Genomic DNA, 119,431 nt, shown 5'->3' on the forward strand with positions numbered 1-119,431 from the left:
CCTGCAGTTGTCCAGAGGCTGAATTTCTTTTTCAAGATCAAAAGAGCAGGGGGGCAGTTTCCTCTCTTTCTCCTCTCCACCCCCTCCCTTTTTATCTTTAATTGATGTGTTTAAAAAAAGTCCCTGATATGTTCCTCTATGTTGACTGCTAGTCTTCATTCATACCCTACCCTTCCTAATTTCCCATTTTGTCCCCCTACTATACCTTTGTTATGCACTTTAAAAGAAATATAAAAAAGAAGAAAACTATATTTCCCCTATGGCTCTTCTTTAAATCTTATTTTTGAAGAGGGCAAGACACCCAGAGAAATAAAATGAAGCCAGAAAAATACTATAGTGAAGATAGAAAATAAAAGGTAAATTAGTCTGCATCCAAAAAAACTCTACCATGGGCACCATGTCCCAGTGCTGTTGTACTTTGGAATTATTTTATATTTCCAGAACTTATCTATAGAAAATAACAATTGGAAGGGAGTAGTTACAAGAAAATAATCTAAGTGAGGGGTTCACATCACATCATAAGCTATGAGACCAAGGCTTGAGCTACTTGTCACCTGAACTTCAAGAATCGATTATTTCCTTTTGTAATCACTTACCCGTGCTAATTTTTAAACAATGTATACTTTGGAGCTGGGTGGGGGGGCCAATATAATTTTGTTTCTCATTTGTCTTTTCAGGTTTTTTTTCAGTAGTGGATGTCAAAATGGACATTCATGTCAGGAAACTCTATTCAATTGGATGATTATGCTCTCAATAAAATACTCAATTTGAAAACTTATAGGAATTTGATCTGAAATTGTTTACTGGAAAATAACACTTCAGTACACATCCATGTTTTAACTACTTCTATTGATAAATGCATAACACAAAAATCATAGCAACAGCATGAACTTCATAATACAAGGCATTAAACTATTAAAATACACAATATCAAGCAACATAGCTAAATAGAATTTCAGACAAAAGAAAAACATGCACAACTACTTGATAACATATATCTCCATTGACATAGCCATACAGATGACTAATATTTTTTAAAAAGAGGACTAGAGAGAAGGATAAACCAGATACCTATATGCCAGTTAATCTAATGTCGGTTGTGTGCAAACTCTTAGTATCAATAATTCAAGCTAAAATTAGTGAGCATTTGAAAATGCATGCGTTAATAAAGGACAGCCGGAATGGATTTGTTAAAGGCAAGTTGTGTTTGACAAATTTAATACCTTTTTTTAAAAAAGGTGAGAAATAGATGGATAAAAACAGTGTATTTGAATTTCCAAAAAGCATTCGATAAGGTAACTCACAGAAGGCTTTAACTAAAATTCAGGCATATGGTACGAGGAAATGTAGCAACATGAATAAAAAAGTTGGTTGATAGACAGGAAACAAAGAATTAGGGTAATTAGTGTTGCTTAGTTTGGAGAAGAGTTGGAGATGGTCTACCCTAATGGTCAGTGCTAGGTCCACTTTCGTTCTCAGCATAAATAAATGATTTGGACTGGGACATAGGGAACACCATATTAAAATTTGCTGATGACACAAATTAGTGGAAAGGGCAGACCAGTGGCAGGCGTAATTTAATGTGGAGAAATGTGAGGTAATACATTTTAGGAACAAAACGAGGAATGAGAGTATAAACTCAATGGATAGATGCTGAGGGATGTGGGGGTTTCAAATACATAATTCTCTAAAGGTGTGAGTACAGATAGATAAAACCACAACAAGGCCAATAACATTTTGTGTTTTATAACTAGGACGATAAAAGTAAGAAGTACTGCAAATTACGTAGTTTTGATAGGATGAATGGAGAAAGACTGTTTCCTCTTGTCGGGGAGTAAATAACATGTGATTCCAGATAATCAGTACAGGGTTAATTATATTATGTGAAATAAGTCGCACCAAATCAAAAATGTTAAGACCTGCTCACTGACATTGAGTCACCGATCCTTGACACTGACTTTATTTACCAAATTGTACAACTGACTAAACAAAGTTCAGACACAAGACTTATAGTTACGTACTTACCAGAATCACTTCGTAGATTATTTTGGCTACGTTACTGCTCCCTATCGGTTATTCTATTTCTTGAAACAATAATACCTTTGACCCACCCCCAGCTGTCATTCTAAATTCCAATTATGTCACAAATAAAATGAATAATAAATAACCAACGCAATGATGACTACAGCATCACAAAGAATCACAACACAGCAGTGTGCAGTGATGTTTATTACTTGGTTAATTTTACCTGAAACTATTGTTATTCTCAAAGGTTGCTGAAAAATCTGGGGGTTTTTTGCCTATGTATTTGTGTGTGTTTGCACGTATTTTGATTACTGTTACGTTTTTAGGTATATACTCTAGCTATTTTCTTGGATTCGACGTCACCAACGACTCCTGTAAGCAGACCTCACGCCTTCTACGATTTGAGTTTATCTTTTCCTGCCCAATATTTCGGTAACTGAGAGCAAGACCCAGGGATTGTAACAAAGAACCTTTCTACTGTACACCAGCTACTGAACTGTATCGCATGCTGCTACATGATTCTCCTCTCTGAAAAATGGACTCAGTATACATTCTGTAAGACTGAGGCTCAGTCTTAAAATGAAATAGGTAAATGAACAGCATACATTGTAAAACAGCAAGTAATATACTTCACTATTCCGCTCGATTACATATGTCCCTCACTTTTTCTCCATAGATTTTAAAATAGCTCACTTATGCAGCAGTTTCAAAACTAGCTTAGCTTTTTTGCTGCTGACATTCAAAAAAAGAGCTGGCAACATCAGAAAACGTTAGGAGTGAAATTTATGATCACGTAGAGAGACAGATTATTCGCAAACCCCATTTAATAAACGTGTTTCTTGTTCGGAGCAAGACACGTCTCACATTTCTATAACGTGAAGAGGGACAAGCTCAGATCACTTCATCGGGATCTGGCTGCAGAATAGGAGGGCAAATGGTTGCAGAAGCTGATCCTGTGCTTTCTGGACGATATCACTGAGGGGGATGGCATATCACTGAAAAGCAACGGGCAACAAAAAGGCTGTTTGAGGGGGGAAAAAAACGAGTGACGCACTTTAAATGAGCGGGTTTAAAAATTATGTCAGCTAGTGCACACAAAAACAAAAATGATCCTTTGGTCCTTGCAGCCTGCGGTGGCGGTGGCCGCGCGGCGCCCCTTTGAGATACGTCTGCAGTGACCCGCTGCTGACCTGCAGGTGTCGCTAGGAACAGCGTGACGCCAGGCGGCTCCGCGAAGCGACGATCGCCCCCCCCCCCCCCCTTACCTCACGCCATATTTAAGCGACGTAAGGCGGGGGGAGGTGGGGATTTGGTTTGTGCAGCCGGAGCGGTTGGTTGATGTTGTTTTAAGCACGGAGAGGAGGGGGAGGGAAGAGAGAGAAAAAAAATAAGTCCGTTGACCAGCTTCCTCGAGGTCTGTCACCATGAGCGGCGGGACGCCGTACATCGGCAGCAAGATCAGCCTCATCTCCAAGGCGCAGATCCGGTACGAGGGCATCTTGTACACTATCGACACGGACAACTCCACCGTGGCCCTGGCCAAGGGTAAGTGTCGGGCTGGGGGCTCCGACCACGGGCAGTCGGGTCTTGATCATGATGATGATGATGATGGCGGTGGTGAGCTCCCCTAGAGGCCTGGACGCCGGCCGCTGTTGGGGTTTCTCTCCCTCTTTCCCTCCCTCCCTCCCCACCTTTTTTCAGTCGGTGTCGAATCGATTAGTTCAGTACCCAGACCCCGCGGGCTCTATGTCGGATTTGAGCTGCGTCGCCACGTTCGCAGTCTGGGCAAGGCTCTCCTTTTTTGAGGCGCTGACCCCCTCTGTCTTTTTATCTTAACTGCGTTTATCTCTTTAGGCGTGTTTTAATATCTACGCCCAGTACTCGCACGGCCAAACATGGCCTCATTTTATTTGTGTGTCCACCTTCTGATGACGCCTTTAACTTGCTTTTGGCCTTGTTTAACTACTTGTAACCAGGATAGTTGCCATGGTCACTTTTAAAACCTCTTGATTCCCACCTGCAACTGGTGCACCAGCCTCATTAGTTTCTCCCAGTGTCCCTTCTACACGTCACAGGTTGACAGCTGACCTGTGGTCCATTTCTCCAGAGGCATTATAAACTCTGTCGTCTGCATTATTTATATTTGGGCATGTATGCAGTCAAATGGTCTGAATCAAGAGTGCCTACTAGCTCATCCTTGTCAGAGCTCACAGGATATAGGTCGACAAAGCACCAAAGGGCTCAAGTTGTTAAAATATGATCTGAAACTGTTGCAATGGCTCCAGTAACGTTTGTTTGAAGCTGGGATACTTAATTACTCTAGTTCAAGCATCTTGAAAAGCTAATATGTGCAATGTCCTGACAAAGCCCTACAATATTGTATTGACTTATTACCTTATATGCTAACATTTAGTTTTTTTTTGTTGTTACAAATCTAAGTGGAGTATTAGTTAGACCAACTGGACCAGGTGAATTTTCTTTGAGTGCTGCCACCCTTTAAGTACCTCTTTATTTTTATCCTATCCAATTTCTCTACTTCCTACACTCTCCCTCTTTATGGTGACATTGGCAGCATCCTCTTGTGAAGAGATGCAAAGTAATCATTTAGTACCTCAGCCATGCCTTTGCCTCCATAAGATTTTCTTTTTTTGCCTTCCTTTGACTATCCTATTACTCTTGTTTATAAAATACTATAGTGTTTGCTTTTGTCACCTGCTAATCTTATAGCCTCTCTGCCCCTCATTTCCTCTTTCAGTTCTCTACTGTTATGAACCTGACTCTTATCATAAGCCTCCTTTTTTGTTTCATTTTAATCTCAATTTCTTTAGTCATTTGGAGAGTGTTAGCTTTGGATGCCCTTCCTTTCCCCCTCATGGGAATGTGTGTAGTCTGTACCTGAACTGTTTTCTCCTGGAAGGCTCATTTACTGTTTTACCTGTCAGTCTTTGTTTCCAATCCACCTGGGCCAGATCCCTTTTCAACTCACTGAAATTAGTCCTCTTCTAGTTGAGTATCTTCACTTGATTGTTCCATGTTCCTTTCCATAACTACTCTAAACCTAATAGTGATCACTGTCTCCCAGCTACTCTCCCACTGAATCATGCTCCACTTGCCCCACTTCATTCCCCAGAACTAAATCTAGCACTGCTTCCTTGTTGGGCTGGAACTGGTTCAATTACATTGAAGATAATTATCTCAATTAAATTACATGTGGTATTGCCAAATTTTGGAGAAAAAAATCTATTCCCTAATTAGTTTTGGTGGGTTCCCTTTTCCCACCATCCCCAAATGAGAATTGTATTGGGTCCTTGGTGGATAAGTGGCATCAAGTTGGTAAGTTATGGATGTTAAAAAGTGAACTTGATGTTATTTTTCTTGGATTTCCATAGTTTACTCAGTTTTTCTTCTAAACTGCTAACCTTTATTCAGAGCTCCTAAGATGGAGTTAAGACATTTGATTAATTAGAGTTGGTCAAGCCAGTGGCTGTAGTAAATCTGACTTGTTCATTAATGCTGTAGTGCATTTTTTCCAGGTCTTTGTATACTTTTCACAAACTAACAGTTAATTTTGAGGCACAGTTGAATTTGTTAAATTCTTGTCTCTAGCTCTACCCAATTTACAGGGAGCCGTAAGCTTATACTGACAATTATATAGCTTTGTTGTCATTGTCCAGTGCATGCTGAGTAGTCTAAAGAATATTATCTTAACAAAACTGCAGCTGGGCAACTGCAGATTGTATTTTATAATTCTGAAAAATGGAGTCGAATGACTTAGTTGATATTGCTGCAAATGTAATTCTACCAGCAGCAATTTGCTTGTCAAAATATTTTTATTTGCCATAGTAGTAGCACTTTCCAGTTTTGGTCCATTGGAATGTTAGGCTGTCGCATCTGTCACTGCTAGATCTGAAGAAAAGCTGGGAGAAGTTGGGGAGATCATGTATCCTGAAATGAGATGAGGATGTACTCTATTTTTATATACAAAAAGGTATGTTGCTATTTTAAGCTTTTGTGAATTGTCCATTCACTTGATTTACAGGTAATTAGACACTACCCCCCCCCCCATTAATCACCTTTATTTTCTAATTTATTAGCTAGTGCTGCAGATTGGCTAATATCTTCCCACCTGAAGCCCATTGATTGGAATCTTTTTGGATATTTTATAAAGAAGATCTAAGTAACTTAGGACAAGTTCAAGTGTTTAGAAATTACTTACATTCCCCTTTCTGAAAAGCTTGATTTAATATGCATTTGGCGGTTTGATTAATTCCTTTTGTCAAAATTCTATCCAGAATTGTTACACAATGATAATGTGGAATCATAACATCTTTGTAGACTTGACAAGTATGTACTATTTCAAGGAGAATCTGTTGTATCCAAGGGTGCACTGTTGCAATGTGGATTTATTTGCAGCAAAAAAAGCCATTTGAGAGTGCAGTCAGAAAAAATTGTGTGAAACTGGTGGTTGCTGAGAACATGTGGACAAATGCTTCAGCCTAGTCTGTCAAAAGGTTAGCGTAGAGCCCTCCAACAATCCTGTTTCCGATATAGGACGATATAGATGGGTTGGTCAGATGGGCGGAACAGTGGCAAATGGAATTTAACCCGGAAAAGTGCGAGGTGATGCACTTTGGAGGGACTAACAAGGCAAGGGAATACACAATGAATGGGAGGACCCTAGGCAAGACAGAGGGTCAGAGGGATCTTGGTGTGCAAGTTCACAGATCCCTGAAGGCGGCGGAACAGGTAGATAAGGTGGTAAAGAAGGCATATGGGATACTTGCCTTTATTAGCCGAGGCATAGAATATAAGAGCAAGGAGGTTATGATGGAGCTGTATAAAACACTGGTTAGGCCACAGCTGGAGTACTGTGTAGTTCTGGTCGCCACACTACAGGAAGGATGTGATCGCTTTGGAGAGGGTGCAGAGGAGATTCACCAGGATGTTACCAGGGCTGGAGTGCTTCAGCTATGAAGAGAGACTGGGAAGATTGGGTTTGTTTTCCTTGGAGCAGAGGAGGCTGAGGGGGGACATCATTGAGGTGTACAAAATTATGAGGGGCACAGATAGGATGGATACTAAGGAGCTCTTTCCCTTCGTTGAGGGTTCTATAACAAGGGGACATAGATTCAAGGTAAAAGGCAGGAGGTTTAGAGGGGATTTGAGAAAGAACTTTTTCACCCAGAGGGTGGTTGGAGTCTGGAACTCACTGCCTGAAAGGGTTGTGGAGGCAGGAACCCTCACAACATTCAAGAAGCATTTGGATGAGCACTTGAAATGCCATAGCATACAAGGCTACGGACCAAATGCTGGAATATGGGATTAGAGTAGACAGGGCTGATGGCCGGCGTGGACACGATGGGCCGAAGGGCCTCTATCCGTGCTGTATAACTCTGACTCTATGACTCTAACTGCACTTCTTTGAGTGGGAAACATCTGAAGAGAATCATTACTTGTCCTGTAAACTGAATTTGGAATTGTTCCTTGAAAATCAAAAGCAAAAGATTAGATACTGGATGTGATGCCAGTGAAACAAGATCATGTGCTGTAATGCAATATTTTATTCCTATCTAATCTGTCACTTTGTCTGGTCTGAACAACAGGTGAGAGGCTGGGGCATCAAACTCAACACTGTAAATTGGTTTTATTTTGTGGTAGTGTCTTGCAAGACTTTTCATAGGTTTGCAGATTGAGTTGTGCATAGTGTTGTCTGAACCCAGACAGACTTTTAGAAAGTGTTCCAAGTTTAAAGTTTGTGCTGCAGCGGGTAAACCATTTTAAATTGTCTAATATGAATCTCAAGACTTCTGCTAGTTCTTGTGCTGGGCTGTGCACCTTCTATTGGTGACCTCACAGCCAATAACGTTCTGACCTGACTGTTGGAAGGCATGTGAGCGGCATGGTGCTGACTGCCTCTGGCCTGTGATGGTAGGGGAGCACCTGGGCTGTACTCAGCACTTCTCCACAGCAATGTAGCTGAGAAAAAGAGCTAATTAGTATTTGCAGTGGGGGAAAGGAGGCAGAAGATCAGATTGTGGATGTGAACTCATTTATTGCCACTGTGGAACACCATGCTGCAGAGTGTTTATTTTTGTTTCAAATGTATTGTAAAGCATCAACTAATTGTGGAATACTGCTTTGTACTGTGCTAATTATCACATTTTATCTAACCCTTTCTATTCTTTCAACATGCTAATGGCAGATCAAAGGATCAAAAACAAGTACATCTTCTGACCATAACCAAAAATTGACCTTTAAGCTCATTGCAGAAAGATCACATTCTGACCACATCTATTATATGTGCAAAATGAATAAAGTAGTTCAATTCACTGACTTGTGTAATTAGCAACAATTATGTTCATTTTGATGCAAGGATGGTTTCAAGTTTGAACCAGTACTGTCATGATCCAACTGAAATTGTGTTGGATTATATTCTATGCAAGACATTTAAACTTTTATTTTGGCAGTGCGATCATTTGGAACTGAAGACCGTCCCACAGACAGACCTGTTGCCCCAAGAGATGAAATCTATGAATACATCATCTTCCGTGGTAGTGATATCAAAGATATAACTGTGTGCGAACCCCCAAAACCTCAACCCCAAGATCCTGCTATTGTACAGGTGAATAACTGAAGTTGTTTTTAATACTGTCTGTTTATGAAGTGTAAAACATTATTGAAGTGTCTTTCTGGTACATATCTCATCTTCACCATGCCTTGAATTACTACAGTGCTAAAGTCACTAGATGTGGGTAAGTTGGGGAAATTTCTATTTTAAACAGGATGTCTTTTTTTTTTTAAGTTACTTGCTCATCCAAAACAATATTGCTTTTGAAACATTCCTCCCTCAAGTTAGGTTGGTGATAGATTCTCTCCTTCAGGTGGCATCAAAGATTTACTCTGTTTTGATTCAACTTTTTCACCCACCTACATCTTCTCTTCTTCGAAGGCAACCAAGTAGCCATGTCTCCTAACTCATAAAAGGATACAGTTTGGCTTGTCTAAATTTATTTTTGTTTCCAGCTTGTGAAGTACCAGTTCTCCAAGAATTATTTTGTGAAAGCATTGGCCAAGATTAGAAACTTATGCAAGGAACTGTGGATGTAAATGTGAATCGAATCACTGACTGACAGAGCACCAATATAAGTGTGCTGCATCTTTAACTTTTACCTATCTTGGAAATGTGGATGGTAGAATAAAGACCTTGTGGTTCTTGAGCCCTTTTTGTTGCTTTGCCAACGTTTAGTTTTCATGATGTGAAAGCTAATTAAGTTTTACACTGTGTATTGTAGGATATTGCAATATGTATAGTGTTTGTATCAGTAATGACATAACTTCTTTCTTCTAGTCTTCATTGAGTACTTCGTCAACCACTTCATTTCAGCCTCCTGCGTCATATAGCCCATTCCGTAGTATGACGCCATATAGCCAGTTTGCTGGAGGATCCCTGGTTGGACAGCAGTATGGTGGCTCTGTGGGTTTAGGTCAGTGTACTGTTCCCTTAGTCTGTTGCATAATTTGTGTGCCATGATGTGTTAACATTTTATACATTAAACATGAATATTGCAATCATTAAACTGCACTAAATTGTTTAGTTTAGATTATGCTGAAACTAACAATTTGAGCAGAATTGTTGGAAATATCTGTAAATAATGATTAGTGTATTGACACTACAGCCAGCCAGATCTGAGTTGCAGTCCTTTATAACAAGTAATTAATAGCCTCTTATTTTAAGCTGTCAGTAGTATGCAGAATTTAGTTGCTGCAAAGAAACTTTCTAGAACATTTTCAGCTTCCAATAAATTAATTTTAAAGCCCTGAAGGTTTGGCTGTAGAATTTGAATTTATGGCTGTGACTTGACATCTATAAAGTTAACCTTTGTACTGACTACTGGAACATCATCCACCTCTTGAAATGATCTTGCTTATGGTATCACATGCTAAGCGACTTTTTTGTCTACAGCCTTGAATTACATCGTGATTATAAAATCTTAGTCTAACTTAATTTTTCAAAATCCCAAGGAGATTTTTTTGACAGTTGACATGTCAGTAAATCCCTTCAGTCATTACAAGTCTGTGACTTTGTCCTTGATGTAAAGATGCGGTGCACATCAATTTTAAAGTAACTTGATCAATGTTACAACTGAATTATTAGTGTAACTATCTAAAATCCTCAAAGTACATAAGTACTAACAATATCAAATTAGTTGAGGAATTAATTTTTCTATTAGTACAGCTATTGCATTATTACTGTAGGAGACTACAACATGGTAATTTAAACTAACATTTACAGGAACTATTGAAGGAAAAATATTTTAAAATATTATATCTGGTTTGTTAATTTAAGTTGCAACTGAAGTTTTATGTACAAAATTGAGGTGCCTAGATAGTGGATAGGAAGGACCTATTTCCCTTAGCAGAGAGGTCAATAACCAGGGGGCATAGATTTAAAGTGATTGGTAAAAGGATTAGAGGGGAGCTGAGGAATATTTTTCATCCAGAGGGTGGTAGGGGTCTGGAGCTCACTGCCTGAAAGAGTGGTAGAGGCAGAAACCCTCAACTCTTTTTTTTTTAAAAAAGTACTTGGATGTGCACCTGAAGTGCCATGACCTACAGGGCTGCGGCTCAAGTACTGGAAAGTGGGATGAGGCTAGGTGGCTCATTTTCGGCTGGCGCGGACACGATGGGCCAAATGGCCGTCTCCTGTGCCGTAAACTTTTTATGATTCGGACAAACAGTTCTGAACTAGACTCTATCTGTACACTTGGTTTTCATGGACCATTGAGTTAAGTTTGTGTGAAAATGTCCAATGCTTTAAAAATTAAGAATACAAACTGGAGTAATGCAAGTGTATACAAGTTTCATTCTTGCACTAGTATTTCTGCATCTGGCTTAAATGAGCAATTGGGATTTGCTTTGGAATAGAACACTTTAAAGCTCCTTTGGAAGAATATTTAGTTGTCAGGGGAAACCGCCAACTCTTGGGGTAGACTGTGTAGTATTTTGACTTTTTTCCCCAATTACTTGCTCATTGAGATGGTCCTGGCAGCAAATTCTTCAACTGCTGTGAATAGTGTCCTAAGTCTAATGCCAGTTTATGCCTTTGCAGTCTTGCACTATACTTTTATCCCTTTTATTTACACTGGGTGGTATATAATTGGTCCTGTTGGAAAGTTAATTTTAGTTTTGACAGTGCATGAATGTCTAACAAGTTATTGTGAAGTATCTTTGTAGGATTTGAGGATACATAATTTTTCTAGTTTTTGAATATTAAAAATTGGCAGCATTGATCCTCTGGTTCCCTTTTCTTTCCTTCCTGCACTTTAACAGGATGTTCAACACCCACCCAAATCACAACTGTTTCTCACTCCAGTATTGATAGTCCTCCCTCACCACAACCAGCCTTTACAGAGCTTGAAATACCACCTGATCCAGCACCCTTGCAGAAAAGCCAACTGATTTCTCAGGGTAACGTCTGTCTGTAGTCTGCTTAAGGTTGTTTATCTGTTATGACTATGATAGGCAGTTGCCATTCTATCTTGTCTTTGTTTAAAATGTCTGTGCAGCATGTAATACTTGTCTGGAATTCTTTGTTGGAATATTCAATTTTATTTTAATGAATTCACATATTTGAGCAATGCTATGAGACCTGCTTATTATAATACTTGCAGAATTCCAGAACAGCAGTCCAAATGGATTCCATTTATTATAAATTGCAGCTAAATCCACTGCAGCTAGCCTGGTTTTGTTCTTTCCTTTTGCATTCAAGTGATGTGCAAACTTTCTAATAAAAATTGTTAAATTATACTAAATTCCTGTCAGTACATAAGCATCCAACCACTTGATTTGCTCGTCTCATCTCTACTGTTCTGGAATATTGCCATTGATGTCTTGTCACTTTTTGTTTTTTAACATTGCTTTGTGGATTTATTCTTCCTTCAATTTCTTCATCCTTATAAACTAACACTTAGCTGGCAGGAGTATGATAATAAGGGATCTACATGATCCTCTTGGGATATTTTAAGCAATTTAATGTCTAATTGTTTGAAGCCAAGATTTATTGTAATCATAGCTACTTCTTAAAGATTCACTTATTGAGGTTTCTGTTTTATTTCTGAATATCAGTGAAAATTGCATTTTAGTAAAAATTGCATTATGGGATAGGGCATATACAGTCTGCCACCTAGACTTTGTTCATGTGCAGCTAGCAGCAATACATGCTTGGATGTAGTCTCTTGCAGCATGTTCCTTCAGGGTGGGAAAAGGTAACTGGAGTATGAGAAAACTAGAGTATAAACACTGGCAAAGACGAGTTGGGCCGCATGGCCTGTTTCTGTGCTGTAGATTTTATTAATTCCGTTGCATTATTGGTTTCTGTAGTGACCATTTTTTTAAAACATTCCATTTCCCTAGCCTGTTTACCACCTGCATTTAGGGTGGAGGGAGGCTACAACCTACGTCACCTATGTGAATAGTTTCTGTGGAATAGAGTTTCTAGGTTTTATGTTAAGGTATGTTACCTTATACCTACTATACTTCAGTAACTAATTGCTGATTCCAGTAACATAGATGGGGATAAGGGGCTGCAACCTGACAATAAGACTGACTTTTGGGCTGTAGGTGTCCATGATATAAATGTTGCTGGAGCTATGTGGAATAATCAGAGCAATCTCTTCAGTGTTAAGAGTTTGGGTGTGCTATGGGTATCTGCTCTGATGTCAAATTGCTCCTTTGAGCAATCTGGTTGCCCTTTTTAATAGAATTTGACTTTCATTGCCTTGTAGTTGCTAATGAGGCAGCCAGATCTGGGAGTGTTGCAGTGAAACTCCCTTGTGATCTGGACCAGACCTCTGACTTAAGCATGTGTATTTTAATCTCTGAAGTTGGACTAAGTTAATTCTAGGTGAGGCATTTTTTGTAAGCTGGTTTATTCAACAGTAGTTGAAACAGGCACAGCACTATGCCAAGTGACTTTCAGTCCTACTCTAAGTTCAATTTTTTTGTAGAAGAACACTGGTACGCCAGTGAACTTGGGTGGGGTGAGACGGCAAGAGAAAGGAGGCATAATGTAGAAAGATGGTTTCTAACTGCTATTTGACTTGCTGACAGTGCAGCAACTGTTATTTCTCCCCTGCAGCCTTTCTGCTGCTTTACTCCTTTCAGTCTTTCTGCTGCCTTGACTGACTTCTGGTGTCTGATTCTTGAAGCCTTCCTTCCAAGACTGATGAGTTCAAAATTTAACACCAAGGCACTACATGTCTCCTGGATGATCAGATGTAGCTAACAAATGGGTCTTTGATTAGGATGTATGCAAACCAACTGCCTATTCTACCTTTTTTAAAATTGCCTCTCATCCTATGAATGGTCAACCTAGCATGGAGCTGTAGGTAAACTACTCCCTTTAAGGCAAGTGTTTGCCCAAAATGCACATTAAAATCACTTATGCCCAAGTCTCGTGAAAAATGGCCATAGAATCCTGAACCCTGACATACAAGTGTCCATGATGTAAATCTAACTAACTGGAATTTTAGAGCAGTTGCTTCAGTGATTGCTAGTTTCAAGTTGATGGGAATTGAAGCGCCACCGCTTCTTGACTTTTTTTAAAAAAACTGTTTTACACTTCACACAATTAGACTAAGATGATTTATGTGTTTAAGGTGGGAAGGAGAAGCCTGGTGGGTTTTTAACATTTCCATCTTTTTGGGTTATTACATAATTCTAACTGCAGACAGCACCAAATGTTGAGGTGCCACTCTAAGTTTCCTGGCCATGATTGGTTGTACAAATTGCTATCTGATTCCAGGTGCTCACCTCTACCTTTTCTTCCTCTACCTTACCCCCCCTCCCCCCTTTTTAAAAAAAACACTTCACTTGCTTTACCAGCAGAGATTTTGCGTCCTTTGAAATAAAACATTTACGCATTTTTTTTCTGAACGAGATTTAATTTTTGGGACCAAACTAATTGAACCAAATTTTATTGATCAGGTTTATATGACCAAAACTGTGATTTTCTACATTTATAGCAATTAATAATTCACTTAACAGTTTTAACTGAAGGAGCTAGAACTAATTCTGTTTAAGTTGCTACTAAATTGACAATGCCATAGTCTTAAGATTTAAAATGGCAAATACTAAATAACTGATCTAGCTATAATAGAATCTTGGAATAGTTTCTAAACAACCTAGGCTTAATGTGCTGTGCTCTGATTTTTTTTTAGATTAAAAAGGCTGACTATGACCTGCCTTTACAGGCCAATAATATTTTAACACTGGCCCTGAACAGGCCTTCCCCTGATGTAGAAGGTCATAGCCAAAATTGTTTTATGAGATGGGAGCGATGCTGTCAAGGCCACAATTATTGGTGGTCAGGGGAGATGTTTAGGGTTTTTTAAGCTATTTAATGCCTGGCACTTGTGATGCAAATGTTACCTGCCACTATCAGCCCAAGCCTGGATGTGTTCTCCAAGTCCTGCTGTAGGCCAGCATGGACTGCTTCATTATCAGAAGTTGTGAATGGAGCTGACTGCTGGAATGAAATGACCAGCCCCCACACCTGACAAGCATGACATTATGAAGGAGGGAAAGTCATTGAAGCTGCTGAAGACAGTTGGGTCCTGAGGAACTCCTGCTGTGCTGTCTTGGGGAAACAAACTTCTAAATGTGGTTTTTGAATAGCTATGCATAAACAAGATTTGTCCATGTTAAAATGTACCAGTGTTCTAGCTGGTCTCTAAATCTGCTGTAGTATAAACTGAGCAAATTCAGAACTTTGACCAACTGCATCATCTTGTGAAAGTGGTCCTGCAGTATAAATGGGGTATAAATCAGTTTATGCACACTTCCAGGCAATTCTGTAGTAACCATGATGTTAATAGGCTTAAAAAAAAAACTATTACTCTAGCTAATGGCTATCCAGGTATGACTTGGTGTATTAGATTTCTCATTCCTCTAAATGACATCAAGACTTGGGATGAAGGAACCCAAAACTTTTAGTTGTATAACTAGATGTGATGCAAGCTCCATGTAAGTATAAAGTGGAAGGGTGGGGCTAATTAGGGGTCAGAAAAATCTTGTGGAGGCAGAGGGCATGGCTGAGGTACTGAATGTATACTTTGCATCTGTCTTCACTAAAGAAGCAGATGCTGCCAATGTCACAGTAGAGGAGCTAGTAAAGAAATTGGATAGGATAAAAAGAGGAGGTATTAAAAAGATTGGCAGCGCTCAGTCACCCGATCCGGATAGGATGCATCCTAGGTTGCTGAGGGAAGCAAGGGTGCAACTTGTGGAGGCTCTGGCCACAATCTTCCAATCCTTTTTTAGATATGGGAGTGGTGCCAGAGGATTACAAATGTTTACACCCCTGCTCAAAAAGGGAAGTAGTATAAACCCAGCATCTGCAGGCCAGTCAGCTTGTCGGTGGAGAAACTTAGAGACATTAATCAGGGACAAAATTAATTGGCACTTGGAAAAATATGGGTCAATAAATGAATGGCAGCATGAATGTTAAAGGCAAATCATGTTTGACTGACTTGAGTTCTTTGAAGTAATGGAGAGGGTTGATGAGGGTAGCACAGTTAATGTGTATATGGACTTTCAAAAGGCATTTGATAAAGTAGCACAATAAACTTATTAGCAAAATTGAAGCCTATGGGATTAAAAGGGCAGTTGATGCATGCATACGAAATTGGCTAAGGGACAGAAAGCAGAGAGTAGTGGTGGCTCAGACAGGAGGGAAGTGTGTCGTGGTGTCTCCCAGGGATTGGTACTAGGACCTCTGCTCTTTGATTTATATTAATGACCTGGACTTGAGTATTCAGGGCATAATTTCAAAGTTTGCAGATGATGTGAAACTTGGAAATGTAGTAAAGTGAGGAGGATAGTAACAGAATTCAGGAGGACATAGACTGGTGAAATGGGCAGACACATTGGAAGATGAAATTTAACACAAGTGTGAAGTGACTCATGTTGGTAGGAAGAATGAGGAGACAATATAAACTAAATGGTACAATTTTAAAGGGAGTGCAGTAACAGATCTGGGGGTGCACATTCACAAATCTTTGAAGGTGGCAGGACAAATTGAGAAGGCTGTGAAAGCATATGGGATCCTGGGCTTTATTAATAGAAGCATAGTGTACAAAAGCAAGGAAGTTATGTTAAACCTTATGAAACACTGGTTAGGCCTCAGCTGGAGTATTGTGTTCAATTCTGGGCATCACTCTTTAGGATGGATGTCAAGGCCTTGGAGAGGGTGCAGAGAAGATTTACTAGAATAGTACTGGGGATGAGGGACTTCATTTATGTGGAGAGACTAGAGAAGCTGGGATTGCTCTCCTTAGAGCAGAGAAGGTTATGGGGAGATTTGATGGGTGTTCAAAATCCTGAAGGGTTTTGGCAGAGTAAATAAGGAGAAACTGTTTCCAGTGGCAGAAGGGCCAGTAACCAGACGACACTGATTTAAGGTAATTGGCAAAAGGACCAGAGGTGACATGAAGGGAAAAAAAATTACAGGCCAGTTGTAATCTGGAATGCACCCCCTGAAAGGGTGATAGAAGCAGATTCAGTAGTAACTTTGAAAAGGGAATTGGATAAATACTTGAAGGGAAAACATTTTCAGTGCAGTGGGGAAAGAGCAGGGGTGTGGGACTAATTGATGTGCCCAATGACTGCCTTCTGTGCTAATCATTCTATGAACTACAGGGGGGGTGTATCTGGCTGGAGGAGGTTAAAGGGAGGGGGCAAGAGAAGGTCATGAAGGAAATTAAACACCAGGATGAGCATTTTAAATTTTAGGCAATTGTTCTCGGTCCCTAAAGTAATCAATGAGGACAAGGGTGACAGGTGAGTAGGACTTAGTACAAGATATGATGTGGGCAGCTGAGTTTTGGGTGAGCTGAAGTTTTATGCTGGGTTGGCCAGGAAAGCATTAGAATAGTTGAGTCTGTAGATGACAAAGGCATGGATGATGGTTTCAGCAGTAAATGGGCTGAGGTAGGAGTGGAGGCTGGCAGTGATATGGAGGAGGAAGTAGACATTTCTTGTGATGGGGAGACTATGGGGTCAGAAGCTTGGCTTGGGATCAAATAAGCCATTGAAGTTGTGAATGGTCTGGTTCAGACTGGGTAGGGAATTAAACTTTTAACAAGTATATTGAGTTTTAATGGGGGTTAAAGATCAATGCCATTGTCTTTCTAGTGTTTCGCTAGAAGAAATTATAGCTCATCCAAGATTGGATTTCTGACCAAGTTGCCTAACAACAGAGGCATTGATAGGGTGATTTGTTGTCTGCGTACATGCAGAAGCTATGTCTTTGGATGTAGGGTTAAAACATTGAACCAACCAGGTATGTAAAGGGATCTAGTTCAAAATGACTGCAGTGTTGCTCATAATGGAACTGCCGAAGTACCCTACTTAAGGTAATGGACTAGTTCAAAGTAAATGCTGAAAAAGTTGGTCTTTAATGTTTTCATGTAAATGATTTGTCCCCATAAAAGCCGGTTTTGATACCCTGAGTGCATTTAGCTCACTTTACAATTAAGTATGTAATAAGGTGTTTCCACTAAAAAAAAATCGATAGAGAAAATTTGCAACATCAGTTCACCTGCACACATTGCAAGAAGTTTCACTTGTTTTGTTCAGTTCACTAACTTTGACCAGTAAGGATGTTTTCTGATCTAAATCCACATTGTAAATGGAGACTTTCTCAACTGAAGACTTGTAAGTTTTTCAGATTATTCTGGTAAAGACCTGATTTGTAGCTGATATAGAAATTTGAATGTTCACATTCATTTGCATTCAAACTTTAGTGCATTTAGTTTGGATTTTTTTCAAATAATAGTTAACTAACCAATGAACTTTGTACCACTTCTCTTGCTTTACTGCTGCTGTGTAATAATTGCAATTTTATTTATTTTGGCCATTTTGTGCTTTATTAAATGACGTCTGCTTCTCGTGCATGCAAACTATTTATTTTGTAAACTATACTCCATTTTGATGTTTGCAGTTACTGAACTGAATTTTGTTTGTTTAGCAGCAACTGGCTTTCCATTTTTGCCACCAAGACAAAGTCCTATGGTGGAACAGGGTGTGCAGACAAGTCCTACAGAAGGTCTTAATCAGAAGAACCTGCAACAGGACAAAATCTCTGCCAGTGTAAATCAGCAATCTGTTGGACAGGAGCAAAGGAAAGGTAGGAACGCTTTAGACCTACACCATTTGCCACATGAAGCACATTGAATTTCAATGAAAGAAAGAACTTGCCTTTATATAATGTTGCAGATTAGTGTTTTTTTTTCCTAGCAACTGAATCTGTTGGTAGTTTGAGGCCAGGCATTAGTATAGTGCTACACAATGTGACCGTTTCATCCTGTTGAAGAATTCATGAACAGTGAAATATACCATTCCTGTTTTTCTTCAGTAGTCCAGCCAACTCCAGCACAGCAAAGTCAGGCTCAGGTGAATGATGAGAATAAAAAGCCTCAACCTCAAAGGAGGCGATCAGGTAAGTACTTGTGTTAATCTACAAGTTTGTAGGCTTTTTTTCATATAACTAACCCTTTTATAGCATGTTTTGGAATATGTATGTATCTCTATTTATTTATGAATGTAACAGTGATCGTTCCTGATCGTAGATATGCTACGTTAGGCATATCTGCAATGGTAAGCTTATTAAAAATTGTTTGAGGGTTCATGTTGACTTGGTTCTAAATTCAAGCAGCTCCTGTGGAATTGTTCAGTTACAATTTCTATAGAATCATAGAAAATAGGAGTAAGAGTAAGCCCTTTGGGCCTGCTTCGCCATTCACAATGATCATGGCTGATCGTCTAACTCAGTACCCTGTTCCTGCTTTTTCCCCATATCCCTTGATCCCTTTAGCATTGTGTTAAATGTTAGTCTCTGCGTTTTGTGATGTGTGTGGATAGATTTTTTTTTTCTAGTGCTAGTCTAGTTTGGTCCAAGGGTTGATCTATTTCAGTGCTAGTGAACCTGGTTGAGGGTCATCTTACATCTGATATTTAGACTGACCTAGAAACAATTGAGTAAACTGCAGTGAAGTGTCAAGATGGCTGGATAAAACACATTGCTTCTGCATTTTGTAGTGTAATAAATTGCAAAGAGGTGTTGCAGCAGCTTAGAAATGTATGTAAACTAGAGCAGCAAAAAAAAAATTCCATTTAGAAAGTGAATTCTGATTGACTTCAGTAGTCTATTATCTTGAGACTACTTCACCTGCAAGGAGTTGGCAGAACAATTCTGTAAGGATTATAACAATGGTTCATCCTCTTTTTTTAACAAGAACCAAGTTCATTAACTTGATTACTACTGTTTGGGATGCCAAGGCTCCACAATAATCAAATGTAAGTGAGGCCAGTATAGTTTCAATACATTTTAAAACTAGCAAGTTTGAAATGGAAATGGCACAAGCTGGAAAAATGTCTGAAGTTAAGGCCAGAAAGTTGCAAAGTGCCTAATGGAAAGAGGTGCAGTTCCTCAAGCTTATTAGAACAGAGACTGCCAAAGTTGGGGAGGTCAAGAGTGGTGCAACTGAGAATTATAAGTGCAAGTGACAGGTAGCTCAGGATTGGACTTGCAAATAGAATGGACGTGTTTGAAAAAGCAGTCACCTAACCTACATTTGATGTCTTAAAAGTAGAGGAGACTGTATAGTGTGCAGTGGATACAGCATACTAAGTTAGAGGAAGTATATGTAAATCGCTGTCTCACATGGAATGAATGTTTTGAGACCCTGGACAAGAAATTTGGTGCTGGAATCATATTGGAGGTTATGGAAATGTAAGATGATCTGTAAATGCAGAGACTGGGTGGAAGAGGAACTTATCACTATTGTAGGGGAAGAGGGGTGAGAGCAGAAGCAAGGGAAATGGGATTGGCTCAGCCAAAGGTTCTGTCCAACACTATGGAGGGGAATCCTCGGCTGACAAAAAAGGCTGTTTCAGAAGCTGTGGTGTGGATGGTGGCGTTATCAGAGCAGATGGAGAAACTGGGAGGAAGGAACAGAGTCCTTGTAGAGAGCAGAGTGGGACATATAATCAGGTAGTTATGGGAGTCAGTGGGCGTGTAATAGATGTCTGTCGAAAGCCCATCCCTGGAGATAAAGAAGCCGCTCAGGAAGTCAGTAATTGTCCATGTGAAGGTAAGTGATGGGTGGAAATTTTAAGCACAGTTAATATTCTGTTGATCAAGATGGGTTGCCAGTCATCGAAGTAATGGAAAAAGGGATGAGTCCCAAGTAGGACTGGAACAACGTGTTCAACATATCCTGTGAAGATAGGCATAACTGTGACCCATTCAGGTTCATGTTTGGCGGGGGGGGGGGGGAAAAGAAAAGAATAATTCTCACGAGACAAGATCAGTAACCATCTGTGAAATAATTTGATGTTCATAGTGGGGTTGTGGTCCAGGGATGAGTTGTTAGAATTGGTGTTCAGCTTCTATGGTAGAGGTCCTCTTGTACAATAACTGCACCTTTTTTATCATGAGTTTCATGGTTAATTTATGTTGGGATTAGATCTGAGAATGGAGTGCTCCAAATTTAGAGGGAGACCAATTTAGTGACTGTGGGGAGTGGAGAAATTGATGCAGTTCTCAATGAGAAGATTTGAAGAGAAGAGGCCAGGTGAATTGGGGAGGCTGAAGACGGGAGAAAGGATTTTGAGTGGAAGAAGCCTCCAGGTCAAAAGTATGCATGGAGGTGAAGGTGGCAGATGAAATCTCCATGTTGAGTTCTGAATTTGTTGATGAAGCTGAGAGCCTTGCTGAGGACTGGTCAGTGGGGATAGGAAAAATCCCAGCAAGGGGTAAGATTGGAAGGAGAAATGGGGCCAAAGAATGTGAATAAGGATCAGGCAAGAGGCTGGCACCAAAGATTTATGGCCCTTGCTACCTGAAAAAGGAATTTTTTAAAAAAGTGCTGCATAAAATGATGTGGAATGGAGGAACAAGACAGCTCTGAAATTAGTCAGTGCTGCTGAAGAGAGAAGTAGTGTGCTTGTGACATGTGGATTCAAATGCAAGTTTGAGACTTGTCTCCATTATTACTGTTCAAATAGGTGGATCACTTACAGATGTGTATCCAACTTTAAAAAAAAACTCTTCCTCTTCCCTCTTCTCCCATCCCCCTCTTTTTCCTGAAGAACCCAAGTTCTCTGGTGGCCATCCTGGCAACATTCCTCCTCAACCAATACCACCAAAAACAGATTAATGTACTATACCTCATTGCTGATTGTGGGATCTTGTGCATATAATGACTGCTATGTTTCCCCATAAGTCTTGCTACACTTGTAATTGATTGTGTGAGAAGCAAGACGTTTGAGAGGCATAAGGTGCTATATAAATGCATTCCTTACCCTCTCCTCCTTCCCTGATCTACATACAGGATCCAGCATTTTGAAGCTTTAATCTGTTTCAATTTTTTAACTTCTTAAATTGTAAAGAGAGTTCATATAACATGAATAAATGTCTAATAGATATGGCGACTACTGTTAAGAGAGGACTTTCTCCAATGTTTTACTTTTACAGCAAAAAGGCAGTTTCTGTAACGACCTTTTTTGTCTCCTAGAATCTGAAACTGATAGTCTTATGCATAATGTGACTAGGATAGCATGTCACAAGTAACTATCTACTTTTATACCATGGTTTTAAGTACTGGGGATTGTGGGCCTGTTCAGAAGATGGAAATATATAGTTTAACCATTGTTTTTCAGGCTAAATACACCAAAGCAGAAATGCAGCAAGAAACTAGCAGTACAATATTTAAAATGCAATTTAGTCTTTCAAAATCGGCATTGCAACGTCTGAAGTGCATTTAAATAAATTATTAACTGAGTTTGATGTTACATGGCAAAGATATCATGGAGCCGCTTTTCATCACTGTTTGGAAACAGGCAGTCAAAACTGAACTGGAGTCCTCTTGGGGAATTCTTAGCTCTTGTACAGTTGTGTTTCCAATGACTGTTTTAATACCGAAGATATGAGCTTGCACAAAATACTGGGAGGGCATACTAGTTAGCAATTTGCCTGACATCGGAGTCTTGGCACCTGCCGATGCACAAGACGAAATATATTGGAATTTTTACCAGTGAAACTTCCTTGATTCAGCCATTAAAGATAATGAATTTCTTCTCCCTAGTCTTGCAAAACTTGTATATTTCAGAAACATGCAGTAGATTCTGAAGCAATTAATGGATAATATAGCTAATAGTGTCCCTGTGGTGAACTAGCTAGGCAGGATGACCTCTCTGGAAATCTAAATGTTGCAACAGTTTTTTTTTAAAACCCCCTTCAAGAACTTTTTCAGCCACAGCTAACTGAAGTCAATTTTTTAGTTCACACAATTCTGGGTCAAATAACAGATACAGAATGTTTCCTGTTTCGAAGAATGTCTGAACTCTGCTTCTCACAACTGTAACTTTAAAATTTCCTACTGTTTTAATGCAAGGAAATGTAACTTAATTTTAGGCAACAGAAGAGTCCGAAACCGTGGAAGAGGGCAAAACTTTTCTGGAAATAATAAAGAAGCAACTATGAAATTTGAAGGGGACTTTGATTTTGAAAGTGCAAATGCTCAGTTTAACAAGGAGGAGTTTGAAAAGGAGTTCCAAAACAAACTAAAAATAAAAGGTAACATTTCACTTTTTTGTGAAGTGATTTGAACTAGTTACTACAAACCATGAAAATGATATTTTTAAAAATCCACTCTTGGGATATGGGCATCACTGGTAAGGCTGCCATTTGTTGACTATCCCTAATTGCCCTGATGGTCCAGTGCTGCTGGACCATCTTGAACTGTTGCAGTCCATGTGGTGCAGGTACTCAGTGCTTATCGAGCATTAAAATTTTCCTGCTTTCATGCTCAATTAGTGCAGTGAACGTAATCCACTGCAGATGTTGGCTGTCATGATACATGTGGGTTCTAATTGCAGAGATTTCATAGTTTGAAAGTCTACCCAAGGTTTATGTCTGGGCTGCATTGGTGCATACCATGTACCCTGGTGGGGTACAAGTTTAAATCCATGTTTCCATTAATTTCAGAATGTCTCAAGTTAGCAATATTTATGGATCTTGGTGTACTGATTTTAGAAATCACCAGTCCACAAGGTTCTGATTTAGGATTTATCCACCATTGACACAATAGCACTAAAGAGCTTTTACAAACCTTCAAGCCCACAATCTACAAACAAACCAGCAAACAAGAAATTGAAGTATAAACTGGTGCAAATTGGCTGGGCTTCAAATGCTGTAATGCTAGGGATCGGGGCTGCATGTGGACTAAAAGGTACCTTTTTGGACACCTGATGGAGTACAGTTGTGATTTTTTTTTTAATAACTTCTAATGGAGTAATTTGTAATGTTTAGATGATAAAGTGCATAAAGGAGATCTTGGTGACCAAGAAGAAAAAGGAGATTCAAATGTTGAGACACCAAATACCGAAGGAAATAAAGAAGAACCACCTCTTGGACCCAACTGTTACTATGATAAAACAAAATCATTCTTTGATAATATTTCTACTGAGCCAAAGACAAGGTAAAGGTTGTGTAGATTAATGTGTATTCTTTGTAATAAATTGTATTTAATTGTTATAGTTGCCTTGGGTACAGTTCTATAAACACCTGATCAGGCCATTATCTTTGTGCTTCTCACAACAGTTGGTTACAGAACAGTGCTTTTAAAACAAAATGTATTGGCTTTGCAACTTGCTATCATAAATGACTAACTTTTTTACAACTAACTTTCAAAGGTTTGAGTTGACATGGAGTTTGCACTGGTTCATTAAAGGGTGATGAACATGATTTTGTTCATATTTGAATAATTCCTAAATATGCAATATTTTCTTCCTTCCAGTTAATAAATCAGTTAATTAAATAAACTGAAGACAAAATGACAACCATCACATTTCCTCCATGAGTCATCCTCTGTTATGGATGTTGTAAGATGGGAGTGCAGGCTGAGGAATAGTGAGAATTGTAACTTGTTTTAAAGTGGCCTAAATCAAAAGCAAAATGTTGGCAATCTAAAATAAAAACAGAAAATGCTGGAAAAGTTCAGCAAGTGAGCAGCATCTGTGGAGAAAGTTAATGTTTCAGGTTGCAGACCTTTTTGTCAGAACGGGAAGATGTTAAAGCCTTTAACATCATCCAGTTCTGACAAAAGGACTTTGACCTGAAACGTTAACTTTCTTTCTCCACAGATGCTGCTCACTTGCTGAACTTTTCCAGCATTTTGTTAATAGCCTGGGTTGGATCTGTGTAAGGAATCTTACAACACCAGGTTATAGTCCAACAGTTTTATTTGAAAATCACAAGCTTTCGGAGCTTTCCTCCTTCGTCAGGTGTGTGTGTGAAGGTTTCCGGGCAGTTGCAAAGATTATCTAATCACCAGGCATTGTTCTGTGACTATATATGTGGTGTTTTTATGGAAACCTTCACACACCTGACTAAGGAGGAAAGCTTTGAAAGCTTGTGATTTTCAAATAAAACTGTTGGACTATAACCTGGTGTAAGATTCCTTACATTTGTCCACCCCAGTCCATCACCGGCATCTCCACATCATGGGTTGGATCTGTTTTAGTTTGGCTTGAGGTACAGTGCTGAGGCAGTCTTCGGGGGGAGGGGGGCACAGGGCATGGGAAGAGAAGGGAGTGAGTGTTTTTGTCCTGGGCTACATGTGCGCTGCTTGTGGTTGTGAAGAGGTGCAGAATTGGTGTTTATAGAAACAGGTCGTCATATATTACATTGGGTGAACTTTTAGTGAGTAAGTCACACATTAAGGAGTCAGAAAACCATTGGGAAGCAAGCTGGCTGTTAAGCTATCTTATTTACTTAAATAAAATCAAATGAACTGTGCTTTTGGGAGACTTAATTTTATGGACACTCCAACTATTATGACTTGACCAATTTCTAATCCTGAGTGGTCAATTAAATCCATAAATGAAAACATCTGATCCAAATATTCTGGGTTCAATTGGATGGAATACAGACAGTATCCAGCATATACTTAATATTCTGTGATGGTTTGATTTTATAAATAGTCTTGCAAATAACACTACATAATTAACTTTTTTGCCTTCCCTATTAGACATTTAGTGCTCATAAGGATGTTCACCAGAAAGTGGAGAATGTACTTGGCATTTGGCTGTTAGTAGCCTTTTATTCTCTCCCAATTCTGTTTCTTCCCCATAATCCCCTACTGAGGTTACCCTTGAAGTACAAATCATGTGACTGCTTTCTGGTACAGCTTGCTATTCAAAAATTTAAATTCAAGTGTGAACCTGAACAGTGAGTGTTGATGGGCTAATCAGCTAATCCCGTACCTGTCTGCAGGAGCTCCTGGCTTTTTGTCACTTTAGCCAAAGTATGCTGAGTCTGATTCTAGATTTCCCTCTGCTGTGTTGTCTAAGATCCATTAAATTGCTACAGACTGGAGAATATTGCTCATTGGAGGATCTGTTGATGCCTTTGACTGCTATTATAGTTGCTCAGAATTTTGCTTTACTTGATGCCAAAAATATCAGTTTTTGAATGGGTTGCTTATTCTTTAAACAGTCCATTTGTTGGCTGGCTTTGTTTTCACAACTGCATTTAAATCTTGTAGCTTCGCCAACTTCATCCATTGCTTTACTTTTTATCCACCCAACTTGTTATAGGCGTACATGGGCTGAAGAAAGAAAGCTTAATACAGAGACTTTTGGGATCTCGGCTAAATTTCTTCGTGGACGTGGTTTTCGTGGAGGCTTCCGTGGTGGAAGGGGTCGTGGAGGAGGCAGAAGAACCTCTTCAATGCCAAGAAATGGTGGTGGTAGCAGGGTTTAGTAAGGTATAGCTGTAGAACATGTTGAGTTCAGGTATAAAGAACTGTCCTTGGGAGACTTCTTGGGCTGAACTTAAACTTGTATACAAAAATTAGTCCAATTAATAAAGTCTGACATTACCTATTTTTAATTGGTAATGTTTGCTGACTTAAAGCTGTTTGCAACATGTGCAATCAAGTTATTTTGATGTATTATGTACTAAATATTTTGAGCAATTTGAAATGGGTGTTGGGCACCCTATACAATTGACGAGATGTAAATTGAGACTAGAGGAAGAACTAATTATTCCATAATTAATCTTTAGTTTTCTCTCCTGAAACATATGGATTTTGTAAATCAATATGCCAACTACATTAATTGGAAGAGAAATGAAAGGATGGAGAGAGAATTCCATTTTGTTGACATAACTTTTTTCTTGCTCTGATGTTCTGTACTTGTGCTTAAAAATAAAAGGGTTAGGCTCTGCTGACAAAAATGTGTAACCCCTTAACTAAGATCTGAGACCATCTTCCAAGATATTAATATTGTATTCTCAATTGAAACCACAAGTTTATACTAGATAGTTTGCATTGTGGCTTGAGGAAATGCTATGAATTATGTGCAGAAAGCTTTTATACTATTATCATGTGGGCATCTTGTAAGTTTTCAAACTAAGTTTTTCTGCCAGTGTACTTGACAAAGTTGTGTATTGAACAAATAATTTGTGGAGTAACAGTTAATTTTGAATGTGCCATGCAGGTAACTTAAGCAATAAGCTGTCCAAGTCAACAAAAGTTATCCAATAACAGTGCCAGGTTTCATTGCATTTTGGTCACTGTTACCATGCCACTGCACACTTGCATCCATAGTGACTTTTTTATTTTAAATTGAAGGGACTATCTGGGAATGATGCAGTGGATAGTAGTTTTGGGATGTAATGTCCATTTTTCTGTGCAATCCAGAGTTTCTCCAGTTTGGTTAAACTGACCTAAAATCAACTAATTGAATGATTATCCTGATGGATGAGTGCAAGTTGTTCTCTGTAGCAAAACAGCTCTTGATCTGACAGCAGAATGAGTTTGAATATTTTGATCTTTTGAAGCTCCCTTTGTAAACCAGCAAGACCCATTGTGCTCTCCACCAGCTGCTGTGAAAAATGGCAACTATATTGCTCATTGGAGCCAAGGTTGAGCTCTTAAAGTATATTTGAGAAGCTAAGTGTGCTTTTTTTTGACCTGACAATCCTGGAAAGTTGGTCTCATCTATGAGCATTGTTTAGGGTTCTTGCTGAGATTTCTCTGGTTTGAATAGTGCCTAGAAGTTGTTGAATTTCTTGGAGAATGAAAGAGTGATCTATTTTGGTGGGGGGGGTTAAATATCACTTAATTAATTTGGTCTTTGTCGCAGTGTGTCTGTTGCTGTGTGTCTCGTTGGGGAATAGTGGGAATATGAACTCTGGTGTAGAAGACTTAGTACCCTACAGTTATATTACAGTTTGATACTTGCCCTCACTAACTGAAATAGGGTGGAAGGTCTGATTTTTGGGACATCCACAATGACATTGCGTACCAGATGCTGGGCAGTCAACATAGCTGATCTTTCAGTTTGTGTATTTCTGTACTGTAAAGAGCTTAATACCTTCTTTATGGATAGATTGGCTGCAATTGGAAATTTAGAGAACATGTGCTGCCTGTTCCCTTGTTGTTGGTCCAAAGACCATTGGTAGACCCTGACAGGTGTTTTTGTTGGTTGCATTTGGGTTACTTTTAATAGTTTGATTTTTAAAAACTATGGCTCCAATTTGCCTTGTAGCACCTGCACCTTTGAAGTAGGACAGCAACCAAATTGTGATGTAGTGCCTGAACATAGAACAATCTTGAACTTTCCTTTTGAGAATTTGAATTTCTGATTTCCAGAATGAAAGAAAAAAGTGGAATGGCAAGCACAGCTTCCAGTTTTCTTGGTTACGACTACTCTGTAATTCTGGGAATGTAAGAAATTGCCCCCGTACTAATTTACTTGTATTGAGGTGATTGGGAAGAAACCCTGTTACATTGTGGCTATGACTACCCTTTACTTGAGGTGGTTGCCTTTGACAGATTTCTAATACCCAAATTACAAGCATTCCACTGACCCTAGTTAAGCATCCGTCCAGTGATGGGAGGCATAATCTATCTGTCATAGCTTTTGGATGATTGGGATACCAGAGGCTGCTTTTACTGAACTGGGTATTTGTGGCTGCTGAAATTTGGAAATTCTCATATAAAATGGCTGTTGCTGTGAAGCCCAGATTGCATGTGTGGCTTTCCCCAGTCTGCTTATTGATGGTAGGGAGGAGGAGGGAGAGAAACAAAGAAAAAGGAGCTGTTAAAACAACCAGCCAAAAATCTAATCCTTGGTCTGTTTCCCCTGCTCAAATTATTGCCATCAAAACTCATATTGGCTACAAACTTTTGAAATCTTGATGGGCTGAGTATTCTCACTTCTTAGAGAATGTTTTTGTAAGAAATAAACAACTTGAAATATGTCCCAACAAAATGTTTGAAATGGCCATGACCAGCCTTGCTTGACTTGGTAGTCTTGCTATATTACTGAAGCTGTACTGTACTTTTTCCCCTATGGTCTGTTTTATATATCTTTGTCCAGCAGCACTAAGTTATGCAGTTGTGGAGCTTTTATTATTGGTGTTTAATGCTAGCACAGAACAATGGATATTATAGACAGGTGGGATAGATAACTAGTTATCCTACATACCTAGGATTCTGCTGGAATGTCCCAATAGCCAAACTGTATTGTAGTCAGAACTAGATTTCAAACTTCTGGATTTGTGGAACAAGCATATAGCATCACTGTAATCCTGCAAGAGCAAGAATTGAGCTAGCGGTCATTATATTAAATTGTTTTCCCAAATTAAATGTCTTTGCTTGTTTTCCAAGTCTCCTATCTGTTTTGATCTGCTTTTCTTCTGTGAATATTTTTGTTTGCTGTTTCACCATGACACACGTTACATTTTTGCGGCCCCCCTTTTAAACCTCTGGGGTGTGGGAAGTGATTCACTTGATAAGTTAGCATAAACATTGATCACATAGACATTTTGCATCTTAAGCTTTAATGGCAGGTACTTGGGAGTGGGGGAAAAGGGCACTACATTTTATGGTGCTTAGTTTTTCATCTGAAGTGATGACAAACTAGATGTAAAGGAGGAGCACATAGAGTCCTTTCTTGAACAGTATTCTGAAGAGTTGAAAATATCGGGCAAATTTTACTCTATTGACTTATAATTGATTTTGATCTATATACATAGCTGAAGCAAACAATGCAAAGCTGCACCAGTATCACATCTAATTTTACTTTTTTTTACATTTCAGAAACTCTAGGCGATGCTGAGAAGATTTGGGTTTTGGGTTCTGTGTATATACACTAAAAGAATTGGCACTACGGATGTTACTTGTGAACTAGTGGGTATTCATTTTTGTTTAAATACACCCAAAGGAGTAACTGGCAAGCTAGTTGTAAAATGCTGCTTCTAGTATCCTGTCAATTAAGGTTTTGTATTGATGATTTGAGTTCCTTATGCAGTGGAAAAGGAGATGAATGTATTTATTTTGGGTTAGTTAAGTGTTTAACAGGTGTAGGAGTAATTGCTTGTCTGTAACTGGCTAGTTTGCACAAAATTGTGCAAGGAAAGCTTAATTTATTATTTGAAGAACAAAGCTTCCATGTTGCATCTGTTACTGCTGTATATGTTTGGGATTGTCACCAGTCCTTTCTATGACTGAAAAAGCATCTTTATATCTAGTATCTGAAATGTTTCTCAACCATGCAGATTCACAAAACTCCATATGGTACTGAACAGTAAGACTTGTCTGTTAATCTATTTACTTAAAACTAGTTGTCTAACTTTATTGTAAAATCATTAAAGGAGGGTATAATGAAAGTAACAAACATGAGTTGGCATGAGCAGATTATCCATGCTCATGTACGCACTTGGAATTGAGTAACTTAAATATTTAGATGTATCTGTTCACTTCATTTACAGTTTAAAATTTGTTTTGTAATATAGCCTTTTAATTTGATCAATTGCACACTGGCTTATTTTCAAGTGCTTTCCAACTGCTCGTGTCAGACTTCAGTGTTTGGAACTGCTTTTCAGTTAACCTCCATGTTTGCATAGGTGAAAAGGATGGCTTAATTAACCTTTTTATTGTCTGTAGCTGCTTTTTATATTGGTAGCTTAATTCAGATTCCTGGAGACTTGTATCTGTCAGCTTGCTCCCAGCAGTTAGTGTTAAATCTGGCTCTTTTAACTTCAGTAGACTCCATCTAGTTATTTGTGAGTCTACAAGTCTGCCATCGGGATAAGGGAGCTGAATTTAGCAGTGTAAATGCTGGGAGTCTGCCCAAGGATGCTGGTCTCCTGGAATCTGAATTAAATGGTGCCACTATAAAAAGCAGTGCAAATATAACTAGTTTGAAATCCATTCAGGCATGTATGCCACTTTAGATGGTGTAAATATTCTCAATGGACTTCCAGATGTTGCAGCTTGTAATAAAAGCTTCTTGTTTGCAGTGCATTAGTACTATGAAGTTGGTAGAATAATGCTGATGGCAGTCCAAATGCAAAGACTGTATTTTCTTTTTATGGGGTACACTTCAGAGGCATCAATTCTTTACATGAATTCTTGGGTTATAGCTTGTGTGTAAGTATGGTTTATTTTGTCTGGCATACATCCAATTTATGACTGTGCTTGATTTAAATTTCTGTGAAACCTTTTTTGAATTTGTTTTTGTTCCACACTATAAATACCAAGAATTGCATGGAATGCCAGATATGAAACTAATAATCTGGATGTTCACTGCAGTGTGCAGGGTAAAGATAATCATTTTGAAAAAGGAAATGTGCAGCAGTGCTCTGTACAAAGCTAACACGTTTTGAATATGTTCAGATACCTGCAGATGTTTGAATGTGTTGTATAAACCTTGTTTCATTTATATAAAAAAACAACTTTTAGCACTTGTTGATCTGGGAAAAGTTGGCTAGCTTTGGTGGAAGATCACTACCTTTCGGAGCATTCATTGTTCTGTAAGCAAGCCTGTTATTGCACACAGTTTGAAATTTTGAAGACCGACATTATGTAATGTCACAAAGCCATGGCAACTGCACTCTTGTAGCAATAAATATTGTGTGAAGTACACTTTAACCTTGGGCAAATAGCCCATTGATTTAATAAATGACAAGCAAAGATATTTTCCCTTCAGTGTCTTATTTTAAAGTCTTTGCTTAACTTGATGGAACTTGTGTAATATCCTTTATGGTGTACTTAAACCATAAAATTCCCCAGAGATGGAAAAAGTTGTTTTTGATCCATATTGCAGATCAATGGAATGTAGATGTGTTGTATTATGTATCTAGGATGAGAAGCGGCTCACTTTTTGTTGGATGTCGTCCCCATGAACTAGCCCCCTACCCCACCCCACACCGTCTTACAGGTGGCAGAGCGACCTATAGCTAATTTAGTAACCCTCAACCTTTTGAATTGGAGGGAGATTTTTGGTAAACAGTCAAGCCCCAGGAAGCCCAAAACCTGTTAGTCTTTCCTCAGGGTAAATGGCCTTGTCTTCCATATGCTGTGATCACCTTGTTTTCCAAAAAATGCATTTTAACACCAACTTGACAGACTGCAGAGCTGGTCCTCCTAACCACATCCACAGTTCTGTTCCAATGGTGTCTCACCTTAAGAGAAAACTTCTGAACATCCAACCTCAGTCCCTCTTTTCTCAGTATGTGGGTGGCCCTCAGTTCTATCCAGCCCCATTGCCTCACAGACTATCTCCTTGCATGTTGACTTTTAATTTTAAATAACTGAATCAGTTCTATGCTTTGCTAGTGAAACCAAACCCAAGGCAAGAAGTCTACATCTTCATGGCTCAGTAAATTAGTTTTTGGCTTACAATAATAGGTTACTCCCTTCATTTTGGAGAGTTCCTTAATTTAATTTAAGTTAGTTACTTTCATGGGTTGATGCTCCCCTTGAGTTATGAACTTCAGCCCAAAAAATGTGTTTTGGATGAAAAATAAGTTTTTTTCCCCCTTAATTCAATCTGAAATGCTGTGGTAACATAACTACAGATTCAGGTGATTTTTATAAACCAGAAAACTTACTGAAGTGCTATTATAGGACATGAGGTAAACACATAGCCCATTTTTCTAATTGAGTGATGCAGGGCCTCAGATTAGTGTAATTGCCAATTAATTTACAAAAGTTGTTTCAGATGCAAATTGTTTCCTCAAAACCTCCCATTCTCAATTACTTTTGTTCTACCTTCTATGGTGACTTTGCAGCATTTGGTTAAAGTGAAAATACTGGTATTTGGTTGATCACTCTCTTCCAAAAACCTTTTTCCTCAGTTTACTTGGTTTTAAATTTTTCCCCTCTATCTTCCCAAGCTAGAATTATAGCTCTTGCTGAAGCTGCCATTGGCATACCATTGCACCAGAGATCTTGTCCTCCTTTCTCTCTCTTCCACCTCCACCCCAACCCCAATCTATTTTCTGACCAACACTTTAACCCCTGTGCTCTGGGCTTGATTTTATCTTAGGCTACAGTTTTGAGTTCAGCACCAAAGTGCTTCTAGCCGTGAGCACACACTTATTCTAAATAGGACCATTAGATCAATTTTTACTGAATAGCTTAAATTGAGTTTTAGATTTTTTTTTTATGCCTCAGCTGCCTGTAAACTTGGAATAGCTTGTAAGTAAACTTGTAGGTAATGAATTCAAATTCTATTTAATAAATCTGGCAATTATGGGCTGGTGCCAGAAAAAATGACCATGAAAGCTACTGGATTTTTGTAAAAACCCAACTGCTTCACTAATGTCATTGAGGGAAGGAGTTTCCACCCCTTGTACCTGAGTTGCTGGATAACCAAGTGTGGGAACCTTACCACCATTCTGGATGAGATCTCCTAACTCAAGGACCAAGGAATGAACCTAGGACCTTTCAGCTCAGCTGCTTACTGCAAACCCGTGACATCTATTTCAATGTCCATATAGTGAGGCAAACACCTAATGGAATGTTAGTGTATAACCAGGACAGTGTAATGTCAACATACACGTCAGATTACACTTAATACCCAACATTTCTCAGCCCTTGTTTATGCTCCTGTAGACCATGCCACAGTTGTACCTGTTGATACCTTCCCTTGAAGGTTGTCCTTCTTTGAGAAACTCTTGCATTCATATAGTGCTTTTATCACTGCACAAATGTCATTCTTCACATACAATGAATTAAATGCAGTGAGTTATTAAGGCTCTACTGATAGACTGGTCGTTAGCTGTATCATTGCACTAGTAATGCAGAGAATGAGTTCAAATCCCAAAATGGCAGTTTAAGAATTTGAATTCAGTTTATAAAGAATCTAAGTTTTAAAAAAAAAATCAGTAATAGGAAAAATTACCATGAAGCTGTCTGATTGTCTGTCATAAAATCTCTGCTTCACTAATTCCCTTTTTTAGGGAAGGAAACCTGCTGTTACACTGGTCTACAGGTGACTCCAGTCCCACACCAACATTGTTGACTCTTAGTTGCCCCCTGAGAAAATTGTTAATCCCTAACTAACAGCATTATGGGAGCACCTTTACCATATGGATTGCATTGGCTTAGGGTGACTCTCCATCTCCAAGGCAACTAGGGATGGGCATTAAATCATATATTAAATGAGGGCCCCAATGAAGACCACAACATTCCCGTTAGAGGAAAAAAGCACCTTTTATCCCTACCCTCCAAGCATATTTCTATGAGGCTATATTCCCCTTAATTCCATGTAGTAGCATCTTACATAATCAAATAAAAAAATAAAAGATCCTATTTTTCAGAAGAAAATAATTGATACACAGTTGAACTGCTGCCCTTCCAGCTCTTGTGTTGATACCACACCAACCCTACTATTAAACACTGGTCTATATCTTTGTGGCAGATAAATTACATTCTGATGGGCCAGAATTTGCTGTCAAAAACATTGAGGCTAATGGCACTCACCGTTATTTATGCGTGAATGGTACAGCAACTTCAGGCGAGGAGCAGATGTATGGTTAAATGTGAATATCCAAACATTGCTGTCCAAGTTGCACTGCTCCATTAGCTTCACGATAAATGGCATTTTGTTGTCTGCCTTAGCATTGAAATGCACAATGTCATTAAAGTGGCTATTTGCATGGTAGATACAAACTAAACCCACTGCAGATATTTAGGGCTAGTAATTAGCATAAGTACCCTTTTAACAATTGTTAATTACTGCCAATCAACACCACTGAACATTAACTATTTCAAGTGTGGTGTCTCATTCCTTCAGGTTTTGAATATTTCAGGGAGATTTTAAAAATGTCATTTTAAATGTTAACTTTTTTCTTTTCTCTCAATACAATCTTTTTCTTTCCCTCTTTCTGTACCTGATTTGACATGTGAATTAAAGGGGGTGAATTCACTTCCTTCTCAGTCCTCCAAGTTTTATTTCCCAATCCTTAAATCTCATTGGTTAAGGAAATACCCTATTTCCTTCTACGCTGTTCACTCAGGTCCCAGATGCCTGTTTTTTTTTTATTTGTTCACGGGATGTGGGCGTCGCTGGCGAGGCCAGCATTTATTGCCCATCCCTAATTGCCCTCGAAGGTCGTGGTGAGCCACCTTCTTGAACCGCTGCAGTCCGGTTCCCCTCTCTGTGCTGTTATCAGCTCACACTTTCATCAATTTTATGGGCAAAATGTTTTTGAGCTGAAGGGTGCAGGGGCAAGTCTAACTAAGGGCAACTGCTGTTAGATGCCCTGCTACAGCAAATTCTGGCCCAATAATTAATACTAACTGATAGGTGACAATTTTTCATGTTCTTGTTCACTGCTGGTGGGGTAACTATAGTTAAGTACTAAAGTTGCCCTGAAAAAAAACAATTTTAAAAAAATATCTGTATAAACAGGTCCAGGCAGTGATGATCAGGGGATTGATGTCTTGCAGATATTGACCCAAGTGACCATATAACAAGTGGCATAAACTTTTTGTTTCCTGATGGAAAAAGGCTTGCCAATTCAACCATGAAATCTTAAACTACTTATTTAGGTATATTTAGGTATACACTGCTTAGTAATGAGCATATGTAAAGATTTATCTTGAGGCAATAGTTACCTAGACTGGCAAATTGAATTTTAGGGCAGAGCATGATAGAATTCCTCATTAAGATGGAGAGTGAAGTAGTTGAATTCGAAACAAGGGTTCTGAATCCAAATAAAGGAAATTACAAAAGTATGAGGTGCTAGATTGGGGAGCTTTACTAAAAGGGATGACAGTGGATAGGCAATGGCTAATATTTAAAGAATGTGTGCAGGAATCAAATTATTAATTTCTGTCTGGTGCAAAAATAAAACAGGAAAGGTGGCTCAACAGTGACTTACAAAGAAATTAGGGATAGTATTAGATCCAAAGAGGAGACATAAAATTGCCAGAAAAAGCAGCAAGCCTGAGGATTGGGAGAAGTTTAGAATTCAGCAAAGGAGGACAAAGCAATTGATTAAGAGGGGAAAATTTTCAACTGAGAGTAGACTAGCAGGGAGCATAAAAACTTCTATAAATATGTTGAGAAAAAGATTAGTGAAGATAAATATAGGTCCCTGAGTCAGAAATGGGGGAAATTATAATGGAGAACAAAGAAATGGCAGAACAATTAAACATATACTTTGGTTCTATCTTCACAAAGGAGGACACAAATAACCTGCCAGAAATGTTAGGGAACCAAGGGTCTAGTGAGGGAGGAACTGAAGGAAACCAGTATTAGTTTAAAAAAAAAGTGCTAGGGAAATTAATGGGGCTAAAGGCTGACAAGCCCCAGGGCCTGATAATTCACATCCCAGAGTACTAAAGGAAGTGGCCTTGGAAATAGTGGATACATTGGTGATCATCTTCCAAAATTCTATAGACTTGAACAGTTCCTACAGATTGGAGGGTGGCAAATGTAACCCCACTATTTAAAAAAGGGGAGAAAAAACAGGGAATTACAGACCAGTTAGCCTAACATCAGTAGTGGGGAAAATGCTTATGTCTATTATAAAAGATGTGATAAGGGAACATTGGGAGGCATTAACAGGATTGGACAAAGTCAGCATAGGTTTATGAAAGGGAAATCATGCTTAACAAATCTACTGGAGTTTTTTGAGGATGTAACTAGTAGAATAGATAGGGGAGAACCAGTAGGATGTGGTGTACTTGGATTTTCAGAAGGCTTTTGATAAGGTCCCACACAAGAGGTTAGTTTGCAAAATTAAAGCACATGGGATTGGGGGGGGAATATACTGGCATAGATTGGGGGGGAATATACTGGCATAGATTGGGGATTGGGGGGGAATATACTGGCATAGATTGGGGATTGGTTGACAATATACTGGCATAGATTGAGAATTGGTTGACAGACAGGAAACAGAGTAGGAATAAACAGGTTTTTTTCCGGGTGGCAGGCGGTGACTAATGGGGTACCGCAGGAATCAGTGCTTGGGCCCCAGCTATTCACAATATATATCAATGTAACATTTCCAAGTTTGCAGACGACACAAAGCTGGAGTGGAATGTGAGCTGTGAGGAGAATGCAAAGAGGTTCCAATGTGATTTAGACAAGTTGGGTGAGTGGGCAAGAACATGGTAGATGCAGTATAATGTGGATAAATGAGATTATCCACTTTTGGTTGTAAAAACAGAAAGGCAGATTATTATCTGAATGGTGATAGATTGGGAAAAGGGGAGGTGCAACGAGACCTGGGTGTCCTTGTACACCAGTCGCTGAAAGAGAGCACTCAGATGCAGCAAGCAGTTAGGAAGGTGAATGATATGTTGGCCTTCATTGCAAGAGGATTTGAGTACAAGAGCAGGGATGTCTTACTGCAGTTATACAGGGCTTTAATGAGACCACATCTGGAGTATGGTGTGCAGTTTTGGTCTCCTTATCTGAGGATGTCCTTGCTATGGAGGGAGTGCAACAAAGGTTTACGAGACTGATTCCTGGGATGGCAGGACTGACTTATGAGGAGAGGTTGGGTCGATTAGGCCTATATTCACTAGAGTTTAGAAGAATGAGGTGATCTCATCAAAACATAAAATTCTAACAGGATTAGACAGACTAGATGCAGGGAGGATATTCCCGATGGCTGGGGAGTCCAGAACCAGAGGTCACAGTCTCAGGATACGGGGTATGCCATTTAGAACAGAGATGAGAAATTTCTTCACTGAGGGTGGTGAACCTGTGGAATTCTCTACCACAGAAGGCAGTGGAGGCCAAGTCATTAGATGCATTCAAGATAGATATATTTCTTAATGCTAAAGGGATATGGGGAAAAAGCAGGAACAGGGTACTGAGTTAGATGATCAGCCATGATCATTTTGAATGGTGGAGCAGGGCCGAATGGCCTACTCTTGCTCCTATTTTCTGTGTTTCTATCAGACCAAGGCATAAGCTCTACAAAAAGTTCAGAAACTGAGACTTAGGTCCAAACAATGAGTGAAGTTGAGGACTGATAAATCTGAATTAAGTGAAGGTACATGACTTTGGATTATAGTCTTCCTCATTCATTGACTTTAATCAAACTAATCCATTATTTTAGGGCAACTAAGTTAGACCAGTTATTTTTGTTCTTTAAGCGAAACCTACCTTGTGTGCTTTCCTCACAGCATAACAGATTGGCCTGTGAGCACTGAGTTGAGAAACTCAAGCATTTCAGAAAGTGACATTTCTGAAGGAACACAGTCAGTGATTTCAACACAAAAAATGTCAAACATTCAGTAGCTTCACAATGTAAAATTCTTCAATTTATTCCAGATTAGTAAAATGTGGAATGCTCAGCTTTTACCAATGATAAAAACTATGAAACAAAAAACCATAACATGTACAATTAATGGTGCTTTAGGTCTTCACTGCCTTCTTCTTTTCAGCTTCTTCCTTTTCTTTTTCAATTTCTGAAACGTAGTTCTCAATTTCCTCAGGACTTAAGATCTACAAGAACAAAGATAAACTTAGAATTTAGCTTTACCATCATTATCCAAATTAGAACTGCAAAAGCCTAAATCTTATAATTCACTAACAGGTATTGCAAGCAATTATGAAATAGTGTAACTTTAATTTTATTTCTGTAAATACACTAATTTGAATTAATTAAGAAGTTGTCATTTAAGAAACTAGTTGATGTCCTGTGGTATTCCTCAAAAAAGTTATCTTCCTGCAACACAATTCTAATTTCTAATTATTTGCTTCCCTCTTTTTTTTATATTTGTTTGCCTTTCTCTCTCCTGATTCTTAAGTTTAAAAAAAGGCCAGGGCACACAACAGATGTCTACCACTATGCATTAGCTGGAGGGGAGTACTGGTGCTGCCCAGGGAGGAATCAAGCCTGGGTGGGTTTTCTGGGAGTTGATGCTGCATGCAATAACTACTAGTGGCTCTGGCCTGGGATATACATGTACTCTGGGCTGGATACTCTTCCTGTTAATGTAGATCCAGAGCCAAAGCCATGGCCATGACTTGTACATCTGGGAACTGGTACAACATGTAGGAGGAGGCTGAAAGGAGGTGGAGAGAAAAAAATAGGACTTGAATTGTTTATGCTGTTCAAATGTGGTCTCTTGTATTTGAGGACCAGGGAATATAAAGAACCAAAAAATGAACATGAAATCTGAAAATTTCCAAATATTGTGGCTTTATTTATATTTACCCTTTTTTTGTCACAAAAATGAATTGAATCATAAACAGCAGTTTAAGTGTGCACATGGGCTCCATGTCTAGAAAGCAGGGGGGTGGGGGTGGTGGTCAGCTAACTTCTAAGGTGATGTTCTGCTTGTTTTAAAAAAAAAATGCACTGGGATCCATGTTCATAAAATTAGCTGATCTGGTACTAATGCTGACTGAGTCTATGCTTAAAATTGTATCTGCAGCAGCACCTTGCTTAGGAGGCTAAGCAGTGAGGCTGGAAGAGCAATGTTCATATGAGGAACAAGACAACTTGAGTGGGAATGTAAATTGGGGAATGGGAACTAGGGGCAAGGGAAGTCTTGTAGGGCAGCTGCAGGATATCAGTGGGAAAATCTGGGGGACCTTATTACCTTATGGGCATTTAGTCAATTAACTTGATTGTAGCAGATAAGCATCAGTACAATTGAGCTTTATGCATACATTTGTAATTGGAGGCTGAACTAGTTTGGCTCACAATTGAAGCATCAGCCAGGCATTGAGACCCATTCACTCTTGTCTGCCGTGGGGGTGGGGCAAAGAGGGAGAGACGGTGAATGTTGTGCTTGGAAGATGGCATTGATAAGTGATTTTTTTTCTAAAATTGTTAGATTTATTATAACTAAGGGGTATAGTGGGGTGACAGGAGCTATTACAGTAGTTGTATCAGAATTTATTTTGTGAATTGAAAGTGGGGAAGATTTTGCATAATTATTAATGTAACAAAAGTAATGGAGAGACAGATTTAAATATTTAATCAATAAGGAATAAGCTGACCAGCTCAACATACAAAAGACACATAGAATCAATGCAGATGACAATAAATATTAGATGTTACCCTTAAGAGTTGTTCCTGCTTCATCACTGCTAGTTCAATGTGTTTTCCACCCGACTGTACAACCTAACAAAACAGTTTGGTACAGGTAAGATTTTTTTCCCCCCGTTTGGTTTTAAAATAATTTAGGCATAAAAAAATCTAGAACAATAGTCTAATATACGATGCAGTGCCATACACTAGCTTTTTAAAAAAAACACACACCTGAAACCAAAGAAAAGCAGGATTGAGTTTGGGGATGGGGGGGCAACCCATATCAATAGGAATACAAATACTGCATTAAGATGAATTCCTGAACAAGTTTAATCACATACATATTTTACAGTGTGGTAGTACTGGTATCGTTGTCACTATACACTACTTGGGCTGCTATTTTTAAAGTGAAACCCATTTGCCATTATATTTCTACTGAAATAATTCACCTCCAGCAAAGCCTTGATGGCGAGCTTTATGGCTCCACTGTCTGTAGCAGTAGCTTCTTCAGTGTAGTTTTTCTCCAAGAATTCCCTGACAGTCTTTGCACTTCTTCCTATGGCATTGGCCTAAATTCAAAACACATGGAATAAAAGTGTGCAATTTGTACAGTTCTCACTCTTGAAGGACAATACTTAATTGTAAAACTGTTGTAATGTTCAAACTTTAGAACTTAAGCTAAATAATTCACTCTACTTGCAAGACTAATAAATTTACATCTTTGACGTTCTATCTTCTAGTTAGTAAACAGTAATCACTTAGAGGTCTGGATGGGGTAGTGGGTTAGCATACGAATCTTTCATCTCAAATTTGAATCCAGCCTAGACTAATGGCAATGAATTCCTCTCTAGTGGCTGGAAGGCCCCTAGCAACAATGTCCTCCATCTGGTATGTTAAGAAATATAGTAAAGTTAGCATAAGCAAGACCTCTGGCTTAATTGCAAAGAGCCTTATGCTAATAAACAATGAATACAAAATAAAACTGAGCCAACCTTCATTCAATAATTAAACTAGGGTCACTAAACTTGGCAAACTACTTACCTTCCATTCATGGTAGGTGCCTGATGGGTCAGTTTGGTACAGTCTTGGAGTTCCATCAAAGTCAAAACCCATAATCAGTGTAGAAATACCAAATGGTCTGCGCCCATTACTTTGAGTGTAACGCTGTAAATGAGATAGAAAACTATGCAAGTCAACTATACATTCTACTCCTGATAATTCAAAGCATTCTTTGTACTAAAAATGATTTGTCTAGTAACATAAATTAAGTAATAGAGCAAAGCAGCTCAGAGTACACTTGTCTGTACAAAGTTCTATATGAGAACTATGTAATGTAAAGTTCCAATGCTACATTTTAATCTCTGAAATTTGGGTTTAAAATTCCTGGGACAATAATTATGGTAAGTAGGTAGTCTGACAAGTATAGGTCCAACATACAACTTTCTCATGCTGTACCTTTTGATCAAATTCCATTTGAACTATTCTACAATGCAACCAAGGAAACAATACAGCCAACTCTTAGACTTGATGGCAAGGTGCAAATGATCCACAAACAGAATTAGACTGATTTTTAGTTGGGTGGTACAGATTGGCTTATTGCATCTAGGTTATTGCAAATGCTGTAGTTTTGCGAGTTATGACAAAGCAGAATAATGTGAATCATCAGATCTCTACTTGGTTGCAAATGACTCAAGGTTTAAGAAACATTTCCTAGATTTTTTTTGTCCACTTAAACACAGCAGCTTTTTAAGCAGCTGTATGATATTTGATGTATGGAATACACTTACAACAAAAAAAACTCTTTAAAATTTACCTGTTTCAATCTGGCGATGTAGCGTGTGATGTATTCAACTGTGACAGGGTCCTCCACAGTGAGTCTATGGCTCTGACACTCCACCCGAGCCCTATTTATCACTATCCTGGCATCAGCAGTAAGTCCTGTCATCATAAAGAATATATTGAGATACAACAGTTATCTACTAGGTTTTCTCATGGTGCTGTCTGAACAATGAGAAAATAAAAAATAATCACCATCCTGATCTCTCACAGTTTTGATTTTGATGAAGGGTCCACACCCAAAACATTAACTTTGCTTTTTTCTTCTACAGATGCTATCTAACATGGTGGTTTCCAGCATTTTCTGTTTGTTTTAAACTATAACTCATTCAATTTGAGATCAGGACCAAGTCCAATTGATATGGCTTCCCCCACGAATCAATCTTGTTTTTTTATTCTTCCAGGTGTTTTTTTAAAGCTAGTGTACAGCACTGCATCATAGACAAGCCACAGATCCCCTTTTCAGACTTGGATCTTCCATCAAATCTGCCCCTATGTTTCAAGATAGTTGCACAAATTCTTAATTCTCCTGCAATGTGTTGCAAGAGATCTACTCCACCTCATGATTAAAAATACAAAGTCTGCCCCAATTGTTTGAGAAACTGGTGGGTGCTGACTAAAGTTAATATCTTTTACAAATAAACTCGCCAAATGGGGCAAAATACTACTTTTGCAGTGTTTATTCTACACCCAAATGGCTAGTTGGTTCAAATCCATTGCCAACAATGTTACTTCACCTTCCACAAGTTTATCATCTGGGTGAAGAGCTGATCTAACTCAGTGAAGCAGTGAAATTCACTCTACCAGGGTGCCTTGCTCCATTTTGTTCTGGTGTCAGGTAAGGCCCTGAATTTATGATCTAACTACAATGTTGCTTCACATGCTTATTCTCCTTCCAAAAATAACTGGGCAAACTTTACTCTTTAAAATACTCCCTTTTAAACATACCTTTTACTGTGAAGTCATTCCCCAAAGAGTATGAGAACTGCTTTTTAAAAATCATATTTCAACCACCTGAACCCCATCTCCAGAAACACTGGTTCATTGCGGTATCCTTGTACTTTTTAATTTTCCCTTGAAGGCACTAACTTATGCCTGGATGGTTCAAATGGTGCCAGCAGCCCTCCCAATACCACACCTGGTGGTCACCCTTCATGTGAGCCTGGACAGCGAGTGTGAGTAAGTGATTCAAATATTGATTGGGGGGTGGTGGTGGAGGAGAAAAGAAGAGAATCACAACCAAGCTCAATCCTGTCAACATGTGCACCTTCCAGCAGTGGCCTCAATAACTTGAAGGTGCAGGAATCTTGAATGACCTTTTTGACACGAGATCAACCCATGTGATCTCCTTCCAGAACATCACCATCTAACTCTTTCTTAAAATGACTTGTGTGCTTCTGGCCTCACTCACTCTTCATGACAATCTACTCCAGTTGTTGATCTGCATAAAGAATTACTTCCTGACCTGTTTCAGGTTTCAGCCTAGTTAATTTGCCCCCTGTTCACCCAAAATTTAATACAATTCTGAAAGGCAGGATCAGAAATTAGCTCAGGGATGCATCCACTTCACTACTGCTCATTTTTGCCTGTGTTTAATTTCCTGGTCTAACTGACACGGTGCAAAAAGTGCCCATCCAGTTCCTGACTTCAAAATTTAAATGAGGATGTAATGGCAGAGTCACTATTTCCATCATTATGCCATTTGATATAACTAATGTATAATTCACCCATATAAAAAAAAGCACAAAGTGGTGTTGGACTCATTCAGGGCAGAAGTGACTTCCATTTGTCACAGTGATTGTTGCAATTAAGTGCTGGTGACGTATTCAATTCCATTATTTCTTCTCGTTTTCTTTTTCCTGCTCAGTGATTTCTTGCAGCTCAATTAATAGCTATAAAGGATTTGCAGTGCTGACTATCCTGACAACTGTAACATAACCCTCCCCCTCCCCCACTGTACCTGGTTGCCCTGGGGATGAGTTCAAGAGGATGCAGGGGGAAAACACCATTCCTATAGCCAAATCAAAAGCACCTTCATTAGGGCAGCTTCTCCTGAATATTTTTCATCAGTCCCTAAAACCAAACTCCACCACTTCCTCCATCCAAATAACCCAACTGCCCTTTGTCAACACCACTGCCTAATAAAAAAAATCTGTCACAGTCGTCTGTACTCAAACTCTGTTAAAGACATGTTCATGGTAGCATATGCAATGATACACAGGTATCAATATGCAATGGTGAGTATACATGCTGCTATCATACTTTCTAGACAGATGCATGAAGGGTCAAGTGTGATACTATGACCATGTGTTGAAGGGCTATATAAATACTAAGATTGCAGAGATTTGTGGCATTGGAGGGAGGAATTCTGCATCCTGAGGCTTACCAGTGAGCTTATGGGTAACGTGGTACCTCAGGATTCCCAGAGATCCTCAAGAGTCCTCTTATTTTACCCATTTTTGTGAGGTCATTAAACATTTTCCTAAGTTGCCCTGTAGTACGTGGGGTCATAGAGATGCCACTAACAGCCAAAGCCACCTCCCCCCATCTGGCTGCTGTTGCTCTTCAGAAGGACCTTCTTCCTGCAGAACCAAAAAGTCCTTCCCTCCAGTCAACCCTCGAGAAGTTTGCTGAACTTTGCTCTGAATGGCCTCTGATGCCATAATAACTTTCCAGCTGCATTCAGGTTCCTGCCTCTTGAAACTGCTGGAGGACTTCAAATTCTGCAGCGGCACAGAACTTTCCGCCCTCCAGAAAATCCCTGAAATTACAACGGGGAGGTACGCACCGTCTCACATCTGCCAGCGCTGCACCACATTGGAAAATCTATGGCACTTTCTCGAATATATGTCCATATCTGTCTGCTCTGTCTATTTGGAGCCTTAAAATCCCTAACTTACTAAGTTGTTCCGCATTACTCTTCCCTCCCTAGCTACGTGGCAAAAGGCCAGTTTTCCTGGCTGAGATAAGCTTAATTTAATAGAGCAGAGATTGATCACGAAGCAAATAGCTAATCCTGATTTTTAAAAACAATTGCATTGAAATATTTAACCAGATTCCAGTGTCTCAAATGATCCTAGATGTTCAACACTGGAGGAACTAATATTCACCTGCAAAAGCCATGCAAACATTGTCATCCAGTATACAGATCTTCCTTACAGTTCTTTCATCCTGTAATTTGGCTACAGATTTCTTTTCCACTCCAAGGACAACAATTCCTTTTCCTCGAACACCAACCTGTCAAATGAATTATTAAAGGATTAGTCTCAAAACAACATTCTCTTGTCATTGTACAGTATCACTGATGTGTGCATTCAATGTGTATAAAGTTAAATTTAGTTCTTAATGCTGCATTCACAGGAGACAAGTGGTTACATGCATGTGCAAAGTTCCTATCGTGACAGTTAAAATTTAAGTGTTTATACTGTTTCTCTGGATTCACACTGCTTCTCTCCTGAGAGGGATCAAGAGACACTCTGGGTTTACATTACAATTTTAGCATGATGCTGAAGTTTTATTAAAGTACCCCTAAAGAAGAACTGGAATTTATTATAGTTGACAGCAAAGTTGAATTTAACTTACATTTCTAGAATGTTTACACATACAAAAAAAACACTGCCATGTTTTGCAGAGAGGAGAAAAGAAATATATGTTAGACAGGAGGGAAAAAGAACCTCTCAAAGAATTCATTGAGAATATAGACTTGTAATCTGATGGAAACCTAGTGATTATATTGTAGTACACATCACATGATCCCAAATAGCAGTATAATCAATATGACAAGATTTGATGATGTGGTGAATAACTGATTTCTGGTACCCAATTCTGAACCTGCCCAGGGTATTACTGTGCAAGCTCCCCTTTGACTAAACAATTTTCTGTCTTGTCAGTCCTTAAAAGAAGATAATGTCTCTCTGATCTACTGACATTCTTTAAGCTTCCTAAACAAGTGGTCAAGGGATAGAACTGACTTCTATATTCAGAAAGCATTTAATCTCTTCCTCCAATATGGACACATGCTAGAAAACTTAAGGATAGTCATTCTTTTTTCTTATTGCAATTATATCTGGTATAATCTGACACAAACATTAATGTCCTAATAGTAGTATAGCTACATTTTTTATAAAATCTTTGACAGTTTGCAGATAACATTCCAATTTAAATATGGTTGCTTCTAGCATAATGTCAAACCTCCAGACCTTTGGAACTCCATTTTCCATAAATGTACCTACCAAGTCAGGCACTTGGGATTAGGGCTATTGGTCGTGTAGTTGTGCCGTGTGTACACTGGCTGGTTCCACCGAACAGTCTGTTTCTATGTTGTAATGTATATGTAAAATGGTGACTTACATCAAAATCTGTCAAAGCAAGATTATTGCAGAAGTCTAGTTTCTCATATAGACTTAATTTAGCTTGCCGTACCTTCTTACACTGATTTTTTTTTAAGTTACTAACTCCTCTAATGATTAAATGTAAACTGATTATACTCGTTTTAACGCTAAAACAGTGATGTGCTCAATTTTTGTTAAAAGGAGGCGGAATTCCATTCAGCCTCAACAAAGAAGTAAATTAATTCAGAATCAGGTTTTCGTGTGGGCGTGTGGGGGTGCAGAAGAGGAAGAGATCACTCCGTATACTCCAACTAACTTTGTTGCCTGCCTATGAACAACATTTTGTTGACTATGAATGAGCTCTGAACAAATAGTGTGGAATATACACGTTACCACCACATAATACTAAAGCATAATAACACTGCTTCAGTTGGAGGGAACCATTCTGTAGCACTCCATGTTCAACCCTGAATCACATCCGGTTTTTTCTTTCCAAACAATTTTAAAAGGCACTATAACTAAATTAGGCTTTTTTTTTGCAATCCTCACTAAAACGGAAATAAAACCAATAGCAAAGGTTGTAAATAATTATAGCAGATGCAGTTTGGATAGTGGCCACCAGAGGAGCCTTGGCATTGCAAGGAGTTGCATGTGCCACATCTCAGAGTTGTGGGGACTCATTTGGATATAACTTAACAATAAAACAATAAAAGTTGCAGGTCTTTTAATGGGGTTTGCAATGAATCGGTCACTTCATTTGGATCCTATAAATCGCAATTAACATTGCCCTGGTATTTGACAGCTGTGCGCAGAAGTCCCAGTGACTCTGCAGTTTTAAATTAAGAGTTATAACTCTTTCCTGAAGACTTTTTAAAAACTTGTTTCTGATGCAGGAAATCAAAACTAAAAAGAGCCCAAAGCGAGCCTGGGCCTGGCCTGACACGAGAGCAGAGCCCGGGATTCCCCGGCATCGGGTCGCACTTCCTCTTGAAGGCGGCTCCAAGGCCGGGTTGGAGCTTATGGGTTTCACGGGGGGGGGGGGGGGGGGATCCCGGTTGTGTGGGGGGGTGGGTAAGGGTTCCGGGTGGGGGTGAGGGATCCGGGTGTGGGGTGAGGGATCCGGGTGTGGGTAAGGGATCCGGGTGTGGGTAAGGGATCCGGGTGTGGGTAAGGGATCCGGGTGTGGGGGGGTGGGTGAGGGATCCGGGTGTGGGGGGGGGTGGGTAAGGGTTCCGGGTGGGGGTGGGTGAGGGATCCGGGTGGGGGTGGGTGAGGGATCCGGGTGGGGGTGGGTGAGGGATCCGGGTGTGGGGGGGGGGGGGTGAGGGATCCGGGTGTGGGGGGGGGGGTGAGGGATGTGGGGGGGGGTTCCGGGTGTGGGGGGGGTGTGGGTGAGGGATCCGGGTGTGGGGGTGTGTGGGTGAGGGTTCCGGGTGTGGGGGGGTTTGGGTGAGGGATCCGGGTGTGGGGGGTGTGGGTGAGGGTTCCGGGTGTGTGGGGGGTGGGTGAGGGTTCCGGGTGTGTGGGGGGTGGGTGAGGGATCCGGGTGTGGGTGAGGGTTCCGGGTGTGTGGGGGGGTGGGTGAGGGATCCGGGTGTGGGGGGGGTGTGGGTGAGGGTTCCGGGTGTGTGGGGGGGTGGGTGAGGGATCCGGGTGTGGGGGGGGTGAGGGATCCGGGTGTGTGTGTGTGGGGGGGTGAGGGATCCGGGTGTGTGTGTGGGGGGGGTGAGGGATCCGGGTGTGGGTTCCGGGTGTGTGTGTGTGTGGGGGGGGGGTGAGGGATCCGGGTGTGGGGGGGTGTAGGTGAGGGATCCGGGTGTGTGTGTGTGGGGGGGTGTAGGTGAGGGATCCGGGTGTGTGTGTGTGGGGGGGTGTGGGTGAGGGATCCGCGTATGGGGGAGTAGGGGGGGGTGAGGGAGCCCGAGGTGGGGTCTCAGTTTCCTTCCTCCCTCCCAAGGCCTCGGCCTCGGCCTCTTCCAGTACTCACCGCCGTGGAGCCCTTCTTCACCGCCTCCTGCGCGTACTCCACCTGGAAGAGGTGCCCGTCCGGGGAGAAGACGGTGATGGCGCGGTCGTAGCTGGCGCTCATGGTCTTGTCTTGTCTTGTCTTTTTTTTTCTCTCCCTTCCCCGGGGGCGGGCGGGCGGGGGGGGGGGGGGTTGGAAATGGGGAAAGTGAGGCTGAGCAGGCGGATCGGAGCTCGAACAAGCAGCAGCTGCCCGACCCGGAGAGCGAAAGCGAAACAAGGACAACAATCTCCGCGCTCGGGGCCGGGCCGGGCCACCCCTAGAAACGCCGAATCATCCCGCCCGCCCCTTCCGCTTCGGCGCCAACCACTGCTGCGGCGGGGGGGGAGGGAGGAGGAGCTTCATGTCCCCGACCCCGTCCCTTTAAACAGCCGCTCCACAGCCAGACCCTTCGCAGCTGCAGTCGCTGCTCTGCACCTCTCGGTCCCAGTCCCAGTGCCTGCCAGTTGCAGCCGCTGAATCCGCAGTCACCGGGGCTGCCTCTGCTTCAGTGACAGTCAGTGATCGCCGGGAATTTAAATTAAATTAAATACATCGCAATCTAATAGAAAAATCATGTCTGTGGCCTTTGCATCAGCTCGCCAGCGGGGGAAAGGGGAGGTCACTCAAGCCACCATTCAAAAGGTAAACGTCTTATTATTTGTATTTGATTTAGTTATCCTTTGTAGCAAATCTGCAAATCCCAATTTTAAAAAAAAAATTCCTCCCCTTGTGAGTGCAATTTCCTAATTTTCATTTATTTATTTATTCTTTGTGAGAAATGTGCCATCTCCCCCAATTTTGAAATGCGGGATTTGATCATTTGAAGATCCTGGTTGGGGACAGTAGTGATTTTTTCCCCCCCTTCTCTCCCTCCAGGATTGTGAATGCAGAATCCAAGCTATGAACAAAGCAAGGTGTGATAGTGCAGACACATGGGGCAACGGGGGTTAAGGAGCCAGTGCACTATATATAATTTCATTAAAAAATATAAGATTTTTTTCACCCTCTGTAAAGCACCGACCACATCTACTTAAAACCATTGCACCTCTATTATTGACACGTGAATTATTTTTAACGTGTGCGTTTATGTAAAATAACGACAAATGTGCAGTTACTTGTGTGCACTCCAATGTTACTTAATGCAGGGATTGAAATATGAGTGCCAACAAACCACTTGAAGTGATTTTATTTTTCTTGCACGTTTGCTGAAAACAAACGTAATTCCAAAAAACCCTGCATAAATGTCGTCTTTTTTATTTTTCGAAACGTATAAAATGAATAGCGGGTTAAGCGATGCGATCAGTAATTCTTTAATAAAAGTGCTACTTTTGGTGAGGAATGGGAAACGTCAAAATGGTACCAGTGAACGCAGTTGTGCATTTTTTTTTTGGGTTCCAAATTGGGTCATTCGTTTTTATCAAAATAACCTGAAAACGTAATGGACCTTACTAAGTAATGAACTGAAACTTGCAATCGTTGAATAGTTTAATAATTCTTGCAAATGGGGTTGTTTTGTTTTTAAAAGGGAGAAAAGACGTTTTCCTAGTACTGAATAAAGCTCATTGAGACCTCAGGTGCTTCCCCCCCAAACCGTTAGCTGGGAATGACGATATTGTGGGCGCACAAGCATTTGATTTTGATTGCCCCTCCCCCCCCCCCCCCCCCCCCAAATCGAGCTGAAAATCGCCAAACTTTTATCCAGATGGTGCTTAGCATTCAATTCTGTGACGGGTATTTGGGGCTGATCGGTGGGAATTGATGGCGTGGAAGAGGTGATTGGGGGACGGACGTTGGTAGTTTAGCGGATTAATAATGGCGAAGAGAAAAGGTGTCAGTGCAGACAGCAATCAACACCTCATCAGCATCCGGCTCAGCAAACCATCGTGCTGCCATCCGATGGACAGGGAGCTTTGTTGCTAAACACCACCACTTCGCATCTGTTTCTGTCACTGCCGATGAGAACAACCTCGCTCATGTTAACTGCGTTTTATTATTTGCGTAACACGGATTGGCCCCTAAAATGTGTAACCGGTAAATCAGATCAATATCATTTAATGCCATATGACTGTAGTAGGATTGAACTGATTATTTTTTGACGGACTGTGCCTTCAAATTGCAACATATCTGAGCACAAAGAGATCAAATGGGAGAATAAAAATGTTGATCTCCCTTTACATTGTGGGTGCAAAATATTTTTATGCATAATTAGTCAAGTAGTCACCAGCGTTAATATTTGCATAATTTCTCATTTTCTGTAGCTTTCTGCCATCTTGCTTTTCCTGGGAGAAGGGGTATATTAATAGAAACAGTTTTAAGGAGGTCAGCTGCAATAAGATAGATATGACATGGGAACTTTAGTCATTTTGAAATATGGCTGGTGAATACTCCATTTCATTCCCTTTTTAAAAATATCTATGGCAAGTTTGATATCAAATTTATAGACAACCACTTGGATGAGTATGGGGAAAGGCTGCCTGTACAATTGAGAAATTAAACAATCTTAAGGCAACTAAACTACAGTAAAGTTTCCTCACATTTTATTTCTGCAGTTGAACCATTAATTTCATGTGGCTGCTTGATTTTTTTTCACTCAACCAGCCCCATGCTATTTGCAACTGTTTTACATGTAGGGTCTTAAAATGCTAGTTTTCCTGAAGAAAAATGCTGTAAATGTATAAAATGAAACGGTAGGATTTTAGTGTGCTCAATTTGATTTTACAGTCATGCCAGAGGACAGAATAATTTACTGTAAGAGCTGACTAATGTTCAAATAGAAAACTGGTGTCTGGAAACAGGAAATGAAAATAACTAGCATTTATGTAGGATGAAAGCTTGGAAACACAAAGTACTGAATAACTAACACGTACATACCTTCTACAACAGGGTGCCATTTTTATATTTTTTTTAGTTTTGTGGAGTCACCAATGACTGGATTTCACTAAAATATATGCACCATGATTGGGAGATAACATACAATACTTCCCAAATGATTGATTGTTCCAGCACAAATTTTGCAACTCCAAACAAAACAAAACTTGCTCACTCCTATTGACCAACTGATTGGTCGTCAACCAGCCCTGCAGTAGAATCCTCAATCAGTCTCGAATCTTCCAGCACAGAAGGAGGCCATTCGGCCCATCTTGCCTGTGCCAGCTCTTTGAAAGAGCTGTCCGACTTAGTCCTACATCCCAGCTTCTTCCCCATAACCCTGCAAATTAGTCCTCTTCAAGTACATGTCCAATTGCCTTTTGAAAGTCCACCTTCCTTTCAGGTAGTGTGTTCCAGATCTTAACAGCCCTCTGTTGAAAAAAAAATCTCCTAATTTCCCCTCTAGTTCTTTTGCCAATTATTTAAAATCTATGACCTTTGGTTACTGACCCACTTGCCAGAGGAAACAGTTTCTCCCTACTTGTTCTATCAAAACCCTTCCTAATTTTGAATACCTCTGTTAGGTCTCCCCTTAACCTTCTCTGCTCTAAGGAGAACAATCCCAGCTTCTCTAATCTCTCCACATAACTGGTCCCTCATTCCTGGTAAACCTCCTCTGTACTCTCTCCAAGGGTTTGACATCCTTCCTAGAGTGTGGTGCCCAGAATTGTACACCATACTCTAGCTGAGGTCTAACCAGTGGTTTGTAAAGGTTTAGCATAACTTCCTTGTTTTTGTATTCAATGTCCCTATTTACAAAGCCAAGTATTTCATACGTTTTCTTAATTGCCTTATCAACTTGCCCTGCCACCTTCAAAGATTTTTAAATATGCACCCCTAGGTCCCTCTTCTCTTGCACCCCCCTCAAAATAGTACTCTTTAGATTATACTGCCTTTCCATGTTGCTCCTCCCAAAGTGCACAACTTCACACTTATCTGCATTAAATTGCATCTGACATGTGTCTACCCATTTCACCAGTTTGTCTATGTTCTCCTGAAGTCTGCTACTATGCTGCTCACTATTTACTATGTTGCCAAGTTTTGTATCATCTGCAAACTTTGAAATTGTACTCGCTATACCCAAGTCCAGGTCAATTATGTGTAACTAGAAAAATAATGGTCCTAGTACCAACCCCTAGGGGACCCCACTGCATACTTCTCTCCAGTCAGAAAAACATCTGTTCAACACTACGCTGTGCCTCCTATCCCTTAGCCAATTATGTACCAAGTTACCACTGTCCCTTTAATCCCATGTGCTTCTATTTTCCGAATAAGTCTGTTACGTGGTACTTTATCAAATGCCTTTTGAAAGTCCATATATACAATGTCTACTTCACTACCATCATCAACCCTCTCCGTTACTTCGTCAAAGAACTCAATCAGGTAATTGGTACAATGTCAGAAGAGGAGAATGTCATTTTTCCATTATGAAGAATTGTTACTTGGACCAGATATTCAATGAGTATGTTCAAAACCATGACCCCCTACATTTTGTAGACTTTGAGATGGAACTTAATACAAGCATTTTGGTACGGCTGATAAATATATTAGTTGATTTCAAGTGACCATCTCAAGGATGCGTCGGCTGCCAAAAGGAAATAGTATCCTTTTTTTGGCCAGAAACCACTTTTAAACTCAGAAGTAGCAGTCCAATCTGAAAATTCTGCAGTGATATGTGTCCTGAGGCTAAAACAGACAGTTTTAGTTTTTGTTCATGAGCAGGAAACCAAAATAGACACCGTATCCAAGGGTCTTTTGCTAGTTTTCAGGACCGGTCGTAGCAGTACTGTTAAGCTGCAACTCAAACATTATAAAATGTGGCATTCATGTGGTTTAAAAATTAGCTACTAATTGCAGGCAAGTCTGCTAACATTATTCTTTGTGTTTACCATGAATGTTCAGTTTTAATAGCTCATCAGTACTGTACTCCAGTGAAGTGAATATTTAAATGTGAACAGTATTAAATTAGCAATAACATGGTTATAACATTTGGTTTCTGGCTCCTCTATGTAACTAATATTTTCTAATGATTTTTGATTTTAGATGTTGGATGAAAACAATCATTTGATACAGTGTATCATGGATTACCAGAGTAAAGGCAAAACTGCAGAATGTTCTCAGTAAGTTTTTTTTTGGTCATTTGAACTCCGTTTTAAATAAAGTTGCCAAAGTTAATTACAGGCTCCGTTAACATCCCTACCACTGCAGAACGTTTGAGTACATATCTCTGTACTTGTGAATACAAAGGGCCTTCATACATTTATATGTATGAGAGGTTGCAGGAATTGAGTGAGGTTGCTTAGGGAAAGGCTCGATATTGAGGGAATGTGCCTGACGATATTATAATGTAGTCAATTTATGGTTGTGTTTTCAAAATAATATTTCATTAGTAGAGACCAACACAAATACCAGACCTGGGACAGAGGCCTAGGGATCATTGTAAGACCACTACAGCCCTGATATGATGGTCTTTGTCCAACATAAATGCTCAACTTTCCAGTATATTTTTATGGTACTACTATTATACATCTTTTGGTGTGTACCCTAAAGTAATAGATTGATTTGGCAAATATTTATATCTTTATCTGTTAACGTGATTGGTATAGCTAGTGGATTAATATTGTAACAGCATTGGAAGGTGTGATGTTACTCAAATTTGTAAGTTCTTGTGTATTTAACAGCCTTGTTTGTGATTTAACTCTGACTTGATGGCTTTTAAATGTTAAGGCCTGTAGTTACATACAGGATGGCGACCATTTTTGTCGAACACAATGTATAATTCAGTAAATATGTCTTTTGCTGGCAAGTGACAACGTATTTTCTTGTAAAGCTTTCACTTCCTGTTATGATATAAGGCTGCATGACACTAAGGGTGTAAGACTGCTGTGAAAACGGGATGTACAAGCTTGAACAGGAAAGCTCACCATCTGAAAAGAAAAACCTAAGAAGATTATCTTATAAAAGATACCTGGGAGTGTTCTATTGTCATGTAATAGAGTCTTGAGGTTGTATACACTACTCGCATTTTACTTTGTGGTTCGTGGTGATGTCTGAGTCCCATGATTGACTTGCACCATTGTAACTCCCTCCCAAGTATGTATTCTGTACCTTTTGAATAATGGCTGAATATTACACATGATTATTATACTGGACATGAACTAGTGCTGATATCTGGTTACTAGTACAAGACCTGTATTGCCTAAATGCAACCTATGGTTTGAAAAGTGCATCCTAGAGCCAAAAATAATTTAACCTTTTTATTTTGTGAAAACATACAAATTGAAAGCATGGTACAATGTTCTGCGATAGTAAAATAAACCGTAAAGCAGTTTGCAACTTCCACTGGACACGGTGAGCCAGCAGCAGACCCAAACTCCATTTCCATTTAAAAAAAAACACAACCTGCTGATCATTATGTTCTACAAAATGCAGTCCCAAAAAATTCCATTATTGGTTTTCTACATCATGCAAAATTGAAACTGTTATGGAACTGATTATAAACAAATTAAAATGTTAATTAGGCTATTTACACATGCATTATGGTTGACATGATGCATAGTCTGTCTGAATTTGGTTTTCTTCAACACATCTGTGTTGATGGGAGGACTCTCTTTATGATTTATATTCTTGCATTGTATTTAATTTAGCAGAATTGTATTGACATATGGAAGTGTACATTGTGCATGGGGAAAAATACTGGTGCATTATCCTCTGACAGTAATGTAACAAGGCCAATCATATCCAGTTGAATGTTGTAAACTTAGTGTGTGCTGACTTTTGTACCTGTATGGAGAATAATAGATACTTCTAAATGCATTACAAGATGTAATGCAATCACTGGGTTCTGATGACATAAGTGATTTATTACCTTAAGTTCACTTTATTAATACATTTGCATCAGGTAATGATTTTTTTATTCCAATAGTTTTTCTTGCCATTGTAGGAGCATTCTTTGTTTCAAAGGCTTTACTGATGTCAATAGCGCTTTGTGATGTGCAGCAAATGGTATTGCCAACTTTATGATCTAGAACCTGAAGGTATATTGGATCAGGTGACAGAACCCACAGCATTACTAAATAACAGATATTTTATTCACTGAATGTAATATCTGGTATTTTTGGGTGTTTAAAATTCATTAAACATAATCAGGGTTTTGGTAAAATGTGATGGTAGGTATCGTTACCTAGCATGTGAAGTTCAACTAACCCCCAAAGTACTTATTTTTACTTTTTTTTTTCTTGGTTTGTTTTGTCTTTCATTACATTTGTCAGCTTGAATATCTTTCTCTATGCATAACTTATTTCTTTGTGCTCTGTTCTGTTCTTCATTCCTCTCCTTGTTTCTTCTCTCTCACTTTTATTATGGGCTCATATTAGTTCTTAGTATTTTTAGTTTTTATTCTGTCCAACCCAGCCACTCCTATGATTCAATTTTCTGTCTTTCTCTCACTACCACACCAGAAGCAAAGGTTAATGAAATAATGGGAGCGGCAACTGTCAGCATTTAGCAGGGAGCAGCAACTTCAGCTGGGGAGTAATTCATTGAGTGCAATGTTGCCCATATATTACCAGACCTTAAATGATTAAAGGGGAAGGAAACTCTGGAGAAATACTTTTTGTTCAAAGTACATCTTCATTATTGTATTAGATTACTATAATGGATTCAGTAGACTTTTTTTGACATTTTTGTAAAAATGTAAAATTTTCTTACTGCTATGGAGACCCTCAAGTTGGATAACATTGCCAATCGAATGTCTTCTAAAGTGGCCGCATAGGAAACAGTGAGGAGAGGGCCAGGGAACTGCACTGCGGTCAACTGATCCAGGAAACTATTTGGTTGGGAAATCTGCATATCAAAATCAGCTGGGTTCATAGTAGCTCTTAAGCCATTTTGAAGTGTTCCTGTAAAAATGCTCTGGGATGTTTCTTATTAGTGATGTCACTGGAGCAGCCTTGCCAGGTGGAAGGGACGAGGAGAAGGAGACTTGATTTTAATTCTGTGCTAATTTGATGCATCAAACAAAATACTATTATTATGCTCTGTAATATTGGGGAGTACTTTGGAAGGGGGGATTTCTCCCCTGGACTTTTCTCTTTCTATAACTAACTGTAGGTCAGTAATGATATTTAAAATGAATTCTATATTTTCAAAGGCCCTAGTCTCAGATTTTAAGCTGCACTGCAATGAGCATGGGCATTTGCTATTGGTGACGTGTTTGCAAGTTCATACATAGCTAGCTTGTCAAGCTGCACTGCAATGAGCATAGGCACAGGCTGTAGGTGAGGTGTTTGCAAATTCATACATGGCTAGTTCGCAAGATGAAGTGCCTTATGTTGAAAGGGTGGGTAAAATCTAGGTGGTAAATCTGTCATATACTACAGTGCATATCTCTCAGTCATTGATAGTTGCTTTGACATTACCCCTAGGAATGTCTGCAAAACATTTTGCCCTAGGCTCCTGACTGAAGGAGATTTGATTGAAGACTGTAAGACAGTGAAACAGCATTAAAACTATTGTAAAGTCAAATGAAAAATCATAATGTATATTAAAATGTGGTGAGTATCTATGGCCGAATCAAATCTGAAAAGTCACCACACATCTGCACTATTTTCACACCACAAGCTATTAAGTTTTTTATTATATATACATTATGTATAAATTGGGTTACTTAATTTTTAACTATTCAACATAGAAAAAAAGTTAATTGAGAATGATATACAAAAGTACAGTAATTAATTGAATTTGTAGATTTGATTATAATTTTTGACTTGCCTTCTCACAGCTGAATGGTAGTTTGTGGCTCCATTCACAACAACTTCCCATTTACTCTGAATTTTGGGAGCAGTTCTTCCCTACTCTCAGCCATTCTTAAATAGAACACACACATGGCAATTGATTTAGTTGTTTATTTTTAAAGCCTGGTTTGTGACACTATGCTCTCAAGTCTTTGGCTTCTGGTTGGTCCTTATATTCCATCTTGTCATTCCTTTTTTTTGTTTCTGGCTCAAATTTTGCCCAGGTAATAGGGTAATGGAAGTGCTCTCTTCCTGGCTTAGTGGAGGCTGTCATTGGGCAACCTTGTGTGCAGTCACTAGCCTATGTAGTCACTGAGCAGGATTTGCACTATTGCTCCACCATCTGCTGCAAGCACTGTTCCTCATTTTGGCACAGCTCAGGACTTATTTTCTCCTGGGACATGCCACTACATACAAAGGGCATCCTGTGGGGAAGGTGTATCTGTCATAGAAGTTCACCCAAGCCTTGGCTCTCTTCTGGACCATGAGATCTGATGAATGTAATGCTTTACATGAAAAGGGAAATCACCAAGTTAACTAATCTAATATCAACACAGATTCCTAGAAGAAAACTGTACCAATCATTTTGTTCACCTTACTGTAACAAGTTTACTGTCAGAAATTTAAGGACATCTTTTTGGGAGGGGGAAGAGGAGAAACTAGTCTTAACATTAAGCAAGAGTATACTTATTAATTAATTATATCAAAACCAAGTACTCTTGTGAAGCAAAATTTAAATGTGACCAATTTGCACTTGCCAATACTAACAGTCATTTTACTTGATGAAGCCATTAATCTTCTTTTGGAAGGAAAGAGCAACTGGAAAAGGTATATTAGGAAATGTCCTAATTTGTATAAAGATGTGCACATTCCAGTTGCAGCACTTGGCCATCTTAGTATTATGATCATGTCTATATATCTATCTGACGTAGGAGAACAATGGTCTTTGGATCACTGTTCAGTGCTAGCTCCTTATAATGGTCATTTAACCCCCTCCTATTTTAAATCCAGAGGCTGATTTAGTGTGTGTTAGGGAAGGGGGGAAGAGGAGGGTTGGGAAAATGAGGATGACTTTTTAAAAAAAAAATTGTATCCTGTTACTGGAATTGGTGATTAGTTCAGCACATGACCATAGATTCATTCAACACTTGACCATATTTGGTATTATCAACTTTTAACTTTAGTTTCTTTTGGTCAACTTGAAAATCAAACCATTTTCCTGATGTGTTGCGTTGTAATTCACCATGCTTGGTTGATTTATTTTACTCCATTTATTACCAAATAATTCACTCAAGTGTAGGTATGATGAATTAAATAAAATATGGAGCAGAAAAAAGATTACTTAATAATGCATTCACATAAATGGTCTATGTGGGACTGCCATCTACAGCCACATTTAGAAACTGACAGGGGAGGGGGCTAAAAGCCACTTTTAATGTCTATTTGAGCTATAAATTAATAACTTGCATTGATCCTGTATTAGGAGATAGCCTGAAAGTAGTCAGAGGTATTTTTTTAGATACACTTCAGTATGTCTGGGCCAGACCCAGCCAATGAAAAGACATGTGAGTTTATCGTTCCCATTCTTGATCATTATTGCAAAGATTTACATTAAATGCATTTCTCCATTAATTTTTTTAAAAAACAACTTTTACCTGTGTTCTTCCATTTCTTAGATATCAACAAATGCTGCACAGAAATTTGGTTTACCTGGCAACAATAGCAGATTCCAACCAAAACATGCAGTCGTTGCTACCTGCTGTAAGTAATACACCAGTGGATGCACAACCATGGTTGTAGTAAGTTTGGAGAGACAAAAAAGAGCTACAATTATGAATATTTCTAGATCAATGTTGTGCCTGTTAGCATTTAATTCCGTCTCCTCCCCGCTAATCACTACAGATTTGGCATGTAGATATTTATGGGAACTATGGTGTACAACAGTATATTTGGGTAGTAATTAAAAGTTGCTTATTTGGAGTTTCATTTAAAACCTTTTGCTAAATGCACAACTCTTGATTAACTTGCAGTCTCTTGGAATTTTAAATGGCAACACTGCTTTTCAATGATTATCCTACCCCAGGTGCTGATCTGTTGTCAAGGCTCTTTCTACAATTGCATTGAGCTGTGGATCTATTACATTTGTGAAAGGATTCTTGTAATGCAGTTGTGGTGCAATAACTTTATTTATATCAAGGGTTTGGAGAACAAAAATGAAATGAAATCAGCCCAAACCTATATTAAATAACAATTTCTCTGTCAGTAACATTGTTGGACAACCTCTCTAGTCCATCTGGTTCTTTTTAAAAAAAATATGAATTATCTTTGCATTGGTTTGAATAGACTTTTTACAATCCTCACAGTAGAATAATTTGAAGTTCCAGAATTAGCAGAACTCTGATTAAACTGGTAAAGTATTTATCCAGTACTGATTTGAAAGGGCTTAACCTAGGTTTAATAATGTGCAAAGATTTTGAATGAACAAACTTGTGGTTAAAATCAGCTAACCTAATTTCAACTTACAATAAACTCAAACTTCCTGCCAATAAAAATTGATTCTCTGTGGATAATGGCTAATTGATTTTTTAAAAAAATTAAAGATCACTTAAAAAAGGCATGTATAGTGATTTAACAAGGAGTCTTGCATTTATATAGTGCCTTTCAGGACCTCGGGGTGCTTCACAGCCAATGAAGTAATTTTGAAGTGTAGTCACTGTTGTAATGTAGGAAACGTGGCAACCGCTTTGCACACAGCAAAGAGCAACTAAATAAATGACCAAATCATCTATTTTTAGGTGGCTGAGGGATAAATGTTGGACAGGACACCTGGAGAACTCCCCTGCTCTTCGAATAGCGCCATGGGATCTTTTATTTGGGAGGGTAGGTGGGGCCTCGGTTTAACTTCTCATCCAAAAGTCTGTATCTCCAACAGTGCAGCACTGAGCGAGTGTCAGCCTAGATTTTGTGCTCAAGTCTCTGGAGTGGGGCTTGAACTCGCAACCTCTGACTCCGAGGTAAGAGTGCTACCACTGAGCCAAAGCTGACTCCTTTTAATGTTCAGTGTTTGTTTTTGTGCACATAAAGAGGAATGTGTTTGTCTTTCTATCTATTACTCAAATCAAGTTCTGCCAGACTATACACAAGATAGGCTAGAGGCAGAGTATTAAATTCCTTTAGCCCAATGTTTTAATGGCAACCTCAGATGGTGATGTTTCTGCTTCCTACACCAACCATCCATTTGGCTTCTCTGAATTAAACTAGCAATTTATGAGAGATACTAGACCGTTTTATATTGTGTTGCACACACCAGGAGTTGTCTGGGATGAGACTGCCTCAACCCATTTTACATAGGACCCTTGCACCTACCAGAGAGAACTGTTTAGCCGATTAGTGTAAAAACAATTTCTTTTAACCTGTCACCTAGTTATCTTCTCCACTTTGCAATTTAAAGCTTAACAGTTCCAAAAGACTCCTGGATTTATATATAGTACAGTACACTTCTAATTGCCCAACCTCTAATCAACCATTTTTTTGTGTTCTACTCTCCACCATTGAACAATTTAACCTCACTATATGTATAGTCCCATGATGATTTTGAGTATCTGACCACTCAATTATTTCAGCTTTCAGTGCAGCTAGAATAATCTTTGGGTGTGACTGGGAATCGATCACCTGCAGGATTAATATTTCACATTTATGAAAACTAAAAAATTATTTACAAATGTGAAATTATGCACGGTGCTCAAACTGATTTCAGGATTTAGTTACAGGCTCTGATAGGAATTGCGTGCCCATTAAAGAAACAGAGTCACTTCTCAGTTCCTGGAGTTCTTTTATTCAGGCCAAAGAGGGCCATAGATCACTTATATCTAGCACTTGTAAGCTAAACATGCTTTAAACTGATGGAAAAAAACTGCCATTCATCAATAAGGTGTTCTCAGTATGGAAGGATTTATTGTACCTAGGCTATAAAACAAATATTGTACTTTTGCATATCTTGATAAGTGCAATCTTAATATTTGGTGCAATGCTACATGTGGGCAGGCGTGCGTTTCAGTTTTCAATATAGGGAGAATAATTGTGAGGGAGTAGGAATAATAATGAAGTACTAAATACAGTGTCTATACAAAGAAATCATGAGGTTCATGAGGGCAAACAATTTAAAGCCCCCCCCCGCCCCCCACCCTGGCCCAGTCTCATTTTCTCATGAAGTTACTGACTTATGTAGTAGGGTTTCATGCCCTAAGGGCAAGTCTTCACGTGTAAGCCTAGGCAGTGAGCACTGAGCACTAACAGGATATTTGACTGTGTGTTTGTGGTGTGGGTGGAGGTGTGGTGGGGGGTGGGGGGTGGGGGGGGTTGTGGAGTGGGTGTACAGCAGTTGAACTTGGTCCTATTTGCACTTGCACTTTCCAGTAGGGTTACTGGATAGTCCTTCTCTAGCCCATGGCACCGAGGCCAATTGTTTCATCCTTGCCACTGTCCTGGCTAAGATTAGCTAACCTGGCACAGAGTGAGGGTCAAACCTGAGCCATTCCTGGTCTACCTGAGGGTAACACTAGTTGGTACATTTACCAGTTGTTCTATTGGTTTCTAATTGGAACAAGATTGAACATTGATCCTCCATTAAAAGGTTGTCTATTTTACTGCCTCTGAGTAGAAGATTATGGGTTCAAGCCCCACTATAGACTTGAGCACATAATCTGCTACCAACACTTCAGTACTGAGCAAATGCTGCATCGTTGGAGGTGCTGTCTTTTGGATGGGCTGTTAAACTGATGTCTCATCTGCCTGTTTGAGTGGATTTTAAGGATCCTATGGCACTTTTCAAAGAACAAAGAAATCTCCTTTTGCCCCAGCCAAAATTCCTCCTTCAACCACCCGTCACCAAAAAACAGATTATCTGCTCATTCGTTCATTTCCTGTATTTGGGACCTTGCTGTGCACAAATTTGCTGCTGCATTTGCCTACATAATGACCATGACTGCACTTTACAATGAATGGATTTCTTTTTTGAAGTGTTTTGGGATGTCTTGAGAATGTGATAAGTTCCTATATAATTGCAAATTGATTTGTTTTTTCCATATGAATGTAATATATTTTGTTTTCTCTGCGGTGAAATCGCCTCTTCAGGGGAAGAATACCATAACTACTTGTAGAATAGAATACCTCCTATAATGATCTCCCAAGAGTCTGCAAACTAACAACATGTAATTTTTTTTAAAAATAGGGATTTTGAGGTCTTTGCCACATTTTCCTTTAAAAGTCAGGTGCTGCTTTCATGTTTTTAAAAATGCATTTGTTAATTAGATTTTTTTTTTCTGTGTTTCCTTTTACTTAGCCACCTTCCCAAAACTTATCTATGGGCCCAGGAGGAATGAATCTCTCTGGATCAAATCAAGCTTTACATTCGCAGAATGTTCCTAATGACACCATGGGAGGAGGCATTCCCCCTGCCACACTAATGCAGAGCCAGATGAGCAATGGTAGGTTCTAGTAGTGCTGCACCGTGCCACTGTTCCTTCTTTATAGTTTGTAGCAATGCTAAGATACTGAGATCTGCTAGATTGCAAGGCTGGAAAATTGTAGAATTTAGGTCAGCTTAATGTCTGGCTTATGGATTTACAAAAAAATTGACTTTTACTGAAACAACATCACCTAGTGATGTAGGGTCTTGTGAAAGTTTTGAAGTTAATATCCCAATCCAAATAAATGCTTTAAATGTGGATATGTAATAAATGTCTTATTATAATTTTCAAACTTGAAGGGTCAAAAATCCACATTTTATTGGACTGTTCCATGAGTGGTATAATGAGTTAAATTGAGGCAATGTTCCTCACTTTATTTGCTTTTTATTTCTCCTTTCCAGAAGGGACCAACTCGTGTTGTAGTAAAGTTCCAGAGGCAGTTGTGGCCCTCTGGTGTTTCACTCAAGTAGCCATTATTCATGAGTGCCAGCAATCTATTCAACCATACGGTCATCGGAGCTGAGACAAGCCCTGGCCTACCATCCATGCATGCTCTTCTAGCTGAAGTAGCTGGATGGTGATTAGGAGGAGAAAGCTTGACCATATTTTTATTTCCCTCTCTAGTGCAGGGCACTATAACTGGCCTCAACATCTGCTAACTCAGGATAGACAAGTACAACACCACTCTGTGCATTGAGCCATTTGGGGGGGCGGGGCCTCACTCAGTGTCTTTAATGCATAATATCATGCAGTAGAACAGCTGATGCAAAAAGAATGAAGCATTATAATTATGGCAATAAAATTAAATGTGTTGATTCAGAATTTTGAGCTGTTAGATAATGGGCCTTTATAAAGGCCCACTACTGTTGGAGTTTAAAATGAAATATGCCGTTACCCTGAATTGATTATTTCCCACCACACGGCCACCAACATCCGCCCCCCCCTGCAAAAATAACACCTTTCTCACAAAAAATGGTTAATTTTCTCCCTCACTAGACCTTAATTAGTATCCATGGAGAGCTTCATATCTATTGATATTGCCTGTGATTGACCAACACCAGATGTTTTATTTCTTCCTATGGCAGTATTTACCTTCCTGTGGATGACCCTGCTGCCTCCACTGAAATTCACCTATTGAGCAATAGAGCTTGAATGGCAGTCGAACATGGGTGATTCCATTGCTTGAAAAAATGAGGCTCTTTTCAATGCCTTTCCTTCACCCCAATATAAATTCAATAGCAGAGAATATGCAGATGCTCCTAGCAGTGGTTAATGATTGCGGTATCTAAATGAGCCACTTATATAAGCAATGACTAACGAAGTCTTTCTTGCGTGTGAAATCCTTATTCGACCATTGTATCTGCTATTACCAATATGTGATAAACTGCTTATTTGATGAGAGGCTGGCTTATAATTTAAAAACACTGGTGGGTCTTCCATGCTTTGCTTACAGTAAGTTGGAGGGTGGAGTGAGGGCGAGGTGGATTGGTAAGGAAAGAATTCGAGGTTTTGGTAATGAAGCAAAGGATTTGAAGGGGGGGATGGTTTTTAGAATATGAATAGTTTTTTTTTTAACTTGGATTTCACTTTGCATTGCTCACAATAAGTCAAAGCATAGGCCGTCTGTCTCACCTGTCCCTTTGTGTTTCAGTCTCTCTTTTTATGTCTTTTTGTCCAATCTTTTTTGCTCTCCTTTTCTCTTTTTATTTATCTCTTTTTCTGTCTCTCATCTCTACCTACATATGATCTATTTCCTTCCTCTTTCTCATCACTGGGAGATATAAGCTGTGGTTGGAGGAGAGATCTAGTGAAGGTTGTAAGTAGGTTTTGGAGCGAGGGATCCGGCCTGGGTGGCACTACAAGGTCATAGTATGGTAACAAAGTTGTGAGGGGCATGGCAGTCCATTCTTACGTGACATGGTTGCTGTTGCTGCAGCTGCACTCCCTAGCACCAATTTTCATCCCTCCATCCACCACACCTCTTAGCCATTTTGATAGGAGCCTTGAAATGGGTGGACCAGGTACCGAACGGAAACCAACTGGAGCCTCATTAGACCATGCAAATTGGGATCCTATGACAGAAATAGGACCCTGATGAAATTTCGAAGTACCAATGGGCGGACTGTGTGCAGCACGTGCCCTGCCTGTTGGTACTTGTTGAGTGGCCTAACCAGCGAAGCTTCTAAGGACTGCTGCAGGCTGCTCAGGGGAAAAAAAAGAGTTTTGAAATGATATTTGTGAAATACTGCTCCTGGCCCCAAATATTCAACCTTAAATGCTCCACTCTCCACCTGCCTGAAGGAAGTGGTCATTTGAAAAATGAACCCCCCGCCCCCGCCTCGACCCTGATAATTTTCTTCCTCTATCCCTTGATTGGAGTTACAATTTCCATTATTTCGCCCAATACACCACCCAAGATTGGGTGGAATAGCGCAGGAAAAGGGGGCAAAATCGGGCGGTACAGCCTACTTCTGTGTTTCCTGCCTGAGCTCAGTTTCCTTCTTTCCTGCTGGGACCAGGGGTTAACCCTACTTCAATGTAACTGTATATTTTAAGAGGTTGGGCATATGATCAGCGTCACTCGCCCGTCCGTTAGGGGGTTCAGCTTGACTTCATTTGGGGATGCGGGTTGGGGTCCGGGCTGCTATTGTGTGGGGTTTCTGGTCGAGTTAGTTGGCACTTGGTGTAGCCCTGAAGATGCCGCTATGTTTTTAGCCATCCTGCAGCCTGTGTAAGGCCAACTTCTTGGAGGAGCAGCCAAATGTCAGGGCGAGATCAACTGCAACAACTGTGTCCGGAAATGTCCCAGCTCGGGCTTGGAGCAGGTGGGATGGTGCGGAGCTGGAATTGAGAGTACGGGTACTTTTCTCCTGGATTGCCGGCGGCAGAGCCTATGAAGGTGGCAACAGTACTCAGCCGTTACATAAGAACATAAGAAATAGGAGCAGGAGTAGGCCAATCGGCCCCTCGAGCCTGCTCCGCCATTCAATAAGATCATGGCTGATCTGATCCTAACCTCAAATCTAAATTCATGTCCAATTTCCTGCCTGCTCCCTGTAACCCCTAATTCCCTTTACTTCTAGGAAACTGTCTATTTCTGTTTTAAATTTATTTAATGATGTAGCTTCCACAGCTTCCTGGGGCAGCAAATTCCCATTGTGCCTTAACCCTTGCCTCTAAAGAGCTCACTCTATTGCACCAAGTGGTGTCTGCGTGTGAATGTCCACCCCAAGCACTCTTGTTGCATCTGAGCAAGATTGCTAATTTATGGTCAGTTTTGTGCTGAGAACCTATCTCCTTAACTTATGCAATTTCAGACAATTTATTAACTTCACATCGGATCCTTGCAGCCGGAAGAGAAGGAAGACTTTATCCCATTGGTCTAGGTCTGAAGTGAGCATGGGCCACTGAGGTGTCTGCCAAGCTATTGTGTGATTCCAAAGGTTCGAACTGTGACTAACACTGTGACTGAATCTGGCCCTGTTTCTTTAGGTCCTACTCATGTTTCGGTGCAACAGTCGGGGCCAGCCACAATACCCAGTTCTTCAATGGCCATGCCTGTAAATAACCATGGAACTGCAGGTGGTTATAGTCACTCTGTACCCTCATCACAAGGCATGCAGATGCAGAGTCAGTCGATGGCAAACTATGGATCCCGGACAAACATGAGCATGCAAACTAGTCAAGGTAAACTTTCAATAGCTGTGCTATGTTACATAATTTTGGCATTTGTCATTTTTGCTTTTCTGGGCTATTTGTGTAAAATTTCTCAGTGGATTTGTTTGGTTCTTAAGCAGAATGTCCAAAAAAAAAGCCTGACTTTGTACAATTTCCTATATGGACGCAAATAAACTTGAGCAGCTGGATAAGCGTTTTTTTATAGCTTTTTTTCTCTTGCCCATGTAAAACCAGTTGTGTGGTATTCTCATTCACACCAGTTAAGTGTAGCAATACTTGTCATTGAAAGTAGACATTTGAATATTTTTTTAAGCTTGAATGCATCCCTACATCATTAAACAGTGAAGAGAGGCTGTTTATTTACTTCCTTACTCTCAAGACTGAAAGGGTAGGCTAAAGTCACTGCTCCCAAGCTATCATCTAAGGCACTCTTGGCTAGCTAGCAGTAGGAGGCATTCAAGAGCACAGTTATGTCCCTGTCATAGAATCATAGAATGGTTACAGCACAGAAGGAGGCCATTCGCGCCCATCGAGCCCATGCCGGCTCTTTGTAACAGCAATCCAGTTAGTCCCATTCCCCTGCTGTTTCCCCATAGCAAATTGTTTCCCTTCAAGTATTTATCCAATTCCTTTTTGAAAGCCATGATTGAATCTGCTTCCACCACCCTTTCAAGCAGCGCATTCCAGATCATAACTACTCGCTGTGTTTAAAAAAAAAAGTTTTTCCTCATGTCGCCTTTGTTTCTTTTGCCGATCACCTTAAATCTGAGTCCTCTGGTTCTCAATCCTTCCGCCAATAAAAGAAGACTTTCATTTATATAGCGGCTCTCATGACCCCAGGATGTCCCAAAGCGCTTAACAGCCAAAGAAATACTTTGTGTAGTCACTGTTGTAATGTAGGAAACGTGGCAGCCAATTTGCACACAGCAAGCTCCCACAAACAGCAATGTGATAATGACCAGACAATCTGTTTTAGTGATGTTGGTTGAGGGATAAATATTGGCCAAGACACTGGGGAGAACTCCTCTGCTCTTCGAAAAAGTGCCATGGGATCGTTTACGTTCACCTGAGAGGATAGATGGGACCTCAGTTTAACGGCACCTCTGACAATGCAGCACTCCCTCAGTACTGCACTGGAGTGTCGGCTTAGATTTTGTGCTTAAACCTCTGGAGTGGGACTTGAACCCATGACCTTCTGACTCAAAGGTGAGAATGTTAACAACTGAGCCACCACTGACCCATTTCTCTTTATTTATTTTGTCTAAACCCTTCATGATTTTGAACACTTCTATCAAATCTCCCCTCAACCTTCTCTGCTCTAAGAAGAACAACCCCAGCTTCTCCTGTCTATCCACGCAACTGAAGTCCCTCATCCCTAGTAAATCTTTTCTGCACCCTCCCGAAGGCCTTCACATCCTTCCTAAAGTGTGGTGCCCAGAATTGGACACAATACTCCAGTTGTGGCTGAAACAGTGTTTTATAAAGGTTCATCATAACTGCCTTGCTTTTGTACTCTATGCCTCTATTTATAAAGCCCAGGATCCCGTATGCTTTTTTAACCAATTTCTCAACCTGTCCTGTCACCTTCAAAGATTGGTGCACACATGCTCCCAGGTCTCTGTTCCTGCACCCCCTTTAGAATTGTACCATTTAGTTTATATTGCTTCTCATTCTTTCTGCCAAAATGTATCATTTCGCACTTCTCTGCATTAAATTTCATCTATCATGTGTCTGCCTATTCCACCAGCCTGTCTATGTCCTCTTGAAGTCTAATATTATCCTCCTCACTGTTTACTACACTTTCAAGTTTGTCATCTGCAAACTTTGAAATTGTGCCCTGTACACCCAAGTCCAAGTCATTAATATATATCAAAAAAAGCAGCTGTCCTAGTACTGACCCCTGGGGAACACCACTGTACACCTCCCTCCAGTCCAAAAAACAACCGTTCACCACTACTCCCTGTTTCCTGTCACTTAGCCAATTTCGTATCCATGCTGCCACTGCCCCTTTTATTCCATGGGCTTCAATTTTTCTGACAAGCCTATTATGTGGCACCTGCACAACATCAACTGCATTGCCCTCATTGACCCCCTCTCTGTTACCTCATCAAAAAACTCAATCAAGTTAGTTAAACACGATTTGCTTTTAACAAATCCATGTTGGCTTTCGCTTATTAATCCACACTTGTCCGAGTGACTCTTAATTTTGTCCCGGATTATTGTTTCTAAAAGCTTCCCCATCACCAAGGTTAAACTGACTGTCCTGTAGTTGCCGGGTTTATCATTACACCCTTTTTTGAACAAGGGTGTAACATTTGCAATTCTCCAGTCCTCTGGCACCACCCCTGTATCTAAGGCGGATTGGAAGATTATGGCCAGCGCCTCTGCAATTTCCACCCTTACTTCGCTCAGCATCCCATCCAGACCGGGTGACTTATCTACTTTAAGTACAGCCAGCCTTTCTAGTACTTCCTCTTAATCAATTTTTAGCCCATCCAGTATCTCGACTACCTCCTTTTACTGTGACTTTGGCAGCATCATCTTCCTTGGTGGAGACAGATGCAAAAAACTCATTTAGTACCTCAGCCATGCTCTCTGCCTCCATGCGTAGATCTCCTTTTTAGTCCCTAATTGGCCCCACCCTTCCTCTTACTACCCATTTACTATTTATATGCCTATAGAAGACTTTTGGATTCCCTTTTATGTTAGCCGCCAGTCTAGTCACATAATCTCTCATTTCCTTTTTCACTTCTCCTCTGTACTTTCTATATTCAGCCTGGTTCTCACTTTTTTATCAACCTGACATCTGTCATAAGCCCCCTTTTTCTGCTTCATCTTACTCTCTATCTCTTTCATCATCCAGGGAGCTCTGGCTTTGGTTGCCCTACCTTTCCCCCTCATGTGAATGTACCTAGATTGTACCTGAATCATCTCCTCCTTAAAGGCTGCTCATTGTTCGATTCCTGTTTTGCCTGCCAATCTTTGATTCCAATTTACCCAGACCAGATCCATTCTCAACCCACTGAAATTGGCCCTCCTCCAATTAAGTATTTTTACTCTAGATTGTTCCTTGTCCTTTTCCATAACTAATCTTAACCTTATGATACTATGATCACTGTTCCCTAAATGTTCCCCTACTGACATTTGCTCCACTTGACCCACCTCATTCTCCAGAATCAGATCGAGCAATGCCTCCTTCCTCGTTGGGCCGGAAACATACTGATCAAGAAAGTTCTCATGAACACACTTCAGAAATTCCTCCCCCTCTTTGCCCTTTACACTATTACTATCCCAGTCTGTATTAGGATAGTTGAAATCCCCCATTATCACTACGCTTTAGTTCTTGCACCCCTCTGTAATTTCCCTGCAAATTTTCTCCTCCATATCCTTCCCACTAATTGGTGGTCTATAGAATACACCCAGTAGTGCAATGGCATCGCTATTGTTTCATAACTCTAACCAAATAGATTCTGTCCTTGACCCCTCAAGGACATCCTCTCTCTCCAGCACTGCAACATTCTCCTTAATCAATACTACTACCCCTCCTCATTTTTTTCCTTCCCTGTCTTTCCTGAACACCTTGTATCCAGGAATATTTTGCACCCAATCTTGCCCTTTTTTGAGCCAGGTCTCCGTTATCACCGCTACACCATATTCCCTTGTGGCTATTTGCGCCTGCAGCTCAACAACCTTATTTACCATGCTTCGTGCGTTTACACACATGCACTCTAAACCTATCTTAGACTTTCTTATATTCTCTTAGTCTGATCCCACCTGATACTTTGCTATTTCTTACTGTAGTGCTATCTGTCTCTCACAATTCTTTGTGCATCTTGTTTCTCCTCTCTAATAATACTACATCCTGGTGCCCACCCCACCCCTGCCAAATTAGTTTAAACCCTTCCCCACAGCACTGGTGAGCCTCCCTGCGAGCACATCGGTCCCGGGTCTGTTGAAGTGCAACCCGTCCGTCTTGAACAGGACCCTCCTGCCCCAGGACTGGTCCCATTGCCCCAAGAATCAGAATCCCTCCCTCCTGCACCATGTCTCTAGCCACACATTAACCTGCCTTATCTTCCTATTTCTGTACTCACTAGTGCGTGGCACTGGGAGTAATCCAAAGATTACTACCTTTTGAGGTCCTGCTTTTTAACTGCCTCCCGAGCTCCTGAAACTCTAGCCACAGGACCTCATTCCTTTTCTTTCCCATGTCGTTGCTACCCACATGGTTCATGACCTCTGGTTGTTCCCCTCCCCCCCCCCGGAAGAATGTTCTACACCCTCTCCGTGATGTCCTTTACCCTGGCACCAGGGCGGCAACACACCATGCGGGACTCAGGTCGACGGTCACAGAAATGCCTGACTGTCCCCCTGACTATCGAATCCCCTATGACTACTGCATTTCTACACTTCACTGTACATCCCCCCCACCCCACCCCGGTGCACTCCTTTGCCCCATGGTGCCATGCTCAGGACTGCACTCCTTCGAGGTGTCGTCACCCTCACTGGTATTCAGTACTGGTATACCAGTCTGAGAGTGCCACACACCCAGAAGATTCCTGCACTGCCTGCCTCTTCCTACCCTTTCGGGTGGCCACCCACCTGCTATCCTGAACTCTCTGTGGCTGCGGGGTGACCACCTCCTGGAATGTATGATCCAGGAAACCTTCAGCCTCCCTTATGCTTTGCAGTGACTCCAGCTGCCCCACAAACTCAGAAACCCTCAGCTTGAGCTCGAGCAACTGGAGGCATTTCCTGCACATGTGGCTCTTAAGGAGACATGAAGCATCCTGAAGTTCCCACATGGCGCAGGAATTGCAGGCAATGGGTCTCAGCTGCCTGTCCATTATATTTTGAAACTTTTTTTTTCTAAACTCCCTTCAGATGCTCTATTATTAATTTACTTACCCCAATTAACCTTCCCTTTTATTCCCAGTCTCTCTGAGCTCCTCCTCTCTGTTCCCTGTCCTTCCCTCTCATCAAATTCTCAAGTTCCCACTCAGTTCACAATCCACTCCATTCGCAATGCGCTCTGTCGGAGTCTTGGTATTTATTTTTCTGCGTTGCTGTAATTGGGAACTAAGTGGAGAGGCACTTCCCACTTTTCCATTTGGAAGCTAGTGCTTGAATTTATTCCCTTTTGCGGATACAGTTTTAGTTGTTGCCTTCTGAAAAACAGGGAAACTGTGTGGAATGAGAAAGAAGGCTAATGAACATGGCCTGGGCCCTTAGCGAAACAACTGTTTCTGTAGAATTTGCTTTTCTTCCAAGTTCAGGAATACAAAACATTAGGTTATGTTTTAATTCAAGAATTTAGCTTTATTTTGTTGTTGCTGTAATTAATGAAGTTTCACTTCAAATCACAAGCCATGGATTCCTGGTTGAGTTGCCTTTCTGAAATGGTGACTATAGTGCAAAGTAAGGAAAATGTAACAAAAGGATAAGGGCTTGGAAGAGATTTTAACCAAGAAATCAGATATTCATTTGATCTGACCTTTCTGGCCATGTGATCCAAAAGAACATTCCCTTCTGCAGGTTTAGTAATGATGTGCATTAGGCTCTTGTAGGAGGGTTAAAAAAAACTGACTGAAAGCTTGGGCGGAGAGATATGTTTTTGAGAAGGCTTCTGAAGGTAGGTAGGGAGGTAGAGTAAAGGTTTGAGGAGGAAGTTCTAAAAAGTAGAACTGATGCAACTGGAGGCTCTGCCACTGAAGATGGAGCAGGGGAGGGTGTGAAATGCACAGCACAGCAGTGTTGGAAGACCTGGGAAGGGACATAAGACTGGAGAAGGTTCTAAAGATATTGTAGAATTAGGCCGTGGGAGGATTTGTAGATGAAGACAAACATCACAGATCTCATCTGCTGGGGTATAGGGAACCAATGTAGGTTAACGAGATGGTGTGATGGGCAAACGGTGCTTAGTGTAGGGCAAGATGTGGGCAGTGGAGTTTTGGATTATTTAGAATTTCTGGAGGTCAGAAGGCAAGCAAGGAGGGCAAAGGCCAGGCTCTGCCTCCAAAGGGCAGTCCTGGTAGTTCTGGGGCAGTATTAAAGGGGGGCAGAGACCCAGTGACATGGGTCTCTGTGCCTATTTCCTAGCAGAATGCTCAGTGCCCAGTGGAGTGAGTTAGAGCTGTGTGTGGAAACTAACCCATGTGCCTACAGATGATACCAAAGGGCAGCATGTAGATAAGGAAGGGGAGAGGACCAAGGATGGCTCCTGGGCTTTGCACCAGCTGCTTTTATACTGGAGCTGATGTATGTTTTCACCTTGTTAAAATTTAGTGTTTGTATTCCTTTTAATGGATGTTTATTAACACATTCAACTTCAGTAAACTTTTAAAAGGAGCCAACCCTGGATTAAATAATGCAGTTCAGTCATCTCACTGTTTTGCATGGGTTTCATTGTATTTTGACCACAGAAGAAAATATCTGAATTGCTGATTTAATTTATTGATTCTATTAGAATGTACCTCATTGGCTGTGAAGCGCTTGGGGACTTCCTGAGTACGTGAAAGGTGCTATATAATTGCAAGTTCTTTCTTGAGCATAAAACTTTTGCAAAATGATTTTTTTTTAAGCAGAATTGCTCATTTCAGATTATTTTTCAGTTCCCATGATGCACCAGCAAGCTGCAACCTCACATTACAGTACACCACAAGGAGGTGGCCAGCACTACCAGGGGCAGTCGACCATGGGGATGATGGGACAGAGTAACCAAGGCAACAACATAATGGGGCAAAGGCCAATGGGGCCTTATAGGTCAGCACAACAAGGTATGATTTGCATAGTGTCACAATTTGTGTATAGCTTGACATGGTGTTTTTTGTTAATTGTATCTATGATTCATATTAATTAGTGTTAATTGTATTCAGGAGGTACATATCAATTGAGAACTCTTGTATCCATTTATAAGAGAGCTGATGTAGGGTGTGGTGTGTGTGTGTAATGTGGAGCTCTGTGAATAAAGGCTTGGAAGCAACTGAAGACCAGGCTCTAGTATTCTATTCTTCACCAAAGGGCTATCCACCTTATAACATTTTTGACTAATTTTTCCAGTCCCTTATATTGTAATTTTTTTTGATTCTGCCCTTAATAAGTGGATGAAGTTGCTGTTCAGGAAATTCTGTTGTCTTCAGCAGGATATATTAATGAAAAAGATGTACTGTGGAAGTATATACTAGGCCATTAGTGTAGGGTGAGAGGAGGCTCGCGTGGAGCATAAACATTGGCACAGACCCATTGGGCCGAATAGCCTGTTTCTGTGCTGTAAATTCTATGTAATTACACAAAAGACAAGTTCTTGTATCAGTATTTTGATTTAAATGTTCTGTAGAGAGAAAAACCTGCAAAGGGCAATAGTACAGAAAGTTGTACTTTCTTTAGCGTGGTACAACTGATCTTCCGTGGCATTCTCGTGGGTAGATCTAGCACATGGGTTTGTAATGTTTAACTACTTTACCTTGCTTGTCCCTTTTTTTAAGGGCCAGTACTCAGTTGTTCCCTGTAGGGAAGTAGTGTAAATAGACCTTGAGGTTAACTGTTGTTGCAAGTTTCTCTAGATTGCCAACTGCTTGATTCGTCTCTGACATCTCAGCAACCTCTTCAGGTTATCTCTAGGTTAGAGGAAATAACTTTTTTTCCCTAAGATTTCCCTTTGATTATGTACATGGAGGTGCATTAAACTCCTTCCCATAAAATTCAGTAGTTCAGCTAACTTTCTTTGCTTCCTGACTCAAATCTGTTAAAGGTTCTCTTCTTATTTGAACAATTTGTTGGTGTATCATACAGTGTGTCAGATGCTCTTAAACCATTTTTAGCTGTGTTTAAATTTCACTCTGTTGTTGGACTTGCATCTCGTTGGGTATGGGTCCATTTTTTGGGGGAAAGTAAGAAACTTTGGAACTTCTTTGGTGTGTGGTGCAAAGTTTTCTTTTACTGTGGACTTCCTTGAACACCAACTTTGCAAAGTAGAGGATACAAACTTTGGTTTGTGGAATGATCCACTTAATGCACACACCAAACATTAGTTCTGTTGCTATCTCTTTTTTTAAAATAATTTTGTTGGAAAAAAATTACACTAGCGCTATAAAGAAATCTGGATTGTGTGTGTGTGTGCCTGTGTGTATGAATTTAAGAGGTACATGGTTTTAAAAGAAATCGGGGTAGATCTTGACTTTGTGCGATTAGTCAATGGAAATAAAAACTGGGAGAGATGTTAAACGGGTTGCTGATCGCTATCACCCATTTGATACTATTGCACAAAGTTAAGATCTACCCCATAGACTTCTTATTATATTGTCATTTGATTATGTGCATGAAGATGCATGAAACACCTTCCTAGACAGTTCAGCTAACTTTCTTTGCTTCCTGACTCAAAGCTGTTAAAGGTTCTCTTATTTGAACCTAAAACATTAGCAGTTCCCCACTATTTCAAAAATAAAAATAGCATTAGAATCTACTCTTCTCAATTCAAATTATTGGATAATTCACTTTTTTTAGTGCAAAAAGCAACTTTGAATTGTCAGAATTAGGCTACCATCCTTTCACAGAAATGAATACAACATAAAATTAGAACTGAGAGTTTGACTAGACCAAGACCTTAAATTATCTGCTATGCTTTAGTTACGATAGGAATACTTTTCTAAGTACAAAATGTTGGTTTTTAAGGAGAGACTACAAAGAAAGACAAAAAAAAACCCTGCATTTATATAGTGTTTTTCACAATGTTAGGACATTCCAAAGTACTTCAGCCAATGAATTACTGTTGTAATGTAAGGAAATACAGCAGCCAATTTGCACACAGCAGGGTCCCACAAATGGCAATGAGATAAATGACCACATAATCTTGGTTGAGGCATAAACATTGGCCAGGACACTAGGAGAACTCCTCTGCTTTTCTTTGAGTAGTGGCATGGGATCTTTTACATCCACCTGAGAGGATAAATAAGCCTCAGTTTAACGTCTCATCTGAAGGTCAGAAAAACTTACTTTATTCTTCTAATAGATCCAGGGCTATAGCAACCACTGAGGCAAGCAAAGCGAAGCAAATGCCCCAAAAAGTTCTTTTGATGCACCAAAGTTTAAATTTTACATATTTCAGTATTTAGACAAATGTTGTCAGTGACGCAGATGACATTGACGGTAAACTTGCTTTTAAACACTGAGCCCAGGACAGAGCATTTATGAGGCCCCATCATTTCTGAATGAACAGAACTCAAATATAGTTAAAGGCAGCACATGTGATAAGCTCTCCCATAGGAATGTGATAATATAGATTTCGAATTTGTACAAACCTTACTTTCATTTGTATTTCACTCAGTTCTTTTCTTAAAACTTGTGCCTTAAGTTACCAGGACTGTGACTATGAAATCTAACACTGATACAAGCTGTGCCATGGACAATCCATTTGATATTCTGTTGGCTGCTGTTTTGTCCATTACTATGCTGGATATTACTAACACAACTAAATGCTGTGCCTGGCGTTAGTTTCACCACAATAACCCAAAATTTAGTCAGTTGCCAAATGCTAATCCAATATTTGAAGAAATATTTAAGTTTATTTTACATTCTCCTAAGTGGAGAATGTTCCATGAATTTCAATATACATGTGTAAATGGAATTTTTTGCAGTAAACAAAGCTCAATAAATTGTCGAAGTACAGGAGATGGCTTTTTTAAAAAAAAAGGTTGAACAAAAAATTGACAGGTTACTGTTTCTTCTCTCTTGTAGGTTCTTCTCAGCAATACATTGGACAGGAAGATTACTATGGTGAGCAATATGGACATGGCCAAGGACCCACAGATTCCATTAATCAACAATATTACCCTGATGGTACTTCTTTTTTCCCTTAGACTGCTAGTCATATTTGTAATGTGAAATATTTATCTAACTGGATAAAGGTATTTAGCTACCAATAAATCAGTTCCTCTGCAATCTGCTAATGGAATATATGGAAAACGCATAGTACTAAAAGTCTGAGATACACATTTTTTGATGAGTTTTCTAATCTTACGGTTCCTTTTGTAATACTTGTGTGCTGTCAGTATTGTGGAAATAAAAATATTTTATTTTACGTGTACAAATTTTAAAGAAAAATCATTTTACTAAACAGTAACTTGCCCAAAGTTTTGTAAAGAATGTTTTCTTTAACTTTGCACGCAGAACAAAATAGATCCCCTTTGCTTTCATATTCATGATATGAATACTGTGGCATGTGCCATGTAAGTCTTTTTTGCCAAATGGTTCTCTCCTCAAAATTGCCACACTCTGTCCTCAAGCTTAATACTTTTTATTGAGGCTGCCTCCCTGAAAGCTATTGCTTCCTGCATAAAATCTGCCAATAAACTAAAATAGCAAAAAGGCAAACTACAATTTTAAAATAGTTTTTTTTTATCACGCTCCAGGTGCAGATAATAAGGCCACACAGAGATCACAGTGCTTCCCTCTCAATGTTGACTGCATAGCATCAACTGTGCAACCGAGACCACTTATGGGATGGGTCCAGCATGTATGATATCTTGGATGTGGCGCGTGTATTGACATCCAATGACTTCCAACAGGTCCATTCCTTCTTAATCATAGAATCATTAGAATGACACAGCACAGAGGGAGGCCATTTGGCCCATCGTGCCTGTGCCAGCTCTTTGAAAGAGCTAGCCAATTAGTCCCACTCCCCTGTTCTTTCCCCGTAACCCTGTATTTATTTTCCCTTCAAGTATTTTTCCAATTCCCTTTTGAAAGTTATTATTGAATCTGCTTCCACCACCATTTCAGGCAGGGCATTCCAGATCTTAACAACTCGCTGCGTAAAATGTTTCTTTCCTTGTGTCGCCTCTGGTTCTTTTGCCAATTACCTTAAATCTGTGTCCTTAGGTTATCGACCCTTCTGCCACTGGAAACAGTTTCTCCTTATTTACTCTATCAAAACCCTTCATGATTTTGCACACCTCTATCAAATCTCCCCTTAACCTTCTCTGCTCTAGGAAGAATAACCCCATTTTCTCTAGTCTCTCCACGTAACTGAAGTCTTTCATTCCTGGTACCATTCTAGTAAATCTCCTCTGCATCCTCTCTATGGCCTTGACATCCTTCCTAAAGTGTGGTGCCCAAAATTGGCCACAATACTCCAGCTGGGGCCTAACCAGTGTTTTATAAAGTTTAGCATAACTTCCTTGCTTTTATACTCTATATGCCTCTATTTATAAAGCCAAGGATCCCGTATGCCTTTTGAACAGCCTTCTCAACTTGTCCTGCCACCTTCAAAGACTTGTGTACGTACACCCCGAGGTCTCTCTGTTCCTGCACACCCTTTAAAATTGTACCATTTAGTTTATATTGTCTCTGCTCATTTTTCTTCCAAAATGAATCACTTCACACTTCTGTGTTAAATTTCATCTGCCGTGTGTCTGCCCATTTCACCAGTCTGTCTTTGTCCTCCTGAAGTCTCTTACTATCCTCCTCTCTGTTTACTACATTTGAGTTTTGTGTCGTATGCAAACTTTGAAATTATGTCCTGTATACCCAAGTCCAGGTCATTAATATGTATCAAAAAGAGCAGTGGTCTGAATTTTAATTTCCAAAATGAAGCATATAGTATTTAATAGGATTATTTATTTCTGTTCAGAGAGGAGGATAGCCATAAGTAACTCCTGACTTAATTGATTTGTGGGAAGTATGGTCAGCATTTTACATGATTGGTGAGAAATCTCTACATGTGTAATTTCTAAACATCAGATAGTAAACTCTGTGTAATCACCGTTGGCATGCAAGTATATTATGAGCATAAAAGTCTTAAGACTATTTCAATGTGATTTTTGGTAGAATAATTATATTCTGTGTTGAGCTGATTTTAGAAAGATGCTTTGTTCAAAGACTTTTAAAAATGATTTTCATTAAAATACAGCACTGTTCAAGACAGTAACAGTGTAAAATAATTCATTTCATGCAATATGTCCTCTAGGTCACAGTGAATATGCTTATCAGCAATCATCATATGCAGAACAAGGTTACGAGAGGTCATTTGAGGAATCCTCACAACATTACTATGAAGGAGGTAATACAAACAAATGTATAGGGTTGTGCAGATAAAATATGAAGGGTGACCCATTATATCTCCTGTACAAATGTAAAGCTGCAACTCTAATACTAGACTTAATATATCAAGTTTATATTAGGGTTAACAGACTCTCCTTCATGTTACTAGCTCTAACTAAGATCAACTGACTTATCACACATTGGGGATTGGATTTGAGACCTTCCTGATCTGTATGACCCATGATCACATCACACAGTGTATTTGAAATGGAGAGTTCTTTTTTAGAACTCATTTGTGAGGGGAATAGGGGAATAGCAACAAAATGCAACATACAAGTAGTGAGATACAGATTTGCTCTAGTGATTTTTTTCCCTCATGCCAGAATTTCTGATGTCCTGATCTTCAGAGCACAGTGACAAGGGCTTCACTACAGGGAGAGATGAAAGATCAGTGGAAGTGTTGCTCTTGTTTGCCCATTAGCACCTGATTCACATCAGTATTGAGCTGGATGCTGTGATGGGACTGTAGGTCCTTTCTTGATGGGTGAGCTTTAGTGGGTCAAATAGCCTTCCTTATCTGTATCTAACTTGAGCGAAGCTGCATGTTGATTTTATGTGGGGTTTTTTGGATAGTGGTACAACAACACCTTGCATTTTTAAAATTCATTCTTTGGATGTAGGCGTTGCTGGCAACACTGGCATTTATTGCCCATCCCCCCCAAAAAAAGGACACAGTCAAAGAAGATATTAAGAGGGGTGACTTAAAGCTTGGTCAAAGAGGTGGTTTTCAGGAGAAGAGAGACAGAGGATTTTAGGGCAGGGAATTCCAAATCAGAGGGCCTAGATGGCTGAAGACATTGCAACCGATGGAAAGGGAATGTATGAGGGAAAAGCCACATGAATGGAGAGTTTTGGGAATGAGGTTAAAGACCTAGGGCTGGTGAAGGTTAAGATATGGGCAGCTGAGTTTTGGATGAAGTGAAATTTATGGAGGGTGGTGAATGGAAGGCCAGCCAGAAGACCATTAAAATAGTTGAGTCTGAAGGTGACAAAGGCATGGATAAGGGTTTCAATGGGGAATGGGCTGATACGGGTAGAGGTGGGCAATTGTTATGAAAGTGAAAGTAAATGGCCTTTGCGATGGAGAGAATATTGAGTCGATAGCTCAGCTTGGGGTCGACTAGGGTGCCAAAGTTGTGAACAATCTGGTCTGGCCTGAGACAATAGTTGGAGAGGGCATGGAGTCATTGGCAAAGGGACAGAGTTTATGGCAGGAGATAATGACAATTTGGGGGGGAGGAGGCAAGGGAAAAGCAATTTTATTCATCAGTTTCATTTTGCACATTTTCTTCACTTGCTGGTCTTGCTAGACATTGTGTTCATTCAGCTAGGCAATAGAATAAAGACAACAGCAGTGGGTCATGTTTTAGTGAGCAGCAAATGAACTGTAAGAGCTCAAGCTTTCAAGCTTTTGGAGGGGGTGGAGAGGGTGGGGTGGGGGGGGAAGAGACTGGTCCATTAAATGGATTGGAACACTGCCCTTTTACCTCTTGGAGCTGGATTGGATTGAAGCCAGCCCAGACTAATGGGATGAAGGTCTTTTGTGTCTGCCAACTGTTAAAGTGAAATGCATTTGAGTGTTTAGTGGTCAAAGCGCTAAAGGATTGCCCGTAACTCAATGTTAATACACTAAATTTCCAGTCCTACTTCGGGCATAAGGATGGCTGGTCTTGGAAAGTGGGAAAAATTCACATTGGCGCAGTATTGAGGTTGGGCCTTTGCATAAGAAACATCACTGCATATCTTGCCCGTGTCTTGCATGTCAATGAATGCTGGAAGTTGGAAAGTGATCCATTCCACAGCCGAGCCTGCTGTTGTCCTTACCTGACATGCACAAATATACACTTTCCAGCAGGGTCACTGGAAATCAGGAGCTGCAGAATCTACAATGTTGTACCACAGAATTTGTTTGGGCTTGTCTGCAGAGAATGTCCTTAGTTGTTGTAGAATTTGAAGGGCCATGTATTAGTTCTTTTGATATTAAGGACAATAAGTCTGACAGCCTGTTTTATCATTTGTCTTAAGGAAATTCCCAGTACAGCCAGCAGCAGACTGCTTACCAGCAGGGACCAACCCAGCAGCAGACTTATTCCCAGCAGCAATACCCCACCCAGCAGAGCTACCCAGGACAGCAACAAGGATATGGTGAGTGGGAGGAAAATACCAACAATGAATTGTGAACAGTTAATTTGTAGTTAATGTATAATGTGCTAGCTGACCTTTTGTCATGTCATAATTTCCAAAACAACTAAAATAGGCAGATGGTAGAACTTATGCAGCAATTACCAGGCTGCCTTCATCCGATAACTATGCACTTTAAGGGTGCAATTATACCACAGTTACTGGTCTGAGATTGTGGATTGCAATATGCAGCTGGCAGACATGAATTGAACTGCTGGCAGTATCTCGTCTGAGCTCAGCAACAACTAAGCTTTGTGCAGGCATGTCTCAATACACGTATTTTGTGCTTTGTGCACCTGATTCATGGGTTATATTGTTGCAACTTTCGTGTCGGTGCACATTTGAACTTGCCTTGCATTAACAACAAAATGGCAGTATAACTCTTGCCTAAATACAACTGCTGATTTCTGCTCAGAATTGTGGGAGTAAGCACCTCATGGTTTTATTTTGGTGCGGGGTGGTGGGAGGGATTTATTTGGATGTATCAACACCACTAAATTGTCTGCTATCCATTCAGATGTATGCAATACCTGCACTAGTAATGTTGTTCTACGATTTCACCAAGTGTTCCACAAAGCCTCCATCTCCTATGACATTTTGAACTTGTAGTAACTAGTTTGACTGTCAGTAAGACAAACATCCATAAGGAAGTTAGCATTGGCAAGAAAAGCTTTCACCATTTAAAAATATTTCAACTTTGTTATATGGAAGGAAATGAATTTGAAATCTGCATTAGTCTGTTAATTTTGCCAATGAATTGCTTCTTCAAACCTTTTCTAGTGTTCTGTAACTGGTATATGAAGATTTTTTTGAATAGCATTTGATTTATGATTGTTTTTAAAGAATGGGACATCTTAAGATTTTTTGGGAAGCTTGAAATTATTGGTTTGATTTGATGGTAGAGTGATTCTTGCCGACGGAGCTTGTAAAAAGTTTTGTGACTTGACCCACTGGATATGACAGCAGCTGCTAGTTGGAGTCATTAGTGATGGACAATTTCCAAATAAGCCTGTCACGTTTTTACCAAGTCCAAAACCAGACCCTATTTCCAGAGGTCATTTCAAAACAATTCATTTTAGAATCTGAGAAACCTGCTGGACATTCAGTACTGGTTTGAATGGGAGTTTTACACCGTCTTAAAATTGAGGTTAGTTTTAAAGGCAGGCGTATGTCTCTGACGACTGAATGACCTTTGTATACAAAGGATACTAGATTAGAAACTGAATAGTGCACGAGAGAAGTTATCAGGATGCCTATTCCTTTTTTAAGTGCATCTACCTGCCATTCTCTTCCCCACCCCTCAATGAAAAAGTGTTTCCCGTTTGGAATTGCACACCTGATTAAATGATTAAAAAATATATTGGAAATCTGAAATAAAAACAGAAAAATGTTGGAAATATACCTGGTACATCAGCACCTGAAAAGAGGTGTTAAGGTTTTGGGTATGGAGTGTGTGGACTCCTAACAAAAGATCCACACTCGAGGAATTGCATATTAATAGCTTCAAACTGCAAATCACAGTATTCATGGTGTATATTCACTGGGTGGAGATTTCAGGAAAGCTGGTTTGATGTGAGAAGTAAACATAGAAATTGTGATTTCTCTAAACCATGTCTCTACCTCCAAATCCAATTAATTTACCTTTAGCCTGGTAAGAAATGACCTGTTTTTCTTGTACGTTAATTTAAAACATGTTAAATGACAAAATAGCAACTACAACAGTTGAAAGAAACCAGTGTTGTCCAATAGAAATTGCTGACTAGCCACAGGTGTGACTACAGTAACACCGATTTAGCCACATGCATTAATTTTAGTAGAAAATGCCTTACTTACACTCGCACAATACAGGTGTTTATTTACTTAACAAACATGTACCACCATTTAGTAACCAAGGAAGTAAAGCACTCACAGCGATTTAAAAAAAATACTCGTACACTTTGCCTTTCGTCTTACCATTTTACCAAACACACAGAGGCTAAAGTACACTTGTGCAAATATGAGTATCGAGATCACATGCCCAGTGACGGTGTCTATTACTCTTTTTTTATTAATCAGAAATGCAGTTAGCCACATCTGGATTCCCAATTACCCACATGTGGCTAGTGGCTAATATTTTGGATAACACTGCAATAAACCAGCTGGAAGCCTACAGGGGCAGTTGCTGAGTCAGTGCAGTGTATAGCATGTGGAGAAGCATGAGGCTTACTTGGTCAGTAACTTCAGCATTTGTTCAAATTAAATTTGAGGTTCCGAATTGATGAATTTAAATCGTAATTTATGGAATTAAACAAAAACTACAAATGCTGTTATTTTGATTGTGCTGCAATGTGTGGCTATCATAACAACAAATTGTATTTATATAGCGCCTTTAACATAGTAAAAGCATCCCAAGGTGCTTCATAGGGGCGTTATCAGACAAAACTCGACATTGAGCCACTAAAGAGATATTGGGACAGGTGTTCAAAAGTTTGGTCAAAGAGGTAGGTTTTGAGAGAGACTCCTTATTCACAGTTCTCCAGGTGTTAAAGGGTTTGCCCCAGGAATTCAGTTGCTGTATCCAATCTGGGACACCAACTAACAGAATTGATGGTGGCCTCCAAAATATTGGTCTTTTTCTTCAGCACAACTGAACATCAAAGAAGCACTAGAACTTAAAAATAATCAAAACCAGTTTTTTTTTCTTTATATTTTTGGGCTGATTGATGCCTGAGATCTTCTGGGAAATTTAACACATTTTTTTCCTTTTTAGGTGCCTAAAGTCAGCATAAAGCTCTAGAACACAGATCTTTGCCTCAATACTATGCCTCAGCCACAACCTCAGAACAGCACCCCCTAATATGTGATTTATTTTCCCACACCAGCTTCTGAGTGAGATTGCCAATTAATGCCATATTAGGGAAGAATTTTGTTCTGTGGGCCCAACCCACTAGGAACTGGACTGACACTGCCCAAACTCATTTTGTACAGGACCCTCAAAACTAACTCAGTGGAGGTTTTCAGTCCATTAGGTTGAGCTGGATTTAAACCCATATCTGAGTGTAAGGCCAATGTCTAGCTCACTGTGTCCCCTAGTTCCTGAAAACTAGTATTTACTTCACACATCCAGAAATCATTTTGTGAAAAACTTTTTTCTTTCTGTTTAGCGTTTGAATTTTCTTAGGGCAATGTGTTCTTAATTCAGTCAGTTCTGTGACGTCCATGATGTTCCAAGATCAGATACTGCGATGGATGCAATAATGCGTCTATCCCTGTATAATGTGCTGACTGAGAAATGTGGTCAGGCTGTGGCATGTCAGCACCATACAGTTGCAGTGTCTGCACCTGGCCCAAATCACAAGTAGTGTACCGCCTGAGTAATAGAAGTACTTTTTCTACTTTTAACTTTTCCCCCCTGCATGTTGTAAGTAGTAGAATTGCCTGGAGAATATGGGTCTTTCAGCTTTTTTTTTATAAGCTCCTAGAGATTTCTGAAATTCTCATTGGTTAGTTGGTCAGATAGATGAAGGGGAAAAATTTGCAGGGCTATGGGGAAAGAGCAGGGGAATGGGACTAATTGGATAGCTCTTTCACAGGCACAATGGGTGGAATGGCCTCCTTCTGTGCTGTATCATTTTATGATTCTATGAGTTCACACTGAAAAGCAATTTAGGGAAAGCACTGAAGGAACATTACTTTCAGGAATTTGCCACTTAACAAGCTTTTTTTTTTGTCATCCTTTTTCAAAAAAAACAGCGTCACCTGTAGTCAAACAGCAGAACACTCTAATCCCCAAAGTAACAGAAATATAAGCCTACTGTATTTCTTAATGACAAATGCTTGTTTTAACCATGTTAATAAAATAGGTTCACAGTAAACAAAATTGCTTGTTTTAAAATTGCTTGTTATGAAGAACAAATATTTTAAGAATGTGTCTTGAAAAAGTACAGTGGACTTGCTCTTCTACCACCATGGTTGATACCAGTTGTTTGTTTCTAGGAGTTTCTGATTTACAAAATTTAATGAAAAAGTGATAGATTTGCTTTTTGAATTTTGGCTGTAATTCAAATCAAATATAGCACACAGGGGTTTTCACAGAATAAATGTGATTATTTTGCTATGATTTTTTGCCTGCAAAAGATCAAAATTGCTCTAGAAATGTGGTGGATGTGGTATACAGAGATTTTCAGAAAGCCTTTGACAAGATACCGGACAGGAATCTATTGGAGAAGATTAAGGGTGTGGAATTATGTGGAGAGTAGCAAATTCAAGTTAAAAACTGGTTAGAAGGGACAAACAAGAGTAGGGGAGTGATTTGAACCTAACTAACCCCGTGGGAAACTGACTCCATCAGATCGGCCACCTGTTTTACACGCTGCCTGATATTATTTTCCATTGAAGTCAATGGAAAGAAAAATCGGGTGGAATTTAAAACAGGTGACTGATCACATCAGTTTCCCACTGAGTGAATAAAGTTTAAAATTACCCCCTAGGAGATGAGGCAGTTTCTCTGAGTGGTTGGAAGTAGGTAACAATGTCACAAGGGGTTCTGCTCTGGAACTGCTCCTATTTACAGTCTACATCAGTGATGTGGATATAGGACTGGAGGGAGTGGTGTCCAAATTTGCAGGATAGGAAGTATGGTTTTTAAAAAAAAAGAATTCTGAGGACCAAAGAAAGCTTCATGGGGATATTGATAAATTGGTGGAATGGGCAAAGAAGAAGTGGCAGATGGAATTCATGTCAGTAAACATGAGGTGGTAGACTTTGGTTTAATAATTTTGCTTTTTGAGTAGGGGAAAGCTAGGTGATGTGGAAGAGTATTGGGGTTTTGGGGTTCAGGTTCATAAGACATTAAAAGCAATACTTCAAGTGGATTAGGCCATAGGGTTTTATGGCAAGAGGTATGGCATATAAATGTCAAGATGTAATGGTGAATCTATAAAACTTTAAGACCACAACGGTACTGTGTGCAGATTTGGGCACCACACCATAGGAGAAATGTTGAGTCAATAGAAAGAGTACAGTGCAGATTCATTATGATACTGCCTGGTATAAGGAATACAAATATGAAACATTGGAGATTGGAGTTATTTCATTGTTTAAAATTATGAAGGAATGGGACAGAATAGATAGAAACAGACTGTTTCCAGTGAATGGTGGGTCTAGAACAAGGGGCATAGAAATTACATAGAATGTACTGCACAGAAACAGGCCATTCAGCCCAACAGGTCCATGCCTGTGTTTATACTCCACACAAGCCTCCTACCAGCCTTCTTCATCTAACCCCATCAACATATCCTTCTATTCCTTTCTCCCTCGTGTTTATCTAGCTTCCCCTTAAATGCATCTATGCTAGTTGCCGCAACTACTCCTTGTGGTAGAGAGTTCCACATTCTACCAGGGTAAGGAAGTTTCTCCTGAATTCCCTATTGGATTTATTAGTGACTATCTTATATTTATGGCCCCTAGTTCTGCTCCTCCCCGGAAAGTGGAAACATCTTCTCTACATCTACCCTGTTAAACCCTTTCATAATCTTAAAGACCTCTATCAGGTCACCCCTCAGTCTTTCTTCTAGAGAAAAGAGCCTCAGCCTGTTCAATTTTTCCTATTAAGTATAACCTCTCAGTTCTGGTATCATACTATTAAATCTTTTTTGTACCTTGAATGCTTCTGTATCCTTTTTATAACATGGAGACCAGAACTGTTCACAGTACTCCAAGTGTGGTCTAACCAAGGTTCTATACAAGTTTAACATAACTCCTCTGCTTTTCAATTCTATCCCTCTAGAAATGAACCCCAGTGTTTGGTTTGCTTTTTTTTTATGGCCTTATTAACTTGCATCGCTACTTTTAATGATTTGTGTATCTGTACCCCCTGATCCCTCTGCTCCTCAACCCCATTTAGACTCTTATTTTCCAAGCAGTATGTGGCCTCCTTATTCTTCCTACCAAAATGTACCACCTTACACTTATCTATATTGAAATTCATTTGCCAATTACATGCCCATTCTGCAAGTTTATTAATGTCTTCCTATAATTTGTTGCAGTCCTCCTCTGAATTAACTATACCCCCACCCCCAATTTTGTGTCGTTCGTAAATTTTGAAATTGAATTCTAGATGTTTTTCTATTACATCTTTGAGTAAAGATTCCATTATCTTTCCTACCACCGACGTCAAGCTAATTGGTCTATAGTTCCCTGGACTTGTTCTATCTCCCTTTTCAAATATAGGAGTCACATTAGCTGTCTGCCAGTCCTCTGGCACTATTGCCTTTTCTAATGAAGTTTTATAAATAGTAATAGTGCCTCTGCTATTTCTTCCCTAACTTCTTTTAATATACATGGATGCAATCCATCCGGACCTTGGGATTTATCCTCTCTATGTTTGATTAGTTTACCAATTATCTCCCCCTTTCTATCTGAAACATCTTTATATCTTTTTTGATCTCTTCTTCTAATGTCATGCCTATCATATTAGTCTCCCTGGTAAATACTGAGGCAAAGTAATTATTTAATATTTCTGCCATTTCTCTGTCATTACCTGTGAGTTTATCATGTGTATCCCTTAGTGGCCCTATCCCTATCCAGATTTTTCTTTTATTATTTGTGTGTCTGTAGAATACTTTACTATTTCTTTTTAAATTTCTTGATTTTATTTCGTAATTGTTTTTTACTTCTTTCCTAACCTTTATCGTATTCCCTTTTATCGTCCTCCTTTTGTTGTCTGTGTACTTAGTGTATGTCTCTTTGTTTGTTTCAATTTTGCCCTTATTTCTTTGATCATCCATGGTGTGTCATTACTGGCTAGTTTGTTCTTGCTTCTAGTGGGATATATTTTTCGTGGACTTTATGGATCACTGTTTTAAATTTTTCCCCACTGCTGCTCTATTTCTTTGTTCATCAGTGAATTTTCTAGTTTATTTTTCCTAGTTCCATTCTCATCCCCTTAAAAGATGCTTTTTCCCAATTTATTCCTTTGGTCTTTGTCCTTCTCAATCATTATCTTAAACCTTATTATGTTGTGGTTGCTATTGCCCAGATGTTCCCCTACACTTCTCTTATCTGTTCTGGTACATTTCCCCATTACTAAATCCAGCAGTGCTTCCTCTCTTGGGCTTTTTACATACTGGGTAAGAATGAGTCCTGCACACATTGTTAAAAACTCCATTCCCTGTACCCCTTTACCTACCTCTCCTTGCCAGTTCATTTGGGGGTAGTTAAAATCTCCCATTATTATTATTCTATGTCCTTTAGTCTTTTTCCATATTCCTTCCTCCACCTCCTTTCCACTATTAGGTGGTCTGTAGTATATCCCTATTAGCATGATCGCTCCCTTCTTATCTTTTATTTCAATCCATATGGATTCTGTTTTAATTCTTCTGTTAGTTATGTCCATTTTTCTGCTGCCATTATGTTATCTTTAATTAGTACAGCTACTCCACCCCCTTCTTTCCCCATCCTTTCTGATTATGTCATAACCTGCAATATTTAGTTGCCAGTCCTGTTCTTTATGTAGCCATGTTTCAGTTTTTCTTACTACATCTGGTTCCTTGCTACAGATTATTGCCTCCAGTTTCCCCTGTTTTATTTTGGATGCTGTGTACATTGCTGTACAGGCAGTTTAATTCATCTTTAATAGTTGGTCCTTTTATTTTTAACAGTCCTTTTATACTTCTGTTTTATAACTGTATTTGTTCCTTGACCATTTGTTATCTTTATTCCTTACCCTGGACTGACCTTTACACTCATCTCCTGTTTCTTTTATCTTTAGGCTTTTGTTATTGCTACCAGATCCCTCCCCCCCCATCTTGCTAGTTTAAAGCCTTATCCACCGCCCTAAATGTAAAAGATTTGGGACACAGAACTGAAAAATACACTATCAAAACTAGTGATCAAAGCAGAGATGTTTCATCATTCAAGAGCCGATTGGGTAGCTGGTTGAAGGAAGTGGGGATAAAAAGATATGGGATTAGGACTAGAGCCCATGTGGATGATAAACAACATGAACTGGTTGGACCGAACAGCCTGTTTATGTGTTGTACTTTCTATGTAATTCTGTGAATGGATAAGTGGGAAAACTAAAGAGGAGGCGGATAAATAAACGTGAAGAATTTTCTTTTTAAAATGACAGATGATGAACTTGCATAATTTGTTTTCTTCTCAAAATGGTCCCTTTAATGACTTTGATTTTTGATTCAAATTGTTGCAAAACCATGTTCAAAGCTATGATTTTAAACATTCCTAAACAGTAGCTCTGAATAATGTCTTTTTTAGTAATGCTGAACAATGGTTGTCCACAGAGAGGTTTTCTGTTTGTTTACACATCTGAATTATTTAATAGCATAAAAGTTGGTGTCCTCAAGCTTATGGTTGTGGAGACCAAAACAAAAGCAGTTGGATGCTGTGATGAGATTGTAGGTTTGTTCTCGATGGGTGATTGGATGACTGATTGCCTTCCTCACCTATATCTCTTGTGGTTAGCACTTTGACATGCGACTGAAGGAAGGTGTGTAAGAAACATGTAGGTGGGATTGAGGGCCACAGCAGGAACGGTGTTGTGTGGCACACGTAATCAGATGTCTCCTTCAATCTATCATCAAATGATGTGCTATCAATTGAAATTCATCCCTTGATAAAATTTGGATCTTCAATGGAGATGAGAGGCAGGAGAAAGAAGAATTGATGTTGTATATTTGAGGGCTTATAAAATGAGATGGAAGCCTTTTGGCTTTACATAGAAAAGATAAAGGCTTTCAGATCACACAGCGGCCCTGGGTGGAGGTTTGCAACAATAACAATGATTTTCCATGGCAATAGTGTCGTGATACTATAAATTCATCGTAAACTCAATTTTTCATCGATATAGGAACATAGGAACAGGAGTAGGCCATTCAGCCCCTCGTGCCTGCTCCGCCATTTGATAAGATCATGGCTGATCTGTGATCTAACTCCATATACCTGCCTTTGGCCCATATCCCTTAATACCTTTGGTTGCCAAAAAGCTATCTATCTCAGATTTAAATTTAGCAATTGAGCTAGTATCAATTGCCGTTTGCGGAAGAGAGTTCCAAACTTCTACAACCCTTTGTGTGTAGAAATGTTTTCTAATCTCGCTCCTGAAAAGTTTGGCTCTAATTTTTAGACTATGCCCCCTACTCCTAAAATCCCCAACCAGCGGAAATAGTTTCTCTCTATCCACCCTATCTGTTCCCCTTAATATCTTAAACTTCGATCAGATCACCCCTTAACCTTCGAAACTCTAGAGAATACAACCCCAATTTGTGTAATCTCTCCTCGTAACTTAACCCTTGAAGTCCGGATATCATTCTAGTAAACCTACGCTGCGCTCCCTCCAAGGCCAATATGTCCTTCCGAAGGTGCGGTGCCCATAACTGCTCACAGTACTCCAGGGGCGGTCTAACCAGGGTTTTGTATAGCTGTAGCATAACTTCTGCCCCCTTGTACTCTAGTCCTCTAGTTAATTGTATGATTTATATTAATTAGTGTCATTGCATTCAGGTGGTGGGTATCAATTGGGGACTCTTGTATTCTTTTTATAGGACAGCTTAGCTAGGGTGCGGGATGTGTATAGAATCATAGAAAGGTCACAGCACAGAAGGAGGCCATTCGGCCCATTGAGTCCATGCCGGCTCTATGCAAGAGCAATCCAGCTAGTCCCACACCCCCGCCCTTTCCCTGTAGCCCTGCAATTTTTTTCCCTTCAAGTATTTATCCAATTCCCTTTTTGAAGGCCATGATTGAATCTGCTTCCACCACCCCCTCGGGCAGTGCATTTCAGATCCTAACCACTCGCTGTGTAAAAAATGTTCTTCCTCATGTCACCTTTGGTTCTTTTGCCAGTGTGAGTGTAAGGGGGATCTCTGTGAATAAAGGCTTGGAAACAACTAAAGACCAGGCTCTAGTATTCTATCCTTCACCACATGGCTATCCAATTTTAACAATAGTGAATATCGATCTTAAAAAAAACCTTCAAATTAAGACTATTATAACCCAACACTAAGCCAGATGCTGCAATTGAAAATTGGTGCCTCTAACTGAAGATTCTCCAGTATGATCTGTGGAGTGAATGACAAGCTGTCAGATTGGTAGATACACTCCGATGCATGTTCATCTTAATGTGAGTCAGACATAGAAATATCAATACTTGTGCAAGAACATTTTAATTTTGTTTTAATCCAAACTCTAATGACATTTAACCTAACTAGGATGCCATAGACAAACTTCACAATTGGTCTGAAGTACCTCCATAGGTATCATCCAGAAAGTTTGGAACATAGGCTCAAAGTACTAAGATCTCTAACAAGAATGATGCGAATGGAAACCATGTACTAACTGTCTAGTAACCCCAGGGGGTTCAGGTATGTACTGATAAGATACTGAAGATGAGTGAAAGGTGACTTCAGCCTAAAACATTCTATAACTTGGAGGTTTGCAATAGCCTGCTAGATAAACTGTATTTTTCAGGTCCTTTTCCATTTTTCTAATCACCATTGGAAAAAATGTTCAACCATGCAACAAATATTTTCTGAGATAAACTCCACCCAAAATGAATCCTAGTTCACTTAGCACACAACTGAAGGTTGAACTACATTGCTAAATACATTTTTCTCCCCTAACCCCTGTGTTGAAGGTGATAGAGTGTGAATTCACAGGAAGTGACCTTTCAGTACCTTATTCAAGTGTTGATGTGCTAAATATTCATAAGGACCATTAAAACCAAAGCTGTTCTTGTCCTCACTTTTCTTCTTTCCTGAGCCTATGAATGCTGAAACCAATAGTAACACCCTGATCCTGCCATTATTGTTGTTGTCATGGCTGAGATCAGTTACCTCAATGAACCTGGAACCTTCCTGGTCTGCATGGCTCAGTGCCACACCACATGGTGTGTTTACCTTCAGAGCCATCAAAGACTTTTATATGGTATCTCATGAGATACCACAGTTTCTTATGTGGGTATGATATAAACTTGCCATGCACAAGTAAGAACCCAAATATGAACGTACTTATTACTTAAATGTTAATTTGATATATTGTAGGATAATTTTTTTTAATAGCAATCAACAATTGTATGTTTTTAAAAAAAATGTAACTATACCTTTCCTGCTATTTCTGAATTAAAGAAGAATAAGGATGATGTGGAGCCATGTGTCTTATTAAAAACATGCTGTAAAATTCTAGGTCCAACCCAGGGAGCCTCTTCTCAGTACCCAGGTTACCAACAGGGACAGGGACAGCAATATGGAAGTTACAGAACTGCTCAGCCAGGGCCCTCAGCTCAGCAACAGAGGCCTTATGGATATGAACAGGCAAGATAGACCATCCTGTGATTTACTTCATTGTACAGTTTTTTAAAATATGTTTCTTTTAAATGTTGCCCATTAAGACAAAGCAAACCATTTGAGTTTCATGACTACACCTCCTCACCTCCTCCCCCCCCTCCCCCGCCCCCACCATCCTTTCAAGGGATGAACTCCTCAAATATTTCTTACCTGTTTTTAAAACCAGAAAAATATATTCCACACCAAAATAGGATTATTTTGTGCTTCATTTCTCAACAGTTTACTGGGGGATTTATTGTCCTAGGATCCAACAAGATAATTAGAACCATTAATACTATTTTTTAGTTTTTTTAAAAAAAATCTTGGTTTTGAAAAGCTGTGGGGGGAAATATTAAAAGGGTTCCTGTCCCATGGTTGCTCCTTTTTTTAAATTACAAAATCGAATTCCAATTGTCAACCTCGTGTTTGTTTCTAGTATCTAAAGTGTGGTATATTTAATGCATTACGTTTTTTTTTTAAAATGTTGAACTGTTTCCTTTGTTGTAATGTTGCCAGTTTTTCTTACTGTATATATTTTTAAACCAGGGAATTTACAGTTTTACTCATTTTACACACACGCACACCAGTAAATAATGCTGAAATTCTGAATTGTGTAAATGCCTTGGATGTTTTATGTTTTTTTTCAAATTAACAAATCTAGGGAAAGGGCAACGACCAATGGTGCAGCCCACCAAGTTTTAAACCAAATATAAAGGAAGCTGAAGTAAGTCTAGAAGTGCTGATTAGGTGACTTGGGTTTCAAAAGTCTGCATATTTTGAGGATAGGTAGACAGATAGGTAAGAACTTTAATAGTTTTGAGATCCCAGGAAAGCATGAGGTAAAGTGAGAGAGTGCGTGATGAGCCTTTATTTCCACACACAGCGTAGGGAGGAGGAAGTGCACGCAGGACATGGTATTTGAAGCTTAAGGGTAACCAAAGCGGAAAGATGAGGTGTGCAATGACTTCATTGGTATTTATTTTATTTGATCGGGGTTGGGGGGGGAAGAGAGAGGAAGGGGTCAGAAGTTAGACAAGGACTGTCTGCCTATTCGATGAGCAAGGCTGGATTTTCCTCCAGGAATGCACACTTTTTCAGGCAGTCCTGGAACATTGTTTGTTTGGAGGAAAATGGGGCAAGGAGGCCTACTGTCCTATCCCTGCCCCCAAAATGAACTAGCGACGTTTTTCAGTCACCAGTTTTGCTATGTGTAAATGACAGCAAGGAAGTGGGACTTTTTTCTTTTCCTTCCCTAACCCGCAGCATTTCCATGTCTGTACTGCTGATGGAGGAGAAGATAAGTAAGAAAAAAGCAGTAAAGAGATTTGGTAGTACGAGGCAGGCAAAATCATTTTAATGGTTGAAAGACGATCTGGCCACCTGTCCCTCTTGTATCCCCTCCACTTAATGAAGACAAAAGGAAATGTTTGAAATACAAAATTGGAAGCTGAACTTCCTGCAGATGGTGTTGGGGCCTCATTTGAGATTAAAGAAGATAGGCCAAGAATGTCAATAGATGATGGTCTAAGTAGAGCCATAAAGGTAAGAAGGTGGTAGTTGACGGTTGGACTGGTGAAGAACATGAAGCTGAAAAAGAATTGAAAGAAAAAAGATTTTCATTGCATCATCAAACAGCATGGAGATTGAGATTTAGTGATTCAGCTATTGCTCTTTGAAAGGATTAGGAGCATGCAATCTGGCAGAAGTTGATGAAGTTAGAATGGAATCAACAGCGAGAGTGGATATGTTTGGATGATGAGTAAAGAAAGTCATCGATCTGGAAAAGGATGAGTTGGGGCTGGGGGGTGGGGGGAGAGAAAGAGAGAGCACAGAACCCTGGAGAAGCCTTGGGTTAATGGAAAAAAAATCAGAGGATGAACCATCTTTGCAGTGCAGACAGAGCAATTTGAAAGGAAACTAGAACTTTGGAGAAGACTATATAATGATGGCATGATTAGTCATAGTGCCAGACCCTGTTGTTGGCTTTGGAAATGTCCAAGCAAATGAAACATCGAAGAGTTCAAGAGATGTATATCATTAGCAAGAAGATCACCAATGAAATAACTATGCTGCAAGCATAATGACGCTGTGGATTAGAATCATAGCATCAACCTACATTCTCATTAGGTCTTCATATCTTGCAATTTTTGTCTTGTGTTCCATTGGAAATCGAATGGTAAATCACCATAACCTTTTAATGACCCTAGTAAAATGATTAATTCATTATGCTGAATAGAAAAGAAAATGTCCCCCTTTGTTATTTTAAGTTTCACCTTTGTTTAAATCGCCAAATCTTTTTTTGCATTTCAAATTCTGTCTCAAAACTTGAACATGGGTAAAATAAAATTTTCAGTTTATGGTCCAGGAATCAATTCTTTTTGAAATTCAGTACACTTCTATTAAATATACTATACAATGGACAATTAGCTAATTTTCTTTTGAACTAAGCAGTTAGTATAGGTTTTAATATATAGTGCTGAAGGAGACATCTTGCCTATATACAATATGGATCTATTTTCCTTCATAGTTTCAGAAATACCAGAGTAGTGATTCCTATAAGACCAAAATTGAAATCTTAAAAAAAATTAAGTTAGCTAATCATCATGACCATCATTAAAACAATAATATAAAAGAATTTATTCTTTCTCTTACCCAATCAACAGATTCTTCACCATGGGGTAAAGGCAGATACCCGAAGATAGGAAGCAGTTACATCATCAAAATTCAGGATCACTCAGACATTCCCTATAAAAACTAGCAGCACTCCCTGTTGTCTAATGTTGTGCCTCCTTTCATTTGATGATGTATTCCACAATGTATTCGTCTGCATCACTGCAGTGTTTGTCTAAGAGTCCCTTCAGAAGCTTGAGGCTTAATACTATTTATCTGATGTAGTGGTCATGAGGCTTTTTTCCCTCTACAAGATATTTGTTTGTACTGAGGAGTGGTGAAAAAATCAATCACTTGATGATTTGTTCCCACACTCTGGAAGATGTATTTCCTCAGTTGTTCTTTCTCTTTGTGCTCAGTGCAATAATCCAGCTGAGGTGCTAGACGTGAGTGTGGGACTGCAAATCAACACTGCCAGCACCATGACTTCCAATCAGAAACGGGCCTCTGGCACAGCTTTGGAGGTACTGCATACAGGTGAGAGCAGCACAATATCGGGCATCAGAGACAGCGTCTTTAGTGGGTACATGTGGTGACTGGTTAGGATACCCTTGGGCCTTCTTCAACCCTCAGGGAATCATTCAGTCGAAACCTCCCCTTTTGACGTTGTGTCTTAAACTATTCCTCGGTTAAATATGTCCAAGAGGAATGTTCTCATGCCATAATTTCCCCTCCTTGCTTTAACTTGGCTGCATCCCTGACTTAGGCCCTTTTTAGATTCTGCTATCATTAGTAATGAACACCAACTGACCAAGATGACTAAATGGTTTGAGGGCAGTGTGCAATTAATCACACTATTATTAATTGGGCAGACACATCAAGGTCAGCTGATACTCATCCTTCCTCCTCATATCTTCAGTTGGTTTTATTCAATCACCAGAATACCTTGGCACTAATCAGTTCCCAAGGTGCAGGTTAGAGGAATTATTTACAATTTAGTTCTACTGATCTGTTTTGGACATCAGAATAGAGGCTAGACCTTTTTGCAAACTGGACCAGCTGGAGTACTTCTTTAGAAGAACAGCTGAACATCTGAACTCTGAGGTCTTTAAACCATAGCAGGAGACAAAAACCTTGTAAGGATAGAGGTGAAAGTTGAAATGGCATTGCCTTTGTGTTTTGCCATGATCTGCAGCGTCATCCATCAGGAGTATAATTGCCCTGATAAGGCTGGCATACCTCATCTATAGATGGTTCTCTTCCCTCTTCCCCCACTCAAACCCACCCCAATCCAGGTCAGGTGAACAGCATGATAAATATGTTGCCATACCCAAAGAGCTGTAATTTACTCTAGTGCTTTAACTATGTTTTGTCACAGAATACGAAGTATAAATCACTCTCGGAATTTCAACAAAACCTCTGTTTGCCACATACTCTGCATTTACAGTTAGGCCATGCATCAGTTGACTTTATAATCAAACTTTTAAAGAATTATGATTAATGTCCTTTCAGGTTTTTTATTTCAATGGTTTTGTTTCAAACAATGAGTGTTGGAAGGGTCCGAACAAGCTTTCACCTTCAGTTTGAATCCAGCTCATGTTTCCTCTCTCCTGGCCGTATGGGACCTATGTGAAGTTAGTGGTGCAGTCACAAGCCAGATTCTAGTGACAGTGGGGTTGCAGAACAAAACTGCCTCTAATTTGGCCCTAGCTAGTAATCTCACTCAGACAAGCCATAAGGATAGCTGGTACAGGAAATTGCAGTGTCACACTGGTGTAGGCGAAACCGTGGCCCAGATTTTGCTGGGCATCTCGCGGCTTGCCCCGTTAATTAGAAATCTTCCCTCACCCTTCAACTCAAATATTTTGCCCTGCAAGTTGCTGAAAGTGTGAGCTGATAACGGGGCAGCTGGGACCTTGGTGAACGACAGAATCAACAGTCTATCTCCTCAACCAATGAGATTTAAGGATAGAGAATGAAACAGAGAAACGACGGAGAAGGAAATGGGATGAATAAGAGTCAAATCAGTTACAGAAAGAGAGGAAAAGGAAGATTGGATTAAGAGAGAGAGAGAGAGAAAAGAGGGAAAAGTAGGAAAAAAAAAATAAATTTTAAAAATCTCAGAACAATTTACTACCTGCAGGAATGAAAGTCCACTGTTTCAATTGTTCCCTTTCTGGGCTGGAAAGGTTGAGTGGCATTGCAGGAACATAAATCTTGTCTTTAAAAAGGTCCTTATGCTGTTAAGTACTAGCCATAATTTTCTGCCAAGTTTAATTGGCAATTAATGTGCAAATACAGCAATTTCTTAACTCACGGGGAGGTTGAGGGCAAGCTACCTTTTTGCGAGATTAATGGCGGAGCAATTTGTGGTGATTTGCAATTCACAGGGTATCTCTTCCTGTCCACAAGTTGCTGGATGATTTACAACAACAACTTGCATTTATATAGTGCCTTTAGCGTAGTAAAACATCTCAAGGCACTTCATGGGAGCGATTATCAAACAAAATTTGACATTGAGTCACATAAGAAGATATTAGGACAGGTGACCAAAAGCTTGGTCAAAAAGGTAGGTTTTAAGGAGCATCTTAAAGGAGGAGAGAGGCCGTGTGGTTTAGGGAGAGAATTCCAGGCTTAGGGCCAAGGCAGCTGAAGGCACGGTCACCAATGGTGGAGCGATTAAAAGCGGGGATGCGCAAGAGGCAAGAATTGGAGGAGTGCAGAGATCTGAGTTGTAGGGCTGGAAGAGGTTACAGAGACAGGGAGGGGCGAGGCCATGGAGGACTTTGAAAACAAGGATGAGAATTTTAAAATTGAGGCGTTCCTGGACCAGGAGCCAATGTAGCTCAGCGAGCACAGGGGTGATGAGTGAACAGCACTTGGTGTGAGTTAGGATACGGGCAGCAGAGTTTTGGATGAGCTCAAGTTTATGGCTGGTGGAAGATGGGAGGCTGGCCAGGAGAGCATTAGAATAGTCAAGTCTAGAGGTAACAAAGGCATGGATGAGGGCCTTAACAGCAGATCAGCTGAAGCAGGGGTGGAGACTGGCGATGTTACGGAGGTGGAAGTTGCAGTTTTGATGATGGAGCGGACATGTGGTCGGAAGCTTCTCTCAAAGTCAAATAGAATGCCAAGGTTGTGAATGGTCTGGTTCAGCCTCAGAAGGTGGCCAGGGAGAGGGATGGAGTCGGTGGCTAGGAAACGGCGTTTGTGGCGGGGTCTGAAGACAATAGCTTCGGTCTTCCCGATACTTGGAGGACATTTTTGCTCATCCAGTACACAGGCAAGCAGTGTGACAAATCAGAGACTGAGGCGGGGTCAAGGCTGGTGGTTGTGATGTAGAGCTGGGTGTCGTCAGTGTACATGTGGAACCTGACGTTGTGTTTTCGAATGATGTCACCGAGGGGCAACATGTAGATGAGAAATAGGAGAAGACCAAGGATAGATGCTTGGGGTACTCCAGAGGTAATGGAGCAGGAAGAGAAGCCATTGCAGGTGACTCTCTGACTATGACTGGATAGGTAAGAGGGGAACCAGGCGGGCACAGTCCCACCCATCTGGACGAAGGAGGAGAGGCATTACACATTAATAATAGCGTGCGCATTAAACTCTGTTATTTTGGCAGCAAAATCTGGGCCTGTGATGGAGCAACAAAGGAACTTTACTGTGTAGCTGGCTGAGCCATCCACAATTTTAGAATGCTTGATGCTAATAATGGATGTCTGAAATGAGAAAGTATTCCATTTCCTTAATGCTAACCCCTCGCCTTGAAGAACCTAAAAATTCACCAAAAAATGCACTACTAACACCATTGGGCAAAACTAGGTTGGTGAAGTCATCGAACCCCTCAGGATGGAGGAGCCAAATTAACTAAATAACATGATTGCTCGAGCACCCTGCTGATTTTAATTGTTATCCACCTTGCTCACCAACTATTCCAAATCAATCCCTCTGATGTCATCAAAATTAAATTGTTTAAACAGAAGCATTTAAAATATTCAACAGGAAGACTGAAATAAAAGGATTTTTGATTTATATTTCTTTAATTTCTTTTTCAAAAAAAGCACTGATGAGATCTACTCTTTAATTCTGAAGGATCATGCTCCAGAATAACCTGTAATGTTCAGCATGAGGCCAAATTGGCATGTTTTCTTTTTTGCAATTCCTCTGCATTGTTAGCAAGAGGGATGATGGCAAGGACATTGGGCACAAAACATGTGGCTGTGTCAGTAGGCAACTAACTTGGGATTTGAAGTCCTTTTTGGGTAGAATCCTGTTCCAGGTGAGAGAAAAGTATGGTTCGTATGTTGATGGAGCCATTATTGACACTTTTGAAATTGTGGAAGAATGCATTTCCATAAAGCAACATGCTGAGATTATTCATGGTCACTGTCCCATAGAGCTCCTCTACTTCTGGGTATTGCAAATAACTACTGTACCTGCTCTATTAGGGCAGGTTCATTAGTCACTTGCAGGGCAGATTCAGTAATTACTTGCAGCGTTGCAAACAATAACTGAGCCTTTCTCAATGCCTCTGTTATCTCTGGATGGATCAAGAAGCTACTCCAAGCAGATCTGACAAAATATATATATTTTAAATTGTGCCTTAGTTTCTCTTTTTCCAACCTCTTCCTTTTTCTCCCCAACTCTCGTGAAAGCAGTTACTCCGTATGGACTATGGTTTCATGAGCACCAGCAGCCCTGTGTCTGCTACTTAGTTCAAATGTTATTTTTGAAGTGTGGATTAGAATAGTGAATGTGTTAGGCTATTCAACCATGGCTAATGCAACCAATCCCCTTTTGCATTCATCTAACCTCTAAGATAATGCTATCATATCATTGGAAGCAAGCAAGAAAGAAAGAGAAAAAAACTCCCTACTGACACTGTCCATTTAAGATCCTATGTCACAACACTGACATTTTGGTCTTGTTCTGACCCACATTTTCAGCCTCTCTTTTCTCCTGTCATCGGTAGCAGTTTTCCTACGAACCGTACACTCCAGAAAGACTTTTTTGACATTCATTATCTCTTTGCCTTTACTTTAAATCTACACCAATTTGTAGTAAACAGTTGTAGCTTAAAGTTGTATTTAAATCTTTATCAAAGCTCTCCACTTTGGGAAATTTTACTTTGGCTTAGTCACTGACTTCAATTTTTCTCTCCCTCAGCTCAGACTTGGTCTCTAAAGTCCTTCCTTGGGTCTGCTTGCTTCTGGCTGGCGTCTTCTGTTAGCCTGCTTGGCTTCTGATTAATGCCAGCTCTTTGTTTTTTGTAATGTATTTTAAATAATTTAGACCTCTGCCTCTGCTTGATACTCGAGACATCTGCTTATCTAGTCTTGTGGCAATACACAACTTTTGTAACTATCCAGACTGAGTAGCAGAGCTCAATGCAACTGTCTCTTTGCTGAAAATATGCCAGGCAACAAATCAGAGGCACAGAAAGACCTTGGGGTCCATTCTGCCAGAAAGCACAACTTCAGCTCTAGTTCAGACGTGGAATTGAGCGTCAACGGGGAGTGCTGTCCAGAGATTTTCAAGCAAGATTCACCAACTAAGCAGCACTCAGTATTGATTCTTATGGCTGAGGTTTTGAATCCTATGGATCTTGAAAAACTTTTCCCAACTTTCGTCAACAAGTCTGCTGAACCTCCATATCCTGCAATAGGTGGTACCTGAAGGCAGTTCTGCGTAAGTGACTAGGATATCAAAGCCAACATCTTTTAATGATGTTGGGGCAGTTTCTACACTGCTTTTGTTACTGCAGCAATTTCCTCAGGCTTAAAACAAGTTTAATTCCTGTTCAGGACTGACATGATGCAGAACACGAGGAAACTGTTCAGCTGCTACACCATTTCATTGATACCAGAAGAAAAAAGTGTCTCCCTCAAGACTTTCTGAAAGGTTTCTTCAGTATGTGTATTTACCTGTATTGAATAACTAGGGCTGTAGATAGGGCTTTAAAGTAAAAAGCGGGGGTGGGGTGGGGGGGGGCGTCAGGTGAGGGGAAATTCAGAAATTTAATGAGAAAAGTTAAGACAATAGAACAATGTAGTGATTTGGGTAAAGATAAGCAGAGTGAGGCAGGAAGGGACAGAGAGTTTACCAATAATAATGCAACAACAAGTAAGGTCAAAGCAGGAAAAAATGGTAAAAAGTTAATTAAAGGCTCTTTATCTGAATGCATGGAGCATAAATAACAAGATAGATGACTTAATTGCACAAATAGAGATAAATGAGTTTGACCTAATCGCCATTACAGAGACATGGTTGGGAACTAAATATTCCAGGGTACATGACATTTAAAAGACAGGCAGAATGGAAAAGCAGAGGGTGTAGCCCTAATAATAAAGGATGACATAAGGACAGTGTTGAGAAAGGATCTTGGTTCGGAAGATCAAGAAGTAGAATCAATATGGGTGGAAATTAGAATTAAAAAGGGCAGAAAACACTGGTGGGAGTAATTTATAGGTCCACTAATGATAGCAGTACTGTTAGAGTATTAATCATGAAATAATGGGAGCTTGTAACAAAGGAAATGCAGTCATCATGGGGGACTTCAATCTGCATATCAAATTGGCAAAGATAGTTTGGAAGACAAGTTCATGGAATATATTTGAGATGGTTTCCTAGAGCAATACGTCATGGAACCAACCAGGGAATTTTAGATCTTGTATTATGTAATGAGACAGGGTTAATTAGTAATCTCTCAGTAAAAGAACTTCTGGGGAAGAGTGATGATAATGTGATAGAATTTCACATTGAGTTTGAAATTAACGTACTTACTCAGAAACTAGAGTCTTCAACTTAAATAAAGCCAATTACATAGGTATAAGGGGCGAGTTGTTAAAAGTAGATTGGGAAATTAAATTAAAGGGTTTGACAGTTGAAAAACAATGGCAACCATTTAAAGAAATGTTTCAATATTCTCAACAAGTATACATTCCATTGAGAAATAAAAACTCTACGGGAAAAGTGATGCACCCGTGGCTAACTACAAAAGTTAGTGAGAGTATTAGATTGAAAGAAGAGGCCTATAATGTTACCAAGAAGAGTAATAAGTCTGGGGATTGGGAGAGCTTTAGAAACCAACAAAGGAGGACCAAAAAATTGATAAAAAGGGAGAAAATTGAATATGAAAGTAAACCAGCAAGAAATATTAAAAAGGATGGTAAGAGCTTCTACAAGTATGTAAAACGGAAGAGAGTAGCAAAAGTAAACGTTGGTGCCTTAGAGACTGAGACAGGAGAAATTATAATGGGGAATCAGGAAATGGCAGATGCGTTAAACAAATTTTAAAAATCTGTTTTCACAGTAGAAGACACAAAAAGCATACCAAAAATAATGGAGAACCAACGGGTAAATGAGAGTGAGGAATTTAAAACAATTAATATCACTAGAGGAAAAAGTACTAGACAAACTAATGGGACTAAAAGCCGACAAATCCGCTGAAACTGATGGCCTACATCCTAGGGTTCTAAAAGAGGTGGCTGCAGGGATAGTGGATGCATTGGTTATGATCTTCCAAAATTCTCTAGATTCTGGAACGGTTCCAGTGGACTAGAAGGTAGCAAATGTTACGCCGCTATTCAAGAAGGGAGGGAGAGAGAGAAAAGAGGGAACTACAGGCCAGTTAGCCTGACATCGGTTGTCAGGAAAATGCTGGTATCCATTATTAAGGAAGTGGTAACAGGGCACTTAAATCATAATATGATTAGGCAGAGTCAACATGGTTTTATGAAAGGGAAATTGTGTTTGACAAATCTATTAGTTTTTTGAGGATGTAACTAGCAGGGTAGATAGAGGGGAACCAGTGGATGTAGTATATTTGGATTTTCAAAAGGCATTCAATAAGGTGTTACACAAGGTAAGGGCTCATGGGGTTGGGGGTAATATATTAACATAGATAGAGGATTGGTTAAAGGACAGAAAACAGAGAGTAGGGATAAATAGGTCATTCTCTGGTTGGTAGGCTGTAACTAGTGGAGTGCTGCAAGAATCAGTGCTTGGGCCTCAGCTATTTACAATCTACATTAATGACTTAGATGAAGGGACCGAGTGTAATGTATCCAAGTTTGCTGATGATACTAAGCTAGGTGGGAAAGTAAGCTGTGAGGAGGACGCAGAATCTGCAAAGGGATGGAGACAGGTTAAGTGAGTGGGCAAGAAGGTGGCAGATGGTGTATAATGTGGGGAAATGTGAGGTTATTCACTTTGGTAGGAAGAATAGGAAAACAGAATATTTTTTAAATGGTGAGAAACTATTAAATGTTGGTGTTCAGAGAGATTTGAGTGTCCTCGTACAAGAAACACAAAAAGTTAGTATACAAGTACAACAATCAATTAGGAAAGCAAATGGCATGTTGGCCTTTATTGCAAAAGGGTCGGAGTATAAGAGTAAGGAACTTACTGCAGTTGTACAGGGCTTTAGTGAGACCTCACCTGAAGGACTGCATATAGTCTTGGCCTCTTTATCTAAGGAAGGATATACTTGCCTTGGAGGCGGTGCAACGAAGGTTCACTAGATTAATTCCTGGGATGAGAGGGTTGTCCTATGATGAGAGGTTGAGTAGAATGGTCCTATACTCTCTGGAGTTTAGAAGAATGAGAGGTGGTTTCATTGAAACATACAAGATTATGAGGGGGCTTGACAGGGTAGATGCTGAGTAATTGTTTCCCCTGGCTAGAGAGTCTAGAACTAGGGGGCATAGTCAGAGGATAAGGGGGTGGCCATTCAAGACTGAGATGAGGAGGAGTTTCTTCACGCAGAGGGTTGTGAATCGTTGGAATTCTCTACCCCTGATGGCTGTGGATGCTGAGTCATTGAATATATTCAAGGCTGAGATGGATAGATTTTTGGACTCTCAAGGAATCCAGGGATATGGGGATCGGGCAGGAAAATGAAGTTGAGGTCGAGGATCAGCCATGATCTGATTGAATGGCGGAGCAGGCTCAAGGGGCCGCATGGCCTACACCTGCTCCTATTTCTTATGTTCTTAGAATCTTGTACACCTCTGGTAATAATTTTAACAATGCTAGCTGTGACATAATTTCAACCACCAGAAGCCAAGTTGACTTATGTGAAGTAGTCACCTTGGCCCAGGTGGTCAACTTTGACTGACGCTAGAGGACTTTTCCCTGAACTTCAAGTGGAATCATTAATCTCCCGATAAAGATGATAATGCAAGGATTGGAGTCTGCCTTGGGGACGTGAAATTAGATTCTAACATTTCCACTGATTCCAACGTTCCTCACTGCACCATTGTTTCCTTTGAGTGTAATGTTGGCATTCTTGATTAGGAATCTAAGTTCCAGAACTTCTGGAGCTACCAGGGTGCAATGGTAGGCTTGATAGATATATCAGCAGGTAAGACAGTCCTAGTGTTTCAGCACCCTCTTTCAATCTGCTCAGGCCCAAAACCTGGGAGAATTTCAGGTGCATAATTTGGTAACCCCTTGTCCTGATGGTCTCTACAGTGTTCCCACAGTAGCAGAGAAACCTTTATTTATCCAAACATTTGCTGACTCCTTGAGTTTTTCTTTCATGTACAAGGCATTGGAAGTCTCCCAGACAAGGAAAAGCTCCCAGAGGAACTCCAACAGCTGGATGTCTGGGAAAGATAATGTATGCACAGGAACTTCACTCTCTGTCTTGCTTAGTAAGATGCTATTCACACTTGCAAAGTTCATACACAATCATACTATCCTAACTATTACTGTTGCTGCTCCGATGCCGTTTACTCAACCGTAGAAGGTATGAGAGCTTGGATAAAGTTCCGCTGATAGCTAAGTTGTTGCAGTAGAAGGCTATGGATGGCCTTGCTACTGCTCAAATTGGCTGCCGTGTTTGCCTACATAACAACAGTGACTACACTTCAAAAGTAATTCATTGACAGTGAAGTGCTTTGGGATGTCCTGAGTATGTGAAAAGTGCTATATAATTTTTGAATCCTTTTTTTCCATCTGTGAAGCAGTTCATGTATGTCTATATATCTTTTTGGTTTCTTGCAAATCTCCACAAATTAATCTTAGTCACCCTTTTAAGGGACTGGATTCTGGCAAGCAAGTTGAAGCTACACAAAGTTTCAAAAAGTATGAGAAGAACTTTAGAGCCATTCACCACTTCAAAGTCAACCTGCTTTGATCAACATCTGATCTGTGGTATGCCTGACAAAATGAAACAGTCTTCTTTTCAGATCAAGGGAAGTTGCACTCCAGCAACCTGACAATGAGGGTCCAGGAAGAAAAAGCCCCCTACACTTCCTGTTACACTCCCCAGTATTGACTCAAATTCGCCAATGTTAGTGAAAACACATTGAATGAAAACATTCAATCATTTTTTGAATGAATGGGGGTATTTTCTTGTAGATTTCCCTCACTCAGGCATTCATCAAGGAGGAGCATAATGCCCTGAAATTTTCAGGTTTACACCCAGAATTCAAAGGGGTGATTTTCTTGGGAAAATCTGAAAATGCCAGACTGCTGATGGCTAGCCAAACCCAGAAATATTTGTTTATTGTGCTCTCTTTTTATTGTCCCAATCAGCCCAGAAAAAAACAGGCCCAAAAAATATGGGAGGATTGCAGTCCATACTGAACCTCAGGTCTCTAAAATATTATTTGAAGGCAAATTTCAGGATGGTACCCTTTTCAAAGATCATCCAGGAGACTGAGTTATAGTTGCAGATCCCAATGTCGCAAATTTTCATACAAGGATCAATGAATCACAAAGAAAATATGAAAGGGGAACAATACCAGTATAAGGTATTTCCATTTAGCTTTGCCTTTTGGGTGCCAGTTGGTTTTAACAGTTTTTCTCAAGAAGCAGCACCTACCCTTATCTAATGACTTGCTCTCTCACAGATTTCAGGTCTCCCTCAGATATTGTCTTAGGTTAGCATCTGTAGTCTTTCCCATAAGCAGACCCGCCATGCTCATGATCAGCAGTTTATTTTTGCTACCCAATATCTAGGTATACAATAACATGACCAGGGGTGTAACAATGAAATCCCCTTGTTATACAAACTGGATCCTCAAGTGTCCTCAGGAGTGCCTCTCTAATCTTCTGAAATGCAGAATGATTAACCCTTTAGTAAGATGAGGCCAGATTTTACAGTCAAAAAGTGAATGTACAGAGTAACAGTTATAACAAATCTCAATACAACTTGACTAATATATAGCCACACTGGCTGACCCTTTGTAGTGGTCTACAAAACATGTACTTTCCTTGGACAGTTTTTTTTCTCTGAAATGTCACCAGCTATCTAACCCTAGGATAACTTTCTTCTCAAACTTGTTACCTCACTGACTCACTTGGCAGCTCTTGGAACTGACTCACTTTTATTCCTAGGGTCCACAGGGAGGGGGAAGGGGGAAAGATGCTCGATTTCCAACCCTTCCAATATTCAGTGGTTGGTCAGTAGAGCTGCCAAGTAAATTGTCCACCCCCACACCGTGCTGTGCTTGCATGACCATTTCTTCCCTACCTCAAGAGTGAATGTCTGCTGGAATCATCTGAAAGGAGATAACAAATCCCCTCCTAACCCAGATTATTATGGGTAACAGTACCATTGCCTGCTTGTTACTTCTCATGTGCACTCATTAATGTATCAATAACCTCTTTGTGCCAGTGGCTCCAGCGTGCGGCTGTAATGTGCATTATAAACCTTTGTGAATTCACTGACCTAAAAGGAAATCCTATCCAAATCCTTTCTGTGGAAAAATGGTCAAATATCCCAAAATGCAATTGGTTTCCTTCTGGGCCTCTGCCAAGGCAGGTCTTGAAACTCCTGATACTGGGCATATTGCAGAATGAGTGAGATCCATGTTGTAAACATTCAGTCACAATATTCTCCCCTTCAGCTGGGCTGCAGGATCCAAAAATCTGCTGATCCCGGCAGTTATGTCAGATGGCACCTCTCTCTGCCCTCTGCCACTGACTCAGCTGGATTATGCAAGGTCATTGGGAAGGTCACCTCATTAGCATCATCCTCGTGAGTGCCCATTCTTGTATGGGGTAAATCTTGGGTACCCACCTGCCTGAGGAGGCTGGAAAATATGATTAACAGTCCCAAGTTCAGGGGGAGAGTGCCATGGAAAGAATTCTGAAGTATCCTCACAGCGTCCTTTGTAAGGAGATTGGTGTGTTCACAAATCTTTTTTTCATTCTTTAGGGATTCAGACCATGTCCCTGGCCTGGACCCCTAAGGTGCAATGCTGGGACTCTGACATTTAGGGTCACTAGTTTTGTACCCTCCTGTGCTGATAGTCTTGTGTGGAGCAGATGGAAGCTCTGCCTCTTGCAAGGCCAACAGGAAATTCTAAGGCAAGGCTGGGAGCTGACATTTCTGGATCTTGGCCTAATTTGTGACCCTTCTGACTTGCTCCCACCATAATTACAGTGGGACTGAGTCAGAGTGTTGAGGAAGTTTGACCCTCCGTATCGAAGTGCAGCAGTACATATGGATCCTAGGGTGGAAGGTGAAAGCTATTTTTCATAATTTTGAATGTGAAACTTTCAAATAACTTTTGTAGCTGAAATGTTTTTGTGAAAATTCACCAACGCATTGTATTCCTGAGAAATCACTGTTGACCAAGCAGCATCCCATGTTTACAATTGTGGTTTGAAGAGACAAATCTCATCTGTAGTTCTATTCTCCTCTCTACCTCTTGTTCTATTGACCAACACTGCCCCTCACAGAATTGTATGCCTTAACATTGAAAGGAATCTTACAACACCAAGTTATAGTCCAACAATTTTATTTTAAAATCACAAGCTTTCGGAGATTCACTCACCTGACGAAGGAGATAATCTCCGAAAGCTTGTGATTTTAAAATAAAATTGTTGGACTATAACCTGCTGTTGTAAGATTCCTTACATTTGTCCACCCCAGTCCATCACCAGCATCTCCATATCATTAACATTGAAGACTAGGTAGAAGAGGTTTGTCCACTGGTGCCAGGACCATAATGACATTGGGTGCAATGTCCCCATGACTTTGTATTTTTTTTCCTGAAATGCTACATCCTTGTTAATCACCTTTATGGGAGAGGGGGATTTCTAACCAAGATAATCCGTTGTCCATCTATAAAGCTCTCTTCCAACTTGCTAAAAATTCATATTGATGTCATTATTGTTGAAATATCAGTTGAAGAACTCTCATGGTGTGCAGGATTAAGGACACCCTGAAACTAAGATCTCTCGCTCTCTTTCTTTTCTTCCTTTCCCCTGGATTTGAGTCTGACTCTCTTGCACACTGTCTGAACCATTTGAACCGATGCACTTGTGTGATCTTGAGTTTATTGCATTTGAATATGAAGGGTTAGTTCATGCTTTATGAAAGACTTCTGCATCTTTGTTTAACATAAGAATAGGGCATACTTTAGATCTCATACGCTTTTTAAAATCAAAATGTGTATCTAAGTTTCACTGGACTGTACATCGTGAAATCATGGTGCCATAGTTTTATCTGCCACCCTCAGTTTATTCCATTGAAAGGAGGTCTCCTAAAATTGATATGCACAGTGTTTTATATATAATGTAGAAACAAAAGTTTTTGTCATTCTAGGAAATGAGGGCAGCCATGCCTAAGGAGGTAACCTAAGATTATTTTCTCTGATTCATTTGTGTGGTCATGTTGGTGGGACTATCCAGATACAATCCTTATTCCTTAGTGGAGCCTTTCTTGGTTCTGATGTATGTATCCTCCTGGATCCTTAAATTCTTCTCTTGGTGAACTGCTACTTCCTTGTTAATCACCTTTGAGAGAGGGGGATTTATAGCTAAGTGACTTATATGTTTTCATGGAACATTGTAAAAAGATATCAAGCTTCTAAAGGTACTCCTTTCTTTTGTATTGTCCCTAGATTGTTATAGGTGTCCTTTCCCTTCCCACCTCCCAACCACCCCCCCCAAAAAAATAATCTGTTACTCATTCGTCATGTTTGGCACTCAGGAACCCTTTGAGAATGATGATGGAAAGTGCTGTTGGTTCTTGTAGGGACTGTTTGAGGCCCCATGCTTTTATCTAATGTTCCTCCTGTTTTCTGGGTGCACATAATAAATCTATGAAAGAAGAGAAATGATTATAAGAACATTTGCATTTCCCCACTTTGGATAAATGATTCCCTGGAAATTAACAGGATTCAAAATAAACTTGAAGGGGAAATCAGATGCATTTTAAGACCATAATTTGAGCAATATGCTACTTGTTTCAGGTCTTTTAAAAACCCTTTTTTTCCAGAAAAATGTGACGTCACTGTGAATTAAAAATATGGTATAATAACTCATTACAAAAATCACATCTGAATGGAACAATATACTTTATTCATAGTTCAGTCATGTAGAGAATACAGTGAGGCATGAAAGTAAACTGTTGAGCGGCCCTATCTAAGTTTATATCGGCCACTAAACAAATAGCTTATTCTATATAAACCATCAGATCTCAGATGGTTAGTTTTTAGGTTAATTTTTTTAGTAATTTTCTATTTTGACTGGACGTTACCAGTCCAGATTTACTGAGAGGCTGTAAATGACGTGCTTGATGCTGCTGTGTGAATTGGTGAAATCAGTGAAAAAAGTTTGCGTTTTTCTTTTCATGTACACAATAAAGTTCTCAAAGATGCCTTATTGAAAGTATGTTATTTCCTCATAGTTTTTCTGTTACTTTTTAGAATTGCTGTGTGTGGTGCTCTGAAAATGAACCACTTGCCTTTGTACCATTTTATGTTACATGTGGAATAGTTCAAATATCTGTAATCAAATCAAGGGGTTCAAGTAACAAAAATACCCACAGTAATTTTGGCTAAACCTTTGTAAATGGCAATTATAAATGTCTTTATGTATTTTACATCCTTTAACTGTCCCATGTATATCTTTTCATTTGTCCCTGTAGCAATCTGATCTTCTTCCATCTCTTGGGCAGCTCTTTGCCTACCATGTTGAAAATCCCCAGTGTTGGGATATAAGCTAAACAATATGTACATTGTCACAGCCCAAAGGAGAGATAATTTTATCATTAGTCCCAGATTCAATTCAGCGACTGGATAGTGCATTAAAATTTTAGTTAATGAAATTAATTATAGATGTTTGCAGTGCAGAAATTATTTTAATTTGTAAAAATTACTGGTGCTGCATTCCAACATGCTGTGCTAGAGAGTAGTGTGACGTGGTCTTGGAACTACCATTTCTCCATGCAGTGAGTTTCCAGAGTTAATAACCTGATAGGTATAGAGCACAAGGTAGAAGTTTCCTAGAAGGGAAGCATAATAAGGAAGCATTTACCATCGACTGGTGTGTTATAGAGCAGCATTAGCAGAATCTTGCAAGCAGATTTCCTGGCTATCCTTCTGGTTGAATGATATAGGTTGGGGGAGAGGACCTTTCAAGAGTGGGACAGGACAGCACATTCCTCCATCATTTTACATCACAGAGGAAAAGGATAAGTTCACTACACGGTAAGTTCCTGACCTTGGCAAAGGCTAACGGAGGAGGTGATTGAAGGATGTGTCACGCTGTCGTATACCTCTCAACAGCTGTTGGGAGTTGTTGTTTGCCTGCATTCTTGGTTTGGAAGTGATCTTCATCGAAAAGCAGAAAGAGAGAAAAAGTTTAACTGGGAAAGATCATTTAAAAATGTTTTTGTGATCAGCCTATGAATGTATCCAATTTCTGATACCATTAATAGCCAACAATGTTTAAACTATCTGCAATGGGGGATTTTCGATACTCAAATGCTATGGAAGAAAGCTGGAAATGTTCATATGTGAGAAACATATATGTGCTTGCAATACTCCAACATTAAATCCAAAATATATTTTAACAGTAATATATTTTTGAACCACTAGTAGTTTAAATAGCTTTCACATATAGGGGGTAAGGTAGTGGAGTGGTAATGTTACTGGACTAGTAATTCAGAGGTCTGGACTAATAATCCAGAGAACATTAGTTCAAATCCTACCATGGTAGTTTGAGAATTTGAATTCAGTTCAATTTTTTTTAAAATCTGGAAATAAAAGTCTGACCGACTAATGTCAGCAAAATCGACCACGAAGCTGTCTTAAAAATCCAACTGGTTACTAATATCCTTTACGGAAGACAACCCGTCGCCTTACCTGGTCTGGCCCATTTGTGACTCCAGTCCCACACCAACATGGTTGACTTTTAATTGTCCTAGCAAGCCACTCAGTCGTATCAAGTCACTACAAAGAAAATTTAAAATGATTCAAGAAGCAGGCCCACCGCCACCTTCTCAGGGCAACTAGGGATGGGCAATAAATGCCGGCCTTGACAGCAACACCCACACCCTGAGAATGAATTTTTTAAAAAAATGTCAGAACTATTCAATGTTTTCCCTTTTTTTAAAACTTCTCTCTTGAAGATATTGAGTTAATATCTCACATAGGTGGCTATTCTCTGTGACCTTAGGCAGTGAGAATGTTGGTAGCTGTTTGAGAGTAGGGGATCACACCAGATCCTATTCTCATCTAACATCCAAACGTGCACACTTTTCCAGCAGGGACCACTGAGTAATGACCAGGAGCATGGGCTGATTTTTCTCCCTGCCCTTATCTGACCACGATGAGATCAGCCAACTCATAAGTACCATTTTTTTATCCTATTCAATGAGGAAGCTCTTCATAGCTTGCCATGGACGATTTCACTTATGAATTATCTTTCTCACTGGTGACATTCCACAGTTACTCATTTGATATCCTACATTTGCATATAGTGCAGATTTTTAAAATCAAAATATTTTATTTTTGGGGTCTGACTAACATCATAGAAGAGGATATTTCCTAGGCACTGGGACAAGACAGATGGACTGCAATGGTCTTTGCCAATCCTGTACACTCCTATTTTTTTCTTATGCCACGAATTTTCTCAGTAATGTTTGTGATTGAGGTTTTATACCATGGAGGCAAAGGATGGAATAGTTGGTTTATGTTCAAGCTGAAATATGTAATAGGAATTGCAGTATCCTCCAGGACTGTATATTTGCTTTTTTTTTGGTAGTGATCTACTGATTTTATATTAGTAGTGAGTATGTACAACTAAGCTGTGAAATATATAGCAAAAAACTGCAGCTGTTTTACAATCTATATTAGTGACTTAGATGAAGGGACTGAGTGTAATGTATCCAAGTTTGCTGATGAGGTGGGAAAGTAAGCTGTGAGAAGGTCACAGAGTCTGCAAAAAGATATAGGACAGGTTAAGTGAGTGGGTAAGAAGTTGGCAGATGGAGTATAATGTGGGGAAATGTGAGGTTATTCACTTTGGTAGGAAGAATAGAAAAACAGAATATTTTTTAAATGGTGAGAAACTATTAAATGTTGATGTTCAGAGGGATTTGAGTGTCCTTTTACACGAAATGCAGAAAGTTAACATGCAGTTACAGCAAGCAATTAGGAAGGCAAATGGTATGTTGGCCTTTATTGCAAGGGAGTTGGAGTAAGGAAGTCTTGCTGCAATTGTACACGGCTTTGCTGATAACACACCTGAAGTACTGTGTACAGTTTTGGTCTCCTTGCCTAAGGAAGGATATACTTCCCTTAGAGGTGGTGCAGTGAAGGTTCACTAGATTGATTCCTGGGATGGGAGGGTTGTCCTATGAGGAAAGATTGAGTAGAATGGGTCTATACTCTCCAGAGTTTAGAAGAATGAGAGGTGAACTCATTGAAACATATAAGATTCTGAGGGGGTTTGACAAGGTAGATGCTGAGATGCTGTTTCCCCTGGCTGGAGAGTCTAGAACTAGGGAGCATAGTCTCAGGATAAGGGGTCGGCCATTTAGGACTGAGATGAGGAGAAATTTCTTCACTGAGGGTTGTGAATCTTTGGAGTGCTCTGCCCACAGGGCTGTGGATGCTCATTTGTTGAGTATATTCAAGGCTGAGATCGATAGATTTTTGGACTCTAGGGGAATCAAGAGGTATGGGGATCGGGTGGGAAAGTGGAGTTGAGGTCAAAGATCAGCTATGATCTTATTGAATGGCGGAGCAGGCTCAAGGGGCCTACTCCTGCTCCTATTTCTTATGTTCTTATCTTATGTTCTTTAAGCGATTTAATAAGGCAGCTAGAAAAGTATTTAACTTAAATCTGTACTCCCTTTTTTTAAAATCAGTTTTATTAATTTATTGATGTTGGATTTTTTTCCTCACAGGCACAGTACGGAAACTACCAGCAATAGGAAACAGCTGATTTGTCATCTCTGAAACAGTCATGTATACACAACATCCTTCATTGATTTTTACAGACTAAAATGAAGCATGGACTGTCATATTTCATGTTTGAGAGGTAGCTCAAAGCAGCTTCTGGATGTTGTAGAAATTTTCATTTTTTTCATGGTGAATAGTAATATTGCACTACCGATGACAAGCCAATGCGTAATAGTTTTAGACTTGGTGCTGTGAACATTGTACGTTTTAAATTGTTGCACTGTTGTACAATTGCATCTGTTTGTTAATAGGATTTCAATACTAGTGCACTTCCAATGATCCACCGTGGAAACACAAGATGGTTGGTTTTACAAGTTTGCGGGTGCTCTCTGAAACAGTGAATTGTCCTGTGGATTTAAGCACCTGTGTGTTTATATTAAAATTTGCACTAAGATTTGTTTGTTCCATGTTAAATGCAGTAACCGAGTATTGGATACAGGTCACTAAAAGTCAGTTGTGTTTTGAGCGAAATCTAACCAGAACGCAACATGTTAAATTTGTGCATGCAGTTTGCAGTTTTATTTACTTGTGAACAAAACAATGTATGTAGTTTTATGAAGAAGCACATTGTCACCTTGGCCCTAAAGCATAGGTAAATTACATCCAAGGCTGGATTTAATTGTCAGAGGTAGTTGCTGTTGGTGCATTAGATTTCTATAAGGAAGGCTGTTCATTCTGTATTTAATTCCTATCGCATGTGTGCAAATTGCCATTCATAATTCATCACAAACCTTTTTTTTACAAACGAAACACTGGGTAAGTGCTGGTGTAAAAGTCAATACATGGAGAGTTATGTAGCATGATAGAAATGGGGTATTCAGAAGCAAAAGATATAACTGTTGACTATTTTACACAGTTAATAGGATAGTGTTCATAATGAAAATGATGTATACATGAAATAATAAGAAATCAAGCATTTCTTTTGTTCTAGTGAGGTGTCCACATAACATTGCCTCAAACATAATTTTTAAAAATACCATGAAAACTTTGTATTTGAGAGAGTGCAATTGTTATGTAACTGAGTAATGAAAGCTGTGTATACCAATATGAACAGTTAATGTTGATGAGCCCGCAATGACTTCTCTTAACCACTAGAAATAGTTTCCATGCTTACAATCATCATGCAGGAATTGTACTGTGGCTGAGTAATCAATTTTGATACATTTTGGTTTTTTTGGAGTTTATCTGTGGTAGCAAGTTGTCTTCAGCTTTTAAGACTTGGTACAGGTCTAAGGACTGCACTGGTTCTAGATTTAAAAACAAAGCCTTGGTACAGATGTCCTGGTGGCTTAATGGTTTCAGCACTGGCTTTCTTCCATCAGAAGACCATTGGGTTGAGTTCCAAGACTGTGTGCTGTATGTACGAATTCCATCAATTGTCACCAGGGCTCTAGGTGAAGTGGGTTACAATTATTAATCAGTCCACTGTAATGGGAGGGAAGAACCTGACTACCTGTGCTAATAATGAAGCAGTGTTGGCAGCAATTATAAAGAAATCTGTAAGCTGGACCATACTATTTTCCAAACTGGAGGGTCCAGGAAACCTCAGCGGTGGGGTGGGGTGGGGTGGGGGTTGGGGGAAGGATTGGGAAGATTTGGGGTAAAGTTTGAGAAGTGTTACAATATATGTATTACATTTACAAACCTATTTGATTACCTGTTTAGCCAGAAAAGTATGTTCTTTGTTCTAAAAATACTCAAGGGATTGATGAGGTATTCTAAAACATAGTCCAAAATCAACCATTTTGTGTAAATATTAAAAACATTAATTCCAGAGAGCACCACCTTGTGTAACTGGAGGATCTTTGTCCAATGTGGAAATACAAGGACACATAATTTCATGAGCACTGAAGGTTATACTGTTTGCTGTAAAAATTTGTATTTCAATGTGCAATCACATGAACATTTTGCATTTCATTTGCTGATAGAGCCAATGTTGTTTTTTGTCTTGCTGTTAAACAGCCAAATAGCTAAAATACAGATTGTACTGTGACAATCACCTGCTTGTTTTCAAGAAACAAAAAACTTGAGATTTTAGTAATACTGAAATTTTTGATGAAACCTGTTGTAATGTAATATGTTAAGTCTTTACCTTCTCATCATTAACTAATAAAACACTAAACGTTGAGTAGATGTTTGTGCACCTCTGTAAATGGAGGCAATTGCTGTTTGAATTTAGTGACCAAAAGAAGTTGTTGTAAGTACAAGTGAGTTGAATTGTCTTGCCTGTACCAGAAATTTTATGTTACTACTTAAAGTTGTTACATTTTAATTTTAAAAGGAAACTAATAAATTACTGAGTTCATTATATTTTTAATGTGACGTTCGCATGCAAATATCCATCAAATAGGATTGTTTGATTACTCAATCAACCTTCTTGGCAAAACAAAACTGGCGATTCTGGCTTAAAACTATTAACTGGTAATCCACTAGATTTCTATAAGGAGTTGAGGCTGGAAAAACCCTGCAGAAAGCACTGAAATTGTGTGGATTATCTTTAATGTTTATGGCAGTTGTATGCCACTTGACTTCCTAAATGTTTGTTTTGGTTCAAGTATGACGGTGCTTAATGTGTGACAGACCAGATATTCCAGGCTACAGCAGTAAAAATTCAATTCTGGAGAATTGGGGATTGAAAGATTCCTGAATTTCTTGCTCTGAGAAGTTATTTGGGTATGGTAGTGTGGTGGTTATGGTACTGGACTACCAATCATGATGTCTTGAGTTCAAATTCCAACATGGCAAGTTCTGAAATTGAATTCAATAAATGAGGCAATTTGTTGGCTGGCACCGGGAAAAAATGTCCACGAAAGCTGCTGGTTTGTCATTTAAAAACCCAACTGCTTCCTTAATGTCCTTCAACGAAGGGAACCTGCTACCCCTACCTGCTCCAGTTCCGTATGATTGACTCACATAGCCTAAGGACAACTAGGGATGGGCAATAAATGCTGCCTTGCCAATGTTGCCCACATTCAGAGTCTAAATAAAAACAAAATTAGGAAGATCAAGCATTCTAAACAGTGGATATTTGTTCAATCTCCCAGACGTGAATAAATCAACATTTTATGGTGCAGGGAGGGGGATTTTAAAAAAAAATAATGCCCTGGGCTGTCTACTGATCTCTCCTTGCTTTGCTGTATAGAATTTTACACTATGCCTTTGGTTTTTCATCTCCTGTCATTGCACAACAGATCTCTGTTGTCACTCGCATCCTGACAGAAAGTATTTGTAAACAAAACTTCAGTTTATGGTCTATCTTCAAAATGTAATTGTATATAATCTCCTGCCACAGTGAGTTGATTCTGATCAGTTCTAAGTAGAGTCTGTGAGTGGGCCATTACAACTAACTTATTTTCATCCCTGAACCTACTCAATGGATTTGGAAAGGATTGTGTTAAATGTTGATCTGTGGCTGCTGTGTTCTTCTCTCCAATGAAAGTTCAGTTCTGTAATACATTGTTCATAATTCAGATTCTTAAATCCTAGAATCATCCTTGTTGCTCCTCTTTGAACTCTCTCTCCAGTGCATCATGTGCATTTTAAAGATGTGGCACCCTGTACTGCACGCCATATTCCATATATGGCCTCGCCTATGATCTATACAAAATTGGAATTCTTTGTTTTGGGTTATAATAAAATGTGTGCATCTCAGTACTTGATTAGCCTTGAATCTCAAAATGAACAAAAAAAATGTGTTGGCTAAATAATGTCTGCTGTATAAAGTTAATGTTACAATTGTAGCTTGGCATAGATGAGGACTGTATATCAATATAGCATGTGTGCAAGCTGCCTTCCATTAAAGAAATGATTACTACCGTAGTAAAGGCAAGTACTATACTTCAATAGCATAACATTGCCATTTCGGTTAAGAAAATAAAATGTCTATGTATAAAATACTGTAATTTACATTCACCTTTTCACATTTGATCATGCCAAAAACATTTGTTTGTAGTACTGTAGATTTGAGTTTGCAATAAAATTATTTAGAAAATATACACTTGCATATTCAGTTGGGTCAAGGTTATTGCTGACCTGGTTTTGAACTGCAGAGTCCAGTTTTTGAATGAGCTCCTGGAAGTTCATGGATCATCATCCAGATGCCAAATGCCTTTTTGTTTCCCCCATCCCCCCCACCCCAAAAAATGTAAATTACTGCCAGCTTGAGTGAGTGTGCCAGATTTTACTGGAAAAATAATGGTGTGTTAAAGATGCATGCCATTATTAATGTGCAAATCGGCCAGCAAATTCAGGGGATTAAGAGATATGCCGTGAGTTGTGAATCTCCAGAACTTGCTGGTCGATTTACGTCGCTCCACTGTTTGCTTCACACTAACAGCATCTCGCCCTTAGCCTCCCTGTCATCTTTAAGAACTTGTTGGATTTGCGTATTAATTGCCCATTAAACTGGCCACAGAAAGTTAAGTCTTGTAATTAACAGCGTAAGTACTTTTTAATGACGTGATAATTGTTAATGCAATGCCAATCAGCCTCATAAATTGAACAATTTAAATTGTGGAGTCTCATTCCTTCAGGTGGTAATTGTTCTTAGAGATTTTAAAAATGCCAAATTTTTAAATTTTAAAAAAATGTTCTTACTTTTCTGTCTTTTTTTTTCTCTCTCTTTCTCTCTCTCTCTCTCTCTCTCTCTCTCTCACTCACTCTTAATCCAATCTTTCTTTCCCTCTCATTATTTCTCTTTCTGAAACCTGATTGACTCTAATTCACCCTCCTTCTCAGTCGTTCCTCTTTCTTTCTCAATCCTTACATCTCATTGGTTAAGGAGATACACTGTTGGTCCCGCTGAGGTCCCAGATGCCACATTGCCCTCGCCACGCCGTTATCAGCTCGCATTCCCAGCGAATTACGGTGCAAAAAATGCCCCCCCCCCCCGAGATGCCCTGCTCCAGCAAGATCTGGCCCATTGTTGTTTTGAAACTCAATTTTGGCAGTGCTTTTGTTCTTATTCATGATCTCGTGATGAAAACCCAAAATCATGGGATTTTCATTATTCAAATTGCATCCAGTATTTTACTTCGGTTTGAAAATGTTTGACCTCAGTATTTGTGAAATTCCATTGCAAACTTCAGTTTCATAACAATTACAATGGTTTATTATGGACATTATGCGATGATCCAGCTCCTGCCCTTTCCTCTTGGGGGTTGGAGTTGTTGGAGCTATGTGAGGAGCTAAAATGTCAATATTGAGAGAAAAAAGAAAACTGAATGCTAGCAATCTGAATTAAAAGCAGAAAACACTGGATCATTCAGTGCCTGAAAGAGAAAATGTTTCAGGTGAAGGGAGACCAGAGCTAGAATTTCCTGGTTTGAGTTGCATGCAAAATGCTCCTTGATTAGAGGTGTGAGTTGCATATAATAAATACGTATATTATTTTTTAATTGGAGGGTGTGTGTGGTGCTCCCTGATTTGAGCTGTGCATGTACTCTGGTTCCCAGTTTTAGTTGTTGGGATGTGTGTACAATGCTCTAAACTGTGTATATGTACTTGGGTCACTAGTTTTCAGTGTTGGTACGTGTTTGTATAATGCTCTTTGATTTGAGTTATGTGAATATAATATATCCTCTGGTCCCTAGTTTCAGTTATCGGGATGTGCGTACAATGCTCTCTGATCTGAGCTGTGTATATACTCTGGTCCCCAGTTTTTGCCATTAGTATATGGCTGTCTGATTTAAGCAGTGTAAATAAATGTACAGGACCGCAAGATGTTGTTGTAAATACTCTGGTTTTAGTTGTTGGGATGTGTGCACACCACTCTCTGATTTGAGCTGTGTAAATTGGGCCCCAGTTTTATTTTGTGGGGTGTGCGTACAATGCTCTCTGATTTGAGCTGTGTAAATTGGGCCCCAGTTTTATTTTGTGGGGTGTGTGTACAATGCTCTCTTTAAGCTGTGAACAACCTCTAGTCCCTAGTTTATGCTATTTAAAATCTATATTAATGACTTTGATGAAGGGATTGAGTGTAATGTATCCAAGTTGCTGACAATACACAGCTAGGTGGGAAAGTAAGCTGTGAGGAGGACACAGAGTCAGCAAAGGGATATAGACAGGTTAAGTGAGTGGGCAAGAAGGTGGCAAATGGAGTATAATGTGGGGAAATGTGAGGTTATTCACTTTGGTAGGAAGAATAGGAAAACAGAATATTTTTTAAATAGTGAGAAACTATTAAATGTTGGTATCCAGAGGGATTTGGGTGTCCTTGTACACGAAACACAGAAAGTTAACATGCAGGTACAGCAAGCAATTAGGAAGGCAAATGGTATGTTGGCCTTTATTACAAGGGGTTGGAATGTAAGAGTAAGGAAGTCTTGCTGCAATTGTACACGGCTTTGCTGATACCACACCTGGAGTACTGTGTACAGTTTTGGTCTCCTTGCCTAAGAAAAGATATACTTGCCTTAGAGGTGGTGCAACAGAGGTTCACTGGATTGATTCCTGGGATGAGAGGGTTGCCCTATGAGGAAAGATTGAGTAGAATGGGCCTATACTCTCTGGAGTTTAGAAGAATGAGAGGTGATCTCATTGAAACATATAAGATTCTGAGGGGGTTTGACAAGGTAGATGCTGAGATGCTGTTTCCACTGGCTGGAGAATCTAGAACTAGGGGGCATAGTCTCAGGATAAGGCTTCAGCCATTTAGGACTGAGATGAGGAGAAATTTCTTCACTGAGGGTTGTGAATCTTTGGAATTCTCTACCCGAGAGGGCTGTAGATGCTCACTTGTTGAGTATATTCAAGGCTGAGATGGATAGATTTTTGGACACTAAGGGAATCAAGGGATATGGAGATTGGGCAGGAAAGTGGAGTTGAGGTGAAAAGATCAGCCATGATCTTATTGAACGGAGGAGCAGGCTCGAGGAGTCGTATGATCTCCTGCTCCTATTTCTTATGTTCTTATTTGTTGAAATGTGTGTACATTGCCCTCTGAGCTGTGACCATCCTCTGGTCCCCAGTTTATTTGTTGGGATGTGTGTACAATGCTCTCTGATTTGAGCTGTGACCATCCTCTGGTCCCCAGTTTATTTGTTGGGATGTATGTACAATGCTCTCTGATTTGAGCTGTGAACATCCTCTGGTCCCCAGTTTATTTGTTGGGATGTGTGTACAATGCTCTTTGATTTGAGCTGTGAACATCCTCTGGTCCCCGGTTTATTTGTTGGGATGTGTGTACAATGCTCTTTGATTTGAGCTGTGAACATCCTCTGGTCCCCAGTTTATTTGTTGGGATGTGTGTACAATGCTCTTTGATTTGAGCTGTGAACATCCTCTGGTCCCCAGTTTATTTGTTGGGATGTGTGTACAATGCTCTCTGATTTGAGCTGTGAACATCCTCCGGTCCCCAGTTTATTTGTTGGGATGTGTGTACAATGCTCTCTGATTTGAGCTGTGAACATCCTCTGGTCCCCAGTTTATTTGTTGGGATGTGTGTACAATGCTCTCTGATTTGAGCTGTGAACATCCTCTGATCCCCAGTTTATTTGGGATGTGTGTACAATGCTCTCTGATTTGAGCTGTGAACATCCTCTGGTCCCCAGTTTATTTGTTGGGATGTGTGTACAAT

At 39.8% G+C, this 119,431-nt stretch overlaps 3 protein-coding genes across 8 annotated transcripts; 2 read left to right on the plus strand and 1 right to left on the minus strand.

The window, feature by feature from the left end:
* Window positions 1–3,313: 3,313 nt before the first annotated feature.
* lsm14b (LSM family member 14B) lies at window positions 3,314–31,077 on the plus strand. Of its 5 annotated transcripts, none has more exons than XM_068000355.1 (10): window positions 3,314–3,570; window positions 8,493–8,647; window positions 9,374–9,509; window positions 11,356–11,493; window positions 18,053–18,211; window positions 18,443–18,523; window positions 22,502–22,663; window positions 23,399–23,567; window positions 25,687–25,856; window positions 29,199–31,077. In XM_068000355.1, exons 1-9 carry the CDS (start codon window positions 3,450–3,452, stop codon window positions 25,850–25,852), a joined length of 1,287 nt encoding a protein of 428 aa, XP_067856456.1. In that variant the 5' UTR covers window positions 3,314–3,449; the 3' UTR covers window positions 25,853–25,856; window positions 29,199–31,077. The 5 variants fall into 5 exon arrangements, with proteins under 5 accessions (XP_067856456.1, XP_067856453.1, XP_067856454.1 ...); XM_068000352.1 differs by having other exon boundaries at window positions 3,315–3,570; window positions 18,440–18,523; XM_068000353.1 differs by having other exon boundaries at window positions 3,315–3,570; window positions 18,056–18,211; window positions 18,440–18,523.
* A 6,571-nt stretch (window positions 31,078–37,648) lies between these two features.
* On the minus strand, window positions 37,649–47,878 carry LOC137335176 (proteasome subunit alpha type-7-like). The gene is made up of 7 exons (XM_068000360.1): window positions 47,546–47,878; window positions 44,338–44,464; window positions 41,205–41,329; window positions 40,433–40,555; window positions 39,841–39,960; window positions 39,422–39,484; window positions 37,649–37,854 (listed from the first exon to the last, which is right to left on the minus strand). The coding sequence occupies exons 1-7, from the start codon at window positions 47,645–47,647 to the stop codon at window positions 37,765–37,767; spliced, it is 750 nt and encodes a 249-aa protein (XP_067856461.1). The 5' UTR covers window positions 47,648–47,878; the 3' UTR covers window positions 37,649–37,764.
* A 39-nt stretch (window positions 47,879–47,917) lies between these two features.
* On the plus strand, window positions 47,918–113,398 carry LOC137335175 (calcium-responsive transactivator-like). 2 transcript variants are annotated; one of them, XM_068000359.1, is made up of 12 exons: window positions 47,918–48,208; window positions 52,538–52,614; window positions 57,966–58,050; window positions 61,631–61,775; window positions 65,250–65,444; window positions 72,047–72,211; window positions 75,168–75,269; window positions 77,398–77,490; window positions 79,557–79,676; window positions 90,891–91,018; window positions 94,060–94,177; window positions 111,801–113,398. In XM_068000359.1, the coding sequence occupies exons 1-12, from the start codon at window positions 48,140–48,142 to the stop codon at window positions 111,836–111,838; spliced, it is 1,335 nt and encodes a 444-aa protein (XP_067856460.1). In that variant the 5' UTR covers window positions 47,918–48,139; the 3' UTR covers window positions 111,839–113,398. The 2 variants fall into 2 exon arrangements, with proteins under 2 accessions (XP_067856460.1, XP_067856459.1); XM_068000358.1 differs by lacking the exons at window positions 94,060–94,177; window positions 111,801–113,398 and having other exon boundaries at window positions 75,168–75,206; window positions 90,891–91,274.
* Window positions 113,399–119,431: the final 6,033 nt, after the last annotated feature.

The sequence above is a fragment of the Heptranchias perlo genome, chromosome 19, assembly GCF_035084215.1.
Source record: "Heptranchias perlo isolate sHepPer1 chromosome 19, sHepPer1.hap1, whole genome shotgun sequence".
Lineage (NCBI taxonomy): Eukaryota > Metazoa > Chordata > Chondrichthyes > Hexanchiformes > Hexanchidae > Heptranchias > Heptranchias perlo.

Coding starts and splice junctions, on each gene's coding strand:
- LOC137335175 (XM_068000359.1), top strand. CDS start 48,140: ATGTCTGTGGCCTTTGCATCAGCTCGCCAGCGGGGGAAAGGGGAGGTC. Junction 48,209..52,537: donor CTCAAGCCACCATTCAAAAG/GTAAACGTCTTA, acceptor TTTTGATTTTAG/ATGTTGGATGAAAACAATCA. Junction 65,445..72,046: donor GAGCATGCAAACTAGTCAAG/GTAAACTTTCAA, acceptor ATTATTTTTCAG/TTCCCATGATGCACCAGCAA.
- LOC137335176 (XM_068000360.1), bottom strand. CDS start 47,647: ATGAGCGCCAGCTACGACCGCGCCATCACCGTCTTCTCCCCGGACGGG. Junction 44,465..47,545: donor TGAAGAAGGGCTCCACGGCG/GTGAGTACTGGA, acceptor TTCATTTGACAG/GTTGGTGTTCGAGGAAAAGG. Junction 41,330..44,337: donor TGTTTGCATGGCTTTTGCAG/GTGAATATTAGT, acceptor TTATGATGACAG/GACTTACTGCTGATGCCAGG.
- lsm14b (XM_068000352.1), top strand. CDS start 3,450: ATGAGCGGCGGGACGCCGTACATCGGCAGCAAGATCAGCCTCATCTCC. Junction 11,494..18,052: donor AAGCCAACTGATTTCTCAGG/GTAACGTCTGTC, acceptor TTGTTTGTTTAG/CAGCAACTGGCTTTCCATTT. Junction 18,524..22,501: donor ACCTCAAAGGAGGCGATCAG/GTAAGTACTTGT, acceptor ACTTAATTTTAG/GCAACAGAAGAGTCCGAAAC.